Source organism: Clavelina lepadiformis, chromosome 2 (genome assembly GCF_947623445.1).
Source record: "Clavelina lepadiformis chromosome 2, kaClaLepa1.1, whole genome shotgun sequence".
Classification (NCBI taxonomy): domain Eukaryota; kingdom Metazoa; phylum Chordata; class Ascidiacea; order Aplousobranchia; family Clavelinidae; genus Clavelina; species Clavelina lepadiformis.
The window spans coordinates 25530738-25640601 of NC_135241.1; the positions used below are offsets into that span (position 1 = coordinate 25530738).

General features: G+C 33.9%; 9 protein-coding genes and 3 long non-coding RNA genes across 13 annotated transcripts in view; 2 read left to right on the plus strand and 10 right to left on the minus strand.

Moving 5' to 3' along the window:
- The first annotated feature begins 4078 nt into the window (after window positions 1–4078).
- Window positions 4079–4489, plus strand: LOC143445001 (uncharacterized). Its single transcript, XM_076943791.1, has one exon. It carries the CDS (start codon window positions 4079–4081, stop codon window positions 4487–4489), a length of 411 nt encoding a protein of 136 aa, XP_076799906.1.
- A 24-nt stretch (window positions 4490–4513) lies between these two features.
- Window positions 4514–5179, plus strand: LOC143445785 (uncharacterized). Its single transcript, XR_013113865.1, has 2 exons — window positions 4514–4657; window positions 5097–5179. It is a non-coding gene; the product is annotated as an uncharacterized LOC143445785 (long non-coding RNA).
- Window positions 5180–5272: 93 nt separating this feature from the next.
- LOC143445778 (uncharacterized) lies at window positions 5273–75250 on the minus strand. 2 transcript variants are annotated; one of them, XM_076945095.1, is made up of 17 exons: window positions 75099–75250; window positions 72030–72199; window positions 71733–71821; window positions 71216–71346; window positions 70082–70273; window positions 69804–69961; window positions 69577–69709; window positions 68483–68788; window positions 68115–68384; window positions 67897–68013; window positions 67754–67833; window positions 67431–67647; window positions 7595–7630; window positions 7425–7474; window positions 7304–7352; window positions 7127–7173; window positions 5273–6450 (listed from the first exon to the last, which is right to left on the minus strand). In XM_076945095.1, the coding sequence occupies exons 1-17, from the start codon at window positions 75139–75141 to the stop codon at window positions 6376–6378; spliced, it is 2163 nt and encodes a 720-aa protein (XP_076801210.1). In that variant the 5' UTR covers window positions 75142–75250; the 3' UTR covers window positions 5273–6375. The 2 variants fall into 2 exon arrangements, with proteins under 2 accessions (XP_076801210.1, XP_076801209.1); XM_076945094.1 differs by lacking the exons at window positions 5273–6450; window positions 7127–7173; window positions 7304–7352; window positions 7425–7474; window positions 7595–7630 and adding exons at window positions 65336–66170; window positions 66850–66896; window positions 67026–67074; window positions 67146–67198; window positions 67313–67348.
- On the minus strand, window positions 7803–13110 carry LOC143445780 (uncharacterized). The gene is made up of 12 exons (XM_076945097.1): window positions 12847–13110; window positions 12385–12554; window positions 12026–12114; window positions 11491–11624; window positions 10336–10527; window positions 10062–10219; window positions 9834–9966; window positions 8768–9073; window positions 8399–8668; window positions 8181–8297; window positions 8037–8117; window positions 7803–7930 (listed from the first exon to the last, which is right to left on the minus strand). The coding sequence occupies exons 1-11, from the start codon at window positions 12905–12907 to the stop codon at window positions 8050–8052; spliced, it is 1698 nt and encodes a 565-aa protein (XP_076801212.1). The 5' UTR covers window positions 12908–13110; the 3' UTR covers window positions 7803–7930; window positions 8037–8049.
- Window positions 17911–18504, minus strand: LOC143445784 (uncharacterized). The gene is made up of 2 exons (XR_013113864.1): window positions 18364–18504; window positions 17911–18247 (listed from the first exon to the last, which is right to left on the minus strand). It is a non-coding gene; the product is annotated as an uncharacterized LOC143445784 (long non-coding RNA).
- LOC143445782 (uncharacterized) lies at window positions 41919–44092 on the minus strand. Its single transcript, XM_076945101.1, has 6 exons — window positions 43968–44092; window positions 43670–43786; window positions 43401–43480; window positions 42993–43221; window positions 42550–42818; window positions 41919–42322 (listed from the first exon to the last, which is right to left on the minus strand). Exons 1-5 carry the CDS (start codon window positions 44089–44091, stop codon window positions 42745–42747), a joined length of 624 nt encoding a protein of 207 aa, XP_076801216.1. The 5' UTR covers window position 44092; the 3' UTR covers window positions 41919–42322; window positions 42550–42744.
- On the minus strand, window positions 44275–45783 carry LOC143446487 (uncharacterized). Its single transcript, XM_076946132.1, has 4 exons — window positions 45774–45783; window positions 45338–45709; window positions 44545–44733; window positions 44275–44453 (listed from the first exon to the last, which is right to left on the minus strand). Exons 1-4 carry the CDS (start codon window positions 45781–45783, stop codon window positions 44275–44277), a joined length of 750 nt encoding a protein of 249 aa, XP_076802247.1.
- Window positions 50879–55001, minus strand: LOC143446492 (uncharacterized). Its single transcript, XM_076946143.1, has 14 exons — window positions 54958–55001; window positions 54675–54886; window positions 54348–54490; window positions 54063–54192; window positions 53569–53874; window positions 53187–53459; window positions 52894–53028; window positions 52722–52801; window positions 52338–52566; window positions 52143–52181; window positions 51950–51999; window positions 51658–51706; window positions 51407–51453; window positions 50879–51052 (listed from the first exon to the last, which is right to left on the minus strand). Exons 1-14 carry the CDS (start codon window positions 54999–55001, stop codon window positions 50978–50980), a joined length of 1812 nt encoding a protein of 603 aa, XP_076802258.1. The 3' UTR covers window positions 50879–50977.
- On the minus strand, window positions 73949–74788 carry LOC143446420 (uncharacterized). The gene is made up of 3 exons (XR_013113930.1): window positions 74593–74788; window positions 74212–74383; window positions 73949–74120 (listed from the first exon to the last, which is right to left on the minus strand). It is a non-coding gene; the product is annotated as an uncharacterized LOC143446420 (long non-coding RNA).
- A 9470-nt stretch (window positions 75251–84720) lies between the features above and the next one.
- Window positions 84721–94036, minus strand: LOC143445002 (uncharacterized). Its single transcript, XM_076943793.1, has 15 exons — window positions 94032–94036; window positions 93872–93968; window positions 93333–93483; window positions 92084–92476; window positions 91581–91760; window positions 89591–89953; window positions 87481–87666; window positions 86955–87305; window positions 86523–86711; window positions 86288–86430; window positions 85945–86074; window positions 85647–85763; window positions 85377–85456; window positions 84969–85197; window positions 84721–84794 (listed from the first exon to the last, which is right to left on the minus strand). The coding sequence occupies exons 1-15, from the start codon at window positions 94034–94036 to the stop codon at window positions 84721–84723; spliced, it is 2688 nt and encodes an 895-aa protein (XP_076799908.1).
- A 7079-nt stretch (window positions 94037–101115) lies between these two features.
- LOC143445777 (uncharacterized) overlaps window positions 101116–109864 on the minus strand; it is a 12856-nt gene continuing 4107 nt past the window's right edge. The window contains exons 8-19 of the mRNA XM_076945092.1: window positions 106625–106930; window positions 106243–106518; window positions 105496–105615; window positions 104958–105043; window positions 104175–104421; window positions 103903–103959; window positions 103630–103673; window positions 103469–103517; window positions 103081–103127; window positions 102967–103000; window positions 102670–102815; window positions 101116–102555 (exon numbers count right to left, since the gene is read on the minus strand). Of these exons, the coding sequence (XP_076801207.1) occupies window positions 102496–102555; window positions 102670–102815; window positions 102967–103000; window positions 103081–103127; window positions 103469–103517; window positions 103630–103673; window positions 103903–103959; window positions 104175–104421; window positions 104958–105043; window positions 105496–105615; window positions 106243–106518; window positions 106625–106930 (1472 nt within the window). The 3' untranslated portion in view covers window positions 101116–102495. The remainder of the gene's footprint in view (window positions 102556–102669; window positions 102816–102966; window positions 103001–103080; window positions 103128–103468; window positions 103518–103629; window positions 103674–103902; window positions 103960–104174; window positions 104422–104957; window positions 105044–105495; window positions 105616–106242; window positions 106519–106624; window positions 106931–109864) is intronic.
- LOC143445783 (uncharacterized) overlaps window positions 106961–109864 on the minus strand; it is a 3850-nt gene continuing 946 nt past the window's right edge. The window contains exons 1-2 of the mRNA XM_076945102.1: window positions 108130–109864; window positions 106961–108028 (exon numbers count right to left, since the gene is read on the minus strand). The exon at window positions 108130–109864 is cut by the window's right edge and continues 946 nt beyond it. Coding sequence (XP_076801217.1) covers window positions 107682–108028; window positions 108130–108334 — 552 coding nt within the window. The 5' untranslated portion in view covers window positions 108335–109864 and the 3' untranslated portion in view covers window positions 106961–107681. The remainder of the gene's footprint in view (window positions 108029–108129) is intronic.

Consider the following 109864-nt stretch of genomic DNA (forward strand, 5'->3'; position numbering starts at 1 on the left):
AGTTCCTGTAAACCTTATGCGGGAATTTTCGATCAATTGCTCCTCTTTAGTAATTTCGCCAATAGAGTAAATATTTTATGACCTATCCAGGTATTTCACTTTTTCTTAACACCCCGTATATTTTTGTATTTTATTGTATTACCCGTATTTTCTTGTAAAAAGGCCGATTCCGGACAAGCACAGAAGCACTAATTAAGCATTTTCTTCTAAACAATGTTGATTTATTATAAAAAGAAGAAATGTTCCTGTACACAATTGCACTTAGTGTTGTCCGGATCCGAAGGTTGATTTTAAATAAAACGTATGACAAATTTTCAAGTTAAATAAATATGTTTGTGTTTACAAATTTTTAATGAAAAATTTGTTAAGCTGTTTAGCTCTAAGACAAGGATCTCAAATTCAATTTGATCTGAGGGTCAGATAAAAAATTGCAAATCATCCCGAGGGTCGCAATGCACAGTAAAAGGTCAATAAACGTTAAGCACCAAACGCATTAAACAGAAAATAAGTGAATATAATCGGTGTTGTATTCATTTTTTGTTCTGGCCACTTAGCTGGCAGCGTTTAGCAACAACAAGGTCCTCGATGTTTGGTTTGAATTCGTCGCAATACACAGTAATACTTGTTTCACATCTCGTCTCAGCGGAACCGTTGCACATAGCACCTCATATATATGAATATCATGGACCATCCCATCATAAAAGTCACCGTGAGTCGGATAATTGCACCTGTTGGAAAGGGCAGAGAAGGATTGATGACGTAAACCAGAACTACGTAATCATTGGGATAACTTCACACCACAGTTACCAAGAATATATGCTCAGAATATATTTCCTTCTAGAATATATAGGAACATAGAATATCAGTTCAATGCAGTTCTAGAACCACTTTCAAGAAATACAGAAACCTGTCAGAACGAGAACAAGCAAACACGGGCGTCTATCGTTTTTGTATTGTTTCTCGCACTTATTTAAAATGACACAAAAATTTAATGATTTGTTACTGGCCCAAGACTAATGAAAAAACACGAGGCAATGAAAAAGATATTAATTCAATATTTGAAAGTGCGTCGAGAGCTGCGTGTTCGAGACCCTTGTTCTAAACAATGACGTTTTTACATGAAATTGTTATTTGTCTTAAGTCAAATGTGTTGTAAATATTTCTTTGCAAACCTTTCATGAAAGTTGTGTTATCTTTTCTTTATCCAATCGCAACGTTCAGACAAGTTTTATCTTCAATGCTACAAAGTTTTCATACAGTCGTGAATCAGTTTTAAATCTAAACTTAAAAGCTCATTTCGTAATTTGCAGTTAATAGCAAAGCGACCCCTACCCGTTTGCAATTGCCTTCGGGAGATCCGAACCCGAGGGTTTGACTACTACTACGGGTTTGACTACGCACCATTTATTACGCACCATGCAGGGATTACAACCAACAAGAGGTGTTTAAACTGTTTATGCCGTCATTAAAAATTCTCAGTTTTGAGAATGAGTTTTGAACACCGTATGATGTGGCGCCCCCGAGCACAAAATAAAACTTTTTGTCACAACTTCAACTCGACAATGATTCCTCATCGCCTGAGCCACCATTACCAAGTTCATCTTTGTGCAAGTTCCAATGAACACATATTTTTATATATATTGTGTTCTCCGGATTTAGAAACCTTTATCAAGATTACTGCATACAACCGCAGTGAAACTAAGAATAAGACCCAGGTTAGGATTTGGAGTCAGGTCAGTTGTTCCAACCGCTTCACTACCGAGCTGGTCTATGACAATGTTTAAAACAACACTAATGGTAAAAACACCAAGTTTCAAAATATTTCCGCATGTTTTGTAAGAAAATTTTGGGTTGAAAATTTCGTCATGGGGTAATTTTTCAATGAATATTGTAGTAATAGTCAGTTCATGGTTATGTGACCCTTTCTGAAGCTGGCTGGTTACCGCAGAAGGATGTGGTCGACTCATACTTCAAAGGTTTGTGAGAAGCCGGACATTGACTGGTCTTTCAACTTTCAACCAGCGAACAAGAGAAAAAGGAATGACAACATTTCGAAAAAACTGCTAAAGATTTCCTTACAAAGGACTCACACTATTCAAGGGACTTGACGAACGGTTCTGTATGTGTTATTTAAATGAGGTAGTCACTTAAAACAATCAACAATGAATGAACCTACTGACATGAAAGCAATCAAACTAAGTTTAATTAGAAAGTGATTTATTGCTTTAATTCAAAAAAATTAATCTCTTTATACAGTGATTGCACGTAATACTTACAAAACACGTAATACTTGAATATTAAAATGAAATTATGTTAATGAAAACTGTATCGCCCATTATTACGACATTAATCGTAGAGTGCATGAATAAAAACATAATGCTAAACACTGTTACTGCACAATATAAAACACAAACTATTAATTAATAATAATTAATTAATTGACGGAAAAATAGCGAAACGTTGTTAAGTACAATGCGCTATAGCGATGAACACGACCACTACTAACACGGAAAAGATCAAATGAAACAACCTGCCGCGTTAGTGATAGCAAGATTTCACAACACCAGTAAAAATACACAATACTAAAAATACTATACAATACTAAAAACAATATAAGTGCTATCTCCTTATTATAAACGATATACGCAGTCATATAACAAAAGCAATGTGTAAAAGAGATATTGTTGGTAACCCTTGCATGAGAAGTCAAGATGGACAGTTACAGATGCAGCTGGCAGATAAGTTGAGGTTGTGGAAGAAATATTGCGAAAAGTTACTGAATGAGGAAAACCTGTGGATAACACACTAGAATCTAATAAAAATGTTGGACCCGTGAAAGAAATTACAGTTCAGGAGGTTGGGAGAGCAATGTACAAAACGAAAATAGGTAAAGCATCTGGTCCAAGTTGTGTGCCAATAGAAGCAATTCGGCTATGTAATGTGGAGAGCATCCTAGCAAAGATTGGTAACGATATGATGAATGGGGAGGGAATGCCTGCAAGTTGGAGAAAGAGTGTGTTGGTTCCTTTGTACAAAGGGAAGGGAGACGTGAAGGAATATACCAGTTACAGAAGCTTGAAAATGCTTGAACATGCAATGAAGGTTTTGGAAAGAGTTTTCGAGGAGCGAATTCGTGAGAGAGTTGAAATTAGTGAGATCCAAATGGGTTTTATGCCAGGAAAAGGTACAGTGGATGCCATGTTTGCTGTGAGACAATTGATAGAGAAATACGAAAAGGTTGGGAAGGAGCTGTATTTCGTGTTTGTTGATCTGGAAAAGGCCTTTGACCGTGTTCCCAAAGAAGTGATTTGGTGGGCATTGAGGAAGAAGGGTGTGATGGAACCAGAAGTTAGAGCAGTGATGGAGATGTATAAAGAAGCTGGGACATCTGTGAAACTCGAAGGCGAAATGTCAGAATGGTTTAAGGTAAAAGTGGGGGTCCACCAGGGTTCAGTGCTTGCTTTTCGTAATTGTTATGGATGCTCTGACACATGATTTGGAAACAACAATGAACGAGTTCTTGTATGCTGAAGATTTAGTTCTCGTAGGTCGTAGGAGATAACTGGAAAGGGGTGGAGGAGAAGTTTGTTAGATGGAAAAGTGCGCTGGAAAGCAAAGGTTTGAAAGTGAACATCAATAAAACTAAAGTGATAAGAATTGGTACAAAATCGTCAAGGAGAGTAGTCAGTACTGTTGATCTATGCGCAATTTGTGGGAAGAGAGTAGGGAGAAATTCAATTCAATGCAGAGAGTGCGATTATTGGGTGATAAGATATGTTCAGGTATCAATGGAAGGCTGACGAGTGGAATGAATTACGAATGTGGCAGATGTAAAGGTTGTATTAGTGATGAAGAAGAGGAGAAATTTGTGAAATTGGGAAGTGATGAGATCGAGCTTATTAAGGAGTTTCGTTATTTGGGGGATATGATAAGGGAAGATGACAGTACTGGCAAGGCAGTGACGGCAAGAATACGCGCTAGCTAGAAAAAGTTTAAGGAATTGTCTGGTACGCTCTGTGGCAGACTACTCTCTACCAATCTGAAAGAAAGGCTGTATAGAGCATATGTATGAAGTGTAATGTGTTATGGAGCTGAATGCTGGGCGATGAAGAAGGTTGATATCAGGCGAATGCAGACGACAGAAATGAGGATGATTCGAACGATGTGTGGTAAGACACTAAGAGATGGCATTGCCAATGATGTGCTAAGAAGATGGACAGGTGTTGAAGATATTGAAAAACATCTGAGAGGACATCGTCTGAGATGGTTGGAGCACATTGAGCGAATGAATGAGGAGAGCTTGACGAGAATAGTACAGCATAAGATGATTGAAGGAAAGGTGAAAAGGGGAATACCAAAGAAAACACGGGAAGAGACGGTGAAGGATGATATGAGAAGGAGAGGTTTGAAGATCGAGGATGCCATTGACAGGGGAAAGTGGAGGCGTCGCTGCAGACAACTGGTCGACCCTGAATTTATTTCGGGATGAAGACCAGGCGAACATGACCAGGCGAATGGAAGATGATGATTCTTTCAAGAGCATTTTTCAAGCCTTGCAAAATAATGTTTTGGTAAAAATAAGAAAGCATCAACCGATTTCATGCAACCACAGAAATGCTCCAACAGAAAAAGCTTGTGCTTTGCTGGATAAGAAGAGGTGATTACAATATAAAGTGCAATTGGCGCACAAATTTATTAGCACCAAATCCAACACAAAAAAGTTTTAACCTAGATGTAATATATCACAATGATGTGATGGATCTAGTTTAGATCTGAAGTTTTAAGAAATTTAAACATTTCGCTTGTGTCAAAGTCAGTGCTAAAATTGCTGCATGTCCTTGCTATCTACAGTAATTAATGATTCATGTTCAAATGTTTTCACATGTTGAAATGAAATACGGTAGAAATAACTTCGTTCTTACTGATTTGTAAGGTTTTGAAATTGTTTCTTTGCTAACAAGTTGAGTTGGCAATGCCAAAGCTTCGTCCCATTATGTTGATTATTTTATTAAATTTTTATGGTTAATGTTTTGTGTGGCAGTTTTGTAAATCTAGTTTGTTTAAACATAAATACTAAATCAATCCTCTGTATGAAGCATCATCCTCACAAGATCAAGTGGAAGCCGCTTATGCTGAGGTTGATAAAAGCAAAAAGAAACAAAAAGCACCTTCTCGGGGTGAGATTCTTCTCTTTGTGTTATTCGCAGTATTTTTGTTGTCATTCAATTCCAAGTAAAGTTGCATTACTCGCCTTTTACAACACAGATTTGACCGAAAGTGAAAGATCGCAATGCAGCTTATGGGAGATGTTGGTCCTGCCCATATGGAATCAATGCATCCATGATTGTGTAAATGACGTCTGGGATGATCATCATGCAGTGCATGCACCATGATCACCACCAAGGAAGCAAATGTTTGCTTAAATTGGATGAAATCGGATTCGGAAAAGATTGTCCGCTGTTATAAATATAAAGCATTGCTTGAGAAGTGAATTATATTGGCGTGTTTTTAATTTCAAAATGTTCGCCGCGCTCGGATAGTTATGACATGGTTGTGATATTCTGCAAGGGTCGTAACAGAATAATCGTAACTATACTAAAATGTTGGATAATTAATGAATAAAATAACAGCCGAGGTGGTTCACAATTCTATCAACTGTTATATTTTTGATTCTTGAATGAAGTTGGTAAAATATAAAACAAGGAACAATGAATAAATAATACGGAATAAACCTCAATCGACAGAACATTGGAGTCCATGTGACATTGTGTTCGTCACCACACACCTGCCCATGAAATCAAACTCCCGTCGAGAAGATGACTGGAAGTGACGATTTGTTGATCATTCGCTTTGATAAACGGGAAATTGATACAACCAGGACAATTAAAAATTATTTCACTGAGTTTTGCAAAATCAAATCTTTCTGACAACAACTTGTGTGCTGCACGCAGAAGTGGCTTAGATGGAAGAAAGTAACCCACAAAAAACTATAGCAACCTATAGTAATTTTATGATCAAAGAGGCCATAATATTTATGGTTTGTACATTTCTCATTTGTCTTTAAAATGATTTGGGAACAATAAGAATAAAATAGTTTTTACAGAGACAAACAATGGCGCTATATTAAATAGCATTATTCAACATAACAAAAAACATGGTTGTTGTTAACTTTCCGAAACCGCTAAGTACAAAACGAATTAAAAAGGCCAAAACAATGAGGTAGAATCAGTGTAAATTTATATGTAATCGTGGTTCCCGCTGCAATCCTGATAATGACATTTATTTCTAATTTTAAAGATTTTAGCTATTTGTATTTTAAATTAATTAGTGCTCTTCTTGAATAAACAATATTAAGCGTTTTATCCCATCTGCAAACTAGATTGTTTCGTCATATTGCCCATCTATGGTGTCATAGTTTTGCCTATCTGGGGCGTTTTCATATTGTGAAGCCTAAAACAGCAATAAAATTATGTTACATGCGGCTAAAACTAATCGAAATTCACAAAAATTCGATCATTAAAAACAAGACGCTAAAATATTCTATTATTCTACTTATTCTAACTCGTAATTATTGTATGTTTAACTTCATATGTTTTATGTAAAGGAACAGTTACCTGGTCATGTTCCTGGTCAAATTTTACTGCTAAAAAAATTTCTTCTTGTACAGGGTGGAACAGAAAAAACACATGTATTTAAAAACTCACTTCAGGCCAGAATTAAACTCTAACTTATAGCATTGTAGTCAAACGCGCTAACCATTGCACTGTCCAGACTTAAACAATCGTAGCAATAAAGATCCAATTAAACTTTAAGGCTACTGATTTGTGAATTAGACATTTGCTCTACTGGCCTTCAGTTACAAGTATTTGCAAGAAGAAAATTTAAAATGCTGCCGAAATAAATCCAGTTATTGCAAATACCGGTATTTATCGTTAAATTAAATGGAGTTATTCAGTTTTCACTTTCAGGGATCAACCGATGAGGAATCAACTCAGGGTTTAAGTCGTGCAAAGACTTTCCTCAGTCTTGAGGATAAACATTATCACAACATGACATTTCAAAAACATGCGGTTTTTCTGCTGCAACTTGTATTTTTAACGACATGAGTATTTTTTGAAGGAATTGCCGGGTTTTGTTTCTGACCAACGTTGACTGCCAGATAACCGTCTCTTCCTAAACAAGTTGATAAAAGTGAGATTGACAATCTAGTTTAATTTTTGCAAGTAGAAAGAAACTTAATTGAAACAAAATTATATTTATTCTTTTGCCAGACAAAAATTCCAAAATAATCCTTATAATATACCTTCTAAAGGTCGGTCGATACTTTCATAAGCTCCATTGGTTCCTTGAAACTACAAAATTTGATAAAACTTGTTGAAGATTCACAACTTAGCACCAACACAAATTTGCTGACAGTCATTCACCTGCAAGTTTTCTCGATTCTGATCTTTGATTTCAATGCATTCCTGAGCAACTGCTAACATTATACTTATTATTATTTCGCACTGGTTGATAAAATATTTGAACATACAACTTAACTTTTATTACCGTTTAAGAAACTAGCAGTAAATTCAATTGAAAATGTTCAACTTACCTATGTTTGTTTGTTTTTCAATCGAGTTGAATGAACCTTAAAACAATCATACATAAATTAAATTACATGATTTAAATTTTAAACTGTGCAAATTAATATAATTTATTGGAGATTATTACGTTTTGGATTTTGCTTTGGTTTTTTCTTTACAATATAAACTGAGACCACAATTGTTATGCAGACGACAATGACAGCAGCCACAGACCCTCCGACAATTGCTGGTACATCCAGTTGTTGATCGTTGATGACAGCAATGTTAAACGCGATTGAGTAGTTGTACGGTGGAAGAGGATGACTCAGTACAAGAGCATAAGCTCCTTCGTCATTGGATGTTACCTGAGTGGTTCAACACATATTTAATTTTGAAATTATAACTTTCAATACTTGTATTTCAATTATAGCATTGCAGGATATAATTGATATTTAAACAACATTCCCTCACCTTAGTTTTTTTTTTATAAATAATGTTGTTCCTGGCCAATGCTGAAAAAGACATTCGGACCATCGTTTCCAACCGATATTTCTGCAATATTGCAATGTTTTTAGCAAAAAGACAACGACATTTATCAAATATAACAGCTCTTACTATTCATATCCAATGATCCAAATTCCACTTCTGGGTTGGAGAAGATTATGACATCACAAACTCCAGTTTCCTCGATGACCCAAGTACATGATGTTGTAGTTACTTGATATGGAGCATCTGATTGAAAAGAAATTTTAATTCTTGTTTCAGGGAATCAATAAAATTTCAAAGCAAATTAAAGAAGTCAAATTAAGGGTTTTGTCATTTGCAGGGCTTACATTGCACGTCCAAATAAACTGATGCTTCAAAGCTTCCAAATAAGTCACTTGTAACGCAAGTGTAATTTCCTGCATCAGCAGTTGTCAAGGAAACCACTTCAAGCATCGGTTGTTTGACAATAGTTCCATTTGGTAGGATTAGCTCAAACTCTGTTGCAAGTTCGTCTTCATATGAGATATGACATGACAATGTCATATTGTTGCCTGTTTGTGAGGTCACAATGCTATCTCTCTTAGGCATGTCATCTGCTTTTCCAAATGAAACTGTCCCTTTCAAAAAGACACTGAAACTGTGATTGCATAGTTTAATGATGAAATCGTGTGTGATTAATAGATACATCCAAACTTATATGATATGTTCTATCTTACTTGTCAAAGGTACAATGGTAACTTTTTGCATCTTGCTTGAAGCAAAACCATAATCATTGGTAGCAGTGCAAGAGATTGAGCTGTTTGCGCTAAGATGGTAATCCATGTTGCAATCAGTTGTATGTGCTGATGAGATATTCACACAACTTTTGCCACAAACTGTCCATATGCACGATGCTGCAGGATTTGCATCACTTGAACAAACTAATGTCATATTCTGGTCTGATCTAATGAGATATTCATCATTTCCAACTTCCAAGAAGTATTTTGATGCAGAAACTTGGCTTTTTGCGAAACTTGGTCTATCTGTCAAGAACAGTGTATTATTTATTGCACACACAACATTGATTTTTCCCATTCATTCATTCACTCCATAAAATATTTAATGCCATCATATAATACTTAATACACATAGCAGAGCTCATGCCAAGTAGTTAAAGTGACTGGCAACCATTAGATCAAGGCTCAAATCTCACATGGTAATGATTTCGAAAAACGCTCTCTCACCACCGCCCAGATTGAACTAACTTGGGTACATATAACGCTGAAATCAAAATCTAGTCAAGGAATTGGCTCATATCATGTATGAGACCAATCTTCACCTTCACATTACTGATGAAACTGATTGCGACACACCTTTAGCTCGCAGTATATAAAACCTTAACTAAGTTCACTGTAAAGCATTATGGATTGAAAATCATAATCACAGCAATAATAATTCTTTCAAACTTATATATTTGGGGGCATCAGATGAAGCTTAAACCTTGCAAATTGCAACTATTACCTCAACAATTAATTCATGTTATGTTTGTTAAACCAATTTTAGAATTTTCAGAGAATTTTGAATCGTATACATAGGTTTGTCAACAGTTTGATGAAATATTTAATATCAATACCAACGTTTTTAAAATTTTGTTTTGTTCTTTTTTATCCATTTACAGCCATATCCATTTTATCCATTTTTATCAATTTACATTTCTTTTTTGTCCATTTATATATATACTGGCGACAATCGCATCAAAATATTAAGTGATATAACTTTTGTCCTGAAACATCTTTTACTCACATAATACATCCACAATATATTCCATCGACTTTCCACTTGTAGGATGGACATCAGTATAAGGAGTAACAGCCTGACATGAGACTACTTTGTTGCTGTCACTTCTTTGTAATGAAGACAATATGAATGGTTTTCCCTTGGTGAGTGAAATACATTCATTTAAACAAAAGCAATTACACAGTTCCATTATTTTATTTAACAAAGTTGAAAAAATCAAAATAAAAAACTGACCTTAGTCGTGACGAACTGATTTTCATCAACGTAAAATCTGGAAGTATCACCAGATGGAATGACGTCATTGTAATCACAGGCCATGGAGAGAGCTCCACCTTCAGGCACACTCAGCTTATTGCTGACAACTGAGCTGCTTGTGAAGCTTACAATGGGCGCTAAATACAAATCATCAATTAAACAATATCAAAACATGCCCAAGAAATTAACTTGTTATTATTTGAATTATTGAAAATTTCAAAATTCACTAAAATGTTGAGTTGACAAAACTAACCAGTCCAACATTGCAGATTATTCTGACCACTCCATTCTGCTGAAGAGAGACAAGTAGTGTCACTAGATGTCAGCATTGTACCATTTGAGTAAAACAATTCTCCTTCGTTAGAACAAGCAAACTTTCCTGGTGAGTTGAATATCCTGGAAGTTGCATCCACAATAACATCATATGGAAGTGAGGAGTTACAATCTGTGGTAAATTGCACATCTATTAGAATTAAATGTATAAAGTAGCATAATTAAGTGGGCCTACTTTACATTACGATGTTAGTGCAAGTTTTTTGGCCCAAGCAACATTCAACTGATGTTTTAGTTAAAAAGCAAAAGATATTAGAATATATTGCAAACATAAATTCCGTTGAATCAAATTTATGTTATTAAAGAAATGAGAGAAAATCAAAGTTTTTATGCAAAGATTATATCATCTTGTAGTCGTGCATATAGATTTCGTACAAAATATTTGAAGTTCAGCTTGTAAACATCCAAATGATACATTATGTATGTATCAGCAGTGCCATTTTTCACCTAGGCTGTTTGTTTGTCTTTGTTCCACAAGTGCCTTGTCGAATAAAGAAATGGTTTTTGTTTTTAGTTTATTTATTTTTACGCAGCTTGCATTTTACTACATTTATTACATTTACTACGTTTGCCACAGACCACTGTCAATTTTGATCACACTAGCCTCCGTCACCATGTTATAATGAATGCCGCCATGGATCATGTGATTCACTTTTTGATTCACTTTCATGCGTTCACATTCACTTCATGCGCAACAACAATCACATCCACTGTTGTTACAATAATCCTACAATGAAGGAAATTTCAAGCAGGTTTTTAGGAGTATCTTCAATGTTCGGTTTTTGGCCAAATTGAACTAAATTTGGGCATTTTTTTATGAATTTGGCCGAATCAATTTGCTCTGCAGAAATTTTGGTTGTTACCTCTAGTAAGTTGTTATGTTTTATGACGTTAATGGTATTTTAGCTGCTTTCATGTTTAACTATTTAGAATAATTACACTGACATTAAATTTTTGTTTAAGATTCACAGGTCACGTTTTGATACAACAGAAAATTTACCTATTACGTATTAGGCTCTTACAATTTAATAATGATCCTGATAATGTTTAGAGAATAGTCAGGTTTTATATGTACCTCTTATGGTCATTACAATGGATTGTAAATCGACACCGGAAGTACCAAGTTCAACCAGATATCCATCTTCTTCAGCTCTAATTTGTGCAATGGTAAGTTGTGTGGTGAAGTTTGGTGCTGACATAGCAACTGCACTGTTGGAGATAAGTGACATGTTACATCACTGAGGCACCCCAGTTCAATTGAAGTCATTTTATAATAAATAATCTTATAATAAATGATATAATCATTACATCAACATCACTTATTAAAGGTTTATTCAACAATTTCTACATGTGCAAGTCTGTGTAAAGAAATATTACTAACTAACGAATACGCATATTGCAGATAAAATGAATGAAATAAAATAACACTGGAAATGTTTTGAGACGTATTTTAAGCTGTCAACAACAAACAGACTAATACTCTGTTGTAGAAAAGCAAAATTTAATAAAATACATTTGACTGAAACATATATTTATAATAAAAATCAAGTTGAAAATGAATTTCAAAGAATTCATCACCCGTCCATCTAAATATCAACCCATATAGTCACCTGATAGTTATTCGACTGGAGTAGATGGAAGAATCGGCAGCGCTAGCAACATCAGGGTATGGGACATATCCTGCTTGGGCAACCCGAGTCTGTAAAAGTAATTGAAGTTGACATTTCATGTTTATTGATTCAAATTTTGTGTTACTGACAGTTGATTATTTGATGCAAAAATGTATTGTTTCAAGTACTCATAAAAAGTCCTATAAAAGATGTAACTTTGAAGCACTTTCATTTGATATTTCTTCTTAATTAAAAGAACCTTATTAAGTTTACAACTACAACTAAACAACCACATTAACCAAGTAAGAACAAAACCATAGTAACTTGTGGTCATCATTTGGTAATAGATCAGCACATACCCCACCAAATGTCCAGTCAACAATCCAGTTTCCTCCTGATGAGATCACCGATGACGGCGATGAAGCTGTAGCAGTGATAACTACAGTGGAGTTGGTTGCCTGTATAGGGTATGTTGTAGTGAGTGGGGAAAAGCTTTTTCCTTGTATTATCACAGCAGTTTGTAGAATCACTGTAAACACATAACAACATTACCCATGGGTTGATAGTGCTTATGTCCCTGGTTTTTGTTTTACTGTGTCAAAAATATTAAGATAAATATTACAACAAAGACATTTTTAAAATGATGAAAAGATTTACTTTTCGATTATTTCATCTTTAAACAATGTTTGGTTTGTTGAACATTAATTGAATTTTAAATTTTATTAGTTTCTTTTATGTCATAAAAAACAAATTTTAGAATTTGTAAAATTTTCTCGTACATGTTTGTCAATGTTTCAGGATAAAATGGAAAACACTTTTACCTGATAAGCTTATTGCAAAGTTTTCCATGTTCAAGATCCAATGTTTTAAATTAATTTGCATTCAATGTTTTATTTTCATACAAAGAATTATACATCTAATATATTACAGAGAATATAATAAGACAAGTCATGTTCACGAATAAAACAACCAACATAAAGTCCAACATTATTACATATACAAGGAAGAAACCTTAACATGCCTTACCCAACCTTAACATGCATTACAACGGTATGGCACCACTGGGTATCAAACATGGAACACATGGAACACATTATTACAAGGCCAGCGCTCAAACCACTCGACTACTGAGCTGACAATACCGTCCTTCATCAGTTGGAATGGATGTTTGTCGCTCTCTACACTGAGCAAACACATAACATGCCAAATCAAGACTGAATTAGCATAAAGTTTAAAACTGGAGTACATTAATTTCAACAACCAACAAAGGAATATAATGACATAAAAATCTCATGCACTCCAAAAACGTCTAGAACCTGGTCACACTGTCATCGCCCAAGCAAAACAACAAACACAAAATAAAAGCTTTCAAATTCACAAATGAAGACGGACCATTGATATCCAGTCGACTTTTCAATATTTTAAATACTTGCCACCTGTTCATGTCACAACCCACACATCCATCCATATCAGTCATGTTTATCATATCACCAATATAAGGCCATACACATTCCATATTGTCTATGTTGTTCATATCAAATTGAGATGAGTTAAGTAGTAAATTACAAGTACTTAAGTGCTTACTTACTACTTCTTAATCTACTTGTAACATACTATTATTATTATTCTAGCTATTTTAGATACAATGTTTAAGCCAATCACTTTTTAAGAAGGTAGTTACTTTTTCTCTTTTAAATTAAGCTTTAACCAGGGCTTTTCAATCTTAATTGAAATTGCATTATGCAGCCCTAAAACCAAATGGCTGCAACTAATGGTCAGGCACATTGAAGCAAACAGTTGACTTTATTTTACTTTCATTTTAAACACTGAGTTGACAAAGCGTGTTGATCAAACAAGTGTTACTGACATAGCTTCTCTATGCAAACAACATTGAAACAGGTAATCTGCGTTATGCAGCCTTGTTTGATATTTTAATAATAAACATCTCATACTTTTACATTTCACAAACAAATCGTAAGAAAACTGTTACATTTAAACTAAAACAAACTTGTATATTATAATGAAAAGTCCTAGTTAAACTAACAGATTAAACTGAAATTTATCCAAGAAAAAGATCAATGCTGTATGGATAGCAATTATACTACCCAGGTAACAATGCCAGCTTCAAAATACAAAAGAAGCAGTAATAGTATCAAAACATACAACTGCTGCTTCTTCCTGCTAATGCTACTTCCTTGTGTCTATATTTGTATGACTACTATCAGATGCCTCTGGTGGATAAACCACTGTTATATGATGCATTTAACATGGTTAAATATTATTACAATGACATCTTGGCAATACATATCTGTATTCATCTTGTAAATTGCTCATTACTGCACTAAAGTTAAATGTTAAAATGGTCACTATTTCTATTTGCAACATGCAGTAGTGATATACCATATATATGCAAACTAACTCAACATTAGGTTGTATGCACTAAATGTGTTTGGAACTATTGGACTATTAACAACCCACTATTTTCCGGATGTTAAATACACAATCGCAACAATGGGACTAACACTTTTTAGCTTTCCAAAAATTCCAAGTAATGTCAAATAGTCCTTTTGACATTACTTGGAATTTTAGTTTTTTGTTGAAATATGACGTCATAGCTTTTAATTAAGCAAACTCAAGTATGTCGCAATAAATTTAACTTTACAGTTTATGATTGGTGGGACTAATATCAGCTTCAGTGTATAACAAATGTCCAATTGCTTCTCATTGCTAATTATTTTACTTGGAAATGAGCAATGCACTCATTTAAAAAGTTTATATCATACAATATATATGCTGATGAAATATGTAATACGCTGCATCAAAAGTTAAGCATCACAGCAGTTATATTTTAGCACAAAATAATTGCATTTATCTTATAATTGATCTTTACAACACGAAGTTAAGAAGAATATTCTTTCTGCCAGTAACATAAATTTATAATAAGTACTTACCTGAAATGTGACACCCCACATATTTTTGGTGCAAAAATAACGACCAAATCTTTTCCTCATAATTACAAGGTTAAAGGTAAAGGTGGATCCAATGCTTGATTCCAAATGTCTATTGATAAGGAATTACGGTTTCTCATTGTGTTAAGTCAACAGCAATAATGGAAGCAGAGTGCTCTCATTATCACTTTACTCAGTGATAATTCAACTCAACGGTCTGTGAGACTGTGATGCTATTTTGGTTCAAGAATAGAAAAATCAATTTTAAAGTTTAAAATAAATTCAATGAAACTGAATCAATTATTTATATTATTCAGTGACAAAGAAATTATCCAAAGTCCAAATTCAAAATAGCTTCTTACTTGAATAAAACACTGCCAAGGAGCAGAAATTCCCTAGTGCTCAAGTGTTTAAGTTTCAGTGTTAGATAAATCTATAGTTACAAGTGGTAACCTAGGTATACACTAGAGAATGATTAAAATTTGTAGTCAATCGTATAGACATTTGGCTAGCCGTGGCACATCTGAGTAGTCTGAACAAAAGCATGCGTTGTTCATGGTTTGGTAATCTCTATCTTCAGACTAAGGAAATTCTTTGCTCAGTCTTTGATTCTTCATCGCTTGAGGCCCTGTTTTCTAAGCTAACCTTTGTGCGTTGCACAAAGAACATTCTAACGATAGCACAAGGTACTTGCAATCAAGAGCTTATTTTTATGGCTGTCACTACTTCACCGGAAAAAATCGTGCGTTTGAAGCTATTTTTCACAGTTCCTTGTTAATCTAACTTTAATTTTATAACATAGTAGCATAAAATAAACCTACATTTACTTTCTAATATAAACTTAACTCAAACAAAACCTGAAATAGCTAAAATCAACTTTATGCAATTTACCCATTTTCCTAACCTAACCGCCTATATTTAACAACAGGCTGCATGACCCATATAGGGTGGAATAGTAACTTGGTATTTTAATTGCATTCGCTCTGTAACTGCAGTTTCGTAAAATGCTGGGAGTGCCATTGTGCAGGGATTAAAACCAAGAACCGGTGCAAACTGATCTTGCTCGTACGTAAAAATTCCCGATTTTGAGAATGAATTTTAAAAGCCACAAGAAGATGTGGCGCCCTAGAGCAAAACATTCAAATACAAATGATATGGTTTAGTGACACAATCTTTTTATCCTTGGTCTGAGAAAAATCTTCGACACAACTTAAACTCGGTATATGACGGGAAAGAATATATGATGTTGTAATGAAAAGTGGTATATGGTACCTTAACCTGTAAGGTTTACCCACCTCACTACAATGGTTACACAACAATGACAACTGTATATTCTGATTATATTTGAAGCTTCATTGAACGAATACATCAAGATAAAACATTGGGACAGCTACATAATAAAGTCGACCACTTTCTAGGGTTAACTTAGTAGACTGTAACGCATTGAACAACTATGAACAACAACACACGCAATGCAGGCATGCACGACATTTTTGCCACCACTTAATACGATAAGCAGAGAGTAATTGATTACGTAACGTAATGCTTTGCCGATTTCCGTAAACAAAACAGTATTCTATGCGGAATTCTATTTGCAGGTAATCTTATCATATCATTACAATGTGATAGACAGACGGTGCTAACTTTTTATGCCGTCATAAAAATTTCCCTGGTTTTGAAAATGATTTTGGAGCTGTAAGAAGATGTAGCGCCAACGATCAAAAAATAAAACACTTTGATATAACTCAGCAATGATTCGTCATCGCTTGAGCCCCGGTTACCAAGTTCGTCCTGCTTGGTTTTGCTTCGCTACCGAGCGGGTCAATGACAAGGTTTTGAGCAACACTAATGGCACAGCATGTTTTGAAATATTTCCGCGTGTTTTGTAAGAAAATTGTGAGTTGAAAAGTTGGTCACAGGATATTTTTTTCAATGAATATTATAGTAATAGACAGTTCATAGTTATGTGACCCTTTCTGCAGCTGGCTGGTTACAGCAAAAAGATGTGATCGACTCATACTTCGAAGGTTGTGAAAAGTCGTACATTTACTGATCACTTAACTTTCTATCAGCGAGCACGAGCAAATGAAATAAACCAAACGCAATAATTAGAAAAAACTCTTAAAGATTTCATTACAAAGGACTGCACTATTCAAAGAACTCGACGAACCCACGACGAATCAAACTAATTTCAATTAGAAAGTGATTTATAGCATTAATTCATAAAAATTAATCTATTCATACAATGATTGCACGTTATAGTTATAAAACACGTAAGACTTGAATATTAAAATGAAATTATGCTGATAAAAACTCTATCGTCCATTATTTCGATATTAATCATAGAGAGCATAAACAAAAGCATAAGGCTAAACACTGTTACAGCACAATATAAAACACAAACTATTAATTACTAATTAATAGACGAAAAATGGAAAAAGTTGTTAAGTACAATGGCGCTATAGCGACGAACGCGACCAATACATACACAGAGAAGATAAAATGAATTAACCTGCCGCGTTAGTGGTGCAAGATTTCACAACACCAGTAAAAACACGTCCAAAAACAATGTAAGTGCTATCTCCTTATTATAAACGATATACGCAGTCATATAACATTGAGCACTACAGCGGCATGTAAAAGGTTGAGATGCTGAACAGTGAAGGATTTTCACTTTGACTGGTTATGACAATCATTTCATGCACGTTGGAATGTTAGGTTTAAAAACGTATTTCTCCAGTCTTTATGTGTTACATCACAATACATTGATGGCACCAGGCCAAGTAAGATAGCGGTTTACCACCTGGCGTTTAAGAGTGGTTTCGGAAAGATGCCAAAAATAGAACGAATCGCTGTTAAAAAATTTCAATGATTTGTTTCAAAAAAATAAAATTTTCATGTTTTGACAACAATATTTACGTAAAAATGCTTGAGGTAAAATGCATGAAATATTCCACGTAACGCGAGTACAAACTATGTTGATCACAAAAGTAGTCTGATTGAAAGCATTCAAGATAAAATAGAAACAGTTCACAGGATGAACTTCATAGTTTACAACTGCACTGTAGCAATTTAAAAAAAACAACGATAGATAATAATGGGGTACAAGACAAAACAATCAATGCAGCATTTATCGAAAAATATTTCCAAGAAATTATGTAATGAAAACTACCGAAGAAATAATAGAAATATATAAGCTCTGGTAAGTCAATTTCTATGAGTTGTTGATTTCATCATAAGGCCCTTCAACATTTTTATATCTTCTTGAGTTTTTCTGTTGTCCAAGATTGTGAAACAAGGTTTAATAGAAATATAATTTTGAAATCATATTTCTACTTCAGGTTTGATTTTTATGAATTAGTTCAACGACTTCAGTTTAATTTTTCTCACCTCAGTATGAGCACGTGGAGTAGTGATGACGTCATCATAAGCACCTTCAATATTCTCATATCTTCTTGAACTACTTGATGCATGTCCTTGATTGTTCGACTCAGCACTGGATTCCTCTCCATTCACGACAATGTAACCTGCATTGTCTGCGTAATAAAGTGTTCAGTTGGTCAAATTTTACTTTAGTTTGATGTTATTTCTATGTTACAGTATTTGTTCCCTCCACCATAAACATCATGCTGTGGTATTAAGCTGTTATTTGTAAAAGCAAAAAAGTATAAAAGAAAAACATAAAAAAACTGTCAGGTCATAGACATGAAAAGCAAAATTGAGCAAATATTGATAAACCCTACATTATCAATATTATCGTCTTGTATATTTTTCGCCATCAACCTTGTGGAAAAAAATTACGACGCCATTCTAGATACAGCACAATAAAAACATGCTCACATGCAATTAAGGAAGTGGAAAAGGAGCTTACTAAACACAAAGTGTACATTTGTCGCTGCTTTGCAAAGGTGAAGATGTTAGTATGTTATTTGGTGTGCCCACAATAAACCTTATACTTCATACTGCTGTGGTATTAAGCTGTAATTTGTCTAATACAGAAAAATTGTAAATAAGATGATTTACCAGTTTCTGGCTGGGAATTTGAAACTCTGTTTCTCTGCAAAATTCAAACAAAGTAAGATTCAAGCAGCTGCAATCAATGCTGCTGCGTTACATTTAAAATAAAACAGGAATTACCAAGTGACCAGTTGTGCTTCCATTAACCGCAAGATATCCATTTTCATCTACACATTTATAAACGCAAAAAATAGTTTATAGTTCTTACAAAAACAGTCATGACATTTTGAAACTCATAAACCTATGCAACGTTACTGTATAGACAATATATTTAGACATACCTTCAACTGGACCAACTACTTCATATTTTCTTTGGTTATCTGAGTTTATCTGCGATGAATATATTTTACAACTTTAATTTGATTTCAAACTACACACAAGCTATTTTCCATATAATGAATTGATAAGATTTCAATTTTCATTGTCACACTGCAAGTCTTGCTTACTTGGGTTGAATCATTTGCAGAAAATTCAATGTAACCGGGTTGATCTGGAAAAATTAAAAAGGTCAGTTGTTAAAAAAATACAAAGACAAAATTTAAATAGTAGTGCAAACTCTAATCACAAAAATACTGCTATTTCAATGCTCTTAAACAAGGCAAGAATATCGTTCAAACTTAAGTTGCAAATAACAAGCGATTGTGATGTGTTATTATGCTTTTAAATGTAACATTCTCATCCAACTAACACTTGTTACAACTAAAAAATCTTTATTGCCATGTTCTAAATTGTGAAATCAATGTGTACCAAAAACAATCGAATGTTTCAAAACCTACTCAAGCGAACTGGATATTAAGTTTTATTTCAGCAACACTAATTAAACAAAATTACTTAGATTTCTGGCACTGAACTGTCATTTACAAACTCAATTAGCCTATTGTGTAGTCTGCTTTATTAGAATTTTTTCATAAAAACACACGAAGCATTATTTCACCTGTTACGACGTGATCTCTGCTGCCAGTAGGATACAATTCATTGGGCTGACTTCCTTCTGCACAACAATAATACAGTGATAAGAGTTTGTAATTTTATACCGACAAGTTTAGAAAATATTTTTAAAAAAACACTTAACATTAAAGATATTTACAAACTGAACATTGAGACAAAAAACAATTCCAAAAGATTTTAAAAATAAATTACAAGACTTCAAGAAGTTTGTCAAAACATTTTACAAGTAACAACGTACATTTAAGATAGCCACAAACTACAGATGGAGACAATATAGAAAGAATACTGGAACATAAATATAAAACCTAAGTTCCAAGTAAGTCAGTTTCAACAAAAATAATCAAGCAAATCCAAAAAATAAACAAACTTTTCCCCTGAGATCCACTTCTCCATCTATAAACACCATAACCAGCTGCACATAAAATGACCATCACAACACCAGCAATAATCCCAGCAATTGCACCAGTGGAGAGACCAGGAGTGCCAGGTGGCTCCCCATTGCCATCTGTATTGTCCACAACTTCAATGTCAAAAAGTAAAACACTATTTGGAAATAAAGTGCTGCTTGAAGATTTCACGGTGAGCTCGTATCTTCCATTGTCTGAATTTGTTACCTGTAAAATTTTTAGAGGTCAAACTTTTAAGGTAAATTAATTATTTTTTATTTAATGAAAATTGTTATTATGCAAAGCAATTAAATATTATCAACATAATAATGATGGCAATCTTTATTACAATACAAAAATCATTTATCAGAACGAAAATAAACATATTCTATAAAACATATAGTTAAACATTACTGGCATAAATATTAATCAAGTACTTAAACGTAAAATGCTCCAAAGGTTTGAGGCCTTTGTGAAGGATTTTAATAAGGTCTATTTTGAAAATTTCGGAACATTTGTTCGTATCTTACATCAGAAACACAGCAAAAACAGTATGTTTAAATTTCTATATACACCTCTAATGCAAATCTTAGCCTAGCTATTGGTTGCTAAATATCAAAGAAATGGTCTCCAAATAGAAGGCCGCATAACAATCGAGTCTTTCTCAAATTTTAATGACCCGGTTTTAAACTATCTTGGTGCAAAATTTAAGGCAATCAACACAAATCCAAGAATTTCTTATCTGTGTGTCATCCTTACTTTACATAAATGTTATTCCAATTACTTACTTGTGTTCGGGTGAATGTGAAAGTTTGTTGGCCTTGGTCACCAGTTGATTCTATAGTCATTGAACCATCACTTGCCACTGATGATCCTGGTGAATAAATTTGTCAACTTAATTAATAAAGAGACCTAGCAGTCACTAATCGAGTGTAAACTAATAGTAAATCAATTAAAGAACGACTGTGGAAAAGTTTTCACTTAAACCTTTTCAGGAAGTGATAAATGCGAAGAGTTTAGTACTCCACAGCAGAACTTGCCTTTTGCCGTATATCGCTTGGTCCCAGTTAAAACTCCATCATTTTAAGTTTGTCTAAGTTGTATTCCCTTCCCAACTTTTTTTCTTCAATTGAGTGGAATACTTTGCCTAAGCTAATCAGACTTCAAAATATTTGGCAAACTTTTAATCTGCTACAACTAAGTTTCAGTTGTTTTGTTTTTCACTTACATTGCATTCTTTGCATAATCGTGATTTAATAATGTGAATATAATGATTTGTAACATAATCTCATCATAGCGCAACAAAAAAATTGATTTAGCTTTGGACAATATTGCTCCTTTAAAGTTTAAATCAGGAATAGGCAACCTTTGTAAACTCAAAAGCCTAAAAGGGGGTTGAGATATTTCAAGGTGACCAGGTCAAACATTTATGTTGTCAGAATTAGTTTGTGCCGTTATTTGGTCCCATATTGGTGTTCCTTTGACCTGACAAAGTTTCATTGGTAGCAATATCAATGCAGTAAAACAAACTTTTTTCAATCAGCTTGAAAACCGGTTTTCTTTTAATTTTACAATCGTCTAATCACACTTAATAGTAGCTTGGTTATTCAAGTATCAATAAGGATTTACTTTTTGTTTATGGTACCTTAAAAATTAAACGCTAGCTAAAACATAATTGTGTGCATTATATTGAAATATAGTGGCAATATTTCATGAAGTATTATTCTTCGGTGAAATTGCTTTAAGTAGAATGATTTGAATTTTGATATTTTTCCAAAAACCTAAACTGAGACTGCTTTACAGAAACGTCTCGCATGCTGCACAATATCGTTTGGCAAGCAGCAATTGGTCAATCTCATTTCGCTAAGATTCAGCTTTTACAGAAGAGTTTTCAAGTTTGCGCAGGGCTGTGCATATTAAATTATAAGACTGCCGATAACGGAACTATCATGTTTTCAACTGGCATCTTAAAAACTCTTTAAGAAATTCAGCTTTATAAAACGAAGAAATTAAATGACCATAGAAATCAAGTGAAAACTTGCCATTTTTGCTCAATGATACAAATTGGGAGTTTGGATTTGAGAAAAACACAACAGAGCAGATTCCAGTTTCATTCAAATTCCAATTACAAGTTGGAATGCTATCATCCTGTGTTGCAGCATCTGGAAATACAAACATTAGTTTTATTGGGCAAGATCATTAAAGTTTAGATACTTAAGAGTGGTTTGTCAAAAAATCCTGTTTTTCAAAATATTCACATTATTTTTTGCAAAACTTTAAATTAGAAGTATCATTTTTATTGCAGATGTTACACATGGATATAATTAATGTAAACTTACGTATGTATCTAATTTGATTTTCTAAACATCACTAACTCAAACCAATCACAAAGCAACCCATGGATAGAAAAAATGTCCAAGTTCGTTTATTAAAAGCAGATATGAGTGCAATATCAGCAATAATTATCAAGAAGGTTTAATGATCAAAATATAGAGCATGTAAACATGTTTTGAAAGAATTGAAATTCATTTGTTCGATTCAAATAAAGTATTTAATTAAAGGATAGTGGTTGAATTGTTGGTGCTACTGTGCATGCTAATTCCAATTTTGTATATTTATTATTTACACTACCAGCCACTACGAGTGAATCAAATCATAAAACAAAATACACAATCGAAATATTTTTTACAGCAACATCATTTCACGAACATTCTAACACTTCAGTAGAACTCACATATAACATTCAGGTAAATAGTTGCATTAAAGCTTTAAATTGGTCGAATATGTTGCTGACATAACCACCAGGGTTACGGGTGAAAACAATTTCCAAGAAAGAATTGCAAATTTTTTTACATAATTATGACAAATTACTCCAAGCAAAGTATGGTCTGCATGCAACCGACTGTTCATACTCACAAAGAACATCAAGGTATATCGATGAGCTATAAGTTCCAGAGCTATCCATCGTTATACACGAATAATTCCCTGTATCAGAAGGTTTTACAGACAAGGTAATGCTTGGGCCAGTATTGATGATGTTATTTGATTGATAAAATAAATATGTTGTATTAAGCTCGTCGCTGTAACCAATAGTGCAGGAAAAAGTCACATCTTCTCCAACAAAAGACATCATATATCCTCCAGTGCTTGTGACGTTACTTAAAATCACATTGAATTCAGGAATGCCTAAAGAAATTGTGCAAGTTAATGCACCCAAGTACGGATTTTCTCCATTACATTTGACTGTAATGTGTAATAACACTAATAACAAAAAAGTTCTTACGTTGTGCTGGAACCACGGTGATGGTTTCATTATTGCTTGATTTTGAACCAACTTCATTTCCAGCAGTGCAAGAGACCAGACTTGATTGGCCAAGATCATAACTTATGCTGCAACCACTGACTGAGCTGACTGTGTTTGACTGAGTCATATGAAATGTGAAGTTACAGTTTGCAGGTGGATTTGCTTCACTATATACGCACTGCATGGTGAGATTTTCATCTGATCTCAAAAGATATTCTTCTTTTGCAACTATTGTATATTGAGAAAGCTCAACTTTGTTGGTAACTGTGGCAGGTGCATCTGTAGAATAAGTTGTGAATAAATGTTCCAGGTGCAAGTAGGAGATGGATTTGCTTCACCATATATGCACTGCATGGTGAGATTTTCATCTGATCTCAAAAGATATCCTTCTGTTGCAACTATTGTGTATTGAGAAAGCTCAATTTTGCTGATAACTGTATCAGGTGCATCTATCAATTTGAAAAATGATGTGTTACAATGAATTCAAAACAAACATAAAAAACAATAAAATCATGCTCTTTCTGAGAAGTTTTTAATTGTCTTTAATTTTTCATGGTATTGTTCTAATTTGGAGAACCCACAATGTAGAAAGAGCAAAAATTTATTTTAAACTTCACACAGTTACAATCAAAGCAACGAGTAATCATGCTCATCGTACTCTATTCATTTTCCCTTTTTATAGAAAAAAAGGAATAACTTAAAAAATGATAGAACCAAGTTGCAATATCGTTCATGAAAGCTTAATTGTCTGTCACAAACTTATAAACTTATCAGTAAGTCCACATCAAGTATATTTTCAACAGTGATAAATACTATAATGTCGTCAAACTATACTGTATTGTCGCTTCTGTGTATCTAATATAGTCACCAGTCATGCTAAGCCTTTAGCTGGAGATGGTCAGCACATCAAGTAAAATGGCTCTGACTTGTAGTGCGTGACAACCTCATAGTTTATGCTTGAGCTGGGTAAGCAGTGACTATTTTGTACTATATTGGTTGTCACTGCCTTTGTAAAAGCTGTTTTAACTCAACAAACTTATGATAATTCAGAGGCAACACTGAGCAAAAATGACTTTGTCGTAAATCTCTATTTGCCCATTACTTATTCTTACGTAGAAAAGTTTGATACCTATAACAAGGTCTTGAACACTTTACAACGCTTGCACATCTACCAACAAAAACGAAGTTTTGCAAAAAAACAAAAACTATGTTGTTGCCTGCTTCTTCTTTAAGGTATCAGCAAATGACCGGTGAAAAATTTGCATGTATCCAAGAGATGCACGTTTAAAAATGTTACTTCTTCGTTGTAGTAGCAAATATGTTGTATTAAGCTCATCACTGTAACTAATAGAGCCAATAGCATTTGGTTCTAATGTCTAGCTTTAAGGTATTTCAGCTAAAACAACAAAGAACCAAAGTGATGGTTTCATCATTGCTTGACCTGGAACCAGCTACATTTCCAGCAGTGCAAGAGAACAGACTTGATTGATCAAGATCATAAATGTTTATGCAACCACTGACTGTGTTTGAATGAGTCATGTTAAAATTTTGCAGAGCACAAAAACAGAACACAAATAGAAGTTTTTTCCTATGCAAGGGCAGCTTTTCACAAAAAGTTCCAGTCATCTTAAAACATAGCACCATAGGAACTAAGTAATCTTTTTTAAATGGTTCTTTCATCTTTGTTTAAATGCATCTTACTCCAAAGTTGCATAGAATTTAACGAACACTTTACGGAAGTTGGTGCACATGTTGGTGATTCACGGGTGCAAAAATCTCCTCATAAACGTCTAACATGACCATTGTTTCTTGTAATAATTAGAAAAATGTGTTGGAACAATCACCATCTATGATGCTACTAACTGTCTTTTTCTTAAGGCAAAGGTAGGCTGCTTCCATGCTTCTGGTGCCCCTGTCAATGTGATATTAATTACAGTTGTTGTAAAATACCAATCCATTTATCCTCAGCAAAATGCAGGAAAGACTGGATCGACGATTAGTGACAAGAAGATCAAGATATTGAAGATATAAGCAACTACAGTAATCCAACAATTGAGGTCAAGGCTAATCAACAAGAACTATGGGAAAAAGTTGACTTGTAGACTTATCTTGGTACAGCACTGGCAATATTGAAGACATCTGACATAGGTTAACACTTAAAGACAATTCATTAAAAACGCCTATTTCTAACCTGCTTCGTCGCTTTGTGTAATATTTATTCATATGAACTTAACTAAGTACTTAAGAAAGCAGCTAAAACTGTTCTGGTATGATTGGATCACGAACAAGGAGATTTTCAGAATTGCAAAGTCATAAAAACTCGAATAGATTAGCATAGAACGCCGATTATGCTAAAATGGTCACATATTTTGCTTACATGAGCAGCACCCTATAACTATAGCAATAACTTGGATGGTATTGGCAAAAATTGAAAGATCAGACTATCTATCAGACCAAATACTACCTGGTGAAGATAACTAAGCAAAAGGACGGACGGACGTCAACATCGGTTGGACTGATTGTGAAAGAAATGCAAAATGTTGTGAGCTATAGAGGAAACTTGTCAAATTATTTTCTTATAGGAAAAAGAGGCCCTAAGCCCAATTATACTTGAAAAGATTACCAAGAAAGAACAGTTAATGTTACACATTTAATTTGCCAGTTAAAAATTTAACATAGATTATTACCTAAACCATTAATTTCTGTTTGGTTTGTTAAACCATCTTTAGAATTGTCAGCATGTTGTCACTTTTTTGCATATATTTGTCTACAGTTGGCAAAATTATTACTGTCATGCTATCAATTTTGTTCTGTTCATTTCTTGTCTGTTTAAAGCATTATATTTATAGTTGGTACAATCTAAAGTAAAATTAAATGATATCGTTGTTATCCTAAATTATCTTTTACTCACATAATACATTCAGTGTAGATTCTGATGATCTTCCGCTTGCAGGATAGAGATCAGTATAAGGAGTGACAGCCTGACATGAGACTGTTTTGTTGTTGTCACTTCTTTGTAATGAAGACAATATGAATGGCTCTCCCTTTGTAAAATTGTTGTCATGTTACAAAAATAGACCTGTAAATACAAGGTCATAAAATTGATTCACCTGTGTCCTATTGTAGTTCTTTCCGCCAATATAAAATGTCGAAGTATTTCCAGCAGGAATGACATCATCATAATTACAAGTCAAAGTCAAATCATTGCCTTCAATCACAGTCAGTTTATTGCCTTTAATTGAACTGCTTGAAAGGGATACACTGGGTGCTGGATAAAACACAATGCTACATTGAGTAATGAGTGTAAACAGCTTTCATTACTTATGGCTAGCTTATCACATGAACGTTTTTGACAACAAAAATAATTAGTTACCTGTCCAACATTGCAGATTTTTCTGACCACTCCATTCTGCTGATTCCAGACAAGTAGTGTCACTAGATGTCAGCATTGTACCATTTGAATAAAACAAGTCTCCTCCGTTAGAACAAGCAAACTTTCCTGGTGAGTTGAATATCCTGGAAGTTGCATCCACAATAACATCATATGGAAGTGAGGAGTTGCAATCTGCGGCAAATTGCACATCTATTAGTATCAAGTGTATAAAGTAGCATAATTAAGTAGGCCTACTTTATACTACCATGTTAGTGCAATTGTTTCGGCCCAAGCGACATACAACTGATGTTTTAGTTAAAAAGCAAAAGATATTATAATATATAATAAACATAAATTGCGTTGAATCAATTTTATGTTATTAAAAAATGAGAGAAAACCAATTTTTATTATGCAAAGACTACATCATTTTGTAGTCGTGCATATAAATTTCGTACAAATTATTTGAAGCACTTTAGTACCAAAGCTTATGATATTTCATGATTGAAAACATTTTCTCTTTGTACTATCTACTTACTTTCCAAACAAAGAATCAAACAGCTTATAGGTTAAGCTTGGACATTTTTTAAGACTACCTGTTTACCAACAATTGTATTGAATTTAACAAAGATAATAACAAATGAATAGCTTGTAGCTCCATAAAGTATTGGGTCTCATATAAACTACATCTGTTGAATAATGCTTGTTTATGGTTTTAAAAATTCTACTGTTCCTGGATGTAATAGCTGTTAAGTGTTAAATGCTTTAAACTAAGATTACCTTTTATTTCAAAAAACATATTTAATTTAACAATGCTTTTAACAGATAAGCAGCGTAGTAACAGAATATTGCAACTTCGATGTTGAATAACTGATTGATTGCTATTGATCAACTGATTAATGGACCAACAGTTTCATGCACTTAGCAATTTTCAAGTGATCCAATTTGAAACACTTGAAACCAATTTTGAGCTATTGTTTTGCCATTCTAATGGTTTAATATATAACAACAATGACACTTTTAAATATAGGTAAGATAACGAATTATGGCAAGAATCAACAACAATATGGATTTAAAAATTATACTGTTCCTGGATGTAATAGCAGTGTAATGTTAATTATAGTCACAGAATATTGCAACCTCGATACCGTGTGAAAACTTCATCATGTTTTTATCTATGAATAGGAGCATTGTTGGTTCAATTGACATCGACAACTTCCTCCTAACATGGAAGAATTGTTTGCTCGTTTGATCGGCAACTTGGCATAAATTAACTTTTTCATAAATAATTTCAGGAATATTCGAATAAGATAGTCGTCTACAACAATATAATTGTTTTGCTAGTTATCTGAACTGCTTATTAATGTCAGGTTATTAAACAGGAAAAAGTTTTACTTATGAAAGGAATCCTGCAAGTAAAATGAAATGATGGACAGATGACATTAAATAATATAAAACAATCTAAATATATTATTCTGGAATGAGCGTGCCACACCTCTTATATTAAGTACAATGGATTGTGAATCGACACTAGAACCACTAAGTTGAACCAAATACCCATCTTCTTCAGCTTTCAGTCGTGCAATGGTGAGTTGTGTGGTGAAGCTTGATACTGACGTAGCAACTGCACTGTTGGAGATAAGTGACACGTTACATCACTGAGGTACCACAGTTCAATTGAAGTCATTTTATAATAAATAATCTTATAATAAATAATATAATCATTACATCAACATCACTTATTTAAGGTTTATTCAACAATTTCTACGTTTGCAAGTCTGTGTAAAGAAATATTAATAACTAACGAATATGCATATTGCGGATAAAATCAACGAAATAACATAACACTGGAAACGTTTTGAGATAAACTTTTATGAATTTTTATGCAACGTATATTAAGCTGTCAACGAAAAGCTGACTAGTACTCTGCTGTAGAAAAGCTAAAAATGTTAAAATGTATTTGAATAAAAATTGTTATAATATATTCATAATAAAAATCAAGTTGAAAAAGAATTTCAAAGAGTTTCATCACCCGTCCATCTAAACATCAACCCATATAGTCACCTGATATTTATACGACTGGAGTAGATGGAAGATCCGACAGCGCTAACAACATCAGGGTATGGGACATATCCTGCTTGCGCAACCTGAACCTGTAAGTTAGTTAAAATATCAAAATATTATAGGATAGTATAGAAAAACACAACAAACAAAACCATAGTAGTTTGTAGTCAAAATTTGGTTATAAATAAGCACATACTCCACTAAGTCTCCAGTCAACAATCAAGTTTCCTCCTGATGAGATCACCGATGGTGGTGAAACTGTAGCAGTGATAACCACAGTGGAGTCGGTTGCTTGTACAGGGTATGGTGTAGTGAGTGGGGATATGCTTTGTCCTTGTATCAGCAGTGTAAATCGTAGAAGTGCTGGAAAATGAACGTTACAACATTTAACACACAACTTACGGAATTTGCAACAATGAACATTTTCAATATGCCACAGCTATTCATGTTTTTGCTAATCACGGTGGAATGCATTTGTACCAATAATATGAAATTATGTCGAAAGTTCAAAGCTTAGAATATGTTAGAGATAGAAATATTAGCGAATTAAGAGATTTGCAGAAATTAGTAAAAGTTGCAAATTACTTCCTGTTGTTACCTGACGCAAACAAAATCGGGCTGAACATTTCCGTCAGTGGCCACAAGCGCTGTTAATGTCAAACTTATTACAAATCAAGTCGCTATAAAACAATGTTGATTCCATTACCAGCAACGGTGTAACCTAAAAACTGTAAATGCCTTGATATTAAATTGTTTTAGACAATGCTTCAATTGCTCTTACGCATATATTACGTCCTATCCATATGTCCATATATAAGCACAGCTGTTTGTAGAATAACTGCAAGTGTAAAGTATAAACCATGATATTAATTTTATATGCAGTGGTTGTAGTTACTTTGCTTTGTTAAATATTATAAAAGTAAATTCTTATGAGAGTTAGTACAGAACACTGCTTAAAATGAGTTGATGAAAATTATTTCCTGTTGTTTGATTTTTCAAAGCTCTGTCATATACCTTTTAAGTATTGGTGATTGTTGTTATTTAACAATTTAAAATACTACAAATTAGCAAAGAAATCATAAAGTATCAAGTGTTAGGTCAATGCGTTGTATTTAATAAATAAAAATTAAACCAATACAATACTACACTGATAGTTCAAAAAAGTGTTAAATGCATCTTTAACTGATAAGCTTAATGGTAGATTTTTTTGCATATTTTATCATCTAATGTTGTGCTTTGGCTCACAGTTGAAATATTTAATCGTTTATTTCTACAAGAAACTTGACATCAAGTATAATCTAACACACATTAGTGTTGTGACAAATATACACAATTGTAAGCATGAGTGATCAATGTTAGGTATAATATAGGTATAATATGGTATAAATATCGTTGTACTGCTTCCATTCTCAAAAGCTTTATCTTTTAAATAAATGTATTAGCTGTTAATTTGTGGGAAGTTTGGCATTGGCTGACAAATACTGCTAAACAAACAATAGTTAATCAAAGCTAGCCGATCCTTAAACAACATGAAATCCACATAATTTAATCTTCAAGCCACATATACTGTACAAACAAACAAGTTGACTATGATCACAACTATACTTATACTCAGCAAGTAAATTTTTTTTTCTAAATGTTACATTATATTTTATAACAATTACACATATCAAAAACTTTTTTTTTTTCAATTAGTTACAAATTGACAATGATTGTAAATTATGCAAAAAATTTATATAGTTCAAGTTTTCTTTGATCACTCTCAAAATTTTGATTTAGAACTTCATTTCTAAAAAACAATTTATTTCGTGCTCTCATTACTGTATGTTGTCATCTTCACTTATCAAAATCACTAACACATAAGCTGTTTTGTATGTTTAACAAGCTACGTACCATTTTAAAGCCAACCAAATAACGAGAAGTTTTGTTGTTTCATTTTTGTTTCGTTGCTTTTTGTAAAATACAAGATTCGATGCAAATCTGGATGTAAGACTTTGATTGAGGGAATAACAAAACTGGTCACTAAACAAACTTGAAAACATTGTCTGCAAAATTTCCATGCACCTTTTCAATTATGTGAAAAATTATGATATGTAATTGTGAGCAAAATGTTATAATTCACCAGTAAAGTTGTTAACTATGTGGAAAGTTTTGTTTGCTGAAATACTTCGAATAATTACATTCGAATAAGTACCGGTGCATGTTGAATTTGGACTGAAAGACACTGTACTTCTTTTCGTCTGAACAAAACTAAAAGGGAAGAATAAAGCGAATATGCCAGTGGTTCTTAAACTGGGGGGCGTGTAACATTCATAAGGGGGGCGCGAGAGATGACAAACTGTCTATTATATGAGCTAGCCTATGTCTAAACATGCTTTCTTGACTTTCGCTATAGGTTCATTTTTACTAAAATTTTGAAGTGTGTCACGATGGCAATTTTATTTTTGAAATTTGGATTCTGAAATACGTCAATTGTTACGTCATAATATTTGGTGTCTCTCCGCATTGAAGCGTATTGTTTTCCTTTACTCATTCACGCAATCCTAGCTCGACTAACTGTTCTCTTGTGTTCTCTTTTAGCGGTGACCTGTTTTTTCTCACAACGGGGGGCGGCGTAACAAGAAAAACTTTTACAAATGTATCACTTGTAGAAATACTTAACTTACACTAAATGCATTTTCTTTAGTTTTACAATAATGATGTATACAGGAAACCAGATGTTTTTGCTACTAACCTGTAAATATCCGATCAGTTTACGACGTATACTTTTCAAGTCATTAACGATTGAAAATTTGTGTGCAGTGTCGGCCACACATAATAAAAATAGTATTGTCGTGTCATAACCTTGAAACTCAAACACTAAATTCGAGCAACTTAGGCTTTATTAAAACAGAATTGAACAGACCTAAAACAAATAGAATCAGTTAGGCGAAACGTGACAGCTATATAACATTTATATATGTGAACTTATACTATTAAGCAGCCGACCCACCGACACTGCGCTTGCTACTGAAATGACGTTCTACAGTTCTATTTAAGGCGGCGAAGCAATTAAGGCGTGAGGCAAGGCGTAAACAATTAAGGCGTGAGGCAAGGCGTAAACAAAGGAATGTTAATACATTGGAATGTCACCACATTCTCCCCCGGTTAAATAATTATTAAGTATTAATAATAATAAGTAATTACAATGTTTGAAAAAACTACAAAGTCCATTCGCCATATCTTTGTGGAGGTCTTCTCTCTCTCGTGGAGCGCCGCGGGGTTTGTGAATCAGTCTCCACGGAAGACGTTTCCTGGTCTCCATCGTTTCGAATGTCAGTTTCTGTTCGCACACCGTCACCAGTGCCTGTAGGCAAACGTAATTCCGGTTGACGTAACGGTGGAGTGACATCCGACGCTGTGGCTTCCTCAATGTCATCGTCAGCTGGGTTTGCTTGTGGGCAAGGTGCAAGGCCGGAAGTCGACACCGTACTCTCCCTTCCATTTGGATATTTAACTCGTGCGAAGGTGGGGTTCACCATCATTAATTCGACAGGATCGCAGACGGGATCGCCCTTGTTTCGCACAAATCGACGCAGCAGCACGGTTCCTTGGTTCAGCAACCACGTAGGCATCGAGCTTCCCAGAGTCACCCGTCTTGGAAAAGGAAACATTCTTTCATGTGGGGTTTCATTAGTGGCCGTACACAACAACGACCTAATTCCGTGTAGGGCTTGAGGGAGAACACGTTCCCAATGTTCTTCTGAGGTTTTGTAGGAGGACAAGAGGAGTTTTATAGTTCTCCAAATCGTTTGATTGGCTCTTTCGCATTGCGAGTTCCCTTGAGGATGATACGGAGTAGAATAACTTGTCGCAATTCCTCGAGCCATTAAGAAATCTTTAAGTTCCCGACTCATGAAGCTGGATCCTCGATCACTATGTATGTATGCCGGAAAACCAAACAAGCAGAAGAGGTCGGAGAGACAATCGATAACTGTGTCTGAAGACATATTCTTGCAAGGATAAACAAAAGGATAACGACTAAATTCATCAAGAATTACTAATAGATATGGCTTCGTCCCTTTAACGGGTCCTTTGAAGTCCATACTCAAACGTTCCCACGGGTGAGTAGCTTTGATGAGTGTCTCAGGCGGTCTTTTAAAAAAGCGGGGTTTAACCTCGGCGCAAACACGACAAGACTTACAAGCGGTTCTTGCTTCCTCGCTAGTGTATGGAAGGTTTCGAACACGGATGAAATGATAGAGTCGAGCGTAGCCTGGATGTCCGAGGGAATCATGAAGCGATGACAAGTCTTTTAGGCAATCCACCGTGGCACAAACTCTTGAAAGGGCGTCGGGGACAACATTTTCCTTCCCTGGCCTGTGGCGAATTTCATAGTGGAAAGGACTCAGTTCTAGACGCCACATCAGTATTTTTTTGTTTTTGATTTTTCCTTTGTTGGTTTTACTGAACATAAAGGAAACCGACCGTTGGTCCGTTACCAATGTAAAGGTTCTCCCTTTTAGGTAATGGGCCCATTTACGGACCGCTTCTATGATAGCAGTAGCTTCTTTCTCAATAGAAGGATAACGTCGTTCACATTTACTGAGCGTCCGAGACATAAACGCCACTGGGCGCCCTCCTTGTGACAAAGTGGCTGCAACGGCGTAGTCGGATGCATCGCACTCAACCTCGAACGGCAGATCTTCAGAGATACTACTGAGACTAGCTTTAACAATTTCTTCTTTTAACTCGGCAAAAGCATTTGACGCCTTAGCGTTCAAAGGGAAATCGGTAGCCTTAAAAAGGGGGCCAGCTTTTCCGGAAAAGTTCTCGATCCATTTGGAATAGTATGCAAACATGCCACAAATTCTTTTAAGTTCCCGGGGGGATTTCGGTGGAGGCATGTCAAGTAGCGGGCGGAGTCTTTCGGGGTCCGGCTTCACTTGATTGTGGGATATCTGGTACCCAAGCAGGTTTATGGTTTGCTGACGCAGTTTTGACTTCTCTTCGTTGAAAGTTAATCCAGTAAGCTTCGCGGCATTTAGTAAAGCTTCTAAATTTTGATCGTGTTCTTCTATCGTCGCGCCAGTAACTGTTACGTCGTCCAACTATGCAAATACCTTTTTTAGCTTATGACGTCGGATGAAATCGTCAATCACTCTTTGAAAAGCGGCCACACCGTTTGTAACACCAAAGGGAAGTCTTTTGTACTGATACAGGCAACCCAAAGCTTCAAACGCAGTGAATGGGCGTTCCTCCGCTCGAATCGGTACCTGGTGGTAGGCCGACCGTAGATCGAGTGAGCTATAGTATCTGTCCTTTCCAACCTTGTTGACAATGTCCTCGATGCGTGGAAGCGGGTAAGTATCGAGCAAAGTGAAGCGATTGACAGTTTGCGAGTAGTCGACCACCAAACGACATTTTTCTCGGTTTCGCACCACTAGTAATTGAGCTCTCCAAGGCGATTTCGACGGCTCAATGATGTCTTCGGAAATTAATCTTTTAATTTCGGCTTTTATGAAGGCGGAGTCTTCCCTCGAGTAGGAACGCGTGCGAGAAGCGACAGGGTAGTAATCCTTTTGCATAAATTCGAACAAGTTGGGTGGATCAACATCGGCTGCCGCTACCGCGAAAACCTTTTCCGAAGCAGCAGACACTACAAGAGGATTTTCAGCTCCACCAAATTCGAAAGTAACAGCCTCATGTCTTTGTAGAAACTTCTGCCCCAAGATAATATCGGCACAAGAGTTATGCATTACGTCCAGCACAACGTTAGAGTAGCTCCGGCCAAGCAGTTGAATGGCTGCTTTAACATGACCTTGTGTTTCCAACTGCAGTTCAGTGGAAGCCAAGCTTATATCACTCACTTTTCCTTCCGGTTTTAAATTGATGTTTTTAGCTAAAGAGCTATCGATAAAATTTTCTGAAGCGCCGGAGTCTAACAAGGCTTTAACGAATGAGGCGAACGGGTGAGGCAAGGCGTAAACAATTAAGGCGTGAGGCAAGGCGTAAACAAAGGAATGTTAATACATTGGAATGTCACCACATGTCGCGCACCCGGTTTAAATAGGGTAGAACCAACGTCAGCCAATATTAAAACCGTAAAATGAAGTAAAATTTAATTTTAGTATTGATTTAATAACCAGGTATTTTAGTAATTAAACTAATTGTATTGACACAAAATGAGTGGAAAAAAGAGAAAGTACGACCAAAATTATCTGAAGTATGGCTTTATAGATACCACAGTGAACGGAAAAGTCATACCGCCATGTGTGATATGCTTAGAAAAGCTAAGCAAAGACGCTTTGAGACCAAGTCGTTTGCAGCGTCATCTTCATGAATATAAAGACAAAACCTAGGAACAAACTTTACTGTGAAGCCGACCTAAGATGTGCATTTCTTCTACAAAGCCTCGAATAAAACGTTTGGTTTCCCAAAAACAACTACATCCTTCACATTAATGAAAGTTAATTAAAAATAAATTGTTGTTTTGTTTAATGCTTTTTTATTTTGCAATGAGGTGGGGCGCGAAATTTTTAGGTACCGTCAAGGGGCCGGGGGCGTGTGCCAAAAAGTTTAAGAACACCTGGAATATGTAGTTAATCGTGAAAGACGTGGATCGTTGGGAATTCCCCTAACTCGAAAGCTTTAAAAATCAGCAATCAAATCTAATACGGGCTATAAACTATACCACTCTTTTTAAAGACGACTTAACCAACTTTAACAAAATTACGACTTAAAAACGCCTTTAAAGGTGTTTGCCTATGTCGTACTCAAAATTACGTTAAAGAATAAATATTGCAATTGTTTCATAGCGCTATAAATCGAAGCTTTTCTACAGTTTTGGCTTGGGGAAAACTCCCAAATATTTTCATTTTCTACGTGGAAGTTTTATGGCTCTTAGATGGGTAAAAACTTCAATGTTGTTTGCAAACTTAGTTTTGGTTGATGCGTATTGGGTTTAGTTTATACAAACTATTTTTTTTAAATATGACCAAGTAGCAAGTCTATACAAGTGCGGATGGGCTAAAGATTTTTTACTCACCATTCAGAATATGAAAGAGATAATGGTTTTGCTTGAGCGATTTTTAACTTCTGGCCAGTAAGCTGTTTTACAGAGTTTGAAAGAAGAGACTCTTTCACTTTCTGAAAAGTGAGTTAAAGATGTAAGATTTTGTATAGTCCAAAATAGATACATATTAATTTATATTTAATGCATCTTTAACAATTAAAGTTGATTAATTGAGGTTTGTGTTTGAAAGTTCAGATATTTCGATTGATCTTTGTTTGCCCAAAGTGACAGACGTTTTCCTTACAAGGTAAAATTACAAATCGCATCTTTTATTTTTCTTCATTGACTTTACATATACTGTGCTATTGCCTGAAAGTTTAACTGTTCACCAGAACCACTGAACAGGAGCAAGAGTCGTTAATGCATTGCCAAATACCAGCATTACAACGATCTCTCCACGGCCACTAAATGTCGTTGGAGTGCACGAGCCTCATTGACTCTAACTTAGCTACCATTTAAGATACGTACAACATAGATACATATTGACCCAAGCTTGGGTCTCTAAATACTCAGGCATCTACTGCAGAAACGACCGCTTCTGTGTTACGATTCTTTATTTTCAGTCGCTATGTAACCTCAACATACATAGAAGCAAACGACTTACTGCAAACTACTTTCATTTTAAATGCCGTTCATGTATGTTGACCAAATTTGTAGACCTATGTTTTGAATAGGTTCTACCTTCTTGTGCAAACAAGGCCTCAGCATTGAGGTGTCGAGCCAATATCAGTCATATACAATACTTGACACATCGATGAAAACTACTATACGATGTTTCGAAACAAAATGTGCTGAAATATTGGAAAACTAAAAGATTAAAGAAAAAATGATTGACTAAAGTACAAACTGAAATATGTTTTACATTCCTACGGCATCTAAGTATTTGCTACAAGCAGTTGAGAACTATTTTAAAATTCTTCATTTATCAACAATCACCAACAAAGACTGCCAACAAATCTTAATAAAGTCATTCACCAAGCTACCTTCGTCGTATCGCTTTTTTGAATAATTTGTAACATGAAATGAATGAAATAAACTCATCAAGCTAACTTAGGTTATTAACTAACTTATTGACCCGAGCTTAGGTCTTTAAACACTCAGGCATCTACAACAGAACCAAACACCTCTGTTTCAATTCTTTATTTTCAGTCGTTATGTTACCTCAACAGTCTCCACATACATAGAAGCGAACGGCTTACTAAAAACCACTTTCATTTTAAATGCCGTTTATGTATGTTGACCAAATTTGTAAACCTATGTTTTGAATAGGTTCTACCTTCTTGTGCAAACAAGGCCTAAGCATTCAGGTGTCGAACCAATATCAGTCACATACAATACCTCGCACACATCGATGAAAACTACTATACGATGTTTCACAACGAAATGTGCTGAAATATTGGAAAACTAAAAGATTAAAAAAACTGATTGACTAAACTATAAACTGAAACCCGTTTTACATTCCTACGGCATCTAAGTATTTGCTACAAGCAGTTGAGAACTATTTGAAAATCCTTTTATTTTCAACAATCACCAACAAAGACTTCCAACAAATCTTAATGAAGTCATTCACCAAGCTACCTTCATTTGTTTTGTTTTTTTGAATAATTTGTAACATGATCAGTTGAGCCAGATAGTTATTACGCGTTTCAGCTCTGAGACAATCATCGCTCATGTTTGATCACTTCCTTGTATAATATCTCTGTTTGTTTCCACCTACACCACCTACGGTTAAACTATACGTCTGCACTTACATTGGCGTCTTTAACAATAATTATAGTTTAACGATGTATAGTATACGATGAAGCAAAATATAAAAAGCACTTCCAAAGCAAAGTTGTTGATGAGTTGCTAAATTTCCTTTTAGCAAGGTCATAAACTATTTCCTTTTCACGCTGAATATCTCATTTTACAACTATAGTGCGGCCGTTATCGTTTGAGCCAAATGTTTTTGGCAACTTGTATTAAACATCTTGGCAGTAATCTTGCTATTAGTTTGTCATGTGCGGTTTAAAACGTGCAGGCAGTGGACTTGGCATGATACATGTTGCACTCAGTGACTCAGAAATGACATGGTTTGCGGTTTGGTCGCAGAGTTTGCCACTCCCCACTTACGTCGAGTTGAACGATCTGAGGTTGGCAGGTTATTGCATATTGTGTTATCGATTAACTTGAACAAAGAGCTATTTGGTTTAGCCCGAACGTCCTTTAAGAGACGCCGATTTATTGTCTACAGCGCCTATTATAAGTCGTCAGACCGCTGCTTTGAATATCCAAATGTGTTTATTGGTCCAATATACTAGATAGTTAAAATAAATTGATAATAGAACAATATTGTTTCAAATCAGAGCATGTGAGCTTCTGAACATGCTGTCAATCACGGAGTCAAAAGAAAATGTCCGCTCATAATCGGATTCAAAATGTTGATAAATGATTCTCTCTACGTCAGCTTTCAAACCCACGCAGTGGCAAAAGATAAGGCTAACTAGAGTAAGATGAGATAACCAGAGCATATTGGCAAGGTTCATAGCAATGCAAGTGGAAATAATTCGACGTTGAAACATTGACCACTACACACTTTTATAATCATACTAATAGTCTGCTCATGTCGTTCATGTCCAAATTTCCTATATTTCAGTCTGAGCTATGAAATTGCTTTTTCAACAAAATGTACATCATAAAGATTGGCAGGTTCATAGCAATGCAAGTGGAACTGATTCTACGATGAAACATGTTCTACATGAAAAATGAAACACAATCTTAATATTTAGCTGCTCTGTATTCTCAACATTTACGGCTTATTTAGAATCCAGCAACTTCGTAAACAAAGTGAATTACCGACCCAGCTAGAAGTGATGATGATGGCGGTGGCTTCTTTCTCTATGGCTGGTTGGTGCCGCTCGTGTTGACGAAGTGTTCTAGAGTAAAATGAAGCTGGTTTATTTTTTTGCTTAAGAGTTGCCGAAAATGCCACATCCGAAGCATCTGTTTCGATAATAATCGGAGCATTTTCCTCAATGTTTTGCAAGGCCGTTTGCGCCAGGTAGTGGTTTAGTTCGAAAAACGCGTTTCTTGATACCTTGCTTAAGAGAAAACTAATGGCCTGGACCAAGGGCTGCACCTTATCAGAATATTTTGAGACTCATTGAGCATAATAACAAACATGTCTAAAGCTTTCCTCAAAGCCTTCAAGTCGTTTGGAACAGGAAGTTGCATTACAGGCTCAACACGATTTGGATCTGGTTGAAGACGCCCTTGTTGATTCGGTAGCTCAACAAGTCAATGGAATCAGTAGAAAAAACATATTTGTCGTCATAAAAGTTAAATGGGCTTCTTCAGCCACCTCTAGGAACCTGCGTAAATCAATGTCATGTTCTTGCTGCGTATTATCCCCGATGCTTATATTGTCGAGATAAACAAAAAAGTCCCGCGGCGATTGTTGGTTGATACAAGCTCGTTCATTATTCTTTGAAAACATCGTACTGCTGTTAGTTAGGCTGAACGGCATTCGACGAAACTGGTGCAATTTACCACTATCTTCAAATGCGGTAAAATCTTATCGTTAGGCGCTAATTGTACCTTGTGGTACGCGCTCTTTAAGTCTAGCATACTGTAGATGGAAAATAGAGGAACATCAAGATTATATTGTTATATGAATAAAAGATATAAAATTCTTAATTTAACACTACTGTTTAGTTAATTTTGTTTTAACAAATGATTAATCGCGATACCAAACACAATTACTTCATCTCATCGCCTTCAGACTTCATTTTCAATACTATCAGAGCGGTTCATCTTTACAACGTGTCAGGTTTTCTAATTGGTTTATTGCCACGTTTTAGTAATGACGTAACAAGAGCAAAAGTTTTAGTTTCATTAAATGAAACGTTACAAGATAGTAAAGACCGTCCTCCTTACGGCAATGCTAAAGAATGTTTAAATCCCGAAAGTTAAACTTTGTTTATCTAATCATAGCTTGACTATATAGGGTTCACTTTAATCCACAAGCTACTGGAAGAGGTATTTATAAAATAAATCCTAAATCGTTTTATATATGTTTTGCTTTTAGCTTTTTTTAAGTGTATCAAATGTTACTGTTAACTTCAATAAATCGATGCAATTTGACATGTAAGCTTTGCAGAAGGTTAAATTTAAATACAGGTAAAGTTTAACAGAAATTCTAAGGAGCTCACCATGTGTCTTCCATTTGAGCTGGAAATACAACCAAATGTAATTTAAAGTTAAATAGTTTGCGGCGAGCTTATTTAGTAGTTATTCACATGTGATGTCTGGCTTCAATTGACAAACCTTTCGCATTAAACCTTAGATCAGTCACATTTTCCTTTGGTCCGTCGCCTGTCTCATGAGGCAAATACACCACAACTCTTAGAGGTAATTATGAAGAAATCTGTAGTCAACTGACTTCCTGGCTAAATATAGTTCGACTCACAGTAAGAACTCGACAGACCGCTACAATTCATTTCGGTGAAAATGAATGCAATTTTGTTATGTAATGCTTTCAATTAATTAGTTTTTCGTTCACGAACTTCGGAAATTTATAGAACTAATTTACTGAACCTATTTGATGCTAAGAATCTAGTATGCTTGGTTTCGAATTGTCCCAGTTTTATATGGATACAAGATTGAGATTGCTCACTTTATTTTGACAACTTTTAATCTGTTTGTACAAAAATAAAACTTGTAACTGCTTTACCGTGAGGCAGAATGAAATAAATTTGCGGCCCATGTTCTAGTCTGTTCTGGCCGACAACAGTAATTCAATGACCGAATCAATTCTGGACAATATATTAGCTAAGTTCTGCAATAAACTGTAAATAACTTAGTTGAGGGGTTTTATAGTTCTGCAGAGGTCTTGCACTGTTTATCAGTCTTAATCTTAACGTATGATATTCGGACTTAATTTACCTGCCGAATTAATGATCTGACTCCGTGGTTGCGTGCGGTTAGAATTCTCTAACCTAACGTTTAATAACCGAAAGCTCTTACGATATTACAGATACAGTTTATCAGAAACGGTCCTTTATTGTAGGAACTGTACAGGTTCCGAATATGACACAATCACAACTTAGCATTTACCATTTAAAACAAGTCTAACAGATTACAATTAATACGACTAACGTAATACGTTCGTACGATTCTATATCTCTGTCTGAGCGGTTACTCGCGTATCAGCTCGAGTTTATAAAGCGGAGCGATGTGAGCGGAAATATTCAACACAATATACACAAATATTTCAGAATGCGCGAACGATAAAATAAAGCGTTGGCAATGGGGATTATTTTCAGTTAAAACTCGGATGTTATGAAATCACCTGGTAGCGTACTAAACGGCGCTTTCACATGAAGTTATTTAGAGAAAGTTTCCAAATATTAAGCGACAATTGCAGTTTCATCAATAAACAATACTTCAATAAATAACTGGCAAACACTTTCCCACGAATGATATAAAGGTATTAAAAATGCCTCCCAGGCCACTACAGTTCTACTGTTTCGAGTTTCGATTCATGTTGAAGAAGGGTAGTGTAGTTATAGCATTTTATCAGGGAATGTAACTCATGGTTTGTTAAGTAAATTACTAATAACTCGTAAATAAATTGCCTTAAACTCGTTTATTAATAAAAACTTGTTTCTGTAGTTAACAAAATGCTGGAAGTTGATGCTTACATTGTTTAATATTCAATATTCAAGCTAATTCCTAGCGCTGTTTGGTCAAGAAAAAGTCTTAACATTTTTAACAACAACTTCGTTGGCTTTATGGTGTATAACTTTTATTTTTATCATGCAAGTCAAATAACTAAACTTTTAATATGTGATTAGAGTAACCGAGAGATGAATCATAATAACTAGTAAGTAGAAAAATAGTTGAAATGAATGATAATGAAAAAACAAGCAAACATTTGCCTTTAATCCGAATGGTAAAATGCCTTTAGAACGGATCATAGCTCGAAAACGTGACTAATATACGGTTAAATAGATATATACTGTGTTGATGTAGTTCATGTCCAAATACGTTACGTCCGTTCTAACAATAAGAGATTTGTTTCTTTCCTTTTGAACAACGTTTGTGTCACGTCATAAAGACAGGTTTTCTTAAAATATTTTACCATTGCAGGTTTAGATTTCCCTTCTATACGGGCCTTGGATGGTTTCATAGTCTTGTCCTCCACTTGGGTTTTCATAATTTGATGTCTAAAAAGTTCAGAATTAAATGACACTTGATATTACTGATAATGAAATTATTCGGTCTTATAATGGAATATGATATATTTATATACATTTATATACATAAACTTCGTTTGTTCTTTGACTTTGTACAAATAATTATCACTGAGGGAAGCTCACATTCAAGTTTGGCGCTTAACTAAGAACAACAAATGTAAAAGATAATTTCAATCCCAATCTTAACGAATAGTTACCTTTGCATTGCTTTGTGTCGTATTGTCAAACTCAACGTACGTCTCATTTGCTAAAGCAGAAAAATTCAAAGAAAGTTCAATTTTATAAATCATTTCAATTTCAATCAATCAGTTCACTGTTTTACGAGATTATACAATGTGTGCAATGAAGTAAAAGTGTCTCCGTGATTGCTATTTGTTGAAAATATGACTTTGTTATTTTATCATAGTGTTAAAATCATCCGACTCACACATTTCGGGTGCTGTGACAGGTGACATCCTCGGTGTGCCTTAAAAGAATGAAACAAAGTTTTAACATGAACTGAAAAATTTAGAATTGTAATTTGTCACAACTGCGCCCTATACATGTCAGATTGAGTTGAACAAAACATGTCAAGTGTTATTCAATTAAATATAACGCCAAACTACAACCATGATTATTACTTTGAGGTAACTTGTGTTACCTTTTCCATTTGGTGTTTGTTGCCTCCTTGTAACATACAGTGCGAGCACAACTGTAATGCAGATGAGAGCAACAGCGGCAACGGTTCCTCCGACAATTGCTCCTGTGTTATCTGGAGTTGGAAGTTGATCGATGTTGACAACAGTGATGTCAAACTCTATTGAGTAGTTGTATGGCGGAAGTAGATGGCTCAAAGTAAGCTTGTAAGTTCCCTCATCACTTGATGTCACCTGTGAAGTTAGTTTATCTTCAGCTTAGTTTCGTGCATCGCTTTATCATTTGGAACATTTCAAAAATTTCAACCCGGATGATAAATAGTTTGGTATATATTGCGTAGTGTAGTAGGATATTGCGTGGTGTGCAGTATATTGTCAAATGTAATGCACTTACTTTAATGTATTACCCTTACCTGATTTCTTGTATACAAATAGTGTTGTTCATAGCCGTTGCTGAAGACAATATCTTTTCCATCATTAGAGACCGCTTTATCTGCATAATTGAAATGTCATATGTGACTGATGCTTCAAACTTAACAACAACACTTAATAAACAAATATCACATAAACAACATAAAATATCAAATACCCAATAATGTTGTCATTGGTCCTTTAAATTAACGATAATATTTACAGTTGTTTCCACGAGCAATAAGAATAAAACTAACAGCCAAAAACCAACCATTTACTGACAAAGAAACAAACTTCATTTCTGGGTTTGAAAAAAACGAAATGTCACAAACTTCTGTTGTATCAATTGTCCAACTACAAGAACTGTTCACAACTTGGTAAGGACCATCTAAGAAGGAATGAATTTTGAAACTGTCTTTAATGTTTGAGAATAAAAATTTGGAACTATTTTTTTAACAAGTTTGCATTTTATTTTTTAACTTTCAAAATATGAAAATTGTTATTTCACAAAAACTAAACACACCAATAACTACAACCACGATATGTTTTGCGTAAAATCTATTTCTTACATTGTACGTTAACATGCTCTACCCTGGATCGTCCGGTGTTATTGTAAATCTGCGTATATGACGTCACCACTTGACATGATATGGGTTTCATGTTGTCTTCCTTTTCTAGTTTGAGTTGAAACATTTCATCCTACGTAATTACATCAAAATGCAGAAATTACAAAAACTGCGCAAGCATCAACTCGTTGCAGCAATCTGGAATTTACTCTTGAAGTTAAATATAAATCTCTAATTTGGGAGAGGCAAACATATTTTTGTTAGTTAGTCGAACTAAAGTTACTAAAATTAGTCAAACTAAAATGTCATGCTATATACGAACAGAGTAAGTTTTCATATAATTTACTTTTGTTATTAAATATCCAATTTTATCAAAATAAAATATCGAAGACGTTGCTTTAGGAATAATGGTATCATCAAAATTGCATGCCAGGCTTATAGAGTCTCCTTCAGGAACGATCAAGTTTCCAGTTATTGAAGCGTCGGAAGCTAAACAAAAATACGTTTATGAACGAAAAAACTCATTTTACAAGTTTTTAGCTAGTGAAAATGATTTAGCATATCAAACAGAAATAATAACCTTTCCAACATTGTAATTTTTCTTGTCCCTTCCATTCTGCATTGACTAGACATACTGTGTCACCAGATGGCGGTGCAGTTCCATTAAAGTAAAACAAATCTCCTGACGGACAACTGAACATTCCACTGGCTTGGTATGTTCGAGATGATGACGTAATCACAACACCATAAGGAAAAGAAGATGGACAATCTGAGAATACCAAAATAACTTCAAATTTACTGCACATACAGTATAATTCACCATATAAATATAACGACAACTGTATTTTGTTGTACTGTATGCACTTACAGTATGTTGCACCACATAAATGGAACTATAAACTGAATACTGTACTGTATATGGAATATACCGTATATATATATACTATAGCCTGTATTTTATTGTTTACTACTATATCATATATATATATTTTCTTTATTTTAATACCAAACTCACTTTAAATTTCTACATTCTACTCCAAATAAATGCATACAACAATTCAAGTAAACTTAATTTTCCAACTAACACTGTTGCATTTTGTTGTCAAATTAATTGTCCAACTGATTAATTGACCAACAGTTTCATGCACTTAGCAGTTTTCAAGTGATCCAATTTGAAACACTTGAAACCAATTTTGAGCTATTTTTTTGCCATTCTAATGGTTTAATATAAAACAACATTAACACTTTCAAAATAGGTAAGATAACGAATTATGACAACAATCATGCATGGTGTGTCCATTACGGCTGCAGTTTGACTCAAATGCAGTCTAAGTACTTAAATTGTATATTTATAGATAAATCATAAAACTTACCTTGCACAGTTCTATTGACAGGAGTTGGTAAGTTGGTTGCATGATAGCATCTCACTTCAAAAGTTATATTCCCAGCAACAAGTGGTTGAGTGATTGTCAGTGTTGTAACTACATGACTTGTTCCATCTAATGTTTGTTCAGTGCAAGTGATGCTGCGATTTAGATTTGAAGGTGAAGGGTCACAGTCATTAGTGGAGTAAATAGTACCATCTCTACTGTCCAGCTCTCCTCCATAGAGCCAATAACACGAATCACCTAAATCAGTTGGTATTGGAAACTGAGCAGTTACAATGAGATTGTTGAAACCAGTTGCCAATGGATTGTTTGGAGGATCAATGCTGATTGTTGTGATTGCTGCTGCTCTTAAAACACCTGGTTAAAAATGTTTCGCAAAATTAGGATTTCTCGCCTTTTGATTTCTTAACAAGACTTTAACCGAATTTCATTTAAAACTTCATTTTAGCTTCTGGTTTACTTTAGCAATTTACTTTACGAAGCAGGATAGGACTTAGTGGAGGGTGCGATTAACCCCCGTCTCAAACAGTCAGGAGTAGCTCAGTTCAAAAGATAAAGGTAATTTTCTGCCTTGAATGGCTCCGGGCAAGGATGGGTTTAAAGGGAGAGGCAAGTCCAAAAACAAATTGGCTGTAAACCAAAAATCCGTTTCTAGTAAATATGCTGATGAAAGGAATTTTAATAATGTACGTGTAGTGGTTAAACAATTATTGCCAAAATTGTGTGGCAAATTAGGCTTCCTATTATGGTGGAGAATGATTATGACATCACAATGTAAAAACAATATGCTTGATGACTGCAGATTGTATTAGGTATGATAGGCTAGCTAACTCGTTTGGGATAGAATACATTTCCATAGATAGGTGATTAGTAACGAGTAATGTTTATTTTCATTGTAAGAATGTCACAGACAACAGCACATAAATTTGTAAAGCATTTTGTTTTTACTGCAGTTTCCAGTACCGGAGCATGATAAAGTCAGCAGCACTGAAGTGAAGGATAGCTTTTACATTAACCAGTACAAATAAATCAACAGTAAGCTACATTAAGCGTATTCAATGCAAAATATTCCTGTTATACACTTAAGTATGGTATAATTACACCTATTACTGTTTATTTGTCTGCCACAGGAAAAATTCTATCCATACTTGATCAAAACACCCAAATCATACCTATTGCTTTTTTAATTGTGACGTTAAAAAAAACTATTTTTATATTTACAGTATTTCTTGTTATTTTTATTTTCATATTTCTGATAACTATTTTTGAAATTAAAGCCAACATATTTGTGGACATTCCCTCACTTCAAAGGTTTAACTCCAATACTCCCGTGTATCACAACCAAACTATCCTTAAAACTTACCATGATTACAGTATATAACAGGCTTTTTAGCAACGTTGAACGATTAATTGTATAAGATGCTCTTTAGCGATGTTGCAAACAAGCAGATTCTCATAAAATAGAAACCTCCTAGACAACGCAATAATTTACACAAACATGCAAACAAATGTACAAACCACATATTATCAGCAGACAACGACGATCCAATTTCAATTTCATGGTTTCTCCTTCAGATGGACAAATTTGTTATAAGCAGATATTAAGTTGTTGATTTTCAGTGGTTCTTAAAACTTAAAATACACAAAAATTATTCAAAAATGAAGTGCTCTAATAACAATATATAAGCTTATATACATAATTTAATCTAAAAAAGTGCATTATGGAAACTACTGAAAATAATGTGGTACACTAAATAAAAACGCTAAACTGAAAACGTCTTGCTTGGAAACAAAATATTATTCTCTTAAATAGTAGGCCTACTGTCTACAAAAATACTGAATGGCAGCCATTTACTAAATCTCAATAGATCTTGTTGATTATGAGGAAAAGTGTGAAATACATTTGCAATAAAAATTTTCCATACACAATAAAGTTGTTAATTATGTGGAAAATTTTGATTGCTGAAATAATTTTCATTTGAACAAATATCAGTGCATGTTGAATTTGGCTATTGTGAAGGATGTGCTTGTGTTTATTTGATGATGAGTTGTTTCTCAAACGACCATAAAATTAAGTTCAATGAGATTAATGATCATAAAGCCGTGATGATCAATTGTTATATAATTTTAACATTGAGCCTTAGCGCAAGTCATGCTGACTCATGCTTAGCACTTCCTGGAAACATTCTTGCTATTAATTATTTTGTCAATGTGGCTTATAAAGAAAAGAATTTATACTTTTCTAGACTTTTTCATTTTTTCTAAGTCCTGGAACAAACTAAGTAATAAACAGAGGTGGGCAGTCGGTACTTTAAAAGTACCGTCGGTAACGATACTGGTGTTGGAAAAAAGTGTAATTAAAATTGTAAAATAATGCAAATAAACTTTAAAAATCTTATCTCTCAAAACCTTGAAGTAATCAATTTAAAAGTAACGAGCATCTGGACTGACTTATATTTCTTGAAAAAATGAATTCGGTGCTTTTTTCTAAAAGTACCAACAGTACCGATATTGGTACTGAAAAAGTATTGCAGTACAGTAATGTGGTGCTATAGTACAGCTGTATTGTCCACCTTTGCTAATAAAGCAACTGGATGACTAATGTATGCTTATATGGCAAAATTCAAGTTTAATAACCAGTTCTATAGGGGTGATACATTAGCTATGAGGTCAGTCTTTTGAAAAAATAATCTTCAACTTCAACCTCATTCAACATCCTGCTCTGTAACAAAAATGACAACAACCAACAAGTTGACCATTGGGTGTTTGTTGTTGTGACGGTTACATCATGAGTCATGAGTTGTTACTTTTCTTACTCACTTGTTAAGACTGCGCAATGACGTCAGATAAATTACCTCGCTGGTGTGCTCTATATATACTCTTGTGTTGCCATCAGCTCTTTTTTACGTTATCGATTTCACTTGTTACTACCGCGCAATGTAACATTTAGTAAGTTTTGCCTGAAAGTGAAAGCCTTTGTGTCTGATAATAAATAAAAATGGAACTTTATAATTTAGTAGTTTGTATAGACAGAATCAAGCAACTAACAGCATAGTCACAACGTTTGAGAAATGAAACTCATATCATGGAAGCAGAAGTAAAACAAATTATCAACCATCAATCGTCCTCGCTCATATTGTAAAAACAACCGCCAGCATACGCGGTCTTTATGACAGATGTGTTCGTTGTGTAATACTTCACACAAATAATACAGTAACTGAAAAAAACTGTCATATTGTAATATGCATCGAAAGTGTTAGCCTTGCCCCATAGTGCAAACTGTGGCACCTGCACGCATAAGATTCATCAAAGTGTGCGCCAAAATTTTTCATCTCTTTGCCTAATTATTATAAATAAGCAAAGAAAAACTGTTTGTTTGAACGTTCAAATTATAATTAAATAAAACTAAGAATTAAAGTTTCAGTGCACGCCATCATGTCTTTGCACGAACGAGTTCTTGTTCAAAATTTCCGTACTGTATAATTGTAACCTGCTCCACCTCAAATTTTAACATTCTGTCCATTTTCCACTGAGCATTGGGCCCAATGTTTTTACATGGAAAAACAAATTTAACTTGGGGATTCCCTTAAAGAGGAAAACGATGAAAACCCAACAACCTAACCAAGTATGGTCGTACATTGCAGGCTATAAAGTGTGCAACTATTTCTGAAGAAAAGAAAGAACAACTTTTCATAACAATACAACTGGAAAATTGTTTAAAAAAACGTTTGCTGACGTTTTACTTACAAGAAAATCAAACAAAACACATTTCTATTGTTAAACCGCACTATAAATCTAAGGTTTTGGCTTGGGTAAAATCCCTAATATAGTGCTTTTGTTTCTTAAGTGGAGTTTTAAGCTTTTGAACGTTGTAAGGACGTAAAAAGTTCAAAAACAAAGTTTTGCCAAATTAGTTTTCGGTGATACAGAATGTGTTTAGTTTATCTAAAATAAAGGAGCAATGAGCATATTATACAAATTTAGATAAGTTAAAGCCTTTCTACTCACCAATCACCATTCAGAATATCAAAATGAAAATTGTTATGCTCGAGTGATTTTGATCCTATAAGCCACCAAATCTTATGAGCTTTTTTCCACAATTTGGAAGGGGTGACTTTTATGTTCTGGATGGTGAGTTAAAGATCTACCAATTTGGATAGGTTTAACATAGACACATGCTAATTTATATTTAACGCATTTGTAATAATTAAACTTGATTAATTGAGGTTTGTGCTTAAAATATGGCGAGGTAAGTTGTCAGGTTGCTCTGGTAAGTAGATCTGACTCCTGACTCCAAAAGGCTGCTGCTACAGTAATAAGCTATCCTCGCTCATACGTTAAATAAGTAGCAAAGAATGGCAAAGAATGGCAAACGAACATGGAATAGAAAAATCACGAGTTTACACCAAACATGGAAGTAACCTGAGGGCACCAACCAGCGAAAAATAATTAGACGTACTTTATGACTGTTGCAGAAAGTTCAGCTTTTCCGTTTGACCTTTTTTGCCAAAGCGACAGACGAACTATTTTGAGATTAGTCAGTTACGAAGCCAGGCTAATAAGTTGTTTTAGCTACAAAGTTGACAAAGCTTTATTTTCAGTCACTATGAAACGTCAACTGTCTCCACATACATAGAAGCGAACGACTTACTGCAAACCACTTTCATTTTAAATTCCGTTTATGTATGCTGACCAAACTTATATAATTATATCTTGAACATTCGTTGTTTCACAACGAAATGTGTTGAAATATTGGAAAACTAAAAGACTAAACAAAAAAACATATGCTAAAATATTAACTGAAATCCGTTTTACATTTCTACGGCAACTAAGTATTTGTTACAATCAGTTGAGAACTATTTGAAAATCCTTCATTTCTCAACATTCAGCAAGAAAGACTTCCAACAAATCTTAATGAAGTCATTCACCAAGCTATCTTCATTTGTTTTGTTTTTTGAATAATTTGTAACTATTAGCTCAGAGACAATCGTCACTTATCTCTTAATCACTTCCTTGTATGATATCTCTGTTTGTTTCCTCCTACACCACCTACGGTTAAACTATACGTCTGCACTTACATTGGCGTCTTTAACAATAATAGTTTAACGACCCGAAGCCTTCGAGAGACTCCGATTTATTGTCTACAGTGCTTATTACATATCGTTAGAGAACTTCTTCGAATATTCAAATTTGTTTATTGGTCCAATACAATAGATAGTTAAATTACATTGATACTAGAACAATATTGTTTCAAATCAGAGCATGTCAGCTTCTCAACATGCTTTCAATCATGGAGTCAAAGAAAATATCCGCTCATAACTGGATTCAAAATTGTGATGATTATTCTTACTACGTCAGTTTCCAAACCCACGCAGTAGCAGAAGATAATGCTAACTACAGTAAGATGAGATAACCAGAGCAAATTGGCAAGGTTCATAGCAATGCAAGTGGAACTGATTCTACGTTGAAACGTTGACCGCTACACACTTTTATAATCATACTAATAGTCTGCTCATGTCGTTCATGCCCAAAGGTCCTATATTTCAGTACGAGCCATGAAAGTGCTTTTTCAACAAAATATACGTTATAAAAAGATGATTTTTTAAATGATTTTCCATCAATGTTCTATATTTCTCCATCATAAAGTCCTTCAATGATTTCATAATTTTGTTCTCCTCTGGTATTTTCATAATTTGCAGCCTTAAACAAGAAATTGAATCGTTATTAATCAAACGACTGATGATACTGCTGACGTCATTCGTACTTGTCTTATAACCTAAACTTTGATTGACGTGTAATATTGTAACCTCAATAATGTTGTAGAATGAAGCTATATAGTACATACCAACACAATGTTATGATGATTTTAGTTTGACGATGATGATGTTATACTCAACAACACAATAATGTTATAAGTTACAAATAATTTCAAAAATATCGTAATTTTGTATTTGTCAAATTATATAAAATTAATTCAGACTTTACCTGCATATTTTCTAAATTACAACACAGACAAAATGCAAACAGAAAAAATTAACAATTTTAGAAACGAACCGTAGTTTGTCGATCACCAACGTTCACTTCCAAGTAGCCATTTTTGTCTGTTAACATAAATCTGAGCTTTAAAAGAATGACAGAGAAAGTATCTTTATGAAATATTTTACAAATTAATATTTTACGTCTTTATTAATAGACATCATGTTTTATTGCAACAGCGTGAACTAGTTTTGCAATGAACTTATAACTTATACTTTGTAGCTGTTTGAAAACCTTCACGTTTATCTTAACACAATGTTCTGAGATACCTTCCTCAAGCTTCTCCAGGTTTTCATAAGTTGCGTTTGTTTCTTGTGTCTGCAAATGATGAATTTATTTAAATATATGTACACACGCTTTACTTCTTTTATATAAACCACGAATGAAAAATACGACAAATCGAACAGTGAGAGTGGATTTAAGAAAATATAATTTGCTTATTCATGCTTCTGAATATTTTCCTCTGTACGAATGTAATTGTTTGTTTTAGTATTGCAACGTTACCTATTTCAAATTAAATCTTTCGCAATAAATGCAACATAATGTCAATATTAAAGTCACCTTTGCATTGCTTCGTACGTGGTCGTCGAATTCAACATATTCCTCATGCACTGAAAAGCAAATTCAAATTCATTACAATTATTAAGCAAAATATGTGGAGCAAAAGTAAATAATAATCGTAATAGATGGAAAACTTTTCGTTTTTTCATAATTCTTTTTACTGTCAATAAATACATCGCTGTGTTTAACTCACCAGAATGTGGTTTTGTGTTGTGTGAAGTGTTTAATCTATCTAAAAGAAATGTAAAAAAGTTTGACTTAGAATTCATGTTTTTTTTAGAAAATATTTATGTATTTTCAAGTGGAGTTTTATATAACTTTATTATGTCCTTAATTTCATGCATTGGGCAAAAATAGAAATTACTGTGCATTCAGTGTATTTTCAAACCTTTAGCTTTTGGTGTTTGTGGCCTCCTTGTAACATACAGTGCGAGCACAACTGTAATGCAGATGAGAGCAACAGCGGCAACGGTTCCACCAACAATTGCTCCTGTGTTATCTGGAGTTGGAAATTGATCGATGTTGACAACAGTGACGTCAAACTCTATTAAATAGTTGTATGGTGGAAGGAGAGAGCTCAGTATAAGATTGTAAGTTCCTTCGTCATTGGATGTCACCTGGCATTTGAAGTAAGTAATTACTTTAACATTACACATTAATATGCGATAACATGTCTTTTTACAACAGCTGTGACTTGCGTTAACAACACAAATGCTTGTATAGTGCTTGTTATGTACTCCGCATGTATGGTGGAGTTTTAGAACAGAATCACCTTATTTTTGGTGAATATATATTGCTGTTTATCTCCGTTGCTGAAAACATCATTTGCACCATCATTTAAGGCTGGTTGTTCTACAACAGTTGGCATAAAATATGTTACAGAAATACCAAGTGTGACAAAAATCAGATTAAGCCAAAACAGCTTCAATTATAACACCTCTTACCATTTATATCCAAGGAGACAAATTCCATTCCTGGGTTGGATTTAAAACTAATTATACAGAACCCAGTTTCTTCAATGACCCAAGTACATGATGTCGGTGTGGGTTGGTATGGAGCATCTGATGGCAACAATAAGACTGAATGCAAGTACCAGTCAATAATAAGAGCACCAAGCAGTAATCTTACACTTTGCGATTGGAAATGTAAGTTTTGTGAATTCTTGGTTGGTAAAAAGTAACATTATAAATTTAGAAATCCGAGTATTCGGTTTTATTACGAATATATTTTAACTTACATTGCACGTCCACATACACTGATGCATCAAAGCTTCCGAACAAGTCATTTGTAACGCAAGTGTAGTTTCCTGCATCAGCAGTTGTCAAGGAAGCCACTTCAAGCATAGGTTGTTTGACGATAGTGCCGTTTGGTAAAATTATTTCAAATTCTGTTCCAAGTTCGTCTTCATATGAGATGGAGCAAGAAAGTGTTATGTTGCTTCCAGTTTGTGATGTCACAGTGTTAGTAACCGTAGAAATTTCATCTTGCTTGTTGGCAAATAAAACGGGTCCTGTAACAAATAATTTCATTTAAAAGATTGCAATTCAAGATTTGATAAATATGTTTACGTTTATTCATGAAGCACAGTGCATGCTGTTATTTGGATTGTTTTGACTTACTTGTCAAAGGTACAATGGTAACTTTTTGCATCTTGCTTGAAGCAAAACCATAATCATTGGTAGCAATGCAAGAGGTTGAGCTGTTTGTGCTAAGATGGTAATCCATGTTGCAATCAGTTGTATGTGTTGATGAGATATTCTCACAACTTTTGCCACAAACTGTCCATATGCACGATGCTGCAGGATTTGCATCACTTGAACAAACTAATGTCAGGTTTTCATCCGATCGAAGAAGATATTCATCGTCTCCCATTTTCACGAAGTATTTTGATGCAAACATATGACTTGTTGCACAAGTTGGACCATCTGTTAACAATTAGTCAAGATATTTATACTAAACACTTTACAATTCACAAATGAATACTCTAAACATAATGGAACCATAAGCAGCTAGGAAGGGATCAATAAATTTAAAGGTTTCAGTTGCTCGCTAAGAAACCACACGATGTTTGACGCAGATACTAACAATGATGCAAAGTTGTATTGATACTTACACAACACATTTACAGTTTCAGTCAAAGGCCGGCCAGTGCTGTTGTATATTTCTGTATACGGAGTTATAGCTTGGCATGATATTGGCTTCATGTGATCTTTTCTTTGTATCTGAAGCGTGAATGCATCTTCCTTTAACAAATTCAACAACTTTAAAATCGTTTTAAATTTAAGGCAATGTTTACATTAATTCTCAACGAGTTGTTAATTGTGAAAATTTCAAATTATCAAATTTCCAACCTTCAAATAAATTTTGACAAAAGAAATTTTTAATGACCGCTTGTTACATTTTTTAATGTGTATCCTACATTATCAAAATAATATATTGAAAATGTCCAACTGGGTATGACAGTGTCATCATAATCACAAGTCAGTGTGATGTCATTAAACTCAATAATGTTGAAATCACCATTTAACATCACGTCAGGAGCTGCAAATTTTAAATGTAAACGTTACAGCTCAGTTTTTTTGGCAATACGTGTATTACGTATTGTCAAGTACAAATAAGTAAAGACGAGTTGAGCAATGGATTGCAAGATATTTTGGAAATACTATGGTTACCAATTGGTATGATTTCTCACAAGATACAGATAACAATAGATCTGCCAACTTACCTGACCAACATTGTAAATTGTCCTGACCACTCCACTCGGCATTTGCTAAGCATGTTGTATCACTAGATGGCAGTGCAGTTCCATTCATGTAAAACAAATCTCCTGTCGAGCAACTGAACATTCCAGTGGCTTGGTACCGATAAGGTCGAGATGATGACGTAATCACAACACCATAAGGAAGGGATGATAGACATTCTGAGAATATACAGAAGCTAAGAACTTACATACCGATCTCATACTTCAAATTTCATATAAATTAACATGCGTGTTTGTGTAAACTCACTTGAGAATGAGAGTTTGATTTGTTTGTGTGAAAACAAAAGTCATACTGTGCCTTTTTGTTGTAATTTTACTAATTCGCTTTCAAGGCACTTTACACACGAGATACATTACACGATCCACTAAGTTGAAATTACATTTGAAAACCACATGTTTCATGTAAGTTTAATGAGTAAAATGATTCTAGCAAAATTAAAATACAGATTGAAACAGCGTGGGTGGAAACTCTGATAGAACGTATACATGGGTGAGCTATATGCTTGGTATTTTACAATAATTGATTGAAATTGTTTGTTTCTACTACATCTACTTGTTATGATAAAACACTTGCGAATATCAATCTCTTTTAAAACAATTATACCTTGTATACTTAACTGAAGTGGAGCATTAACCACATCAATATATGAGATCCTAACAGTTGAACCATCTTCACTGGCAAGTAACTCTCGTATGGTCAGAGTGGTTGTGAACTGGTCTGAAGCAAAGATACCAACACTGCAAAAACAGAACCACTTGCTAAACCACTTTTATAATGTGTTTCATTTCGTTTCATTTGTGAATGTATTTCAAAAACTTGTTTAAAAACTGTTACTTTCCTGCCTCACTTTCGCTTTCCATTGACTTTATATCAAGCTAAACAAGGTTCTAAATATCCATTATTAAATTATAATAAATTGACGTCAACGGGGCATATTCCCGGTTGGTGAAACCGAACTAAAAATACACAAATTGGGTTTTTGCGCTGCAGAATTAGAGCAATTTACTGGAATATTTTGAGACAAAGCTTTGTCACTCTATGAAACATATTTGTGCATATTTTACATTTACCAATTGCTTTTGAAATTGGATTAAGGAATGATTTTAACACCAGTTAATATATTTAAACCGGGAACCGAGAGAAGTAATATTTTACAAGTGACGTAATGTAGGTCACGTACTGTGAGTCTATTTGTCTATTTTCGTTTATAAAAATTCATGTTGATTTGATGTAATTATACATCGGTTACCGTACATGCTTTATTTAAATTATAATATTTGTTTAACAATTCTGGCAATATTATCGTCTATTTTGATACTTTTGTTTAGAAAATTGAGGTTTAATAACAGAAAAATTATATTTGCTATTGATTGATTTGTCACGAGTACAATCAAATATTCTTGAACTGCACAATAAAGTCAAGAATTGCAAAATCTTTCTTAAAATGTTTAAACAGAGGCAAAATAAAAAGACAAAAAGCGTTAAATTATTTATTTGGTTTCTTGATAGCAAATGTATAATTTTTAAATATTTGTAGAGACCAAACATTTCCTGCGTTTGGATGATGTAAACGCTTTGTCATAATGTTATTTCTATGCCTTTTAACCTATTGGTCGGTACTACAAATACAATTAAGAGTTTCTATGCTAGAGTTAACCGAAAAAAAAACTGAAAAAGCAACAACAACTTTGTGTGTTGTTGTATTAGATTATAACTTTGTGTTAGAATATAACTTGGTATTAAAACATAACTTTGTATTAGAATAAAATATCTATAATATTTTATCATTAAAAATACCTAGGCCTATCTGAAATATGACATTGGAATACAAATATCTAATCATAAAAAATACTCCTCAAATTTATGATTAACTTGTAACTTAATCCTGCTGGTCAAATTAAAACTATTTATACGTTGCTACTTACCATTCATAATTTATTCTACAACAGGCTACTAATGTAAGTTGGTAAATCATTAAAAGTTTGATAGATGTCATTCCTACCTGATATCTATCCTGCTTGCATAGATTGAACCAGGATTCAAAGTTACACTTGTTCCTCCAGTGCTATTAACTGAAGCAGCTCCAACTGTTTCCTACAAACATAATTAAAGTCAACAATTTTATACAGATTTACTTGATCATAACACAGCATTACTCACACCACTAAATTCCCATAATGCTGATATAGAAGCACTGCTCGTTGGCAAAGTAGTCGTCACAGTTGTAATGATGTCAACATCAGAGCCAATTGCTTGTGGTGCATTTGATGGAATAAGTGGTGAAAATGATGAAATTTGGGCGTCACAGAAATAAAAAACCTGTGAGAGCTCTTCAATACAATTAACAAATGTAAGTTTAAATTATTTGAAGGTGCCAGTATTAAACGAGGTCTACTGTTTAACAAAGAAAGTAAATAGCAACAATGTTAATTATTAATTGATTAAATCTAAAGCTAAGAATTGCACCACAATTTTTACTAGATACATTAAAACACTTTCATTAACCTGAAGGGACGAGTGTTGGGTGCAAAGCTCTGATGGAAAGAATAAATGTGGAAAGTAGTGAAAAAAATAGTGATTAATGAATAAATTTGGAAAGTGGCAACCAATCTACTAACAATCAATCTACAAGATTCTAAACTACAAGATTCTTTTTGCTGTTTCAACCTTTTTCCAGGGAGAAAAATCGACACTGCGCAATAGATATAATAAAAAAAATGTAGTGTTACGTTTGATTAAAGTCGTCACCGACCAATATTCTCCGTTACAAGTAATAGAAATTAAGTCATCTTTTAAATTAAAGCGTTCTACGTTACATGATAATCGACCAGCGACGACCAATCATGAAGAGAACGAGTAAAGCGAGAACGAGATGGTTCCATAAGTTTAATTAAAGATCAACAACAGACAGACATGATTTCAGGTTCATGGTTTCAGACATAACGCTGATAATTCGCATGGAAAATGTTTGCAACGCTTCAATAACTCTAACAACAAGATTTAATATGAAGATCAACACACGCGCAGGTAGAACGACCGACAACAAAGTAATGCGGCAATAATTGAAGTTATCGCCTTCAACCACAACAAACGAGCGACATAAGAACTTGAAGTACAGCTAAGAATTTTTCCTACCTTCTCACGTATATACGATAGTGCAATTAAACACCACTTTGAAAGTGCAAGTAGAGGTACTTTGTAAGTAAAGATCAGTTGTAAGATAAGATAAATCGATGAGATAAAATCTAAGGCACTTATACTGTACAATTGACCCCATATTATCGCAATTAGTAAAAAAGTAATCATAAAATCATGAAATACCATAAAATATCAGCAGACAATGGACATCCAAGCCAAACCTCATGGCGTCTTATTTTGATTGACAACTTCTCCAAAGCAGATTTGTTTCACAATAAGCAGATATCAAGTTTTTAGTCACTCGTTGCTAGAATTTAATAAACTTATATGAAAATGAATTTGTACATATACGTCTAACATTTGATCTAAGAAAATGTGTAAAAATTAGAATGTCGTGAACAAATTCGAGACCATCTTGCTGTCAAACAACAATTCAATTATCTTAAATGCTGGATTGACAACAATATTATCAGATAACAATGAAGTAAAACGAGCAGAATCAATAACCATTAATCAAGCTGAAATTTTTCTTTTCCTACTTAACTTTTTGATTGCTACAGAACATTTTAAGTAAAGGTTTTTCCGAAATTTTCTGAATAAAAGTTTTTGTGTGATGAAAATTCAAGTTTTGGTATATTTGACATTTACATGAGCTATCTTCGACCTAGCCTGCTGGCTGCAAAACTTTGGTACAATAATATGCTTTCAATTTTCTTATAAGGAATATAAACGTCTCAAAATTTATTTCTCAGATCACTTACTTGTTATCAAACCTGGAACATGACCCAACCCGTTAAGACGCAGGTCGATTATTATTTGGACTTCGATTCTTTGATTCTCTTTCGATTCTTGTTGGTTACAATGTTACAATGTTATTTAGACGCAATCAAGCTTAGATTTTGGGTTAAACGACATGTGGTAAATACTTGGTGTGCACCGAGAAATCAAAAGTAGACATTTTTGCTGTCTACGTCATAGGAGCAGACCAACAAGAATCTGCAGCTGGTGAACTTATGAGTTATTTGAACAAATTTTCACTTGAGATTGCTTTGTAACATCCATTTAACGGTGTACAGTACTACTAAAACTAGTACTAAAAAAATCCTGCAAACTGCCTATTTACAAAACATAGCAATCAAAGTAACTGCAACGCCATAAAGCTCTTTGTCTTTCATATATATTTTTTTAAAGGAAACACATTCTTAATATTTAGCTGCTCTGTATTCTCAACATTTACGGCTTATTTAGAATCCAGTAACTTCCTGCAAATTAATTCAGTTTAAATGCTAAACTGGCTGCTGATCTAACATATGTGACCTAGGTTGAACCTTTCTGGGCAAATAAACCGTCAAAATTCTGATAAGCTGCTAACATCATCAATAAAACTATACGAAATGAAAATTACGACATAATATTTCGCCATTAAATGTGCTAAAACACTTACAAAATCAAAGGTTGAACCAAACATTAATGATCTAAAATAACAACCTAACTATGCCTTCTGTTCTATGGCAATTATGGACTATACAGTAATATAATATCTATAACATTAGCAGTAGAGAATGGTTTAAAACTTTTTAAGTCATCCAAAATTTCCTACAAATTTCAAAAATTTTAAATCAAGTCTTTAATCAACTTATCTTCATTTTCTTTCTCAACTGTTTTGTAACATGGCAAGCTGTGCCATTTATCTAGTAAGCGTTTTAGTTATGAGATAGTCGATTTGAAAACTCCGTGTAATATATCCTTTGTCTTCCACATACGCGGTTAATATTACAGATACATTAGTCACCCTCACACATACGTCATCTAAGAGTTGCAATCTCACCAGTGACATCGATCCAGTCTTAAATCGTAAGACATCGTCTATGTGGTGCGTATGTGTACTACGTCATCAGATAGATGCTTATACCCAGAAGTGGAATGAATATAATTCTGAGTTGACGTACGTAAGGTCGCAGCCCCAGCGTCTTAGCTAAACCCGGTTACGATCCGTTTTATCAAAGCGATTTCTAAAGTGTCTTGCAAATAGGTTCGGTCACTCAAGGTGTCGGCGATAGATCTGTTCAATATATTTGAGGACAGGACGGAAGTCTGCATAGCCTACGCTCTGTTGATGGTAACATCAAGCACGCAATTTGTTTCCTTGTTATTGAAGTTAGAAACTTTATCCTAGTCCTAGCCTAGAACATGTTCAAATGATGAGCAAAATTCAAAAAAACCTTATGCGGTAATTTTCGATCAATTGCTCCTCTTTACTAATTTCGCCGATAGAGTAAATATTTTATGACCTATCCAGGTATTTCACTTTTTCTTAAGACCCGTATATTCTTGTAAAAAGGCCGATTCCGGACAAGCACAGAAGCACTTATCAAGCATTTTCTTCTAAAAAATGTTGATTTATTATAAAAAGAAGAAATGTTCCTGTACACAATTGCACTTAGTGTTGTCCGGATCCGAAGGTTGATTTTAAATAAAACGTATGACAAATTTTCAAGTTAATTAAATATGTTTGTGTTTACAAATTTTTAATGAAAACTTTTTTAAGCTGTTTAGCTCTAAGACAAGGATCTCAAATTCAATTTGATCTGAGGGTCAGATAAAAAATTGCAAATCATCCCGAGGGTCGAAATGCACAGTAAAAGGTCAATAAACATTAAGCACCAAACGCATTAAACAAAAATAATTGAATGTAATCGGTGTTGTATTCATTTTTTGTTCTGGCCACTTAGCTGGCAGCGTTTAGCAACAACAAGGTCCTCGATGTTTGGTTTGAATTCGTCGCAATACACAGTAATACTTGTTTCACATCTCGTCTCGGCGGAACCGTTGCACATAGCACCTCATATATATGAATATCATGCGACTATCCCATCATAAAAGTCACCGTGAGTCGGATAATTGCACCTGTTGGAAAGGGCAGAGAAGGATTGATGACGTAAACCAGAATTACGTAATCATTGGGATAACTTCACACCACAGTTACCAAGAATGTATGCTCAGAATATATTTCCTTCTAGAATATATAGGAACATAGAATACCAGTTCAATGCAGCTCTAGAACCACTTTCAACAAATACAGAAACCTGTCAGAACGAGAACAAGCAAACACAGCCGTTTATCGTTTTTGTATTGTTTCTCGCACTTATTTAAAATGACGCAAAAATTTAAAGATTTGTTACTGGCCCAAGACTACTGAAAAACACGAGGCAATGAAAAAGATATTAATTCAATATTTGAAAGTGCATCGAGAGCTGCGTGTTCGAGACCCTTGTTCTAAACAATGACGTTTTTGCATAAATTTGTTATTTGTCTTAAGTCATATGTGTTGTAAATATTTCTTTGCAAACTGTTCATGAAATTTGTGTTATCTTTTCTTTATCCGATCCCAACGTTCAGACAAGTTTTATCTTCAATGCTACAAAGTTTTCATACATTCGTGAATCGGTTTTAAATCTAAACTTAAAAGCTCGTTTCGTAATTTGCAGTTAATAGCAAAGCGACCCCTACCCGTTTGCAATTGCCTTCGGGAGATCCGATCCCGAGGGTTTGACTAGGCACCATGCATGGATTAGAGCCAACAAGAGGTGTTTATGCCGTCATTAAAAATTCTCGGTTTTGAGAATGAGTTTTGAACACCGTATGATGTGGCGCCCCCGAGCACAAAATAAAACTCTTTGTCACAACTTCAACTCGACAATGATTCCTCATCGCCTGAGCCGCCATTACCAAGTTCATCTTTGTGCAAGTTCCAATGAACACATATTTTTATATATATTGTGTTCTCCGGATTTAGAAACCTTTATCAAGATTACTGCATAGGTGCATACAACGGCAGTGAAACTAAGAATAAAACCCAGGTTAGGACTTGGAGCCAGGTCAGTTGTTCAACCGCTTCACTACCGAGCTGGTCTATGACAAGGTTTAAAACAACACTAATGGTTAAAACACCAAGTTTCAAAATATTTCCGCATATTTGTAAGAAAATTGTGGGTTGAAAATTTCGTCATGGGGTAATTTTTCAATGAATATTATAGTAATAGTCAGTTCATGGTTATGTGACCCTTTATGAAGTTGGTTGGTTACAGCAGAAGGATGTGGTCGCCTCATACTTCAAAGGTTGTGAGAAGCCGGACATTGACTGGTCTTTCAACTTTCAACCAGCGAGCAAGAGAAAATGGAAAGACAACATTTCGAAAAAACTGTTAAAGATTTCCTTACAAAGGACTCACACTATTCAAGGGACTTGACGAACAGTTCTGTATGTGCTATTTGAATGAGGTGGTCACTTAAAGCAATCAACAATGAATGAACCTACTGCAATCATACAAGTTCAATTAGAAAGTGATTTATTGCTTTAATTCATAAAAATTAATCTCTTTATACAGTGATTGCACGTAATACTTACAAAACACGTAATACTTGAATATTAAAATGAAATTATGTTAATGAAAACTGTATCGCCCATTATTACGACATTAATCGTAGAGTGCATGAATAAAAACATAATGCTAAACACTGTTACTGCACAATATAAAACTCGCACTATTAATGAATAATAATTAATTAACTGACGGAAAAATAGCGAAACGTTGTTAAGTACAATGCGCTATAGCGATGAACACGACCACTACTAACACGGAAAAGATCAAATGAAACAACCTGCCGCGTTAGTGGTGCCAGATTTCACAACACCAGTAAAAATACATCCAAAAACAATGTAAGTGATATCTCTTTTATTATAAACGATATACGCAGTCATATAACAAAAGCAATGTGTAAAAAAGATATTGTTGGTAACCCTTGCATGAGAAGTCAAGATGGACAGTTACAGATGCAGCTGGCAGATAAGTTGAGGTTGTGGAAGGAATATTGCGAAAAGTTACTGAATGAAGAAAACCTGTGGGATAACACACTAGATGACTAGAATCTAAGGAAAATGTTGGACCCGTGAAAGAAATCACAGTTCAGGAGGTTGGGGGAGCAATGTACAAAATGAAAATAGGTAAAGCTGCTGGTCCAAGTTGTGTGCCAATAGATACAATTTGGCTATGTAATGTGGAGAGCATCCTAGCAAAGATTGGTAACGGTATGATGAATGGGGAGGGAATGCCTGCAAGTTGGAGAAAGAGTGTGTTGGTTCCTTTGTACAAAGGGAAGGGAGACGTGAAGGAATATACCAGTTACAGAAGCTTGAAAATGCTTGAACATGCAATGAAGGTTTTGGAAAGAGTTTTCGAGGAGCGAATTCGTGAGAGAGTTGAAATTAGTGAGATCCAAATGGGTTTTATGCCAGGAAAAGATACAGTGGATGCCATGTTTGCTGTGAGACAATTGATAGAGAAATACGAAAAGGTTGGGAAGGATCTGTATTTTGTGCTGGTTGATCTGGAAAAGGCATTTGACCGTGTTCCCAGAGAAGTGATTTGGTGGGCATTGAGGAAGAAGGGTGTGATGGAACCAGAAGTTAGAGCAGTGATGGAGATGTATAAAGAAGCTGGGACATCTGTGAAACTCGAAGGCGAAATGTCAGAATGGTTTAAGGTAAAATTGGGGGTCCACCAGGGTTCAGTGCTTGCTTTTCGTAATTGTTATGGATGCTCTGACACATGATTTAGAAACAACAATGAACGAGTCCTTGTATGCTGAAGATTTAGTTCTCGTAGGACGTAGGAGATAGCTGGAAAGAGATGGAGGAGAAGTTTGTTAGATGGAAAAGTGCGCTGGAAAGCAAAGGTTTGAAGGTGAACATCAATAAAAGTAAAGTGATAAGAATTGGTACAAAATCGTCAAGGGGAGTAGTCAGTACTGTTGATCCATGCGCAATTTGTGGAAAGAGAGTAGGGAGAAATTCAATTCAATGTAGAGAGTGCGAGTATTGGGTGCATAAGAGATGTCCAGGTATCAATGGAAGGCTGACGAGTGGAACGAATTACGAATGTGGCAGATGTAAAGGTTGTATTGGTGATGAAGAAGAGGAGAAATATGTGAAATTGGGAAGTGATAAGATCGAGCTTGTTAAGGAGTTTCGTTATTTGGGGGATATGATGGGGGAAGATGACAGTACTGGCAAGGCAGTGACGGCAAGAATACGCGCTAGCTAGAAAAAGTTTAAGGAATTGTCTGGTACACTCTGTGGCAGACTACTCTCTACCAACCTAAAAGGAAGGCTGTATAAAGCATGTGTAACAAGTGTGATGTGTTATGGAGCTGAATGCTGGGCGATGAAGAAGGCTGATATCAGGCGAATGCAGACTACAGAACTGAGGATGATTCGAATGATGTGTGGTAAGACACTACGAGATGGGATTGCCAATGATGTGCTGAGAGGGTGGACAGGTGTTGAAGATATTGAAGAACATCTGAGAGGACATCGTCTGAGATGGTTGGGGCACGTTGAGCGAATGAATGAGGAGAGCTTAACGAGAAGAGTACAACATAAGATGATTGAAGAAAAGGTGAAAAGGGGAAGACCAAAGAAAACATGGGAAGAGACGGTGAAGGATGATATGAGAAGTTGAGGTTTGAAGATCGAGGATGTCATCGACAGAGGAAAGTGGAGGCGTCGCTGCACACAACTGGTCGACCCTGAATTTGTTTCGGGATGAAGACCAGGCCTGAACAACAGACGAATGGAAGATGATGATTCTTTCAAGAGCATTTTTCAAGCCTTGCAAAATAATGTTTTGGTAAAAATAAGAAAGCATCAACCGATTTCATGCAACCAGAGAAATGCTCCAACAGAAAAAGCTTGTGCTTTGCTGGATAAGAAGAGGTGATTACTGATTACAATATAAAGTGCAATTGGCGCACAAATTTAATAGCACCAAATCCAACACAAAAACGTTTTAACCTAGATGTAATACATCACAATGATGTGATGGATCTAGTTTAGATCTGAAGTTTTAAGAAATTTAAACATTTCACTTGTGTCAAAGTCAGTACTAAAATCGCTGAATGTCCTTGCTATCTACAGTAATTAATGATTCATGTTCAAATGTTTTCACATGTTGAAATGAAATAAGGTAGAAATAAATTCGTTCTTACTGATTTGTAAGGTTTTGAAATTGTTTCTTTGCTAACAAGTTGAGTTGGCAATGCCACAGCTTCGTCCCATTATGTTGATTATTTTATTAAATTTTTATATTTCATGTTATGTGTGGCAGTTTTGTAAATCTAGTTTGTTCAAAAATAAATAATAATCAATCCTCTGTATGAAGCATCATCCTCACAAGATCAAGTGGAAGCCGCTTATGCTGAGGTTGATAAAAGCAAAAAGAAACAAAAAGCTTTTGTTCATGGTGAGATTCTTCTCTTTGTGTTATTCGCAGTATTTTTGTTGTCATTCAATTCCAAGTTAAGTTGCATTACTTGCTTTTTACGTTGTGATATTCTGCAAGGGTCGAAGGGTTGTAATTGAATAATCGTAACTATACTAAAATGAAGGCGAGTTCATGAATAAAATAACAGCCGAGATGTTCACAAATCTGTCAACTGTTATATTTTTGATTCTTGAATGAAGTTAGTAAAATATAAAACAAGGAACAATGAATAAATAATACGAAATAAACCTCAAGCGACAGAGCATTGGTGTCCACGTGACATTGTGTTCGTCACCACACACCTGCCAATGAAATCAAACTGCCGTCGAGAAGATGAAGTGATGATTATATTATTATCATTCGCTTTGATAAACCGGAAATTGATAAAACCAGGACACAAACAATTAAAAATTATTTCACTGAGTTTTGCAAAATCAAATCTTTCTGACAATGCCACAACTTCTGACTGTGCAATCTTTCTGACTGTGCTGCACGCAGAAGTAGCTTAGATGGAAGAAAGTAACCCACAAAAAAATATAGCAACCTATAGTAATTTTATGGTCAAAGAGGCCATGGTATTTATGGTTTGTATATTTCTCATTTGTCTTTAAAATGATTTGGGAACAATAAGAATAAAATAGTTTTTACAGAGACAAACCATGGCGCTATATTAAATAGCATTCTTCAACATAAGAACAAACATGGTTGTTGTTAACTTTCCGGAAACCGCTAAGTACAAAATGAATCAAAAAGGCCAAAAACAATGAGGTAGAATCAGTGTAAATTTATATGTAATCGTAATTCCCGCTGCAATCCTGATAATGACATTTAATTCCAATTTTAAAGATTTTAGCAATTTGTATTTCAAATTAATTAGTGCTCTTCTTGAATAAACAATATTATGCGCTTTTTCCCATCTGCAAACTAGATTGTTTCGTCATATTGCCCATCTATGGTGTCATAGTTTTGCCTATCTGGGGCGTTTTCATATTGGGAAGTCTAAAACAGAAAAAAAGTATGTTACATGCGACTAAAAATAATCGAAATTCACAAAAATTTGATCATTAAAAACAAGACGCTAAAAATTCTATTATTCTATTCTAACTCGTAATTATTGTATGTTTAATTTCATATCTTTTATGTAAAGGAACAGTTACCTGGTCATGTTCCTGGTCAAATTTTACTGCTAAAATAATTTCTTCGTGTACAGGGTGGAGCAGAGAAGACACATGTATTTAAAAACTAACTTCAGGCCAGAATTAAGCCCTAACTTATAGCACTGGATTCAAATGCGCTAACCATTGCACTGTCCAGGCTTAAACAATCGCAGCAATAAAGATCAAATTAAACTTTAAGCTGATTTTTGAATTAGACATTTGCTCTACTGGCCTAATTTTAGAAGTATTTGCAAGAATAAATTTTGAAATGTTGCCGAAATAAATCCAGTTATTGCAAATACCGGTAGTTATCTTTAAATTAAATGGATATTAAATATTATATTCAGTTTTCACTTTCAGGGATCAACCGATGAGGAATCAACGCAGGGTTTAAGTCGTGCAAAGACTTTCCTCAGTCTTGAGGATAAAAATTATCACACCATAATATTTCAAAAACATGCGGTTTTTCTGTTGCAACTTGTATTTTTAACGACATGAGTTTTTTTGAAGGAATTGCTTACCGGGTTTTGCTTCTGACCAACGTTGACTGCCAGATAACCATCTCTTCCTAAACAAGTTGTTAAAAGTGAGATTGACAATATAGTTTAATTTTTGCAAGTAGAAAGAAACTTAATTGAAACAAATTTATATTTATTTTTTGCCAGACAAAAATTCCGAAGCAATCCTTATATTATACCTTCCAAAGGTCGGTCGATACTTTCATAAGCTCCGTTGGTTTCTTGAAACTACAAAATTTGATAAAACTTATTGAAGATTCACAACTTAGACCAACACAAATTTGCTCACAGTCATTCACCTGCAAGTTGTCTCGATTCTGATCTTTGATTTCAATGCATTCCGGAGCAACTGCTAACATTATACTTATTATTTCGCACTGGTTGATAAAATATTTTAACATACAACTTAACTTTTTTTAACGTTTAAGAAACTAGCAGTAAATTCAATTGAAATTGTTCAATTTACCTATGTTTGCTCGTTTTTCAATCGAGTTGAATGAACCTTAAAAAAATTATACAAAAATTAAATTACATGATTTAAGTTTTAAACTGTGCAATTAATGTAATTTATTGGAGATTATTACTTTTTGGATTTTGTTTTGGTTTTCTCTTCACAATATAAACTGAGACCACAATTGTTATGCAGACGACAATGACAGCTGCCACAGACCCTCCGACAATTGCTGGTACATCCAGTTGTTGTGCGTTGATGACAGCGATGTTAAACGCGATTGAGTAGTTGTGCGGTGGAAGAGGATGACTCAGTACAAGAGCATAAGCTCCTTCGTCATTGGATGTTACCTGCGTGGTTCAACACATATTTAATTTTGAAATTATAACTTTCAATACTTGTATTTCAATTAAAGCATTACACGATATAATTGATATTTAAAGAACATTCCTCCACCTTTGTTTTCTTGTATAAATAATGTTGTTCCTGGCCAATGCTGAAAACGACATTCAGACCATCGTTTCCAACCGATATTTCTGCAATATTGCAATGTTTTTAGCAAAAATACAACGACATTTATCAAATATAACAGCTCTTACTATTTATATCCAATGATGCGAATTTCACTTCTGGGTTGGAGAAGATTATGACATCACAAACTCCAGTTTCCTCGATGACCCAAGCACATGATGTTGTAGTTACTTGATATGGAGCATCTGATTGAAAAGAAATTTTAATTCTTGTTTCCGGGGATCAATAAAAGTTCAAAGCAAATTAAAGAAGTCAAATTAATGTTTTTGTCATTTACAACGCTTACATTGCACGTCCACGTACACTGATGCATCAAAACTTCCAAACAAGTCACTTGTAACGCAAGTGTAATTTCCTGCATCAGCAGTTGTCAAGGAAACCACTTCAAGCACCGGTTGTTTGACAATAGTTCCATTTGGTAGGATTATTTCAAATTCTGTTGCAAGTTCGTCTTCATATGAGATATGACATGACAGTGTCATATTGTTGCCTGTTTGAGAGATCACGATGTTATCACTCTTAGGCATGTCATCTACTTTTCCAAATGAAACTGACCCTTTAAAAAAACACTGAAACTGTAATTGCATAGTTTAATGATGAAATCGTGTGTGATTAATAGATACATCCAAACTTATATGATATGTTCTATCTTACTTGTCAAAGGAACAATGGTAACTTTTTGCATCTTGCTTGAAGCAAAACCATAATCATTGGTAGCAGTGCAAGAGATTGAGCTGTTTGTGCTAAGATGGTAATCCATGTTGCAATCACTTGTATGTGCTGATGAGATATTCTCACAACTTTTGCCACAAACTGTCCATACGCACGATGCTGCAGGATTTGCATCACTTGAACAAACTAATGTCAGATTCTGGTCTGATCTAATGAGATATTCATCTTTTCCAACTTCCAAGAAGTATTTTGATGCAGAAACTTGGCTTTTTGCGAAACTTGGTCTATCTGTCAAGAACAGTTTATTATTTATTGCACACACATTGATTTTTCCCATTCATTCACTCCATAAAATATTTAATGGCATCATATAATACTTAATACACATAGCAGAGCCCATGCCAAGTAGTTAAAATGACTGGCAACCATTAGATAATGGCTCAAATTTCACATGGTAATGAATTCGAAAACCGCTCTCTCATCACCGACCTGATTGAAATAACTTGGGTTCACATAATGCTGAAATCAAAATCTAGTCAAGGAATTGGCTTTCATATCATGATTTTAAAGCTTCACCTGCACATTACTGACTGACTGATTGATTGATTGATTGATTGAAACTGATTGCGACACACCTTTAGCTCGCAGTACATAAAAACTTAACTAAGTTCACCGTAAAGAATTTATAGATTGAAAATCATAATCACAGAAATAATTCTTTAAAACATATATATTTGGGAGCATCAGATGAAGCTTAAACCTTGCAAATTGCAACTATTAACTCAACAATTAATTCTTGTTTGGTTTGTTAAACCGATTTTACAATTGTCAGCGAATTTTGAATTGTATACGTAGGTTTATCAACAGTTTGATGAAATATCTAATATCAATACCAACATTTTTAAAATTTTGTTTTGTTCTTTTTTATCCATTTACAGCGATATCCATTTTATCCATCCATTTTATCCATTTTTATCAATTTACATTTCTTTTTTGTCCATTTATATATATACTGGCAACGATTGCATCAAAAAATTAAGTGATATAATTTTTGTCCTGGGACATCTTTTACTCACATAATACATCCAGTGTATATTCCAACGACCTTCCTCTTGTAGGAGAGAGATCAGTATAAGGAGTAACAGCCTGACATGAGACTACTTTGTTGTTGTCACTTCTTTGTATGGGGGACAGTGTGAATGGTTCCCCCTTGGTGAGTGAAATACATTCATTAAAGTGAAGCAATTACACAGTTCTATTATTCTACGTAACTAAGTTGAAAAAATCAAATTAAAGAACTGACCTTAGTCGTGACGAACTGATTTTGATCAACGTAAAATCGTGAAGTATCACCAGATGGAATGACGTCATTGTAATCACAGGTCATTGAGAGAGCTCCACCTTCAGGTACACTCAGCTTATTGCCGACAACTGAGCTGCTTGTGAAGCTTACAGTGGCTGCTAAATACAAATCATCATTTAAACAATATTAAAATATGCCTAAGAAATTAACTTGTTATTAACTATTTGAATTATTGAAAATTTCAAAATTAACTAAAATGTTGAGTTGACAAAACAAACCTGTCCAACATTGCAGATTATTCTGACCACTCCATTCTGCTGAAGACAGACAAGTAGTGTCACTAGATGTCAGTATTGTACCATTTGAATAAAACAAGTTTCCTCCGTTAGAACAAGCAAACTTTCCTGGTGAGTTGAACATCCTGGAAGTTGCATCCACAACAACATCATATGGAAGTGAGGAGTTACAATCTGCGGCAAATTGCACATCTATTAGTAATAAGTGTATGAAGTAGCATAATTAATTAAACCTAGTTTACATTACGATGTTAGTGCAATTTTTTTGGCCCAAGCAACTTACAACTGATGTTTTATTTAAAAAGCAAAAGATATTAGAATATATAATAAATATAAATTGTGTTGAATCAATTTTATGTTATTAAAGAATGGAGAGAAAATCAAATTTTATTATGCAAAGATTATATCATCTTGTTAGTCGTGCGTATAGATTTCGTACAAAATATTTGAAGTTCAGCTTGTAAACGTCCAAATGATACATTATGCATTGTATGTGTCAGCAGTGCCATTTGTCATCTAGGCTGTCTGTTTGTCTTTGTTCCACAAGTTTCTTGTCGAATAAAGAAATTATTTTTGTTTTTAGTTTATTTATTTTTACGCAGCTTGCATTTTACTACGTTTACTACATTTACTACATATGCCAATGACCACGGTCAATTTTGATCACACTAGCTTCCGTCACCATGTTATGATGAATAAATGATAATATAATTCACTTTTCGAATTCATGCGCAACAACAACAATCACATCCACCATTGCTACAATTATCCTACAATGAAGGAAATTTCAAGCAGGTTTTTAGGAGTATCTTCAATGTTTGGTTTTTGGCCAAATCAAACTGAATATGGACATTTTTTATGAGTTCGGCCGAATCAATTTGATCTGCAGAAATTTTGGTTGTTACCTCTAGTAAGTTGTTATTTTTTATGATGTTAATGGTATTTTAGCTGCTTTCATGTTTAACTATTTAGAATAATTACATTCACGTTAAATTTTGTTTAAGATTCAAAGCTCACGTTTTGATATAACAGAAATTTTACCTATTACCTATTAGGTTCTTACAATTTAATAATGTTCCTGATAATGTTTAGATAATAGTCAGGTTTTATATGTACCTCTTATATTAAGTACAATGGATTGTGAAACAAAAACAACACTAAGTTCAACCAGATGTCCATCTTCTTCAGTTTTCAGCTGTGCAATGGTAAGTTGTGTGGTGAAGTTTGATGCTGACATAGCAACTGCACTGTTGGAGATAAGTGACATGTTACATCACTGAGGTACCACAGTTCATTTGAAGTTATTTTATAATAAATGATATAATCATTACATCAACATCACTTATTCAAGGTTTATTCAACAATTTCTACATGTGCAAGTCTGTGTAAAGAAGTATTAATAACTAACGAATATGCATATTGCAGATAAAATGAATGAAGTAACGTAACACTGGAAATGTTTTGAGACGTATATTAAGCTGTCAACAACAAGCAGACTAGTACTCCGCTGTAGAAAAGCATAAATTGATAAAATGCATTTGTATGAAACATATTTTCATAATAAAAATCAAGTTGAAAAAGTATTTCAAAGAGTTCATCACTCGTTCATCTACATATCAACCCATATAGTCACCTAACATTTATTTGACTGGAGTAGATGGAAGATCCGGCAGCGCTAACAACATCAGGGTATGGGAAATATCCTGCTTGGGCAATCTGAGTCTGTAAAAGTAATTGAAGTTGACATTTTATGTTTATTGATTCACATTTTAGGTTACTGACAGTTGATTATTTGATCCAAAAAATATATTGTTTCAAGTACTCATAATAAGTACTACAAATATAACTACTACTAAACAGCCACATTAACCAAGTAAGAACAAAACCATAGTAACTTGTGGTCATCATTTGGTAATAAATAAGTATATACCCCATTAAATATCCAGCTAAGAATCCAGTTTCCTCCTGATAAGATCACTGATGACGGCGGTGAAACTGTAGCAGTGATAACCACAGTGGAGTCGGTTGCTTGTACAGGGTGTGGTGTAGTGAGATTTGATATGCTTTGTCCTTGTATTATCACAGCAGTTTGTAGAATAACTGCAAGTGCAAAGTATAAACGATGATATCAGTTTTATATGCTGTGGTGGAAGCTACTTTGCTTTGTTAATTATTATAAAAGTCAATTTTTTTGAGAGTTAGAACAGAAAACTGCTTAAAATGAGTTGATGAAAACTATTTCCTGTTGTTTCATTTTTCAAAGCTGTTTCATATACCTTTTCAATATTGGTGATTGTTGTTATTCAACAACTTAAAAAACTACAAACTAGCAAAGAAATCATAAAGTATCAAGTGTTTTGTCAATGCGTTGTATTTAAAAAACAAAAGTTAAACCAATTAACAATGATAGTTCAAAAATTTTTAAATGTATCTTTCCCTGATAACCATAATGGTAGATATTTTTGCATATTTCGTTATCTAATGTTGTGCTTTGGATCTCAGTTGAAATAAATAATTGTTTATTTCTATAAAAAACTTGACATCAAGTGTAATATAACACACCTTAGTGTTGTGACAAATATACACAGTTGTAAGCATGAGTAATAAAAGTTAGGTACACCATAGGTATTATGGCATAAATATGTTTGTACTGCTTCCATTCTCAAATGTTTTATCTTTTAAATAAATGTGTTAGCTGTTATTTTGTGGGAAGTTTGGCAGTGGCAGACAAATACTGCATAACAAACTATATTTAATCCAAGCTAGCCGATCTTTAAACAACAGGAAATACACATGATTTAATCTTCAAGCCACATATACTGTACAAACAAACAAGTTGACTATGACCACAACTATACCTATACTCTGCAAGTAAATATTTTTTCTAACTGTATATTTCATAACAACTACACATATCAAAATATATTCTTTTTCAATTAGTTTCAAACTGACAATGATTGTAAATTATGCAAAACTTTTATATAGTTCAAGTTTTCGTTGATCACTCTCAAAATTTTAATCATGAACTTCATTTCTAAAAAGCAATTTATTTCATGCTTTCATTACTGTATTTAGTCATCTTCACTTACCAAAATAACTAACACATAAACTATTTTGTATGTTTAACAAGCTATGTAATATTTTAAAGCTAAATAACGAGAAGTTTTGTTGTTTCATTCTTATTTTGTAGCTTTTTGTAAAATGCCAGATTCAATGTGAATCTGCAAGAAAGGTTTTGATTGAGGAAATAACAGGAAATAACCTGGTCGATATTCATGCGTAATATTTCGGTTTGTGGTTGATTTGATACACCCTTAGTTGAAATGAAATAGCATGTATTTATTCCACACACCATCATTTGTGTTATATACTAACAACTGATTAATCGCCAAAATATGACAATGTAAGTTGTAAAAAGCTGCTGGCCAAAACTTTGAAAAGTTTCTAGAAAAGCCCCAAACATGAGCATATTATTTCAACAAGATACCGGTACATTATTTATAAGAACAGTAACCTGCCCTAGATACGAATATTTTGACTGTTTATCAACTACGCTTTCTTTCATCACACATAACATGCTTGTAGTGCAATTTCATGCAATTCAACAACAAATGCCTCCATACAAATGCCAACATATCAACCTATGCTTTAGGTTGATCAACCTATCAGCCTATCCTACCTTAAGCTTCTATGCATTGTCTCACTTTTTTCCAATGGCAAAGTATCACTAAATTTTACATTTTATGTTTGTGTTAAAAACATACTTTGAGGTTCGAGCCCATAGGCTATAAATTAAAAACAAAAAAAAGATATTTTTATCATAAAGTTTCCTGAAAATTCAACTACAGTGAGACCTCGTTAATCCGGACCACTTCGTTTCGTCAAAAAATGTCGGTTTAGCGGGGTTTCCGGATAATCGGAAAGTAAAAAATCAATCAATCTTGCAAATGCAGCACAGTGTTCAAAACGCAGTATGCACCTTACTCCAATTCTAAGTGCCGAGTTTCTAGCTTGACTGCAACTAAAATAAAATTATATTTATTGTATGATCCGACCCAGTGTTGAACTCCAGAACCACCGTATTAAAGACGAATGCTCTCCAAGTGACGAACATTCGGTCGCAAATCGGTTTGACAACCGCTCTTGCGTGGCGAAGCATTCCGGTGGGACCAACTGTCTTGAACTTTCTTTGACCTGTTTCCAATCTTTGCGCAATGCGATATCAAAAGCTGATAGCACGATTGAGTTGCAGCAGTATGTCTTCAATAGATTTCCGCACTCAACCTATGTAATGTACGTATTTTTTTGCGACCGCGGAAGCGTTGTTTGTTACTGTTGATGAACAATTAATTTTTCGTTTCTAAAATACTGTACAGTACTGTACTTTTGAATCAATAAAGACCGCAACGTTATTATGCGTAGATAATCGGCTATTGTTTCGTCAACAAACTAACATAGTGTATTAGGATAATCGTGAATCATTTTCGCTTAACTGTTAATAATCCGGTTTATCGGATTTTATTGCTATTGATTTAGCACATTTGTTCCGAAACTTTTGTGTCGGAGTCGGACAGCGGGGTTTCCGGATTAAAGGGGTAAAATGCATAGGAAGAAATCCGTTCCCGGCAGTTTTGTGTCGGATAGCGAGGATTCCGGTTCATCGGGGTACGGATTAACGAGGTCCCACTGTATTGACATTTAAAATTTACAAGGTACAATTAATTGATGTGATCCCTCGCTTTAACCAAGCATGTCTGGTGATTCAAGAGGATTTTGTAACTGGTTGTGCACTTGGCATACTGGTACTGTGCATTGGTCATACTTGGTTGGTACTAGTTAATGAACCATTTCACGAGTGTTAAAAACAACAACAGAAATTTATTAACAATTGTGAATGATAAACACAGCATTTTTATGATGTTCAATTAGTATTCTCATAAAAATGAAACCTCCCAAACAAGGCAACAATTTCAACCAATAGGCAAACAAATGTACAAACCATATATTATCAACAGACAATGAAGATCCAAGCCCAACCTCATGGCTTCTCCTTTAGATGGACAACTTTGTTATAAGCAGATATTAAGTTCTTGATTTTCAGTGGTTAATAAAACTTAAAATACGCAAAAGTTATTCAATAATGAACTGCTATTGCCTATATATAAAATTTAGTCTAAAAAATGCATTATGGATACTACTGAAAATGATGTGGTACACTATAGAAAAATGCTGAAGTGAAAACGTCTTGCTTGGAAACAAAACATAATTCTCTTAAATGGTAGGCCTAATCCAGTCTACAAAATTCCTGAATGGCAGCTACTTCCAAAACTTCCATACACCTTGTTGATTATGAGGTAAAATGTGAAATACATTTGCAATAAAAATTTTCAATATACAATAAAGTTGTTCATTATGTGGAAGATTTTGATTGCTGAAATAATTTTCATTTGAACAAATATCAGTGCATGTTTAATTTGGGCTATTGTAAAGTGACAATTACATCACAATGATTGCATTATTTATGTGATGGATGTGCTTGTGTTAATTTGATAATTAGTTGGTGCTCAAATGACCATAAACTTAAGACGTGATGATCAATTGTTATATTATTTTAACATTGAGCTTTAGAGCAGGTCATGCTGACTCATGCTTAGCACTTCCTGGAAACATTCTTGCTATTAATTATTTTGTCAATTGTAATAATTAAACTTGATTAATTGAGGTTTGTGCTTAAAATATGGCGAAGTAAGTTGTCAGGTTGCTCTGGAAAGTAGATCTGACTCCTGACTCCAAAAGGCTGCTGCTACAGTAATACGTCATCCTCACTCATATATTAAATAAGTTATAACCTTCTGAGCTCAACACTTTAATGACATCACAGACGAATCGCAGAAACAGTAGAAAAGAGAACGGCAAACGAACATGCAGTGAGAACAAATTTATCGATTTTACATGGGAAGTAGCTTGAGGGCGCCAACCAGCGACAAACTAAGAAGTACTTAATGGCCGTTACAGAAAGTTCAGCTTTTCCGTTTCACCTTTTTTGCCAAAGCAACAGACGAACTATGTTGAGCTTAGTCAGTTATAAAGCTAGGCTAATAAGTTGTTCTAGCTACAAAGTTGACGTTGGTTTTGCAAAACAAAATGACAATTAAAATTTTTTATTTTTCGTCATTGACTATTTACATACTGAAAGTTTTTTTGAACTGAAACTGAAGATTTAGCTTATTATCAACAATTTTGCCTGAAAGATTAACTGTTCACCAGAACCACTGAACAGAATCAAGTATCACTAGGGCTTGCCAAATACCAGCATTTCAACGGTCACTAAAAATCAAATATTAACTGTATTGACCCAAACTAAATTCTCCAAACACTCAGGTAAACTACAACAGAACCGAACACATCTGTTTTACAACTCTTTATTTTCAGTCGCTATATAGTCTCAACAGTCTCCACATACATAGAAGTGTACGGCTTACTGCAAACCACTTTCATTTTAAATGCCGTTTAAGCATGTTGACCAAATTTGTAGACCTATGTTTTGAATACGTTCTACCTTCTTGTGCAAACAAGACCTCAGTATTCAGGTGTCGAGCCAATATCAGTCATATACAATACATCAAACATCGATGAAAACTACTATTCGATGTTTTCACAACAAAATGTGTTGCAATATTGGAAAACTAAAATATTAATGATTATTTGATTTGATAAAATACTAACTGAAATCCGTTTTACATTCCAACGGTATCTAAGTATTTGCTACAAGCAGTTGAGAACTATTTGAAAATCCTTCATTTATCAACAATCGCCAACAAAGACTGCCAACAAATCTTAATAAAGTCATTCACCAAGCTACCTTCATTTGTTTTCCTTCTTTGAATATTTTGTAACATAACTAGTTGAGCCAGATAGCTACCACGCGTTTCAGCTCTGAGACAACCGCCGCTTATGTTTGATCACTTCCTTGCATAATATCTCTGTTTGTTTCCGCCTACACCACCCACCTACACGAACTAGTTGTGTATGCATATTCAAACCAACTGATCAAACCATCTGATTGGACATGAGTGACGTAGCTGACCATCTTCTACTTCCGCTCACAACCGACCTGTGTAAAGATTCTTACAGCGTGAACAGGCCACCTGAACGGGAAACTATTCCCATGGATGGAGTTCATATTAGTGGGGTTTTTCTCCTTCCATCCAAACACACAGGTCGGTTCCATCTTGACGGTGACACAACGCTTATGTCCTGCCAAACTATCAGCGTAAATTTTGTTTCCATATTAAATATATTTAAATTACGTGTTTTTGTATTAAATTATGTTTTAATAATGTGTTTATAATTTGGGTTTGGTTGCCGTGCTGACGCTAATATCTTTTTTCATTCTCTGATTGGTCCATAATGCACATTTTTGCCCTGGAGGTCTTGTCACATTTTTCCCGTTTTTCCAATTTGTGGAAATTATTGTCGATAACTACTAAAATGTTTGCGACCACCTGCGTCAGCACAAATTTTTCGTTCCCCACATCGACGACGAAAAATAAAATGAATGAATGAATTATATTAGCGTAACACGTTATAAGAACGAAAAAACTAATAGCAGCATAACCGGGTTGGAGAATTCAACCAATTGCTTGGACCAACCAAGCAAGATTTGGCAACTTTTGAGTTACGTATTATTTGATATTTTCTTTCTAGGTAATCTCTGTTATAAGTTTGTTTAACCCTTTGCGGTCCAATTTTTTTTTACCGTTTCGGTCAGTCCAGGTCCAATTTTTTTTTAATGCATTTTTGGGTAGTTTTATATGTGTAGAGTACGGCTGTGAATTTTTTTTGTCGAAATTTTTTTTAAATTTTTTTTTTTAGCGTTTTTAAAAATGCTACTTTTCGCAATTTTTCGCAATTTTTTGCATCATGTATTTTTTGATTCTGAAGCAGTTCTTTTGCTAGAGTGCAGCTTGTATAAAACCGGTCTGTGTATACATGATAACCACTTGCTCTGACTTTTGACAGCAGCTTGCCAACTAAATGCATCACGATTCTCGATGTAAACGGCAGATCTTGACGCGACAAATTTTCTGTAGTAGTTTTTCCAAAATAGGGTTCAAAAGCTGAGATATACCCAGATTCCGAGTCAGACAAGACATACACCCGAAGCCCCCATTTGGTAGGTTTTTTGGGATTATAAGTTTTGAAAGCAATACGCCCTTTGAATCCAACTGTGCTTTCATCAACAGCAATGTTTTGCCGAGGGGTGAAATTCCGAAGGCACTTCTCTTGGATGCAAAAAACTAAATTTTTCATTACACTTCCACGGGTTATAGGTGCAGTGGTTGGTTCCGGTGACTTTACATGTAGCATCCAATATATTTGCAGAAAACGCCTACGAGAAAATACATCAAGAAAAAATGGGCAATATTCAGTCCATTTTCTACTGAAGTAGTCCTTTATTTCAGGTTTTTCTACCAAAGCCATCTTCAGTACAACTCCGAGATAAGCCTTCAATTCAGGCAAAGTTAAATCTTGCCAACCATACCATACAGAATTCTTTACAAATCTTTTTTGCTGTAGTCGTATTGTTGCATATGCATTTGTTGCCACCAAAATTTCCATAAATATTTCATCCGACATAAAATTTTGAAAATATTCCAATTCTGTTTCTGGGATCTTTTCCAAGTTTGGTCCCACATCAGTAGCTGTAAATGGGTGACGAGGAAAATCACTGTCATTATCATGCCATACTCTCCATCCATTAGAGTCTACAACATCATTAGAGGTAGATCCATCACTGTCTGAGTGCTCATCTGGATCAGAGCTCCCATCATCACTCATTTCCATATCTGAATCAGAAAAATCACTCTCTTCATCAACCTCCATGTCTGAATGATTTTCATCTTCAGAATCAAGCATTTCAAGTACATCATTAGCACTAAACCTTCTAGCAGCCAATTTACTATAAACAATCCAATACTATTTACTACAACTCTCGTCTGTAAGGTAGTAATAAAATACAATAACAAGCAAAATTCATTATTGCTGAGTGCAAGAATTGCTCTTGCTACCCCAGTTTTACTAACTGTTTTCCAGTTCCAACTTAACTTCAACTTAACATAAGTCAGGGGAAAACCCTAATAAATACCATCTACTATGTTCCAAAATCGATAAAAAATGTTGTAACATTCTTAGAATGTAGGTAGACCCGTAAAAACCGCTGTACACAAAAGTCATCCTAGGGATGTAGGTGGACAGCATTACATAATTTTGTTTATCATCCCAGGGATGTAGGTGGACCGCAAAGGGTTAAGCTTAGACAAAATTCAATGCTATAATCCACATCAGTGCCCAACACCATTATTTGTAGTGAAAATTGTTTTCAGCCCAAACGATTTTTTTGCAGTAAGATCCACTTCATCTTAATATTTGCCATAAATTTTTATTGCCATTGAAGGCATCACTATGATTGGCGTCTCGCTTTTAGTTTAAAATACGCAACCATTCAATTTGCTAGGAAAAGCTTTAAACTAGTAAGTTACAAAAGTCTAAAACAGTTGCATGATGATGACGTAATAAGTAATTGAGAAAAGGAATATAAAAAAGACAGGTGTGTTATGTTATACCATCGTGGCGTAAAATGTTTACAATCCTCTGAAACATATTTCAAGTCCTTCATTTTGTATTTAACAGGTGTTCTACGTCTAGGAAACTAACTTTGTAAATATATTCATACCTATTACATGTGTTATGGAAGTCAATCTTATTTCTTTGTTCTTGCTTGGTACGTATTTTGTTAATATTTATATAACTTTAGTAAGCTTTCAAGATTGTTATGTAATTCTAATACAAGCACTAGAAGAATATGGCAGTAGAAACTGCTTCATAGGACCATGGCAAATATGTCTAGCCGCTTTTTTCATTGTTATGAATTCTTTAATATAATCGTGAATGTTTGGCTTCATTTAATTATAATAGAAACAAATTTCAGTTCTGTCATGGAACATTCATTTCTGCAACGCTCAAACTTTTTCATCACTTGCACCATCTAGTGCAATGCAAGCAATTGGGTCTGATGTTGAAATCTCTACAACCGTGACCACATCACCTCCTTTCGGAGCAATATGGAGAATTGACGGTGTAAACGATAATTAATGATAAATATCTTTAGTTTGCTATAGCATTTCAAGTTCAATTCAGTTTTGTTTTTAATGTTTGTTTAAGATTGTTGTTGGAACTGCATCTGTTAACTCTGCTGGAACTGCTACTGCTGGAGCTGTTACGACTGGAACAATTTATGAAAGTAGAGTTGATATAAGGTCTGTGTGTATATTGCCTTTGCCCTTTAGCATAGGTCATTGTTTCCCAACCTATTTGAACTCCAGACACACTAATCTACCCAAAGCAATGAAATTATGAAATGACACACATTCAAGCCCTAGCTCTAGCTATTCGAAACTTGTTTACCTGACATCCAGTCATTGTCGGTCTCTTTATTAAGTGTGTCGAGGTGGTTATAATTTCATATAAACCTAAGTAACAAAACAATGCCAGTGCTTTCAAGACTGAATTGCGCAGGATGTGTAGATCAACATCTAGTACAAAAAATATTTTGTGACAGTTTTGTTTAGCGATAGTGGAGGTAAGTGGATGCGAGTTTAAGACGCAATTGTAATTTAAAAACAATGCACCTGGGCATCGAGACACATCATTTGAGAACCTCTTGCGTGGGTCATTTTGTATGGTGGGCAGTCGCATATCTGGAACATTTAAGGGGATGTTCTACCAAATTTTGATAACTTGGGATGCTTCATATTTTAAAATTTTTGCTGCTTCACCCATAAGATCGTGTATTGTTGGGTCTTATGAATGTGTTGTATTCTTTATGGCGTCTTAAGGCATTGCACGTAATCCATATCACAAGTTATTACTTTTTTAAGATTTTGTAAATGTGTCACCTAGAATAGAATTGCTGTTGTATTATGCTGCTCCATGTGCTAACAAATTCGGAAAATAAAAATCAAAAACAACGTTTTTGGAGTTTGTACTAAATGCAAATATCTATATAGTGCCGGATCATATACTTTAACCCAATACACCACTGTTCTTACCATACAAGGATTGCTTGCCAGTGAAGATGGTGTAACTGTTGATGTTGGAACTCCTGGTATTTACGACACTTCACTCAACTTAAATGTACAAGGTAAGATTTCATTTGCAACAATACAGTAAATAGTCTTCACTTAGACACAATACCAATATATGTCACTAATCATTATCTCACTGGGTGCAATCTATTACAATATGTATTGGGAGATGCCCTGCACTATACACATCACATTGCAACATAATTTTCATGCAATGTTTTCAGAAATGTTTGCTCCCAATTCGTAGTAACATTATCTGAAAAAGAATTGCAAATGTAAGAATTTCGACATTAATTGATCTCGAACCTTATCACCAAACCTATTCTTTAGTTGTTTATTTTATCTATGCAGAAAGCAGTTCAATATTGGGTACCAATATTTCTATCATCAATATTATTTTATTTAATAATATTTGGTATTTATCTTAGATATTTCAACATGCAGTCTCCATTATTGCAGAATGCAGTTTAAACATAACAGCTTACCCCAGTCTCACCTTCACATGCGATGATTCTCCATGCGAGTTCAACTCTGCTGGAACACTCTCGTGTGCTGAAGGTTACACAACAAGTGGTGTAAGCACAACCTCAACCACTTGCCAGGCTGATGCAATGTTGACCAATTTAGATGTACTGTCATGTGTAGCAATCAGTGTTAGTGCAAATTAAGTAACTGAATGTAAGTGCCAAGCTGAATATTTATTTGGCTCTAGTGATAATACGGTTTTAAGTGGTGTTGGTGCAATAAATTTATTAGTTTTAGTTTTTGTGTTGCCATAAAGTTATGAATATGATTATTTAGATAAATTTAAAGCGCATGGGTGACGGTTATGAAAATGGTTTTTGTGTGAGTGAAATAGATTTAATGTTTAATTTAATGTTAGTAACTGGTGGAATTGGTTTTTCAAGAATGTGATCTGTATTAATACAAAGTAAAGTATTTAACAACAACCACTTGGTAAGTTCAATGTAACATAGTAAAGTTTCTAGTTGTTGTGTTTATGCAGCTGACAGCAAATATTTTAGTATTTTCAATTATAATCTTTTTCTTTTATTTTCTATTCACCTGCTTGAGATCAAATGCAATACAACAGTTTCACAATTGCCATTTAATTTTACATCAAAATACATCTTTAAGCGATCAGCAAAGTTGTAATGTTCATTCAGTGAAAGAAAATAATCAGTTTGTGTATTACAAAAAGTGATGATTAATGACGACGATAAGACAGAAAATAAATTGCGTGTTTTTCATTATTCTGTTTGTAATTAGCAGCAACTGCTTTAAGCACCAAATATTCTGTGCTTCTGGAACGAGACGGCTAAACAGATTGACCGCTTTAAAACTAGCTTACGTGTGTGGCGTGGAACACCACAAAAATACTCCACAGCCCAAAATTATTTAATTTGTTTGAAAAACTTAGACATTTTCCTTTAATGTAATTTTACTCTTGCGTTAACCTGCATGTTATGTTTCAATCAATTTCATGTTTGGTTTGTGCACATTACACACAACGCGTTACCGAGACGGTCATTTGTGGTTTCGTGAACTACTGAACATTGAAGTATAAATGTAGTTGACGTTCATTCTGTTTGCTATCTGGGAAGGACAATCAACTTTCTATAGGAAGCAACCAGCTTGAATCAAATTATTTTTCAGTTTTAATGTGTCGTTACCGTACACAATGCCATTAAATTCTAGAAGTTTTGTATTGTTTGAAACGAATACAACCTTTCGAACTTTGTTGTTTTAGATTGATACGGAAAAGCGAATTTTCGTGTTCCTGCAGTAAGCAGAAATTTAATGACAAAACCAGTTGTGGGCAACAGACTAGTTAAGTTCATCAATAAACCATAATTAATTTAACTGTGCGTATTTAGAGTTCTACTGTTTAAATTTGTTGTTGTTTTTCAAGCCTCGTTCTGAAAAAGTTTATATTTTTCGACAGCAGAGAAATAACTCATAACTTAGCTATATAAATTATTCAAAATAAGTTGCTCCTTATTCGTTTATTGATTTAAACTGCCTTAATAAGTTAACAAAATAGTGAAATTTAATGTTCAGAATGTTCAAGGTAGCTCATTGCAATTTGGTCGAGAAAAAGTCTGAGAAAGGCAACTTGACCAAATTTTTGCAATGCAATGAAAAGTCAAACAATTAAACTTTTTTATATGTGATTAAAACAAAAAGCAGAAAAGTCAACCACAATAAACTAGTGGTGAACCAAGTGAAACTCCATCAACTTCCATCAACTGAACACAGTGAACCACATGAACTAAAGTTATAATTGAAATGTACGATAATGAACAAACAAAGATTAAAATTTGATTTTAATCATCATGGCAAAGTGCTTTTACAACTGATCATACGCAGCAAACTTGAAAAATATACGATAAATAGATATAAACTGTGTTCATGTCCAAATACGTTACATCAGTTCTAATAATAAGAGATTTGTTTCTTTTTCTAACAACGTTTGCGTCATGAACAACGTTTGCGTCATGTCATAAAGACAGGAATTCTTAAACTATTTTGCCATTGAAGGTTTAGATTTCATTTCCATAAGGGCCTTGGATGGTTTCATAGTGTTGTCCTCCACTTGTGTTTTCATAATTTGATGTCTAAAAAGTTCAGAAATAAATGACACTTGATATTACTGATCATAAGAATATTCAGTCTTATAGTGGAATGTGATATATTTAATATGTACTGTAAAACTATTATACGTTTTATTCTGCAAATAATTGTGCAGAAAACAAATGTTAATTTACAAAGAAGTTTTATTTATTTTAGATTTACTATTAACCAAAAATTGCAAATAAACAAAACATTTAATTATTTCTATCGCTCACTGAAGCTTGCCATTGATCAACATTGACCTTCAAGTAACCATCGTTGCCTGAAATCATTTAAATGCTCGCTTTAAAATTATTTTTGTTGACTTTTTATTTTTCAAACTTAATTTCTTCATTGCTTACAGCAAACGACAGTGCTCAACTCACGCTCTTATTTCTACATAGAAAATTAGCATCGTGTAACATTTATAATTTGTTTCCTTAAGCAAGACATATTTTCAAATTGTTGTAAAATTATCAAACGTATTTTAATATAATATGCTTTACTTACCTTCATCAAGCTTCTCTATGTTTTCATAAGCTTCATTTGTTCCTTGACTCTGTACAAATAATTATCACTGAGGGAAGCTCACATTTAAGTTTGGCGCTTAATTAAGAACAACAAATGTAAAAAATAATTTCAATCCCAATCTTAACCAATAGTTACCTTTGCATTGCTTTGTTTTGCATTGTCAAATTTAACGTACGCCTCATTTGCTAAAGCAGAAAAATTTAAAAAAAGTTCAATTTTATAAATCAATTCAATTTCAATCAATCAGTTCACTGTTTTACGAAATCATACAATGTTTGCAATGAAGTAAAAGTATCTCCGTGATTGCTATTTTCTGAAAATATGATTTTATTATCTTATCATTGTGTTAAAATCATCCGACTCACACATTTCGGGTGTTGTGACATGTGACATCCTGGATGTGCCTTAGAACAATCAAACAGATTTTTAATTTGAACTGAAAAATTTAGAATTGATTTTTGCCACAACTGCGCGCTATACATGTCAGATTGAGTTGAATAAAACATGTCAAGTGTTATTCAATTAAATATAACGCATAAGCACAACCATGATTATTACTTTGAGGTAACGTGTGTTACCTTTTCCATTTGGCGTTGGTTGCCTCCTTGTAACATACAGTGCGAGCACAACTGTAATGCAGATGAGAGCAACAGCGGCAACGGTTCCTCCAACAATTGCTCCTGTGTTGTCTGGAGTTGGAAGTTGATCGATGTTGACAATAGTGACGTCAAACTCTATTGAGTAGTTGTATGGTGGAAGGAGCGAGCTCAATATAAGATTGTAAGTTCCTTCGTCACTGGATGTCACCTGTGAAGTTAGTTTATCTTTAACTAAGTTTCGTACATCGTTTTATCATTTGGTTCATTTCAAATATTTCAACCCGGATGATAAATAGTTTGCTATATATTGCGTAGTATAGTATAGTATTGCGTGGTGTACTGTATATTGTCAAATGCAATGGCCTTACTTTAACGTATTACTCTTACCTGATTTCTTGTATACAAATAGTGTTGTTCATAGCCGTTGCTGAAGACAATATCTTTTCCATCATTAGAGACCGCTTTATCTGCATAATTGAAATGTCATATGTGACTGATGTTTCAAACTTAACAACAACACTTAATAAGCAAATATCACATGAACACCATAAAATATCAACTACACAATAATGTTGTCATGGGTCCTTTAAATTTAACGATAATATTTACAGTTGTTTCCACGAGCAATAAAAATAAAACTAACAGCCAAAAACCAACCATTTAATGACAAAGAAACAAACTTCATTTCTGGGTTTGAAAAAAACCAAATGTCACAAACTTCTGTTTTATCAATTGTCCAACTACAAGAAGTGTTTACAACTTGGTAAGGAGAATCTAAGAAGGAATAATTTTTGAAACTGTCTTTAATGTTTGAGAATAAAAATTTGGAACAATATTTTTAACAAGTTTGCATTTTATTTTTTAACTTTCAAAATATGAAAATTGTTATTTCACAAAAACCAAACACACCAACAACCACAACCACAATACGTTTCGCGTAAAATGTATATCTTACATTGTACGTTAACATACTCTACACTGGATCGTCCGGTGTTATTATAAATCTGCGTATATGGAGTCACCACTTGACATGAAATAGGTTTCATATTGTCTTCCTTTTTTAATTCCATGCGAAATATTTCATCCTACATAATTACATCAAAATGCAGAAGTTACAAAAACTGCGCAAGCATCAATTCGTTGCAGCAATCTGGAATTTACTCTTAAAGTTAAATCTAAATGTCTAATTTGGAAGAGACAAACATATTTTTGTTAGTTAGTCGAACTAAATTTATTAAAATTAGTTAAACTAAAATTTCATGCTATATACAAACAGAGTAAGTTTTCATATAATTTACTTTTGTTATTAAATATCCAATTTTATCAAAATAAAATATCGAAGACGTTGCTTTAGGAATAATGGTATCATCATAATTGCATGCCAGGCTTATAGAGTCTCCTTCAGGAACGATCAAATTTCCAGTTATTAAAGCGTCGGAAGCTAAACAAAAAATAAGTTTTGTAACTAAACAACTCATTTTACAAGTTTTTAGCGAGTGAAAAGGATTTAGCATATCAAGCGGAACTAATAACCTTTCCAACATTGTAAATTTTTTTGTCCCTTCCATTCTGCATTGACTAGACATACTGTATCACCAGATGGTGGTGCAGTTCCATTCGAGTAAAACAAATCTCCTGTCGGGCAACTGAACATTCCACTGGCTTGGTATGTTCGAAATGATGACGTAATCACAATACCATAGGAAAGAGATGTTGGACAGTCTGTAATAAGTTTGGTTAATTTTGACAAATATTTCAATTCATATTGTATCTGCTGAAGTTAATTTTTATAAATATTTAACCCATATTTTATTTAATGCATTCAAACTAAAAGTATTTTTTCCTTTACTATAAAAACTTACAAACAATATTTTAACTATTAAAAGCACTATCACTTTCAGAAACTTTACGCAGCACGCTTTGCAGTTATCGTGTAAAATGCTCACCTTGCACCAGCACAGTTACTGAGCCTGGTATGATCACTGCTATTGCGCATCTCACTTCGATACTTAAAATTCCCAGCAACAAGAGGTTGAGTGATTTTCAATGTTGTTATTATGTGATTTGTTCCATCAATTGTTTGTTCAGTGCAAGTGATGCTGTCATATGTGCCTGGAGCTGGAACGTTACATCCAAATGCTCCTGTGTAAAACAGGGCACCACTACCACTGTCCAACTCTCCTCCATAATACCAAGCGCATGCATCAGAAGTATCAGTTGGTGTTGGAAACTGAGCGTTTACAATGAGATTGTTGAAACCAGTTGCCAGTGGATTGTTTGGAGGGTCAGTAATGATTTTGGTTCCCGGTAATGCACCTAAAGTAAAATAAATTCCAATTATTGTAGTGTTTTATTCAATAGAATAGAATTATTCAATAGAATTCATATGAGTCTAAAGAGTGTAACTGATTATTGCACATCTTCTTATGCAAACTTCCGTATGCTTTGCTGAATATAATGAATACAGTAGAGTGATAAAATCCTGGCAAACCTTTACAATCTAAGTTATCTTGAGCCAACCATTTTGCATTTGCCAAGCAAGTTGTGTCACCAGATGGCAGTGCAGTTCCATTTGAGTAACACAAATCTCCTGTTGGGCAACTGAACATTCCACTGGCTTGGTATGTTTGAGATGATGACGTAACCACAACACCATGGAGAAAAGACGATGGACAATCTGTAAAATGCATGATGTTTTTAACGGTTTAGTGTGTTTAGTGTTTCATGTTTGAAAAGAGAATGTTTCAATACGTAACACTTAAATAATGAGCAGTAAAGCTTTAAATACAAACATTACTTATAAATACAATAGTCTGTATATTACCAAGATAACAAAAACGTAAATATCTCGAAATGCTAAATCGTACCACGTTTCTTGAAAAACTTTGCTAAACAAAAAATTAAAACTGGATCTTTGGATGCGATTTGCTCACTTTGTGCAAAGCACTTTATTAAAACTTACTCGTAGTTAAACTTAAGCATGTTGTGTAGCTTAAGTGCTGTAAAAGTTTTGTAAATCGACTTACCTTATAATAACAATAAATAACTTATTTTGTGCTTTAAAATCTCTAGTGATATAGTATTCCATTTACCAAGTTTATACAATTTAAGTTTAGTTGATAAATATGCATGAAGCATGGAATTAGGTAGAGCTCATTTGAATTGATCCCAGATGATTCAAATTTGAAAGTCAACGCAATTAACTATTACAGTCTGAGAATCTTGAGCCTAATTCGTAAAATTTTCAATCTTATTCTTTGAAATACTGGGCTCGTAGCAAATGAATTGACTTCTCGACGGTTTCACAAGTATATATTAGTTTCATGCACATTACTTTAATTTATAGCAGCATTACTAGATTTTGTTAAAGGTCTTATTTTGCATGAAATTAGAGTAAACGTTCGGCGTTTGTAACCGGTGCAAAGGTTAATTTGGTCTGGAGTCCACTGGAAATGTTTTATAAACGAAACCAATATTTTCGATGGTTAGGCTGAAGAAGTCAATGAACAAGACCTGGTGTTTTTGCATGGGGTGATCCCGAGCACATTTATTTCATGAAATATTTTGTTAAAATAATTTGTAATTCACAAACGAGTAATTTTGGAATTCACTAACGAGTATCTTTAGCTTATAGTTAATGAGCTTCACTGTATTGGTTTTAACAAATTTCTTTTTTGTTTCGCAAAAAAATTGTGAAACTAAGTTTCAAAGACTTAATGAAGCAAGAAATCAAAGAATCGATGCGCATTAAATAAACTTTCATGTTCGTGCCAATTATGATTCAGTTCATTAAAATTATTTTGTTTAAAGTAGGTTTGCCATACGTCAGGATTATTCCTGACATGTCAAGGAATTTAGTGTTCAAATCTGCGTCAGGGAGAAATGCTAAAATGTGCTTAAAAGTCCGGGATTTTTAAAAATTGTATCTTAGTCCAAGTTTTTCTAGGTTTTCACCTTTTTTCAAACTTTTTCTTAGTCGCGAACATTCTCAGCTCGTCAAAACTGTCTGCAACTCGTTTATGACGTAAGTTGTTTACTACCTTTTAAGATAAGATTTAAGATTTTTAAGAAAGAGATAAGATGACCATTGAGAGAATGAAAGAAACTTTAACACTTCAGTACAAAGCATGTCTTGTGGAGAATTTTATGTGTTTTTGAAGTCCAACATGAGCTTGTTGAAAAAAATCAGATCTTCGGAAAAGTTCGATTGGTATGATGGAGAGTATTGTTATATATATATTATTTATTATATTATTATATTATATATATATATTATATATACATACATGTGTATATACATACATACATGTATATTATTAGTAGTATTATTCATAAACTGTCATACGTTCATTACTTGTGTGTAATACAATGCAACATTTCTTTGCTGTTTTTGTATTGTTTCGTGTTTATCCTTCTTTCACAAAAAAGCAATGGCGGCAATGTACTTTGGTAATATTTTAAAGTTGGTCAATGCAACTGAGGTAAATTTGTCAGGGATTGTGCATTGTCAAATATGGTAACCCTAGTTTAAAGGCACAATGTTGGAAGAATGTAGACAGTAAGTCTAATGCTTTTATGTTTAAAACAATCTACAAATTTACCTTGCACAGTTCTATAGACAGGGCCTGGTGTGGTGGCAACTAAGCATCTCACTTCAATATTTATATTCCCAGCAACAAGTGGTTGAGTGATTGTCAATGTTGTTATTATGTGACTTGTTCCATCAATTGTTTGTTCAATGCAAGTGATGCTGCGATTTACATTTGAAGGTGAAGGGTCACATCCAACAAGTGTCGAGTAAATAGTACCACTTCCACTGTCCAGCTCTCCTCCATAGAACCAGGAACATTGATCACCAAAAGCAGTTGGTATTGGAAACTGAGCGGTTACAATGAGATTGTTAAAACCAGTTGCCAATGGATTGTTTGGGGGGTCAGCGCTGATTTTAGCATTAGCTGATGCACCTAAATGGAAACAAAATTCCACACTTTTGTTTTTTATACGTCGTTTTGTGCAATTAAAGCGTTGTGCGTTTGATAGTAACATCAGCCCAAATAAAAATTTCGTACGTCCGATATAATCTGCCTATAGCTAAGCAAGTGAAAAAAGAACATGTTTTTATTTAAGTAAAACTTAAATGTTACTCTATCTTTATCTGTCTTGACCATATGTTTATAGAATATGATACCTCTCTGACTTGAAATCATTTTTGTGGGCTTATGCCAAACAAATTACAAAAGCTACCGAGGTCATTCTTGCACAATTTTAAGAAACTATCGAAACTTAACTTGTGATTTCTTTCTAACTCTCTTTTGTGTTAAGTTTTGATATTTACCTTCATCTAAGCAAGGGTATACAGTTTTTCAAAATATTTTTTTGAATCGCCGCCATTCGACTTGATTGTCAGGCATGTAATCTGCTTCCCTGACATCTTCTTCATGTTAGGATTATTTCGTAATGGCCATAATAACAGAAGAGGTTTTGTTATTTCAGCGATTTACATTTGTTACAAAATTTAAATGACGTTACGTTATTTGCATTTGTTAGTTTTGTTTCTTGGTTAGCTTCAAATAACTAAAGATAATTCTTTTATTTTTATGTCACAGATTGTTATTTTGCTTGATTATGATAAGATTGCAAATGTTGTTTAACCAAAAGAAGTTGCCCAAGTATATGGAAACAACACAAAGCTAGTTTAGGCTACATATTGGTTTAAAACATGTGAAATTTTGCAGCCACTCAAAAACATATAACCTTATAACTTGTGAGCAAAAATACCTACTTTATTATAAAGCAAAAGCAAAAAAAGGGTTTCCGAGGCTGTATGTAAGTAATGTAAATACTATAGATACCAATACATGGATTATTTGAAGCAAACCGTACTTTGATTTTTAAGACTCTTTCTGTCATATTGTCGTACTGAACGTTTTAGTTTGGGAAATATCAAAAGGTTTTACGATAGTTTTCCAAGTAAATACGGTCAATGAGGGAGGAAAAGTAACATATTTGATGTTATTGTTATATGTATTTAGCTAATTTGGTTTAATTTGTTTGGTTTTATTGTACAAAAATTTCTCGATAGAATATGCTATACATATTGATTTTTCTTCATAGCACAAAAATTTCATTAGTTCACAAATCCAAAAACTCAAAACCTTTCTTGATACAAATACTAAAAATATCAGTTCTAGCAACATTACAGACACTATTTTTAAAAAAGCAACCATTTCATAAGAAGTGCTAAAATTTCAACTTTCTATCGTTAATAATTCTTGCATTGCAGCCAGGCTTGGGCAGAATAGAGGTAAAGTTGTTGTGCGCTTGTGATCCAACTGAAGTTAAGCGCATGAACGATTTATTAGATGCCATAAATAAACGTAATACGCAGTTAGGCAACATATAATTAGGAATTCTGAAAATTAAATTCTTCTCGAAAAAGTTTTATATAATTTTCGGTTTTGTGTTAAAACAGAAACTGTGAAAAACCAACAATTGTTTAATTTAATATTATACAATTGTTAACAAACAATTTCCTTTGTATGCTTCATAGGAAAGCATCAAACTTAAAGTTTTCTATACAGTGCTACTTACATTGTAAATTTTTTTGACCATTCCATTCTGCATTTGCCATGCAAATTGTATCACCAGATAGCAGTGCAGTTCCATTCGAGTAAAATAAATCTCCTGTCGGGCAACTGAACATTCCAGTGGCTTGGTATGTTTGAGATGATGACGTAATCATAACACCATAGAGAAGAGATAATGGACAATCTGAAAGGAAAATTTAAATTGTAGTAATAAACCTTCCATAATTCCCAATAAAACAAATGTAGTTGCTCGTACCTCAGTGCCATATAGTAATTTTAGAAAATTCGAACACGTTTTCGGTTTATTGTAATAATATATTACTTAAAACCTGAAAAAATACTTTTAAATGCTGGTCTCACTAAACATATAATTTTTTACACTGGTATGTTTTCAGAGTTATTTAAATTGTTTATTTTTATTTGTTTTTTTCATATTATATGTAAATTTTGCTCCATGAATTTCTTTAGCAGTTATATTAACTGTTCATAAGCTTTGTATATAATTACCTTGCACTGATCTAATAATAGGAGCTGGTGTGTTGGTTGCAACTAAGCATCTCACTTCAATATTTATATCTCCAGCAACAAGCGGTTGAGTGATTGTCAGTGTTGTTATTATGTGACTTGTTCCATCGATTGTTTGTTCAGTGCAAGTGACGCTGAGATTTACATTTGAAGCTGAAGGGTCACATCCACCAAGTGTTGAGTAAATAGTACCATTTCCACTGCCCAGCTCTCCTCCATAGAACCAGGTACATGAATCACCAAAATCAGTTGGTGTTGGAAACTGAGCAGTTACAATGAGATTGTTGAAACCAGTTGCCAATGGATTGTACGGAGGACCAGTGCTGACTGTTGTGGTTGCTGCTGCTCCTAAATCAACTAATGGTAAGCAACTACCTACGAATATTAAACTACCGAGGGTTCCTTTGAAATGAAAGATTCTTACACATTTTCCTGACAAACGGAAGACAAATCTGATAACAACTTTTAACTCAAAAACAAATTAGTAAAAAACTACGAAAATACTTGATTTGTATAATATTTGAAAAATATATTTACCTTTCACAAGCAGTAGAATAATTGCAAAACTTTCAATCTTCAACTTCATTGTGTGTTTTTTAAAACAAATTTAATTGTTTTTAGAAATAAAACTTATTTAACGCGTATCAACAGCATTTTGACAATAAGTTAATACTTTTGTAATTATCTCTCAAAAACCAAAGATGTGTCTACTACTACACACTGCCGTATGATAACAGAAAATATTTCATGCAATCACCAATTAGCTTTTGAATGTTTTTTTATTTTCACGTTTAACGATAAATATATTCCCAACGGCAATTGTAAATAATAACTTGATTGCAAAAACGTTATGTGGCTCGCTAGCTATAAATAAAGTGTTAAACGGTGAATAGTGTTGACCAGTTTAATAACCTTTCCCTCAATTACAGGTAGACTTAAGTACAAATCTTAGAATGCAACCTGTATGACAGAGACGATCAAAATTAACTGCAAAACTTTTATGATTGATAGCTTTATTGACTGCCGTCAGTCGTGTACTCCATCAGTTGTGTTTACCTAAAATGTCTATTGCATACAAATCTGACGTAAGTGTTCATTTTGTTTAGATGGGACATGAAAATTTCTTTTTACGTTTTGTGATGTAACAAGCTAATTAGAACCTGTACGACAAAAACTTGCACACCAAGAAATCTTTTAAACAGTAGTGCATGCTTTATTTTTTGGTTACTACATGAATGCAATCTCAGGGATGTAATCGAGTTACTGGCAAGTCCATGATTACTTGAGTTGTTCCTTAGTTTGTGTTTTTCTGTAACGTCGCGACGGAAAAAGGATACTAAATCTGTAAATTTTCCTTGCAAGAACTGTTTGGTACAAGTTGCCTTGATCAAAATAGTTAAAAATAAATAATGAAAATACTACTAAGTCAACTGTCAATAACATTCAGAACCATAATGATGATAAACGCTTTTCATGTAAACATTGTTTTATTTCGTGTTGATTTAAGTTACTTTATACGTTGGTTTTTGCACTTATGACGTTCCACCATAATCAGCTCTACTTGTTGAAGATATTTCTCTAAATGTTATTTTGAAAAAATGAATGTTTATTCCATTTGTGGAATAATTTATATCATATTACTTTTAATTATATCATGATATCAAAAAAATGTCTGAAACATTGAAATTTCCATCCCGAATTGCATTCGGCAATCTTGATATTATTTAAAACTGCATTGATGAAAAGCTAGAGAGGATTTGATGCTCTTACATATGTGCTGACACATAAATTGCTGTAGTTATCTTTTATGAGAGCGTTTTTCAACCAAAGATCTGCGAACTTTTGTTTGAGTTTTCTAAAACATTTTCTAAAAAAAGCAAAAAACTCATAAAATTTTTATTTTTTGGTGAAGTTAAACAGTACATCACACAACATAGTTTTCGCCGTAAATTTTTAGCTATATGTCGAAGGCTGGACGTTGCTTTGTTTCTGAATTTAGACGGAAATTGTGCAGCTTTAGTTCATTTTAAAATACAGGTTAACGTGGAGTGGTGGTGGTGATGATGGAATACACAATTGCAAAAGTCGGACGAGAAAAGTTTCCTATCGGCTTTAGGTAAGAATTTTATTCTGAAACATTTGAAAAACTTGAAAAAGAGAAGTAAACCATTTCGAATGTAAAAAAAAACAAACTGTAGTTAATCACCACAATGTGAATCGACTCAAACGTTCTCAGCGGTCATCCTACTTACGTTATTTACATTACATTTGGTGTGGTTATTAAATTAAATTGATGAAGATGGATAAATAGGAAAAACGTTAAATAACTGATGAGAAATGATCAATTGAATAGTGATTATAACTTAGTCCTTAAACAATTTTGTGATACTTTACTTACATCATCTTCTACGAAACAACTTACACTTAAATAAGTCACTTTCTTTTGCAGATAAACCATAAGATGATAGATATAATTAATTCATGCGACCGTAAGAGAGTTATTAACTTATTACACTTGCAAAATGCTATCATTATTCGTAAAAGATTACACAATTCCTTCAAATCAATGTTTCATTAAAATCAAAGTTTAAAGGCAAAAGTTTGGTTTGAATATTTGGTTATGATTTTACTTTTAAATCCTTTACTTTTGACTTTTGACTAATGAAATGCTCAGGCAAAGCTCCATTTACGTTTACGCAAAATGTGATAGATACAATATAAAAACAGCATATTATAACGAATTTAAAAGCAGGCAGGTGTCCTTGCTTATTAATACATACACAGGGCGCGCTGCAGCAAACATTAGAACTTGCAAATAATTTGTACAAATTTCTACTTCAGAATAGATTGATAACATTGCTGTAATACTCTACAAAACTATCTGTTCGCGAAGGATATCATCAACGTAAAACTACCCCTTAACAATTTGTGCTTTCACATCCCTATGCAATAGTTATTATATAAATATTTAACTTTACTCGCCATGAGGCTTCAACACTCAACAGTGACTGCGTTCATGAAAAGCAGCAGCTAGCAACTTTTTCTCATTTTAAATTCTGAAGTGATAATGGTTTTGATCGAATGTATGACTTACATTTTTATGTTTTTGTGCAAACACGGCTTCAGCATTCGATTCAGCATTCAGCATTCAATTCAATTCGATAAGCAGACAATAATGACTATGTTCAAATATTGATCAAACCAAAGCCTAAACAAAACACGTTGCCCTGAAATAACCTACTGACTGAACTCTGTTTCCAGTCCTATGGCATGTACTTGGTACATTACTGTTACCAGGCCCAGTGACAAACTACGCGAAAGTTCTTATTTTATCAAAAATCACCGACAGATTTTGTCAACAAATTTAACTCAAGTATTTCTATCAGGTTTGCTCCATCTTTCTGTTCTTAAATTTTTAGAACATGATCAGTAGGGCCGGTTAACTAAACTTAACGGTTAACTCTTGGGTTAGTAAAATTCTGAGTTACTGGTTGTTATTACTAATTGGGTAACTTCTAAGCATTTTAATTCTGAGTTAATCGTCAGCTGGAAATATAGAAATCAAAAATCAGATATGACAGTCAGGAAATGACATGACATGATGAAATTCAAACATTCAGACAAGACAATTATGGACTTTCATGTTCTCCGCAGGGCCACAAAACAGGTCAACATATGGCAGAAGCACAACAAACACATACAATGAAGCGCCTCGTATTCCACGGTATTCTTTGCCGAACATAAAAAAAAGGCATTCTTGCAAGTATTTGTATTTGTTAACTCGTGTGCAAACATTACTTTAGCGTTCTAATAAATCACTCATATCATGTTCATCTTCTATAATAAAGAGCATCGTAACATAAAAATTAAAAAATAACAGATTGTGACAAAATACTGCATTAAAATTAAAAGTAAAATATGGTGTATACGATGCAGGTAATATACAAATTACGTTTCTACACAAACTCCATTCCATCATCCAAAACATCCAAAACGCGGTAACTAGCCAACCGCTACTATCTTCTCTAATTCAAATATAAATCATCAGGTACATCGTTTTTCATTGTGACGTCATAACTACCGGTGTCTTTGTTATAATAGGAAACCAACTTTGCGATACCATTCTGACAATAACTACCTAACCACTACATATTACTAAAAATCCTTTCACCAATTAGTTTACTGACAACTGCTCTTTTGGAGTCAAATTTGGAGTCTTTCATATCTCTGTGCAACAACCAAAATATAAATATTCAATCTCACTCACAATGAGGCTTCAACACTTAGCAGTGACTGCGTACATGAAGCAGCAACTAGTGGCAACTTTTTCTCATTTTAAACCCTAAAGTGATGTTGTTTTCTGATCAAATGTGTAATTTGCACATAGCTTTTGTGTAAACAGGGTTTCAGCATTGTGATAAGCAGCTAACATCAAACATTTATTATAACACAATTGTATCACAGCGCAATAAAACTATAGGACCGGGTACTTGGTATTTCACGATAAAAAAAATTTATGTTTAAATATCGATCAAACCAAAGATCAAACAAAACACGTTGAGCTAAAATAACCTACTGAGTGAACTCTGTTTCCAGTCGTATGGGTTGTACTTGGCACATTACTGTAACCAGGCACAGTGACAAGCTATGAGAAAGTTCTTAATTCATCCAAAATTTACCTAAAGATGTTGTCAACAAATTAACTCAAGTATTTCTACCAGGTTCGCTTCATCTTTCTCTTGGTTAACTTCTAAGCATTTTAGTTCTGAGTTACTCGACCGCTGGAAATAAAGAAATCAGAAATCAGACATGACAGACAGACAGGAAATGACGTGCCATGATCAAAGTCAGACTTGACAATCATGGACTTCGATGTTTTTCTCAGCGTAACACTCTCAGGCCGACATATGGCAGAAGCACAACAAACACATACAATGAAGTGCATCGTATTCCACGGTATTCTTTGCCGAACATCAAAAAAGGCATTCTTGCAAGTATTTGTATTTGTCAACTTGTAAATTATTTGAGCAGAAACCTTTATAATATCAGGACAATGCAGCATCTATGTCACGTAAAACGCAGTTTAAACCAGGAATATCAGCTCCTTTTGCGGTGAATCCCCACACCAGAGACACACTTGAGTGTTGTTTGATGAATTTACAAACAATTCACAAAAAGAATGAACACTCACGGCAATAAAACGAACTGCTACTACTTCAAAACCCTCCTCGCGACTTAACACTCGAAACCGAACTGACGCATGTACTTTGAACATATTAGGAAAAATTTTGTTATTAGCGGGGGAAGCCGGCGGTACCACTGGTGCGGGCAACAAAAGCGACAAGAACAAATTTTAACCGTGTTAAACTCCGTAACTGTAAAACTAAAAGCAAACACAACAGCTACACGCGGCAAAATAAACCAAATATAATATTGCAAAGCTCCAGGACAACTATATAAACACAAAACAATCATTTTATATTGAAAAAACAAACTCTTTTTGAGTAAAAAGAACTAAAAACAAACAAACGAACCAATTGATAAACCATATAAGACAAATGGACAAACGATAACTCAGGAGGAGCCATAAATTCAAACTAGTGCTCAAACACAGACTAAATGTAGTAACAAGAATAAATGTATTGTAGTCACATTTGTTACTAAAATCTTGCAAAACTGCCTATTTACAAAGGAAAGCAATCAAAGTAGGTTCCATGACATATGACCGCGGGAAAATGACCGCGAACAAACTCACCGGGGACAACTGAACGTGACGTAAATTGACCGCGAACAAACTGACCGTGATGTAAATTGACCGCGAACAAACTAACCGGGAACAGACTTACCGGAATGAAAATTGACCGGGAGGTAAATTGACCGTGCAAGTGCTGAATTATTGTGTTTAAGTTGATGGTAGTATATGATATGTAAAGTAAATATTTGTTTGTAACTATTTCCTTTGTTTTTAACAAAATTTTTTTTTATTTCAATACACATTGAAATATTTATTAAAATAAACAGAAATATTTCCGGAAATACGAGAAATACGAGTAACAACATTAAAAGAAGTTCACTGCAAAACACATATGACACTACATAATAAGGGCACTAAAATTTACACAAACTGTTATTTGACAAATCAGTCAACCTTGACTGCAATACACATACTTAATTGGCTGGGATTAAAGCTGATGCGCGACTAGATAGTGAATTAGAATTTTGACCTTTTGACGGCCAATTTATCGACGGTTAATTTCATCGCCGGCCAATTTACGTCACGGTTAATTTGATCGCCGGCTAAATTGTTGCCGGTCAGTTGTCCACTACCAGTTGTCGCCGGTGAATTTGTTCACGGTCACTTCACGTGATCCCATCAAAGTAACTGCAACGACATAAATCTCTTTGTCTTTCATATCTTTGTTTTAAAAATGAAACACACCCCTAATTTTAAACTGCTTTGTATTCTCAACATTTACTGCTTATTTAGATTCCAGCAACTTTCTGTAAATTACTTTCGGTTTGAATGCTGAGGCGATGGATAATGTTTGCTGATCAAACCGATATGACCTAAAGGTAAACCTTCCTGGGCAAACAAAGCTTTAGCATTCGCATGAGCAGCTAATATTGTAAATACGATTGTAACGTAATGTTGCACTAACGAACTTACTTTGTCAGATGTACATATGTGGGCAGTACCGCGGTACTATAGTACCGAATTACTGTTCCGCGGTACTATAGTACCGATAGCGGTACCGAATTACTTTTATCAAGAACGTTCAGTCGGTCCCGGTACTCGGAACTTTTCACGTGATAATTTCAAAATTTTAACAAGGATGTTTTCAAAAACACATGTTAATTAATCCTTAACTAACTTTAACATCAATTAATTAATTTAACAAACAATTAACAAACAAACAATTAATTAATCCTTAACTAACTAACTTTAGCATCTGTTGACTTTTTTTTAAATCTAGAAATTTTAAGTAAAAATGCAAGCGATTAACGTCACATATGTTCTGACCTGGAGTAACCTTTACCGGGGACGTAATAGCGGCAAATATTGCATTTGCAGCAACATATTTTACCCAAAGAGTACCGGTACTGACATAGTACCGAACTACGTTTTTTAAATAGTACCGAATATCGGAACGGTCGGTACATTTTTTGCAAAGTACTGGTACCGTTACTTACGATGGTTTCAAAGTACCGACTGCCCACTTCTGCTGGTTTCTATGGCAACGTTAAATCTACTTCAAACTGTGTGTTACTTTATTGTCTATACCCCACTTGTCCATAAAGTATTTTCACCTGGTTACCTGGTTATTTTCACCTATTGTATTGGTAGCATTATTGTCCACGTAACATTAAAGGGAATGTAACACCGCGTTGCCGATATATAGATGTAACACCTTATGCAACGTTCAGTATTTTTTAAATAATTTTAGTATTTCACGTTTTATAAGCTTTTAGGCTGGGTTTGGTACCCGACCAAGAAGGTTGTTGTTTGCTGTCCTTTGCCGTCAACAAATTTAGTTTAAAACACTAATAATCTAGAATAGCGACCTAACTACGTCTCCTGCGTCATGGCAGGTATACACTTATTATCAGTAGTAAACAACTGCGGAACAATCTTTAATTTTTCAAAAAGCTACTACTGATGCTGCCAACAGATTTAAATCAAGTATTTTTACCAAGTTTTTAACATCTTTCTTATCTTTCTTTTTCAACGAATTGGTAACTTGACTAGTTAAGTCAGTTAGCTGCTTAGCGCTTTAGTTTTGACATAAGTTACTCGATATTTGCATGTGACTACTTCCGTGTATAATGCTGTCGTTTGTCACCTACGCGGTTATACCTACACGTACATTAGTAACTCACATATACGTCATCTAACAGTTGCAGTTTCGCCAGTAGTCCTACGTCATCAGATAGATGCTCATACTCAGAAAAGGAATAGACGTGACATGAGTCAGAGCTGACGTTGGAAAAGCGTCGTAGGGAAAACCGGCTTCAAAAAGTTTTATCAAAGCGATGTCATAAGTATCTTGTTAATAGGTTTTGCTAGAAGTGTAAGGGATAGATCTGTTTTTTGATCAATTGCTTCTCTTTCTTAATTTCGCCATATAATAGAACAAAGATTTTATGTCCTATCTAGGTATTTCACTTTTTCTTAAGATCCTGTATATTCTTGTAAAAAGGTCGGGTCCGTACAAGCACTCATTAAGCATTTTCTTCTAAACAATGTTGATTTATTATAAAAAGAAAAAAATGCTCCTGTAAACGATTGCACTTAGTGTTGTCCGGATCCGGAGATTGATTTTAAATGAAATGTTTGACAAATTTTTAAGTAATTTTAATTTGTTTGCGTTTACAATTAAAAAATTTTTAAAACTTTTAATTATAATTTAATGTTTAATTTTTATATTTAATTTTTTTTTGAAATTTAAAAATTTAATCAAAAAAATTTGTTGAGGTTTTTAATTCTGAACAATGATGTTTTTTCATAAAAATGTTAAATGTCTTAAGTCAAATGAGTTGTAAATATTTCTTTGCAAACTGTTCTAAAAAGTTGTGTTATCCTTTCTTTATCTAATCGCAAATTTCGGAACAGTTTGCAGCTACCTTCGGGAGTTCGGAATTCGGAGTAGAGGAGTTAAAAATTCTCAATTTTGAAAATTGAATTTGAACACCATATGATGTGGCGCCAAGAGCAAAAAATTAAACCCTTTGGCACAACTTAAACTCGACAATGATTCCTTGAGCTTTAGCCCTGATTTCCAAGTTCTTATGGTATAACAACACCAAGTTTTAAAATATATCCGCGTTTTTTGCGAGAAAATTGTGGGTTGAAAAGTTCGTCTCAGGGTATTTTTCAATGAATATTCTAGTAATAGTCAGTGCATGGTTATGTGACCCTTTATGCAGCTGGTTGGTTACAGCGAAAGGATGTGGTCGACTCATACTTCGAAGATTGTGAGAAGCCGGACATTGACTGATCATTCAACTTTCAAACAGTGAGCAAGACCAAATGAAAAGATAACATTTCGAAAAAAACTCTTAAATACTTGATTACATAGGACTTAAACTATTCAAAGAACTTGACAAAGTAGACGAACTCTTCTGTATATGTTATTTAAACAAGGTGGCCACTTAGATCTAGGATTAACCTTCTATTTGCAAAACCTTATTGGGTCACAACTTAAATTCTTGCAAGATAATTTCGCAGCAATATAAACAACGAACAATGAAAAAACTTACTGACTGAATGAACCTACTGACATAAAAGCAATCAAACTAAGTTCAATTAAAAGTGATTTATAGCATTAACTTATAAAAATTAATCTCTTTATACAATGATTGCACGTAATACTTATAAAACACGTAATACTTGAATATTAAAATGTAATTATGTTGATGATAACTGTGTCATTCATTATTTCGATATTAATTGTAGAGAGCATAAACAAAAGCATAATGATAAACGCTGTTACATCACAATGTAAACTCAAACTATTAATTAATAGTTAATTAATATACGAAAAAATGGCAAAACGTTGTTCGGTACAATGCGCTATAGCGATGAATGCGACCACTACATACACAGAAACGATAAAATGAAATAACCTGCGCAAAAGTGGCGCAAGACTTCACAAAACCAGTAAAACCACGTCCAAAAATAAAGTAAGTGCTTTATCCTTATTATAAACGATATACGCAGTCATATAAGTTTGAGCAACTACAGCTGCATGCAAAAGGTTGAGATGCTGAACATTGAAGGATTTTCACTTTGGCTGGCTATGGCAATCATTGTATGCACGTTGGAATGTTAAGTTTAAAAACGTATTTCTGCGCTCTTTATTTATTACATAATAATGCACTGATGGCACCAAGCCAAGTAAAGTAGCGGTTTACCACCTGGCGTTTAAGAGTGGTTTCGGAAAGATGCCAAAAATAGAAAAAATCGCTGTTCAAAAATAATACGAATTGTTTAAGCAAAATAAGATTTCCATGTTTTGACAAAATTATTTGCGTAAAAATGCATGAGGTGAAATGCATGAAGTATTCCGTATAACGCGAGTACAAACTATGTTGATCACAAATGTAGTTGCTGATTGAAAACATTTGGGATAAAACAGAAAGAGTTCACAGGATGAACTTCATAGTCCACAACTGCACTGTAGTAATTTAAAAAACAAACAATGATAGATAATGGGGTAAAAGACAAAACAACCAATGTAGAATTTATCGAAAAATATTTCGAAGAATTTATGCAACGAAAACTACCAATTTTAACAATACAAATTCTCAACGTGGTTATATTATATAAGCTATCTATGACAAAATAAACAAGACATAGAAATAATAGAAGTATGCAAGTTCTTGTAAGTCAATTTCTATGAGTTGTTGATTTCATCATAAGGCCCTTCAACATTTTCATATCTTCTTGGGCCGTTCTGTTGTCCATGATTTTAAAGCAAAAATTAATAGAAATATAATTATGAAATCATATTTTTACTTTAGCTTTGATTTTTATGAATTAGTTCAACGACTTCAGTTTAATTTCTCACCTCAGTATGAGCACGTGGAGCAATAATGACGTCATCATAAGCACCTTCAATATTCTCATATCTTCTTGAACTACTTGATGCATTTCCTTGATTGTTCGACTCAGCATTGGATTCCTCCCCGTTCACGACAACGTAACATGCATTGTCTGAGTAATAAAGTGTTCAGTTGGGCACTTTTTACTTTTGTTTGGTGTTATTTCTATGTTACAGTATTTGTTACCTCCACAATAAACATCATACTGTGGTATTAAGCTGTTATTTGTATAACTCATAAAAATTGTAAATAAGGTAATTTACCAGTTTCAAGCTGAGAATTTGAAGCTCTGTTTCTCTGCAAAATTGAAACAAAGTAAGATTCAAGCAGCTGCAATCAATGCTGCTGCGTTACATTTAAAATAAAACAGGAATTACCAAGTGACCAGTTGTGCTTCCATTAGCTGCAAGATATCCATTTTCATCTGCAGATTTATAAACGCAAAAAATAGTTTATAATTCTTACAAAAACAGTCATGAAGATTACGAAACTCGTTAACCTTTATCATATTACTATTCAATTCAAAATGAAAAATTTACTCCAGCTTTTGAATAAATGACGCAAATATGAGAAAGGTTGCAAAATTGCAATTTGCAATTCCTGCAAAAACAATCATGAAGATTTTGAAACTCATAAATCTAACTGTTTACTTTCCTAATTTGAATAGATGACAATAATTCACTTGAAAATTCTTCATGGAAAAATTTCGTGTTACTTAATATTTCTATAGAACAATCAGTCAGAGCAAATATTATGAGGTCATACCTTCAGCTGGACCAACTACTTCATAATTCCTTTGGTCATTTGAGTTAATCTGTGATCATTTATAACTTTAATTAGATTTCAAAACAGATGAAGCCATTCAATGTATAATAAATTGTTACAATAAACATTTCCATTATAATATGTACAAAAATTTTGATTACTTGGGTTGAATTATTTGCATCAACATCAATGTAACCGGGTTGATCTGGAAAAATAAACAATGTTTATAAGTAACATGAGCATATGCATATATAAAAGCAAATAAAAACGTAACTTCCAACATTAACTAGACCTAAACAGAAATAAAAACACGAACAAATGAGCAAATCTTGATTAAATAGCTTTGAAAACAAATGAACATTTTTGACACCATTTCATGAAAACATTTCCAAAGTTATTCGAAGCATTAGTTGTGGCCTAAAGAATAATGGCACCTGTCAATATGCGGTTGCCACTGACAGTAGGATACATTTCATTAGACTGACTTCCATCTGTGTAAATACCAAGAATACAGTGAAAAGAATTTATAAACTAACGAAAAAAAGTTTTTTAAAACATTGACCAAAAACAACGTACATTTAAGATAGTCACAAACTGCAAATGGAGATAAAATAAAAACAATTTTGGAATATAAATATAAAAACCTAAGTTCCAAGAATGCCAGTTTCAACAAAATAATGAAACAAATCCAAAAAAATAAACCAACTTTTCTTCTGAGGTCCTCTTCTCCATCTATAAACACCATAACCAGCTGCACATAAAATGATCACCACAACACCAGCAATAATACCAGCAATTGCACCAGTGGAGAGACCAGAAGTGCCAGGTGGTTCTCCATTGTCATTTGTATTGTCCACAACTTCAATGTGAAAGAGTAAAACACTATTCGAGAATAAACTTCCGCTTGAAGATTTCACGGTGAGCTCGTAACTTCCATTGTCTGAATTTGTTACCTGTAGCGATTATAGTATTTTTATTTTGATGTCATTAACGTGACGACCAGCAGTAATCTACGAGTTGGAATTGTAAGTGCTGCAGATGATAGCTTGCTTCAGCTCAAAGCTTATCGTTAACTACTGTTAGGAAGGGCTATATAATTATTAATGCACAGCTCAAGTCAGTTAGTTACCAATTATTAATTAAATTATCAATGCACACTTTTTTCATGAAAAGACTGATTACAGTATTGTTAAACTGATGCAGTAAATTTAATAAAAGTAGAAATTTGTAATGAATTTAATAATTTAGCTGTAAGCCAATAACCTTGCAATGTAAGTTAAATTTGTAATTACTCTGTTACTTCAACAATAAACTTACAGAGTAGACTTATTTCCTATGTCTACCCCAGAATTTTACCTAGAGTTTCCTAGCAAACTTAGTCCATAAGAACAAAAAAATTTTATTTCATAAGTTTTAATAAATTAATTCAACTGTATCTGTACATGGTCGTTGGTTTACAAGATTGCACAAAACTTATGTCATTACTTACTTGTGTTCGAGTGAATGTGAAAGTTTGTTGGCCTTGGTCACCAGTTGATTGTATAGTCATTGAACCATCACTTGCCACTGATGATCCTGGTGAATAAATCGGTCAAATTAACTAATAACATGAAACCAGTACTAACGGCATAGTGCTAAACTACTTAGAAGTTGCTTTGGTGATGTCACCTCCAGACTCAAAATGTTGATTATTACAGCAAAGCGTAAATCAAAACTTTCAATACTGTCTTCATAACTATTTGACTAATTTTTAGAAAATTTGTATTTTGGTTTTTCTGTAAAAAAGGTTTCAAGTTAAGCAATAACTTTTTTGCTTAGTGGTTTAAGAGTAAATTAAAAATGCCCTTGATTTTGAGGTATTTCAACCTGTGAGATCCTAAAAAGCATAATCTTTAAACTCAAGATAACTTTATAATAAAGACCTGTTCAACACATCAAAGTACTGTAAGTACAGGTCGCAAATAGCTCTTGTTGAGTTCACCACATACTGATAAATAAATGACCATAGAAATCAAGTCAAAATTTACCATTTTTGCTCAATGATACAAATTGGGAGTTTGGATTTGAGAAAAACACAACAGAGCAGATTCCAGTTTCATTCAAATTCCAGTTACAAGTTGGAATTTTATCATCCTGTGTTGCAGCGTCTGGAAATACAAACTTTAGTTTTATTGGGCAAGATCATTAAAATTTAGATATGAAAAACAGGTTTATGTTAAAAATCTGGTTTATAAAACATAGTTACTTTTGCAAGCTATTACAGTGAAATTAGCCCATTAAAAAATTAAAATCTTTTTTAATAAAAAGTTTAAAACATCTACTTCATTGTATAAAAGCATGCACATGTAAAATTAAATGTTGATTGCATATGCTACACATTGATATAATTAATGTAAAGGTAAATATGCATCTAATTTGATTTTCTAAACATCACTCATTCAAACCAATTACAAAGCAACCCATGGATAGAAAATGTACAGGTTTAATAAAAGCAAATGCCAATGAAACATCAGCAATAATTATCAAAAAGCTTTAATAATCAAAATGTACAAAAAACAACTTCAATTTACTTTGTTCTATTTAAATAGTCTTTAAAGAAATGATTCCAGTTATATCGCTACAACTGTTATGCATGTAAATTCCAAGTTCATACATCTACATTACACAAAGAAGTAGATCACACTAAATTAAACTTCCAATTAATGAACAGCAAACAATTCAAACATTACAGCAACATCTTTTGACAAACATTATAACACTTCATCAGAACTCACATATAACATTGAGGTAAATAGCTGCATTAAAGCTTCCAAATTGATCATTTGTGTTGCAGATATAATCTCCAGTGTCAAAACGTGTTACAGAGGAAAACAATTTTGAAGACTGAGATACCATTGTGTTGTCTGGTAGCTTTATGAGGTATGCGGTGCTCAATTCATTTTCATATGAAACACTGCAAGAGATGATGATGCTTTCTCCAAGATAAGTTGTTGAGTTGATGCTGCCATCATTTGCAACATTGTTGCCACTGACATTGAACTGAACTTGTCCTGAAAAAAAACTAGCAATTTTAGGCAAGATCAAAAACCAGCATAACACAAAACTCAGCACAGCACAGCAAACACAACACAGCGAAGTGCCTTTCGTTGCACTCACTCTCAGCAGGAATCACATCAACAGTTTGCTCTGCACTTGATATATTGCCAACTACATTCTCAGCATTACAAGTCACATTGCTTGATGCATTGAGATCAACACTGATAAGACAAACACCATCTGAGGTGAGTATCTGGCATCTTGAATCTGAGCACAGTTGCCAACTACAAGTTGCTGGTGGGTTTGCATCACTTGGAGTGCAATTCATTGTGAGTTGTTGATCTGATCTTAGCAGGTAGTTGCTTTTTGATGATTCAATCACGTACTGCGATATCTGTATTGTGTTAACGACTGACAAAGAGAGATCTAAAGATGTAAAACGATTTTTATAAAAAAATGAACTTTCTTGGCATAACATTTTTCACGTTTTAAAATTAAATAATATTAAAATTTAACAAATAAAGCAAAGCAACAACTGAATGTGAATTAGCAATTAATAACTAAAGCAGAATTATGAAATTTACCTGATGCAAACAACAGCAACAAAAGCAAAAATATTAGCATAACTTGCTAAAAAGCAACTGACAAACACATGCTACTAATCTGAGAACTACCAAAGTAATAATCACAACAATTTAATGTTAAGTTATATTTTGATGTGACATTTGTAGCTTGCATAACAGACAGCACAAACATACATAGTATATATTTTCAAAACAAACTTATTTTTTTAAATTTCGGGTTGATAAATCTTGCACACTTACATATATGCAGTCTTGAAATAGTCTTTCCATAATTAAATACAAAGTTACTCAGAACACACTATGTGCCACAAACTCTGCAAATGTGATTTAATAAGGCATAACAACAAAAACAAAATAATGGCATATGTTTAGCCACAGATATAATAAATAACCACAGTGTAAGAAGCACAGAACGAATTCATTAAAAGCGGACAACAAGTTAACTACCACTTTTTATGCAAAAGTGAGTTTGAGTTTCAAAAGTGACATTAGCAGTTGATTATAGTTGTTGATTATTATAGATTATAGATAGTATTATAGATAGTTGATTAAATAGTTCATTTGATTATCCGGTTTGAAATTGATAATAATAATCAGACGAAATTCTCAAACATCAATTGACAAATTAAATCATTCACAAAATGATCATAGCAAACGCATGCAATCAACAACTGCCTACTCACACAATACATCAAGATATATGGATGAGCTATAACTTCCAAAGCTATCCATGGTTGTGCAGTATTGGAGGGTTTTATTGGTTTCAAATCAAAGGACTGGACAAAGAGCTTCTTATCAGAAACTTTTAACTCGTATGTTGTGTTAAGCTGATCACTAAAAGCAATGTTGCAAATAAAAGTAAGATTTTCTCCAGGATATGAAGCTACTCTTTCCCCAGTGTTTGTGATGTTGCTACCAGTCACATTGAATTCAAGATTCCCTGAAACAGTAGAACATCAACTTCCTAAACGTTTTGCCATATATTGATATCACAAAAGTCTTTTTTAACTGTAGAACTGATCACTACGAGAAATTACTCACTTTGTGCTGGAACCACAGTGATGGTTTCATTATTACTTGACCTGGAACCAACTTCATTTCCAGCGGTGCAAGAGACCAGACTTGATTGGTCAAGATCATAACTTATGCTGCAACCACTGACTGAGCTAACTGTGTTTGACTGAGTCATATGAAATGTGAAGTTACAATTTGCAGGTGGATTTGCTTCACCATTTATGCACTGCATGGTGAGATTTTCATCTGATCTTAAAAGATATCCATTCTCTGCAACTATTGTGTATTGAGAAAGCTCAACTTTGCTGACAACTGTGTCAGGTTCATCTGTCAATTTGAAAAATGATACATTATAACTAATTCAAAACAAACATAAAAAAACAATAAAATCAATGTCTTTCTGAGAAGTTTTTAATTGTTTTCAATTTTTCATGGTATTTTTTCCTAATTTGGAGAACCTACAATGTAGAAAGAGAAAAAATTTATGTTAAACTTTACACAGTTGCAATGAAGGCAACAAGTAATCATATTCATCGTACTCTAAACATTTGCCCTTTTTATGAAAAAGAAGCAAGCAAAGCAGCTAAAAAATGGTAGAACCAAGTTGCAAAATCGATCATGAAAGCTTAATTGTCTGTCACAAACTTATAAACTTATCAACAAGTCCACATAAAGTTTATTTTCAACAGTGATAAATACTATAATGTCATCGAATTATACTGTATTGTCGCTTCTGTGTATCTGATATAGTCACCAGTCATACTAAGCCTTTAGCTGGAGCACATCAAGTAAAATGGCTCTGACTTGTAGTGCGTGACAACTTCATAGTTTATGTTTGAGCTGGGTAGGCAGTGACTATTTTGTACTCAATAACTATACACTCTGTTTGCAATAATCCGAATTTATGAATCTTATTAATTTGTTAAAACCACAGCCCTATAAAAATAAAGCCTGATTTTCTTTCTCCCGTATTTATGTTGGTCTAAGCAAGCCACAACAGCCTCGTGATCCTCAAGCCTCTGGTCCCCTCAAATATTGGCTGTCACTGCCTTTGCAAAAGCTTTTTTAACTCAACATATTTGTGACAATTCAGAATCAACACTGAGAAAAAATGACTTTGTCATAAATCTCTACTTGCCCATTACCTATTCTTACGTAGAAAAGTGTGCTACCTATAACAAGGCCGTGAACGCTTTACAAAGTATCAATAAAACTGAAATTTTGCAAAAAAAACAAAAAGTATGTTGTTGCCTACCATCTTCTTTAACGTATTCGCAAATGACCGGGGAAAAATTTGCATGTATCCAAGGGATGCAAAAACGAAACTAAAACAACAAAGTACCAAAGTGATGGTTTCATCATTGCTTGACTTGCAACCAGTTACATTTCCTGCTATGCAAGAGACCAGACTTGATTGATCAAGATCATAAATTTTATTGCAACCACTAACTCAGCTGACTGTTTTTGAATGAGTCATGTCAAAATTTTGCAGAGCACAAAAACAGAACACAAATAGAGGTTTTTTCCTATGCAAGGGCAGCTTTACGCAAATAGTTCCAGTCATCTTAAAACATAGCACCATAGTGAAACTAAGGTATCTTTTTTAAACGAGTTCTTTTATCTTTTTTTTAAATGCATCTTACTCCAAAGTTGCATAGAATTTAACAAAGACTTTACGGAAGTTGGTGCATATGTTGGTGATTCACGGGTGCAAAAATTCCACCCATAAACATCTAACATGACCGCTGTTTCTTGTAATAAT

What these genes read in the sequence shown, in the direction of transcription:
- LOC143445782 (XM_076945101.1), bottom strand. Translation starts at nt 44,091, where the DNA reads ATGTTTCAACTCAAACTAGAAAAGGAAGACAACATGAAACCCATATCA. An exon ending in TGTTTCTTTGTCAGTAAATG is followed by an intron (nt 43,481 to 43,669) that starts GTTGGTTTTTGG and finishes TCAATTATGCAG; the next exon opens with ATAAAGCGGTCTCTAATGAT. An exon ending in ACAAACACCAAATGGAAAAG is followed by an intron (nt 42,819 to 42,992) that starts GTAACACAAGTT and finishes CATTCTTTTAAG; the next exon opens with GCACACCGAGGATGTCACCT.
- LOC143445002 (XM_076943793.1), bottom strand. An exon ending in ATTTATGTGTCAGCACATAT is followed by an intron (nt 93,484 to 93,871) that starts GTAAGAGCATCA and finishes ATTTTGATCAAG; the next exon opens with GCAACTTGTACCAAACAGTT. An exon ending in AGATAACTTAGATTGTAAAG is followed by an intron (nt 87,306 to 87,480) that starts GTTTGCCAGGAT and finishes ATTTTACTTTAG; the next exon opens with GTGCATTACCGGGAACCAAA.
- LOC143445780 (XM_076945097.1), bottom strand. Translation starts at nt 12,907, where the DNA reads ATGCAAATTAATTTAAAACATTGGATCTTGAACATGGAAAACTTTGCA. An exon ending in ATCAGTTCGTCACGACTAAG is followed by an intron (nt 9,967 to 10,061) that starts GTCAGTTTTTTA and finishes TCACTCACCAAG; the next exon opens with GGAAAACCATTCATATTGTC. An exon ending in ATATATTGTGGATGTATTAT is followed by an intron (nt 9,074 to 9,833) that starts GTGAGTAAAAGA and finishes TGTTCTTGACAG; the next exon opens with ATAGACCAAGTTTCGCAAAA.
- LOC143446487 (XM_076946132.1), bottom strand. An exon ending in TGTCAATAGAACTGTGCAAG is followed by an intron (nt 44,734 to 45,337) that starts GTAAGTTTTATG and finishes TGGTATTCTCAG; the next exon opens with ATTGTCCATCTTCTTTTCCT. An exon ending in AAAATTACAATGTTGGAAAG is followed by an intron (nt 44,454 to 44,544) that starts GTTATTATTTCT and finishes ATTTTTGTTTAG; the next exon opens with CTTCCGACGCTTCAATAACT.
- LOC143445001 (XM_076943791.1), top strand. Translation starts at nt 4,079, where the DNA reads ATGTGTTATGGAGCTGAATGCTGGGCGATGAAGAAGGTTGATATCAGG.
- LOC143445778 (XM_076945094.1), bottom strand. Translation starts at nt 75,141, where the DNA reads ATGAGGTTGGGCTTGGATCTTCATTGTCTGTTGATAATATATG. An exon ending in TACCATTGTTCCTTTGACAA is followed by an intron (nt 68,385 to 68,482) that starts GTAAGATAGAAC and finishes GTTTTTTTAAAG; the next exon opens with GGTCAGTTTCATTTGGAAAA. An exon ending in TATCGACCGACCTTTGGAAG is followed by an intron (nt 66,897 to 67,025) that starts GTATAATATAAG and finishes CAACTTGTTTAG; the next exon opens with GAAGAGATGGTTATCTGGCA.
- LOC143446492 (XM_076946143.1), bottom strand. Translation starts at nt 55,001, where the DNA reads ATGACTTTTGTTTTCACACAAACAAATCAAACTCTCATTCTCAA. An exon ending in CAATTTACAATGTTGGTCAG is followed by an intron (nt 54,491 to 54,674) that starts GTAAGTTGGCAG and finishes TAAAATTTGCAG; the next exon opens with CTCCTGACGTGATGTTAAAT. An exon ending in ACAAACACCAAAAGCTAAAG is followed by an intron (nt 52,182 to 52,337) that starts GTTTGAAAATAC and finishes CATTTCTTTTAG; the next exon opens with ATAGATTAAACACTTCACAC.